At 45.3% G+C, this 124,168-nt stretch overlaps 4 protein-coding genes across 9 annotated transcripts; 3 read left to right on the top strand and 1 right to left on the bottom strand.

Annotated features, from left to right (window-relative positions):
* The first annotated feature begins 12,260 nt into the window (after nucleotides 1-12,260).
* LOC121577327 (WD repeat-containing protein on Y chromosome) lies at nucleotides 12,261-58,430 on the top strand. Its single transcript, XM_041891090.2, has 20 exons — nucleotides 12,261-12,936; nucleotides 14,993-15,230; nucleotides 15,302-15,448; nucleotides 15,678-15,800; nucleotides 15,878-16,049; nucleotides 16,730-16,776; nucleotides 16,932-17,069; nucleotides 17,604-17,792; nucleotides 18,616-18,807; nucleotides 19,466-19,765; nucleotides 19,889-20,053; nucleotides 20,528-20,677; nucleotides 22,796-22,980; nucleotides 23,125-23,264; nucleotides 27,679-27,824; nucleotides 27,980-28,206; nucleotides 40,448-40,602; nucleotides 46,896-47,182; nucleotides 48,206-48,352; nucleotides 57,610-58,430. Exons 1-20 carry the CDS (start codon nucleotides 12,866-12,868, stop codon nucleotides 57,751-57,753), a joined length of 3,363 nt encoding a protein of 1,120 aa, XP_041747024.2. The 5' UTR covers nucleotides 12,261-12,865; the 3' UTR covers nucleotides 57,754-58,430.
* Nucleotides 58,431-62,517: 4,087 nt separating this feature from the next.
* On the top strand, nucleotides 62,518-86,798 carry LOC121577426 (pseudokinase FAM20A). 4 transcript variants are annotated; one of them, XM_041891187.2, is made up of 14 exons: nucleotides 62,518-63,003; nucleotides 74,786-74,979; nucleotides 75,167-75,217; nucleotides 77,223-77,301; nucleotides 77,397-77,489; nucleotides 80,078-80,193; nucleotides 80,333-80,513; nucleotides 81,033-81,142; nucleotides 81,338-81,419; nucleotides 81,511-81,570; nucleotides 81,744-81,942; nucleotides 85,359-85,467; nucleotides 85,743-85,764; nucleotides 86,208-86,798. In XM_041891187.2, exons 1-12 carry the CDS (start codon nucleotides 62,609-62,611, stop codon nucleotides 85,464-85,466), a joined length of 1,668 nt encoding a protein of 555 aa, XP_041747121.2. In that variant the 5' UTR covers nucleotides 62,518-62,608; the 3' UTR covers nucleotide 85,467; nucleotides 85,743-85,764; nucleotides 86,208-86,798. The 4 variants fall into 4 exon arrangements, with proteins under 4 accessions (XP_041747121.2, XP_041747137.2, XP_041747114.2 ...); XM_041891203.2 differs by lacking the exons at nucleotides 85,359-85,467; nucleotides 85,743-85,764; XM_041891180.2 differs by lacking the exons at nucleotides 85,743-85,764; nucleotides 86,208-86,798 and having other exon boundaries at nucleotides 85,359-85,670.
* Nucleotides 86,799-90,085: 3,287 nt separating this feature from the next.
* Nucleotides 90,086-98,608, bottom strand: LOC121577546 (cAMP-dependent protein kinase type I-alpha regulatory subunit). Of its 2 annotated transcripts, none has more exons than XM_041891257.2 (11): nucleotides 98,512-98,608; nucleotides 97,014-97,251; nucleotides 96,656-96,823; nucleotides 96,356-96,447; nucleotides 96,166-96,227; nucleotides 96,013-96,059; nucleotides 95,479-95,637; nucleotides 91,082-91,142; nucleotides 90,749-90,870; nucleotides 90,563-90,644; nucleotides 90,086-90,324 (listed from the first exon to the last, which is right to left on the bottom strand). In XM_041891257.2, the coding sequence occupies exons 2-11, from the start codon at nucleotides 97,185-97,187 to the stop codon at nucleotides 90,152-90,154; spliced, it is 1,140 nt and encodes a 379-aa protein (XP_041747191.1). In that variant the 5' UTR covers nucleotides 97,188-97,251; nucleotides 98,512-98,608; the 3' UTR covers nucleotides 90,086-90,151. The 2 variants fall into 2 exon arrangements, with proteins under 2 accessions (XP_041747191.1, XP_041747186.1); XM_041891252.2 differs by having other exon boundaries at nucleotides 98,442-98,584.
* Nucleotides 98,609-101,506: 2,898 nt separating this feature from the next.
* Nucleotides 101,507-110,144, top strand: LOC121577457 (WD repeat domain phosphoinositide-interacting protein 1-like). 2 transcript variants are annotated; one of them, XM_045224883.1, is made up of 13 exons: nucleotides 101,507-101,890; nucleotides 103,628-103,710; nucleotides 105,162-105,331; nucleotides 105,562-105,658; nucleotides 105,750-105,847; nucleotides 106,093-106,185; nucleotides 106,523-106,593; nucleotides 107,032-107,139; nucleotides 107,196-107,477; nucleotides 107,857-108,021; nucleotides 108,131-108,238; nucleotides 108,624-108,772; nucleotides 109,039-110,144. In XM_045224883.1, exons 1-13 carry the CDS (start codon nucleotides 101,814-101,816, stop codon nucleotides 109,158-109,160), a joined length of 1,623 nt encoding a protein of 540 aa, XP_045080818.1. In that variant the 5' UTR covers nucleotides 101,507-101,813; the 3' UTR covers nucleotides 109,161-110,144. The 2 variants fall into 2 exon arrangements, with proteins under 2 accessions (XP_045080818.1, XP_041747151.1); XM_041891217.2 differs by lacking the exon at nucleotides 107,196-107,477 and having other exon boundaries at nucleotides 101,517-101,890.
* The last annotated feature ends 14,024 nt before the right edge of the window (nucleotides 110,145-124,168 follow it).

The following is a 124,168-nucleotide window of genomic DNA, read 5'->3' as shown; positions in this document are numbered from 1 at the left end:
GCAAAAGTATTCACCCCCTTGGCATTTTTCCTATTTTGTTGCCTTACAACCTGGAATTAAAATTGATTTTTGGGGGGTTTGTATCATTTGATTTACACAACATGCCTACCACTTTGAAGATGCAAAATAATTTTTTTTGTGAAACAAACAAGAAATAAGACAAAGAAACAGAAAACTTGAGCTTGCATAACTATTCACCTCAATTTTAGTCTAATCTGACCAGAGTACCTTCTTCCATATGTTTGGGGAGTCTCCCACATGCCTTTTGGCAAACACCAAATGTGTTTGCTTATTTTTTTCTTTAAGCAATGACTTTTTTCTGGCCACTCTTCTGTAAAGCCCAGCTCTGTGGAGTGTACGGCTTAAAGTGGTCCTATGGACAGATACTCCAATCTCCGCTGTGGAGCTTTGCAGCTCCTTCAGAGTTATCTTTGGTCTCTTTGTTGCCTCTCTGATTAATGCCCTCCTTGCCTGGTCCGTGAGATTTGGTGGGCGGCCCTCTCTTGGCAGGTTTGTTGTGGTGCCATATTATTATTTTTTTTTAAATAATGGATTTAATGGTGCTCCGTGGGATGTTCAAAGTTTCGGATATTTTTATATAACCCAACCCTGATCTGTACTTCTCCACAACTTTGTCCCTGACCTGTTTGGAGAGCTCCTTGGTCTTCATGGTGCCGCTTGCTTGGTGGTGCCCCTTGCTTAGTGGTGTTGCAGACTCTGGGGCCTTTCAGACAGATCATGTGACACTTAGATTGCACACAGGTGGACTTTATTTAACTAATTATGTGACTTCTGAAGATAATTGGTTACACCAGATCTTATTTAGGGGCTTCATAGCAAAGGGGGTGAATACATATGCACGCACCACTTTTCCGTTGTTTATTTTGTATAAGTTTTGAAATAAGTAATTTTTTTCATTTCATTTCACCAATTTGGACTATTTTGTGTATGTCTATTACATGAAATCTAAATAAAAATCTATTTAAATTACAGGTTGTAATGCAACAAAATAGGAAAAAAACGCTGAGGGGGATAAATACTTTTGCAAGGCACTATATAAACCGTATACACACTTTCTTTCCCAGTGGGCATTGCTTATACTCATTTCTTAATCCCTACTGATGCGTATCAAAGTAGTGTAGTGGAGGTATACCACTTATCAATTATGTAGTACAATAGAGAAATCATTCAAAAAGTACAGTTGTGGTCAAAGGTTTTGAGAATGACACAAGTATTGGTCTTCACAAAGTTTGCTGCTTCAGTGTTTTTAGATATTTTTGTCAGATGGTATACTGAAGTATAATTACAAGCATTCCATAAGTGTCAAAGGCTTTTATTGACAATTACATTAAGTTTATGCAAAGAGTCAATATTTGCAGTGTTGACCCTTCTTTTTCAAGACCTCTGCAATCCACCCTGGCATGCTGTCAATTAACTTCTGGGCCACATCCTGACTGATGGCAGCCCATTCTTGCATAATCAATGCTTGGAGTTTGTCAGAATTTGTGGGTTTTTGTTTGTCCACCTGCCTCTTGAGTATTGACCAATGGGATTAAGGTCTGGGGAGTTTTCTGGCCATGGACCCAAAATTCAGATGTTTTGTTCCCCGAGCCACTTAGTTATCACTTTTGCCTTATGGCAAGGTGCTCCGTCATGCTGGAAAAGGCATTGGTCGTCACCAAACTGTTCTTGCATGGTTGGGATAAGTTGCTCTCGGAGGATGTGTTGGTACCATTCTTTATACATGGCTGTGTTCTTAGGCAAACTTGTGAGTGAGCCCACTCCCTTGGCTGAGAAGCAACCACACACATGAATGGTCTCAGGATGCTTTACTGTTGGCATGACACACGACTGATGGTAGCGCTCACCTTGTCTTCTCCGGACAAGCTTTTTTCCGGATGCCCCAAAAAATTGGAAAGGGGATTCAGCAGTCCAATCCCTGTACCTTTTGCAGAATATCAGTCTGTCCCTGATGTTTTTCCTGTAGAGAAGTGGCTTCCTCGCTGCCCTTCTTGACACCAGGCCATCCTCCAAAAGTCTTCGCCTCACTGTGCGTGCAGATGCACTCACACCTGCCTGCTGCCATTCCTGAGCAAGCTCTGCACTGGTAGTGCCCCGATCCCGCAGCTGAATCAACTTTAGGAGACGGTCCTGGCGCTTGCTGGACTTTCTTGGGCGCCCTGAAGCCTTCTTCACAACAATTGAACGTCTCTCCTTGAAATTCTTGATGATCCGATAAATGGTTGATTAGGTGCAATCTTCCTAGCAGCAATATCCTTGCCTGTGAAGCCCTTTTTGTGCAAAGCAATGATGACGGCACGTGTTTCCTTGCAGGTAACCATGGTTAACAGAGGAAGAACAATGATTTCAAGCACTACCTTCCTTTTAAAGCTTCCAGTCTGTTATTCTAACTCAATCAGCATGACAGAGTGATCTCCAGCCTTGTCCTCGTCAACACTCTCACCTGTGTTAATGAGAGAATCACTGACATGATGTCAGCTGGTCCTTTTGTGGCAGGGCTGAAATGCAGTGGAAATGTTTTTTGGGGATTAAGTTCATTTTCATGGCAAAGAGGGACTTTGCAATTAATTGCAATTCATCTGATCACTCGTCATAACATTCTGGAGTATATGCAAACTGCCATCATAAAAACTGAGGTAGCCGACTTTGTGAAAATTAATATTTATCTAATTCTCAAAACTTTTGACCACAATTGTAGCCTACACAATTGCAAAGCACGTGAATATGTTCACATGCGCGCCGCACACATAGCCTACTTTCAGCGGAATATCATCTGCAGCTCTCAACTGGTTTTGACATGGAGCAGCTCACAGAAGAATGACATCGGTAGCTGGTAGGGTAGAAAATACGTTTCAATTTATGACATCTACCAGTAAATGCTAACTAAGGCAACAATGGGTACGCAAACCAGGTACTGAAAAAGTTTAGTCCGAAGTGTTGGTTTGTAGGCTATTTGTGATGCGCAATTGTCATCATGCACTGTTTGCATCAGGGGCTTAGACATGGATGGGCCTGGGTGGACAGAGGCCCACCCACTGGGGAGCCAGGCCCTGTCACGCCCACCCAATCAGATTGATGTCATTTAAGCATTGCTGTGTACTTAAACCATCTCATTTTTGTATTTTTATATATATATATATAAAAAGAGATTTTGAGAGTAAAAATATTTGAAAACTCATTAAAAGAAACATAACAAAACATAGGATTTTTCACACAGGGTGCCTTTTCCTTCACTGGGCGGCCATTTTGACAAAATTAGAGTATACCCACTTCTCCAGGCACCACTACACCACTGGATAGGGCTGATGGAAAGACAGCAGTCACACACAGCGTGATGTTAAAGGATAAGCAGTCACACACAGCATTATGTTAAAGGATAGGCAGTCACACACAGCATGATGTTAAAGGATAAGCAGTCACACACAGCGTGATGTTAAGGGATAAGCAGTCACACACAGCATGATGTTAAAGGATAATCAGTCACACAGCATGGTGTTAAAGGATAATCAGTCACACAGCATGATGTTAAAGGATAAGCAGTCACACACAGCATGATGTTAAAGGATAAGCAGTCACACAGCATGATGTTAAAGGATAAGCAGTCACACACAGCATGATGTTAAAGGATAAGCAGTCACACAGCATGATGTTAAAGGATAAGCAGTCACACACAGCATGATGTTAAAGGATAAGCAGTCACACACGAAGTTGATGTTAAGCGGTCCATAAACTCAATCATAAGAATACAAAAACACAACCATTAAGCATTTCCCAATAGAAATGTACAACTATTAGTTCCCATTGTAAAAAAACATTTCACCTTTAGCACACAAAGTAACCTGTGACCTAAAGTTTAAAGTGGAACTGACATCGTTTTAACTACTTTGCAGATATGAAACAAACAGTCAATCATAATATCAGTACAAAAATAGCAAATTCCTAATTTATGCTACAAAACCAACTTTATATGAGGTTTTAATATAGGTTATATTTGACTCAACATTCCATGACGTACAATAAGGCATTGTTGGCAGAATAGATGGATGCAATTCAATGCATGACTAATATAATTCACCCATACATTTATTGGTAGTCCCAAAAAATCAGGTTGTAAATCACAGCTAGCCTGGTACATTGTTTGCTGCCTGCATTCGGGATACACTGTTTCAGTTTCAATGACTCAATATTCTGGACAAAAATGGGCGAATGTAACTAAGGCTGGGAATGTCAATACAATCAAACTAGCAAGGGCAATGACCACAAGTCAATCATAACGTGGCTAACAGGCTAGCGTATCTATTTATGTAGCAAGTGTCGTAGTAAATATTAAAATGTTATAGCTTGGTCTGACTAAAATCTTGTGCATGACCCATTTTAATGTTAGGAGCTTGTTTTCAATCAATGCTGTTCCTATGCAAGAACAATGGACAGAGCCAATATCTTCTCAAGGACAACTCCCACGCCACAGGCCACAATCTGGTTGCTCCCCACGAGACTTTCCTTTGAGAACATACACACATTCACACACACATCTCCATGCATACGCACACTCATCCTCATGCCTCACGAGTTACGCACACACACACACTGCACTTCCTTCTACTGGTCAAAATGGGGCTTCTACTCTGGACAGAGCAGACCCGCCTCCTACGCCTCGGGAACCAATCAAGGGACTAGAAGAAGGACCCCTTCCTTTGTGTTGCATTGTATAAAGTAATGCTAAAAACTCTGTTTTTGATCCCTTTCAACTGTCTCGATAAGAGGCAACTGAATGGGTCCATGCATGTAGCTTGAGCAGTACCAGCTATCTCTGTTGTTTAATAAACTGCCTTTTGCTTAAACATATTCCTCTCCGTCTAGCGTCGTTGGTTCTGTACTTCCTCTCCTGTATGGTTTCACCAACACAAGCTAAAAACACGGAGCCTAACGTTAGCTGGATAGATAGCTAACTAGCTGCTAGGAGGCTGTCATATCATGCCATTGGAGGAGTGGGTAAGTGACTGACTTTTTCCAATCATATCGTTTTTCGGTGGCTATACACAGCTAGAAACGCTGGTGTCATTTGGTTAGCTAGCAAGAACTTGAACGACTTTTATCCAGTCAGCATATCTCTTGCGTTCGCAAATTCACTCTGGCTATCTACTCCAATTTCAGAGCACTCTCGTCTGAGTGTGCCAGAGCGCAGAACAACTGATGAATTTACAAACGGCAACACCCGCTGAATATGACCGGTGTCAGTATACGTAGGAAAAAATAGTAATAGTTAGTCAAGAATGCTCTAGATAACATGTAAACAGCCTAACCAGCTCTGCTACGGCGAGTAAAATGGTCAGAGTGATGTGTTCTCTCATTTGTGTCTGGAAGTAGCTAGCTAGTAAGTATAGCCAGTTAGCTTGGGTGCTTGGTTGGGACAAGCATGCATTGGCAGGCAAGCTGCAGAAGGACGAGGAGGCTACAATTCCCCATCGTTTATCAGTGCAATTTTGACGGCCAACTAGCTAAAAAGTTTGAGAGGGTTTATCTAATGTTATTTTGTTAGATTTTAGCTCATCTTTCTCTGGCTAGCATTAGTTGTTGATCTTGTTGTTGTTGATGTGCATAACTGAGGGAGAGAGAGCCTACCTTTTCATGGTTGTTCGATCAATAGGACTGTAAAGTTCCCAAATGTAAGAGCACTCCCGTGGTGTTTACGGATTTGCAGAAATCCATTCAGGTGTATTTTCTGGCTTTTGGCGAATGTGTTGAAATGATCTTAAGTCGCGCTTATGCTTATTGCTACTGCCTGTAAACACACAGTCCAGTTCAAAGTGAATGATGGCAGGTCCGTGTGGCAAATGGCTTGTTTGTATAAAGGTCTACTGTAGCGCTGATTGGTTATAGCGCACCAGTATGTGTAGACTTCGGTCCTGGACAAGACAAATGTTTTTATTTGGTTTTATTTACTGCAGTGTCTATTAATTGTCCAAATGCACGGTTGTTCTGAAATATGAACACAGAAATACTGGACATTTTGAACTGTTATTATGGTGGTGATTTGGCAAAATGTTATTCATGGTCTTGAATTGGACTCGCATTTCTCTGGTCTCGGTCTTGACTCTGCCCCCCCCATTCCAAAATCATGGGCATTAATATGGAGTTGGTCCCCCCTTTGTTGCTATAACAGCCTCCACTCTTCTGGGAAGGCTTTCAACTTGGAACATTGCTGCGGGACATGCTTCCATTCAGCCACAAGAGCATTAGTGAGGTTGGGCACTGGTGATGGGCGACTAGGCCTGGCTCGCAGTCGAAGTTCCAATTCAACCTAAAGGTGTTTCGATGTGGTTGAGGTCTGGGCTCTGTGCAGGCCAGTCAATTTCTTCCACACCGATCTCGACAAACCATTTGTCACGGATTTAGCCGAGGCTGCTCCTCCTCCTTGCTCGGGCAGGCTTCGGCGTTCGTCGTCCCCGGAGTACTAGCTGCCACCGATCTAGGTTTCAGCATCTTCTAGATTGGTCTGCTTTGTGTACACCTGTTTCCCATTAGTGTTGATGGTTTCCCTTTATAACCCCTGTCTGTCATTCGCTTGTTGTGTGTGATTGTTCTCCATTTGTTTTCGGCAGGACTGTGTATTGCGAATATTGTTCCTCCCTGTTTTGGAGGTTTTTGTTGTTTTGTACTTTTCATTACGTTTATTAGTAAAGTACATCTGCCAGTCTCTCGGTGTCCTGCGCTTGACTTCGTTCACCGCATACACGTTTATCCTGACAGAATCACACACCACCATGGAGTCAGCAGGAGCGGCGGTGCCAGCTGGATCAGTGGAGGAACGCGTTGAACAACAAGCGGCCATGATCCAGGCTCTCGGCACCGCCATGGAATGGGTGGTGAGCACTATGGAGCGATGGGAAAGAGGGGGTCTGCCTACAGCTCCTCCTACGATACCACCACCATCGGCATTACCCATCGCTTCTCCTCCGGGGTCCAGTGGGATTCGGCTCTCGCTCCCGAGGGCTTATAATGGCACAGCTGCCGGGTGTCAGGGTTTCCTGCTCCAGGTTGAACTCTACCTGGCAACCATCCACCCGGTGCCCTCGGGATACAACCCCCCCACTCGGCGCTGGAGTGGGCCAACGCCGAGTGGGGGGGAATAGACGGCGCTAATGTCAACTATGCAGAGTTCACCCGCCGCTTCAGGGCAGTTTTCGATCATCCACCAGAGGGTAAGCGGCGGGTGAGCGTCTATTCCACCTCAGGCAGGGGAGAAGGAGCGCACAGGAGTTCGCGCTGGACTTCCGGACGCTGGCTGCCAACGCGGGATGGAATGAGAGGGCCCTCATCGACCACTACCGCTGTAGCCTGAGGGAGGACGTGCGTCGGGAATTGGCCTGCAGGGACACCAACCTCAGCTTCGATCAACTGGTGGACATGTCTATTCGCCTGGATACCCTGTTGGCTACCCGCGGACGTCCGGATTCAGGGCCGTCCATTCCATCCCCCAGCACTTCCGAGCCGACCCCTATGGAGCTCGGAGGTGCTGGTACTAGGGAGACCAGGAGACTGTGGCCACAGAGGACACACTGCTGTGGCTACAGAGGACACACTGCTGGTCGGTGCTGTGGAGGGTCTCCTAGGAATCGAGGCAGTAGGCAGCACACTGATGAGTCATTCCAGGTGAGTAGGCACCCAACTCACCCAGAGCTCCCTGTTGCGCATATGTGTATTAAAGTTGTGTTTCCCAAGGTTTCTGCTCATTCCCAGCATAAGGCGCTAGTAGATTCAGGCGCAGCTGGGAATTTTATTGATCGCCAGTTCACCTATAAGTTAGGGATTCCCATTGTACCAGTTGATGTGCCCTTCCCCATCCATGCCCTAGATAGTCGCCCTTTGGGGTCAGGATTGATTAGGGAGGTCACAGCGCCTCTCAGGATGAAAACGCAGGAGGGCCATGAGGAGATAATTTGTTTGTATTTGATTGATTCTCCTGCATTTCCCGTGGTGTTGGGGATTCCCTGGTTAACATTTACATTTGACATTTTAGTCATTTAGCAGACGCTCTTATCCAGAGCGACTTACAGTTAGTGAGTGCATACATTTTTATTTATTTTGTATTTTTATTTTTTTATACTGGAATCGAACCCACAACCCTGGCGTTGCAAATGCCATGCTCTACCAACTGAGCTACATCCCTGCCGGCCATTCCCTCCCCTACCCTGGACGACGCTGGGCCAATTGTGCGCCGCCCCATGGGTCTCCAGGTCGCGGCCGGCTACGACAGAGCCTGGATTTGAACCAGGATCTCTAGTGGCACAGCTAGCACTGCGATGCAGTGCCTTAGACCACTGCGCCACTCGGGAGGAAAAAACATCTCATGACCCCAACATTTCATGGCAACAGAGGGCTCTCAAGGGATGGTCTGATCAGTGTTTTGGGCGGTGTGTAGGTGTTTCCGTAGGGGCAACGATGGTGGAAAGTCCGAACCAAGTTCCCACCATGCACATTCCACCTGAATATGCCGATTTGGCACTCGCCTTCTGTAAAAAGAAGGCGACTCAATTACCACCCCATCGACAGGGGGATTGTGCGATAGACCTCCAAGTAGGCGCTGCGCTTCCTCGTAGTCATGTGTATCCTCTGTCTCAGGAGGAGACAGCGGCTATGGAGACATATGTCACCGAATCTCTGAGATACGGCCGTCCACTTCCCCTGCGTCATCGAGTTTCTTTTTTGTGAAGAAGAAGGATGGGGGTTTACGCCCGTGTATTGACTACCGTGGTCTCAATCAGATCACAATCAAATACAGCTATCCTCTCCCTCTGATTGCTAGTATGACGGAGTCATTACACGGGGCGCGATTCTTCACAAAATTGGATCTCAGGAGCGCGTACAACCTGGTGCGCATTAGGGAGGGAGATGAGTGGAAGACAGCATTCAGTACCACCTCGGGTCACTATGAGTACCTCGTCATGCCATACGGTTTAATGAATGCTCCTTCAGTCTTCCAATCGTTTGTGGACGAGATTTTCCGGGACCTGCATGGACAGGGTGTAGTGGTGTATATTGATGACATTCTAATATACTCCGCTACACGAGCCGAGCATGTGTCCCTGGTTCGTCGGGTGCTTGGTAGACTGTTGGAGCATGACCTGTATGTGAAGGCGGAGAAATGTCTGTTCTTCCAGGAGTCCATCTCCTTCCTGGGACACCGGTTGTCCGCGTCAGGGGTGGAGATGGAGATTGACCGCGTTTCAGCCGTGCGCAATTGGCAGACTCCCACCACGGTGAAGGAAGTGCAGCGGTTTTTGGGTTTTGCCAATTACTACCGGAGGTTTATCCGGGGCTTTGGACAGGTAGCAGCTCCCATTACTTCCCTGCTAAAGGGGGGTCCGGTGCGTCTGCAGTGGTCGGCTGAGGCGGACAGGGCTTTTAGACATCTGAAGGACCTGTTTACCTCGGCTCCAGTGCTGGCACATCCGGATCCCTCTTTGGCGTTCCAAGTTGAAGTGGATGCGTCCGAGGCTGGGATCGGTGCTGTACTGTCTCAGCGCTCGGGTACACCACCAAAACTCCGCCCCTGTGCTTTCTTTTCTAAGAAGCTCAGTCCGGTGGATCGCAATTATGATGTGGGGGACAGGGAGCTGTTAGCTGTGGTTCAAGCCCTGAAGGTGTGGAGGCATTGGCTTGAGGGGGCTAAACACCCTTTTCTCATTTTGACTGACCATCGTAACCTGGAGTACATCAGGGCGGCGAGGAGGTTGAACTCTCGCCAGGCAAGGTGGGCTATGTTTTTTACCCGATTTGTATTTACGCTCACCTATAGACCAGGGTCACAGAACGCTAAGGCAGACGCCCTGTCCCGACTATATGACACAGAGGAGAGGTCCATTGAGCCCACTCCCATACTTCCGGAGTCTTGTCTGGTGGCACTGGTGGTGTGGGAGGTTGATGCGGACATCGAGCGGGCGTTACGTACCGATCCTACTCCCCCCCCAGTGTCCAGAGGGTCGGAAGTACGTGCCGCTCGAGGTTCGTGATCGATTGATTTATTGGGCTCACATGTCACCCTTCTCTGGTCATCCTGGTATTGGTCAGACAGTGCACTGCTTTAGTGGGAAGTACTGGTGGCCCACTTTAGCTAAGGACGTGAGGGTTTATGTTTCCTCCTGCTCGGTGTGCGCCCAGTGTAAGGCGCCTAGACACCAACCCAGAGGGAAGTTACAACCCCTACCCGTTCCACAACGGCCGTGGTCTCACCTATCGGTGGATTTTGTCACGGACCTTCCCCCCTCCCAGGGGAACACGACGATCTTGGTCGTTGTGGATCGGTTTTCGAAGGCCTTCCGTCTCATTCCTATGCCAGGTCTCCCTACAGCCCTACAAACTGCTGACGCCCTGTTTACACACGTCTTCCGGCACTACGGGGTACCTGAGGTAAATGTAATGTAAATGTGATATAGTGTCTGATCGGGGTCCCCAGTTCATCTCTAGAGTCTGGAGGGCGTTTATGGAACGTCTGGGGGTTTTCACCCCGAGAGTAATGGGCAGGTGGAGAGAGTGAAGAGGATGTGGGTAGGTTTCTGAGGTCCTATTGCCAGGACCGGCAGGGGGAGTGGTCGGGATTTATCCCCTGGGCAGAGATAGCCCAAAACTCACTCCGCTACTCCTCAACTAACCTTACGCCTTTCCAGTGTGTGCTAGGTTATCAGCCGGTCCTGCGGTTATCGAAGCCCCTGCGGTGGACGAGTGGTTTCGGCGCTCGGAAGAAACCTGGAACGCTGCGCATGTCCATCTGCAGCGGGCTATCAGGCGGCAAAAGGCGAGCGCCGATCGCCACCGCAGTGAGGCTCCGGTGTATGCACCGGGAGATCGTGTCTGGCTCTTGACCCGTAACCTGCCCCTTCGCCTGCCCTGCCGGAAGCTGGGTCGGCAGTTTGTGGGGCCATTTAAAGTCCTGAGTAGATTGAACGAGGTATGTTATAGGTTACAACTGCCCATTAATTACCGCATTAACCCCTCGTTCCATGTGTCTCTCCTCAGGCCGGTAGTAGCTGGTCCACTCCAGGAGAGTGAGGTACGAGAGGCTTCTCCGCCCCCACTGGACATCGAGGGGGCTCCGGCGTACTCAGTCCGTTCCATCTTGGATTCGAGGCGTCGGATGGGGGGCCTGCAGTATCTCGTGGAGTGGGAGGGTTACGGTCCGGAGGAACGGTGCTGGGTCCCTAGGAGGGACGTCCTAGATCCCTCCATGTTGAGGGATTTCCACCGGAGTCATCCGACTCGCCCTGCTCTGCCTCTTCCTGGCCGTCCCCGAGGCCGGGGTCGGCGCACGGCTGGAGCCGCGCGTCAAGGGGGGTACTGTCAAGGATTCAGCCGAGGCTGCTCCTCCTCCTTGCTCGGGCAGGCTTCGGTGTTCTTCGTCCCCGGAGTACTAGCTGCTACTGATCTATGTTTCGGTGTTTGTCTTGTTTGGTCTTTATTGTTTACACCTGTTTCCAATTATGTTGCATTGGCGCATGTGACCAATAAAATTTGATTTGATTTGATTTATAACCCCCTGTCTCTCATTGTGTATTGTGTGTGATTGTTTTTCGTTAGGTCGGCACTTGCTTTTGTGTGCGAGTTATTGTTCCTCCCTGTTAGGAGATTTGATTTGTACTTTGAATTACTGTGTTCAGTAAAGTACGTCTGCCAGTAGCTCGGTGTCCTGCGCTTGACTTCGTTTACCGCATACACGTCACCCTGACAAATACATTCCGTAATATATGTTCAAATGTATATAAAAATGTTTTTAATACATTATTTGACCAATTTAAAATCTTTCACATGTATCCAATTTTTTTAACATCTAAAAATATATTTTAAATGTATTTTTCTTTCTCATATGGGCCCCCTCCTCAAAAGGCCTACCGGTAGAATGGGTTCCAGTGTTCAAACACCAAGCTTGGAATGAGATACAGAGAACACAAGCTATAATCTAAACATACACATACATACCACCCCACACACCCAAACCATGTTGAATGGTCTCAGTGGGGTAGTTAATGATAAAGTGACCTGGGACCTGGGTTCTCCTCCATGGCTTTAGTTTAATGGCTCAGTAGTCTGTCACTTATACATTAGTAGTTTATCATTAGCCAGAGCCTGTCCCTTTGTTTGAATTACAATCTCAGATAGAAACCTGTACACACCTCCACTCATTGAGTAACATTTAGGATCTCATGCACCTCCTGATCTTTGATCTATTTAGCCTGGTTGAGATTTCTAAGACTTCCACATGGAAAGCTTTCTGGATCGGTAGGCTACAGACTGAGAGGCTTCTTTCCCTCTTCCTTCAAATCATTAACTTCTAGAGGATTACTTGTCTTGACACCCTGGTGCCCATGTAGATTGTGGATAGTCTCGTCTCCTTGGTCCTCCACTGAGGATGTGTTGACTTTCTGTCCCTGTGGTCAAACTCCTGTGATGGATGGTGTATTTATCTGTGGACCTGAGCATTCCACCCATGTCTGAAAAGAATCAGCTTTGTTTGACCTGAAATTGGGTTTGTCTCGAAAGACAGAGGGAGAGAGAGAGACAAAGACTATTTTTTAAACCTAAAGGAGGGGAGAGAGGTATCAGATTGGGATTAGGCTGTTATGAGGTCAGTTTGTGTTTCAGCATCCTTCACTCTCTGACACACAAACAGAGGAACTTGGGCCCCAAGGCTTTGAGGGACCCATCTAAGGCAAAGTCCAGAGAAAAGATCTAAAGCTATGAGTGAGGTTGTTTTTAGAGCTTGGTTCAGTGAAATTTCACTCTAGCAGCACATAATCGACTTAGCTCTAGACTAGTTTGAAAGACAGACAGAGAGGTTAGGTGTAAAGGAATGGAGACCCTAAGAGACAGCAGTGATCCATGGGAGGTCTACGAGAGGGAAACCTCCAGCAGCAGCTCTTGGTGAGTTTTGTATTTTTAAGAACAATATGAAGGATAGACGTTATAATCCATTGTAAGTGTGTCTTATTTTTTTTATACACCAAATAACTCAAGATTTTAAATCAAGTTTATATTCATATTTTATGTTTAGCATAAGTAGAAGTTGACACCTGTCAGCTTTTGTAATCCCTTAAATTTGTCTGGATCCTGTTATTTCAATTCCACAGCAAATAATGCTATCAAAATATATTCATTTTTTTACAATTTCTATATGAAAATAGCTCTCTAAGTAGAGATAATTCAAGTCTTATTTCCAAACCCTTTTGGAGTAGAAACTGTCTCATTGACTGCATATCAATGATTACCCGGCTGTGCGGTGAGTTGATCACGAGAACTACCATGATCTAAAAGGATCACTCATGCGTGCCTTGATGAACCAGGAAGAGTGAGGAGAATGTGGAGACATGACCGATTGTCCTGTGGTTTCCCATGGCAACAGGGCCACACAAGGCTTGTCCTCATCAAGGTTGGCAACATACGATACGGGGGTTTAGGGCCTAGCAGTCTCCCTCACCCCCTCAAATCTCTCTTCAAGAACCCCTTAAATCCATACAATACAAGGAAAGTTGAGAGTTTCAACCTCAATACAGCAATGCTTTTTAGAGCATTTAAATACCAAAAAAAAGGTATCTTTTAAACAGTAATTTCAAGCAAGCTTACCACATCAAATCAAGGGCTTGGTTAGTTCACTGTAAATCCCAAGGCATTTTTAACTCAAATACATCTAGTAAATTGAACTCAGAGTAAATGAAAAGTAATTATTACTTAAAAGGTTTATGTGGAACTTACTCAAAACTAAATGAGAAGTCACATCAACTCAATTTTTTAAAATTATGATAACAATAACAATATAACTTTTTCCCCAGGATGCTCTACTGTAGGTAGATTTTTTTGAATAGTTTTTAATATCTGTTTTTGCATTTCATTGAGTGATTAATCTTAAACTACACAAAGATAAATAACATATTTTATTCTAAACAAAGACGATCATTTTTTTCACCCGTTACTGAAATGGTTGTTCCAGTTTAAATGGCTTAGGTAGTCTCCTCACACTGTTCCTAACCCTGGCAGTCATTCTGAATGCAGGTTGCGGGTGAATAAAAATTCCAACTATTAGATATCATAACTCTGGCTGGATTCCAATAGGAATTACACATCACTTTGCAAGCCAGTATAATGTGACTTGCAGGTAGGTTTGCAAAATTCTGGTAAATTTCCCATAAATCCCGGTTGGAAGATTCCTGGATATTCTTCAACCAGGATTTTGGGAAAACCTGGGAATTTTGGGAAAGTTGCCAGAATTTTGCAACCTTACTTGTAGGCCTCATAATGACTGTCAGGGTTAGGAACAGTATGTGGAGACTACCTAAGCCATTTCAACCGGAACTACCATTTCAGTAATATAAATAAAATACATTTTTCTAAACAAATCCAATCATTCAGTTAGATTTTATGCACCATAAAATCTAACTGAATGATTGGATTTGTTTAGAAAAATGTATTTTATTTATATTTGTGTAGCACAAGATTAATCAATCAATCAATGTACATGCAAAAACACAGATATTAAAAACAATTCCAAAAAAATCAACCTGCAGTAAAGCATGCTGGAAAAAAAGTGTATTTGTTATCATAACTTAAAAGGAATTGAGTTGATTTGACTTCTCGTTTAGATTTGAGTCAGTACCACATAAATATTTGAAGTAATAATGACTTTTCATTGACTTTGAGTTCAATTTACTATAAGTATTTGAGTTACAAATGCCTTGTGGTCTTTGAAATTGGTCACAAAGTGTGCAGTCTCACTGCTGCCACAGGGGTGGGCTATATGTTCATATTCTGTAAGCCTTTCATATTATGCAGTAGTACTGTCAATAATGGCCAGTACGTGAATCTATATCTAACCAATATACAGTTTGCGATCTGTATGTGACGGTTTTGTGAGTTAGAGTCTACTCCTGCTGCCTGCATAGGGACTGTAAACTGCTATTCCACTCTACTCTACTCTACTCCACAGTGATGCAGGCCAGAATGCCTGTCCTCAGGAGGAACTCAGACTTGAACACCTGCTGTTGCTGAGGGATGCATTTACCAGTCGCACACCCTCGGACAAGGGGTCCCGGCGGAGTTGGAGAGGTACACGGAGAAAGGGAGGAGGTAAAGGAGGGATGAGTCTAGAGGAGTTCCAGAATGCTCTGAGTGCTGTGATTGGTCCAAACAGCCAGAGCGGATGGATGGAGAGGGTCTTCAATGAGGTAACTATGCCCCTTTGTTACGTACAGTTGAACTCTTTGTTTGTTAGTTTACACATTCTCATTTCCAATAGATTGACGTGTCGCGTGATGGCTATGTGGAGTGGGAGGAGCTGTGTAGCTACCTGCTGCAGCAGTGCAGAGAGAGAGACCGCACCTCCAGGCCTAGAAGTGCTCTACTGGACACTGAACCACTCATCAGACGCTGCTCACACAACAAGGTGAGGGACGCCTGTCCAGTCATTGCTTATAGAGTGTGTTAATAACTATGTAATAACTATGTAATAATTAGTTAATTGCTCATACTGTATGTTATTGCTTACACCCTATGTTATATGTATGCAATAAGGAATTCATAAGTATGCAGCAGTCTCCATTGACCCGTTTCTCTTTCTCTCATCAGTCACTCTCTCACTTCACCTCTAAACTTTTCTCTTTTCCCCCTTACAGCAGGAGCCCACTATCCGTGTAGTGGTTGTTCCCCATCCTCCCCCCCTCCGCTACATCAGTGTCAGTAAGGGGGGGCTGCTCACTGTGTGGAACAACCGACTACATGTCCTCAAGACTCTGGAGGTGCGTGAGCTGATAAGCCACACACGCACACAATCAGACACACACACTCTCACTCTCTCTTCCATGTATCTCCTCAGCTGGCTGGAGACCCTGCAGAGCAAGGGGTTAACAGAAGGAGGTTCAGGGGCTGGACCACTGATGCTGTCTACCTGCCCAAAGTCCACAAGGTCGCCATAGCAACCAGCAGCAGGGACCTCCACTTTGTTGACGTGTCCACGGCCAGCTGCTTTGAGGACGTCCACTTGTTTGGTATTTAACCAACTGTTTTTGAAAAGTTAGAAAGACTCAAAGTAGAACTTTTGCTTTAATTTGATCAATCAGTTCAATTTCTGACTTTATGTCCCTGTTGATCTGTCATCTCTAAACATGGTTCTGACTTTATGCCCCTGTTGATCTGTCATCTCTAAACAGGGTTCTGACTTTATGTCCCTGTTGATCTGTCATCTCTAAACAGGGTTCTGACTTTATGTCCCTGTTGATCTGTCATCTCTAAACAGGGTTCTGACTTTTGTCCCTGTTGTTCTGTCATCTATAAACAGGGTTCTGACTTTAAGTCCCTGTTGTTCTGTCATCTCTAAACAGGGTTCTGACTTTATGTCCCTGTTTGTTCTGTCATCTCTAAACAGGGTTCTGACTTTATGTCCCTGTTTCTCTGTCATCTCTAAACAGGGTTCTGACTTTAAGTCCCTGTTGTTCTGTCATCTCTAAACAGGGTTCTGACTTTATGTCCCTGTTTGTTCTGTCATCTCTAAACAGGGTTCTGACTTTATGTCCCTGTTTCTCTGTCATCTCTAAACAGGGTTCTGACTTTATGTCCCTGTTGATCTGTCATCTCTAAACAGGGTTCTGACTTTATGTCCCTGTTGATCTGTCATCTCTAAACAGGGTTCTGACTTTATGTCCCTTGTTTTTTTTCCATCTCTGAACAGGGTTCACCAATGTTCCAACCTCTCTCTGCTACTGGCATGATACAAAGGTACGGCATCAGTTCTCTGTCATAAATGAACGTACATTTGACCCATTCTAAACGTTCAATTACTTGTCTTTTCATGAACCATGATGGATGTTTTTATAGTTATGGCAGTTATATTCACATCGTCTTCCCCTGATATCTGTTGTTATTCCTCCCAGTCTCCAGGGCGGCGCTCTTTGCTGCTGTGGGGAGATGAGAAGGGAGGGATCCATCTGTTGTGGTTCCTCCAACCCCACATTGGGCTGTTTGAGAGCCCCTTCACTGAGGACAATGTCCCTCAGAGGATTTACATGCAGGTAGGCCTCATTCACTCTCCATTCACTCTGTGCTGGGCTGGAACAAAAACTGGAACACAGTTATAATGCCCATAGCCTGCGGCAGTAGCTTAGAGGTTAGAGAGACGGACCTGCAACCTGAAGTTTGGGGGGTCAAGCCCCAGGCTAGGCGCCTGAACTGGCAACTGGATCCCATGTTCCATGTCCTGCCGTTCTGTCCTTGAGCAAGGCACTTAATCCCCCCCATTGCTCTCCATCCAGGGGCGCTGCGGTGTGGTTGACCTTGTGCCTCTTAATGTGTATCTGGGGGTGTTGGGAAAGTCACAAGACAAATTTATGTTCCAACCAACGGACAGTAAAGTACAGTATCTATTCTATAACCTTACTAAATGTGTTACGGGCACTTCTAGGGTAGTTATTTGTCTTGGCACTGTGGTTAGCATGTGTTCCTTGGGACCAAAAGGTAGGGTGTGTTCTTCAGGCTTCTGCTCCCTGTAGCTCTGCTGGACCAGGGTTGGTTTACTGGTATTATGGTGAGAACATGTCTCCTAACAGGATATTGGTGACCACAGCCGCCTAGTCTCCTATCAACACATCCCCGCAGTCCACCAGGAACCAATCAACAGGATCATGTTCGAGCCCCACACTGACCTCATCATGACATCATCAGGAAGCGACGCCTCCTCAGTGGTCATCATGCACATGTCACTCAGGAGAAAAACCTATGTTTGGAAAATCAATAAGGTAATAATATAACACAGTATCTACACTGTTAGGAGTATTTCATGTGTTGTTACTATGGAGTACGTAATGAGGCCACCATTTATATGGGATTCTACAAAAAGCAGAGGGTAGCTGTTATTGTACCATACAGCCTTTGGACTCAAGGTTGGGTTTGATAGTAGACAGAGAAGGTCTGAGTGACCTTGACCCAGGTCAAGTTGAAATGTCAGCTCTGACCCAATCAGATTATGTCATGGTAGCTATCTCAACAAAATAGTCATGGAGGATATTGAATAACATCAGAGGTCAACAGTCACACCGCAGAATGATGAAACTCATGTTTTATCTTGCTTACTGTCGCCGAGTCCCACCCTATAACCAATATAAATACACACGCACGCACGTGCACGCATGCATGCACGCACACACACACACACACACACACACACACACACACAAAGGATAGAATGAATGTTTACTGGGGAGAAAACAAGTAATGTGACTGGCCCTGCTGAGGAAGTGATTAAAGTGGGTGGGGTGTTTTGTATTGGTCGTTATGTTCTGAGAGGGCTCATATTGTGCTCCAATAAAACTTTCTAGCTTGGTCAGTTGAGCAATGGAGCTGTCCTCAACAAATCCCCATTATAAACTAATAGGAAAGACAGGAAGTATTTTTTGAATATTTAGTCACGCTACATTTTATTAAGTGACCCACAAATCCTAACTTCCTTTTCTCTATGTCTGTCTGCTGTCCTGTCTGTCTGTCTCTCTTCCTCTGTTCTCTTTCTCTCTTTTCACCTCTTTCCCTCTCTCTCACTTCACCCCCTCTCTCCCTCCTCCGCAGGGTGTGACGTGTTTTGATTTCAGCAGGTCTCTCAACCTGTTGGTGACGGGTGGTCTGGACCCTGCGGTCAGACTGTGGAACCGCTTCATTACCACTCGGCCAGTCGCGGTCCTGCACGGTCACGGCACCACAGTACTGGACGTGTTCATCTACCAACCACTGGGACAGGTCCTCAGCTACTCCAAAAATGCTGTAAGTCAATAACCACCAGATAGCTTGGCTAGAGACACAACACTGGCCATATCTTCAGGGGTAAACTGTAAGCCCTCACCTAAGACAGTTAAAGAGAGGCAAACCTATCCCTAGACTGAAGCCCACCAGTACTACACCACAATGTATTCTGTCCTGGCTGTGGTCCAGGCCACCAGTACTACACCACAAGGTATTCTGTCCTGGCTGTGGTCCAGGCCACCAGTACTACACCACAAGGTATTCTGTCCTGGCTGTGGTCCAGGCCACCAGTACTACACCACAAGGTATTCTGTCCTGGCTGTGGTCCAGGCCACCAGTACTACACCACAAGGTATTCTGTCCTGGCTGTGGTCCAGGCCACCAGTACTACACCGCAATGTATTCTGTCCTGGCTGTGGTCCAGGCCACCAGTACTACACCACAAGGTATTCTGTCCTGGCTGTGGTCCAGGCCACCAGTACTACACCACAATGTATTCTGTCCTGGCTGTGGTCCAGGCCACCAGTACTACACCACAAGGTATTCTGGCTGTGGCCCAGGTGCTTTTTGTTTTCCACTCTTTGATTTCTTTCAGAAATTGTTTGTTTACCCACCTGGTTGTCTCTGTGCAGGAGGGTTCAGAAGGGGTTTGTTTACCCACCTGGTTGTCTCTGTGCAGGAGCTGAGGGTGTGGGACATCTCCTCCCATCGCTGTCTGAGGACCGTCCACCTGCAGTTCCCCTGTCTGCAGCCAGGGCGCACCCCAGAGCACGGCAACTTCCCGTTCCTGTTGGTGTCCCCACCCTTCCTGCCGCAGACTCCGCCCCATATCCTCGTGTCCTGTAGAGACTACCTGGCCAGGCTGAGGCTGGAGGAAGGGGGGAGGGGGGAGGAGAAGGGAGAAGGGGGGAGAGGAGGGGGGAGACAATGCCATGGTGCCCCCCTCTCCTGTGCCCTCTACAACCCCACACTGAAACAGGTGGGTATGGAATCTTATACACTGTCACAGCCATGAGGGTGTGCATACTGCATGTGTGTGTTTACGTCTGTGTGTGTGTGCATGTTTACATCCGTGTGTGTGTGTGTGTGTTTATATGTGTAGGTCATCGCCGGATGTGACGACTCGTCTGTATCAGTGTGGGACGTAGAAACAGGGAGGCTGCATCTGAAGATCACCAGCGCTCATGGAGAGGAGGAGATTACCTGCATGGCGCTAGACTCCTCCCACAGACGACTCATCACTGGTGCACGCAACGGAACGATCAAGGTACCCTGTGGTAAAAGCTACTGCAGCCTATGCAGTGGAGCCTGTGCTTTCACCCATCCAATCATGTTACTGATGTCTGAGGCTGCAGAAAATGAGAAAAGCAGCATACTTCTCCAAGTATCTGTTAAGACCTCCTCCTTCACTATGATTCAGTACTTCTCCAAGTATCTGTTAAGACCTCCTCCTTCACTATGATTCAGTACTTCTCCAAGTATCTGTTAAGACCTCCTCCTTCGCTATGATTCAGTACTTCTCCAAGTATCTGTTAAGACCTCCTCCTTCGCTATGATTCAGTACTTCTCCAAGTATCTGTTAAGACCTCCTCCTTTACTATGATTCAGTACTTCTCCAAGTATCTGTTAAGACCTCCTCCTTCACTATGATTCAGAACTCCTTCACTATGATTCAGTTAGAACAACTTTAGATGGACACAGATGTAGTTTACTGTGATGAGGTGTTTCTCTCTGTTAAAAGGTGTGGAACCTACTGAATGGCCTCAACCTACACAAGCTAGAGCCTGTCACCCTCTCAGAGGTCACAGGGGTCATCTGTCTTCATTACAACCAGTTGCTGGCCGTGGGGTGGAGCCAGCAGGTCGCTCAGTATGACATCAAAGGGGCTAAGGTGAGAAAACACACTCATATGAATGCACGCACACACACACACACACACACACACACGCACACACACACACACACACACACACAAACAAATACACCCTTTCCTTTTCAATGAAAAGTTATTGTGTGCTAGCCAGGATAAACACCTACACTGCACTCTCAGGTGAAAGAGTCCACCACACGTCAACCCCAGTGATATCTTCCACTACCGCCAGACCATGTCTGTTCCATGTGGTTACACTCAGAGCTACCAGACACATGCCTTCCTTACAACAGAGCTTTCATGAATGATATCTATTTATATACTGTACATAGAGATCTACTCTGAAGTTTCTTATTGTAAGACGTCAGCGGAACCTGGTGGGGTTTTGAGAACACTACTAAAACAACTAGGCTAAGAGGGGGTGTATGTAAATTATGTCAGTGACTGTTGCAAAGTACGACCTCTGGGTCTTGTTATACGCACAGTATCAGTCACTACAATTTGGAACTAGAATTTTGTACATGGGTATTCACCCCCCTTGGCATTTTTCCTATTTGGTTGCCTTACAACATGGAATTAAAATTGATTTTTTGGGGGTTTGTATCATTTGATTTACACAACACCACTTTGAAGATGCAAAATACTTTTTTTTGTGAAACAAACAAGAAAAAATACAAAAAAACAGAACTTGAGCGTGCATAACTATTCACCCCCCCCAAAGTCAGTACTTTGTAGATCCACCTTTTGCAGCAATTACAGCTGCAAGTCTCTTGGGGTATGTCTCTATAATTTTTCAAGGCAAAACTGCTCCAGCTCCTTCAAGTTGGATGGGTTCCGCTGGTGTACAGCAATCTTTAAGTCATACCACAGATTCTCAATTGGATTGCGGTCTGGGCTTTGACTAGGCCATTCCAAGACATTTAAATATTTCCCCTTAAACCACTTGAGTGTTGCTTTAGCAGTATGCTTAGAGTCATTGTCCTGCTGGAAGGTGAACCTCGGTCCCAGTCTCAAATCTCTGGAAGACTGAAAGAATTTCCCTGTATTTAGCACCATCCATCATTCAATTCTGACCAGTTTCCCAGTCCCTGCCGATGAAAAACATCCCCACAGCATTATATATTTTTTTTACCTTTATTTAACTAGGCAAGTCAGTTAAGAACAAATTCTTATTTACAATGACGGCCTACACCGGCCAAACACGGACGACGCTGGGCCAATTGTGCGCTGCCCTATGGGACCGTCATTGTAAGCAATGGCTTTTTTTCTGGCCACTCTTCCGTAAAGGCCAGCTCTGTGGAGTGTACGGCTTAAAGTGGCCCTATGGACAGATACTCCAATCTCCGCTGTGGAGCTTTGCAGCTCCTTCAGGGTTATCTTTGGTCTCTTTGTTGTCTCTCTGATTATTGCCCTCCTTGCATGGTCCGTGAGTTTTGGTGGGCGGCCCTCTCTTGGCTGGTTTGTTGTGGTGCCATATTCTTTCCATTTTTTAATAATGGATTGAATGGTGCTCTGTGGGATGTTCAAAGTTTCAGATATTTTTTTACAACCCAACCCTGATCTGTACTTCTCCACAACTTTGTCCCTGACCTGTTTGGAGAGCTCCTTAGTCTTCATGGTGCCGCTTGCTTGGTGGTGCCCCTTGCTTAGTGGTGTAGCAGAATCTGGGGCCTTTCAGAACAGGTGTATATATACTGAGATCATGTGACACTTAGATTGCACACAGGTGGACTTTATTTAACTAATTTTGTGACTTCTGAAGGTAATTGGTTGCACCAGATCTTATTTAGGGGCTTCATAGCAAAGGGGGTGAATACACACCACTTTTCCGTTATTTATTTTTTAGAATTTTTTGAAACAAGTAGTTTTTTTCATTTAACTTCACCAATTTGGACTATTTTGTGTATGTCCATTACATTAAATCCAAATAAAAATCAATTTAAATTACAGGTTGTAATGCAACAAAATAGGAAAAACGCCAAGGGGATGAATACTTTGCAAGGCACTGTAGATATATAGTGGAAAACTTGGTTTGTTTTCACATTTGAAATAATGCAATGTTGGCACCAAGATGCAATTGAGAATATTATTCTGGTGATTGTCTGGTTCCAATATGGCGCCCTGTGTGTGTTGGTGTAGGATATGTTTGTGAGGGCTGACATGTCGTGGAAGTCAGGTCAGCAACACAGAACTGACATCCTGGTGGTTGACCACTGCCCTGCCCTGGGGGTCATTGCTACTGGCAGCCATGATGGAGAGGTCATCGTCTGGACCTTGGACACACAGAGACCCCTGGTTCGCCTGCAGAGGGCCACACACTCACTGTGAGTCTTCTGTGTGTGTGTGTTGTTCTTTTTTTACATCAATGCTTTATTGCAAATTGAAATAAAGTATTTAACATGTGTTTACTGTGTGTGTGTGTTTGCATCTGCATGCCTGTGTGTGTGCCTGCGCACGTGCATGTGTAGGACAACGCCCCCTGTGGACGCGTTGCTGTTCCTGCAGCGGAGGGCTGGGGACAGACAGTGGAGGAACAGACCTCTCCTCCTCTCCTCACAGGCTGGAGGGATCTATTGGTGGAGCATCACTGGACACACACACACACACGGTAAACAGGACACACATAGTGTAGCTAAGGAAGGAGAGAGAATGAAAGTGGGAGAGGGAGTGTATGTGGTGGCTGTAGTAAATCTGAGTGTATGTGGTGGGCTGTAATACATCTGAGTGTATGTGGTGGCTGTAGTAAATCTGAGTGTATGTGGTGGCTGTAGTAAATCTGAGTGTATGTGGTGGGCTGTAATAAATCTGAGTGTATGTGGTGGACTGTAGTAAATCTGAGTGCATGTGGTGGACTGTAGTAAATCTGAGTGTATGTGGTGGGCTGTAGTAAATCTGAGTGCATGTGGTGGACTGTAGTAAATCTGAGTGTATGTGGTGGGCTGTAATAAATCTGAGTGTATGTGGTGGACTGTAGTAAATCTGAGTGTATGTGGTGGGCTGTAATACATCTGAGTGTATGTGGTGGCTGTAGTAAATCTGAGTGTATGTGGTGGGCTGTAATAAATCTGGGTGTATGTGGTGGACTGTAGTAAATCTGAGTGTATGTGGTGGGCTGTAATACATCTGAGTGTATGTGGTGGCTGTAGTAAATCTGAGTGTATGTGGTGGGCTGTAATAAATCTGAGTGTATGTGGTGGACTGTAGTAAATCTGAGTGCATGTGGTGGACTGTAGTAAATCTGAGTGTATGTGGTGGGCTGTAGTAAATCTGAGTGTATGTGGTGGACTGTAGTAAATCTGAGTGCATGTGGTGGACTGTAGTAAATCTGAGTGTATGTGGTGGACTGTAGTAAATCTGACGGTGACTTTATGATGACAGTTGTGTGGCAATGTGGTGTCATCTATGCTGATGATGATACGTTTGTACTCATTCCCACTATGCTGATGATGATACGTTTGTATTCATTCCCACTATGTTGATGATGATACGTTTGTATTCATTCCCACTATGCTGATGATGATACGTTTGTATTCATTCCCACTATGCTGATGATGATACGTTTGTATTCATTCCCACTATGCTGATGATGATACGTTTGTACTCATTCCCACTATGCTGATGATGATACGTTTGTATTCATTCCCACTATGCTGATGATGATACGTTTGTATACATTCACACTATGCTGATGATGATACATTTGTATTCATTCCCACTATGCTGTTGTGAATACGTGTGTATTCATTCCCACTACGCTGATGTGAATACGTGTGTATTCATTCCCACTATGCTGATGATGATACGTTTGTATTCATTCCCACTATGCTGATGAGTATACAGTATTATCATCTCTCTCTGTCTGGAGTATACAGTATTATCATCTCTCTCTGTCTGGAGTATACAGTATTATCATCTCTCTTTGTCTGGAGTATACAGTATTATCATCTCTCTTTGTCTGGAGTATACAGTATTATCACCTCTCTCTGTCTGGAGTATACAGTATTATCATCTCTCTGTCTGGAGTATACAGTATTATCATCTCTCTCTGTCTGGAGTATACCGTAATATCATCTCTCTCTATCTGGAGTATACATTATTATCATCTCTCTCTGTCTGGAGTATACAGTATTATCATCTCTCTGTCTGGAGTATAGAGTATTATAATCTCTCTCTGTCTGGAGTATACAGTATTGTCATCTCTCTGTCTGGAGTATACAGTATTGTCATCTCTCTCTGTCTGGATTATACAGTATTATAATCTCTCTGTCTTGAGTATCAGGTTAAGGAAAGGAGAGTATGGGGGTAAATACAGGGTGGTAAATAGTGCATGGGCCTGAAACCATGCTTGCACCATATGAGCATGGTGGAACCTGACATTATCCCACACAATGACATAGGTCACGCCATCAGCTCTACAGACCTGATCGAGCTCATCAAGGAAGGTTACAAGGAGAGCTGCATTATATGACCCAATATGAGGTCTGCGTCCCACCACACCATCTTCTGATATAGCCCCACACATTGTAATGTTGGCCCCACGTTGTCCAGGTACTTGGATGGTTGCCCGCTGGCCAATGAAATTCCGACCTCTCCTCCTTGTCTTGGCCAGGTTAAAGCCTGCCTCATCCAAATATATGAATTGGTGATGGTTGTCATCAGCATCCAGCTCCATCACCCTCTAAAAATACATTTTGAAAGATATTTACTGATTACTGTACAATGTAGAATTATTAGGGAATTGTATTACAACAGCCATCTTGAAACTGAACATACCTGAACATACTCAGTCCTCATTTGCTTCACTCTGTCTGCATTTCTTTCAAAAGGCACACGGTATAGTTGTTTTAAAGACACCTGGTGCCTTTTCAGCATGCGTGCAATAGTCGGCAAACTTATGGATTCCACATTGTTAAACATGTCTTCATTGTCCAAGATATGCTGGCAAATGTCTGTAAGGCGAATATCATTTCTGGCCCGAACCAAATTGACCACAGCCTGCTCTTGTTGGTCAGTCAGAATTTTGCCTCTGACTCCCCTATTTGGCCTAGTCTCAATTCTACAGGAAACATTACAGTAAGAAGACACTTGGTCACATCACCTACTCTGTGATACACATTGGTATGCAGTCATTTGACAATTGAGAGAAGCATAATGTTTAGTGCATGCTGACTACTTACCGGTTCTCATTGCGGAAAGTTCTAATTATTGAGGCCACGGTTGACCTTTTGAGGTTTGGTTGTTTCATTGTAGCCGCCTCAGTCATTGTCATGCCATGATTTGTGACATGGTCTACAACTATTGCTCGGATTTCATTGGACACTCTTTGCTGTTGCTGCCGCTGTCTTGGTCCGTGGCCTTGTCCTCTACCACGTTCCCTCACGACCCCCTCTCAGAAGGGGTGCTTGTCCCCTGCCATTCCTTTGACCAACACGTCTTCCTCGCCCTCCTCCCACCACTGCTTGACCTCTATTGTGACCTGGATCACCTGCCGGCTCCATGTTACAGTACGTATCGCTATGTTGTTGCAAGTGGATCCCAATCAATTCTTTATATACTCGTTCCACAATATGAACTCATCAGTAACGAGTTGGCAGAATTGGACAAGCATCCATACAGTGCAGTACTGTCAATACTGTAAATAGTCTGAAAAGGTGGTACATGGGACCATAGAAACAGTGTCTGATAAAGAATGATGATGAAATATTACATCCATAAATAATGTAGTCTAATTGGTTCATGCTCCACGCTAATTGGTAACAATGAATCTCATTATCTTGAAACTTTCATGATCTAAACATGGCATATTGTTTGTCTGTTTCCATACAACTATGCATTAAGAGTAATGCAACAGTTACTTATCATTTTGAGCAGTTGTATCAATTGATAGTTGGATAATTGTAATGAAATGAATAGACACTCATCTGAAATGTAATGTGTGAATTGCCTTTTGAAAGAGTAGTACTTTGATGTTAAGTTGTGTCATATTGAACAGGTGATTTTTGTTAAATGAACAAATGATCTTAGTTTTATGTGTATTGTATCCAAGCAATTGAAAAAAAGTGTTAGAGTTTTGAAAAATTTGCATTTTGATCATTGGTTGTGAGTTTTGTGTCTAGAGTTTTGAAAAATTACGTCAAGGTTCTGAAATTAGTGCCAAAGTGATTGTAAAAAACTGTATTATATCTCTCTGTCTGGAGTACACAGTATTATTATCTCTCTGTCTGGAGTATACAGTATTATTATCTCTCTGTCTGGAGTATACAGTATTATTATCTCTCTGTCTGGAGTATACAGTATTATTATCTCTCTGTCTGGAGTATACAGTATTATCATCTCTCTCTGTCTGGAGTATACAGTATTATTATCTCTCTGTCTGGAGTATACAGTATTATCATCTCTCTCTGTCTGGAGTATACAGTATTATTATCTCTCTGTCTGGAGTATACAGTATTGTCATCTCTCTCTGTCTGGAGTATACAGTATTATCATCTCTCTCTGTCTGGAGTATACAGTATTATCATCTCTCTCTGTCTGGAGTATACAGTATTATCATCTCTCTCTGTCTGGAGTATACAGTATTATCATCTCTCTCTGTCTGGAGTATACAGTATTATTATCTCTCTGTCTGGAGTATACAGTATTGTCATCTCTCTCTGTCTGGAGTATACAGTATTATCATCTCTCTCTGTCTGGAGTATACAGTATTATCATCTCTCTCTGTCTGGAGTATACAGTATTATCATCTCTCACTGTCTGGAGTATACAGTATTATCATCTCTCTCTGTCTGGAGTATACAGTATTATCATCTCTCTCTGTCTGGAGTATACAGTATTATCATCTCTCTCTGTCTGGAATATACAGTATTATAATCTCTCTGTCTTGAGTATACAGTATTATCATCTCTCTCTCTCTCTCTCTCTCTCTCTCTCTCTCTCTCTCTCTCTCTCTCTCTCTCTCTCTCTCTCCCTCTCTCCCTCTCTCCCTCTCTCCCTCTCTCCCTCCCTCCCTCCCTCCCTCTCAGGTCAGTTCTATGCCCCTGATAGAGAGAAGGAGTATGTGTTGGGGCTGAGTTCAGACCAAGAGAACAACATCCTGGTCACTGGAGACACAGCAGGGTGTGTTCAGGTCTGGGACATCTCTCAGTACGCACTCAACATCACACAGGAGGTGAGGGTTTGTGTGTGTGTGTGTGTGTATGTGTATGTGAGTTTGTGAGAGAGAGTCTTTGAGTACAGTATATGCTAATGTAGGATACATCTCTGTACTCATCTCTGTTTTATGTGTTTTACACTGAACTCTATCTTCACGTTTCACCTCCCCAGCCCTCCTCCAGCCGCCCTCCTCTCCTGCAGTCCTGGAGGGCCCATGAGGGGGCGATAGTGAGTGTTGAGGTTCTGGTGTACACAGAGAGACTCTTCTTCCTCTCTGGCTCTGTGGATGGGACCACCAGAATGTGGACGGTTGAGGGAGGGGAGGGAGGGCATGTAGGTTCCTTTGGACAGGAACCACAGTGGAGCCTCACTGACCCAGCCACTCACCACACCTCCAGGTACTGAAGTCATCTTTACTGTCCCTTTTCTGTCAGTAATCCAGAAGTGGTCCACTTGGATCAACATCACAAAGTTCTAAACATCTACTGTTTTATGGGACTCCATTTTTCCTAACTTATTTTTGTTGTCCTCATGTAACTTCTAGGCCTACCGCAGTCTTTCTCAATCTACTCCTTTGTAGTCTTTTATGTATAACCCTAAAATGGCTCCCATTATAGATCTAAAGCTACCACAGAATTAAGCAGTCTGGCCTGGCGTGTCGCTGTGGGCTGGAGAGTATTTCTGTAAGAACGGGGTGTATTTCTAGGCACTGGGAAAAACACACAAAATGAGAGATTTGCATCAAATGAATTATGTTGAAATGTTGAAGAGGATTTGTAGGACGCATAGAAGAGGGCTAGGCTGAACTGTAAAGACTCGATGTATACATGGTGTGTCTGTGTCTGTGTGTGTGTGTCTGTGTTTGTCTGTGTGTGTGTGTGTCTGTGTCTGTGTGTCTGTGTCTGTGTGTCTGTGTCTGTGTCTGTGTGTGTCTGTCTGTGTGTGTGTGTGTGTGTGTGTGTGTGTGTGTGTGTGTGTGTGTGTGTGTGTGTGTGTGTCTGTGTGTCGTGTGTGTGTGTGTGTGTGTCTGTGTAAGGGTAAGGGTTAGGGGTAAGGGAAAAAAGTATTTTGAATGGGACTGAATTGTGTGTCCCCACAAAATTAGTTGTTCAAGACTGTGTGTGTGCATGCATGTGTGTGTGTGTGCGTGTGTGTGCGTGCTTGTGTGTGTGTGTGTGTGGATAGAGAAAGTCACCCATTGCGACCATTTGTTGTTGTGGGGATGTGGTGAACAGAACATCATCAATCCTCCCAAGGGAAAGAGACACACACACTCACACACACTAATCAATATGTTCTCTGAGGGCATGATAACTACCATCTTTGAGAACAGATCACACTCACAGACCTGATGTGTGTGACAGTGTGTGTGGAACTGGTTTTAGTGGACATGAGGTCACTGTGGTACAAACCTAGTAAACAATGTGTAGCACACAAAAACATGTCATTAGATGTTTACTGGCCAATTAATCTCCCTGAAAACATAGGTTTTCAAAAAATAGATCATTATCCAAATGTTCTCAACAAAGTCTCTCTACAAAGTGATTTACATCAATGATAAGTAAAGGTCAGATATCTCTGTTTTCTATACAGAGACCAACAAAATCACCTGGCTATTTTCTATACAGAGACCAGCTAAATGACAAGGATGTTTTCTATACAGACACCAACAACATTACCTGGCTGTTTTCTATACAGGGACCAGCTAAATGACAAGGCAGTTTTCTATACAGAGACCAGCTAAATGACAAGGCTGTTTTCTATACAGAGACCAACTAAATGACCTGGCTGTTTTCTATACAGACACCAGCTAAATGACCTGGCTGTTTTATATACAGAGACAAACTAAATGACCTGGCTGTTTTCTATACAGAGACCAACTAAATGATCTGGCTGTTTTCTATACAGAGACCAGCTAAACGGCCTGGCTGTTTTCTATACAGAGACCAACTAAACGACCTGGCTGTTCTCTATACAGAACCAGCTAAACGGCTGCTTTCCATACTTAGACCAACTAAACGACCTGGCTGTTCTCTATACAGAACCAGCTAAACGGCTGCTTTCCATACTTAGACCAACTAAACGACCTGGCTGTTTTCTATACAGAGACCAGCTAAACACCCTGGCTGTTTTCTATACAGAGACCAACTAAACGACCTGGCTGTTCTCTATACAGAACCAGCTAAACGGCTGCTTTCCATACTTAGACCAACTAAACGACCTGGCTGTTTTCTATACAAAGACCAACTAAACGACCTGGCTGTTTTCTATACAGAACCAGGTAAATGGCTGTTTTCTATGCAGAGACCAGCTAAATGACCTGGCTGTTTTCTATACAGAGACCAACTAAATGACCTGGCTGTTTTCTATACAGAACCAGGTAAACGGCTGTTTTCTATGCAGAGACCAGCTAAATGACCTGGCTGTTTTCTATACAGAGACCAACTAAATGACCTAGCTGTTCTCTATACAGAGACCAACTAAATGGCCTGGCTGTTTTCTATACAGAGACCAGCTAAATGACCTGGCTGTTTTCTATACAGAGACCAACTAAATGACCTGGCAGTTTTCTATACAGAGACCAACTAAATGACCTGGCTGTTTTCTATACAGAGACCAGCTAAATGACCTGTCTGTTTTCTATACAGAGACCAGCTAAACGCCCTGGCTGTTTTCTATACAGAGATCAACTAAACGACCTGGCTGTTTTCTATACAGAACCAGCTAAACGGCTGTTTTCTATACAGAGACCACTAAATTACCTGGCTATTATCTATACAGAGACCAACTAAATGACCTTGCTATTTTCTATACAGAGACCAACTAAACGACCTGGCTGTTTTCTATACAAATACCAACTAAACGACCTGGCTGTTTTCTATACAGAACCAGCTAAACGGCTGTTTTCTATACAGAGACTACCTAAACGACCTGGCTGTTCTCTATTCTGAACCAGCTAAACAGCTGCTTTCCATACTTAGACCAACTAAACAACCTGGCTGTTTTCTATACAGAGACCAGCTAAACGACCTGGCTGTTTTTTATACAGAGACTAACTAAATGGCCTGGCTGTTTTCTACACAGAGACCAACTAAATGACCTGGCTGTTTTCTATACAGAGACCAGCTAAACGCCCTGGCTGTTTTCTATACAAATATCAACTAAACGACCTGGCTGTTTTCTATACAGAACCAGGTAAACGGCTGTTTTCTATACAGAGACCAACTAAACGACCTGGCTGTTTTCTATACAGAGACCAGCTAAACGCCCTGGCTGTTTTCTATACAGAGACCAACTAAACAACCTGGCTGTTCTCTATACTGAACCAGCTAAACGGCTGCTTTCCATACTTAGACCAACTAAACGACCTGGCTGTTTTCTATACAGAGACCAGCTAAACAACCTGGCTGTTTTCTATACAGAGACCAGCTAAATGACAAGGCTGTTTTCTATACAGAGACCAACTAAATGACCTGGCTGTTTTCTATACAGACACCAGCTAAATGACCTGGCTGTTTTATATACAGAGACAAACTAAATGACCTGGCTGTTTTCTATACAGAGACCAACTAAATGATCTGGCTGTTTTCTATACAGAGACCAACTAAACGACCTGGCTGTTCTCTATACAGAACCAGCTAAACGGCTGCTTTCCATACTTAGACCAACTAAACGACCTGGCTGTTCTCTATACAGAACCAGCTAAACGGCTGCTTTCCATACTTAGACCAACTAAACGACCTGGCTGTTTTCTATACAGAGACCAGCTAAACACCCTGGCTGTTTTCTATACAGAGACCAACTAAACGACCTGGCTGTTCTCTATACAGAACCAGCTAAACGGCTGCTTTCCATACTTAGACCAACTAAACGACCTGGCTGTTTTCTATACAAAGACCAACTAAACGACCTGGCTGTTTTCTATACAGAACCAGGTAAACGGCTGTTTTCTATGCAGAGACCAGCTAAATGACCTGGCTGTTTTCTATACAGAGACCAACTAAATGACCTGGCTGTTTTCTATACAGAACCAGGTAAACGGCTGTTTTCTATGCAGAGACCAGCTAAATGACCTGGCTGTTTTCTATACAGAGACCAACTAAATGACCTAGCTGTTCTCTATACAGAGACCAACTAAATGGCCTGGCTGTTTTCTATACAGAGACCAGCTAAATGACCTGGCTGTTTTCTATACAGAGACCAACTAAATGACCTGGCAGTTTTCTATACAGAGACCAACTAAATGACCTGGCTGTTTTCTATACAGAGACCAGCTAAATGACCTGGCTGTTTTCTATACAGAGACCAGCTAAACGCCCTGGCTGTTTTCTATACAGAGATCAACTAAACGACCTGGCTGTTTTCTATACAGAGACCACTAAATGACCTGGCTATTATCTATACAGAGACCAACTAAATGACCTTGCTATTTTCTATACAGAGACCAACTAAACGACCTGGCTGTTTTCTATACAAAGACCAACTAAACGACCTGGCTGTTTTCTATACAGAACCAGCTAAACGGCTGTTTTCTATACAGAGACTACCTAAACGACCTGGCTGTTCTCTATTCTGAACCAGCTAAACGGCTGATTTCCATACTTAGACCAACTAAACAACCTGGCTGTTTTCTATAAAGAGACCAGCTAAACGACCTGGCTGTTTTTTATACAGAGACTAACTAAATGGCCTGGCTGTTTTCTACACAGAGAACAACTAAATGACCTGGCTGTTTTCTATACAGAGACCAGCTAAACGCCCTGGCTGTTTTCTATACAAAGATCAACTAAACGACCTGGCTGTTTTCTATACAGAACCAGGTAAACGGCTGTTTTCTATACAGAGACCAACTAAACGACCTGGCTGTTTTCTATACAGAGACCAGCTAAACGCCCTGGCTGTTTTCTATACAGAGACCAACTAAACAACCTGGCTGTTCTCTATACTGAACCAGCTAAATGGTTGCTTTCCATACTTAGACCAACTAAACGACCTGGCTGTTTTCTATACAGAGACCAGCTAAACGACCTGGCTGTTTTTTATACAGAGACCAACTAAATGGCCTGGCTGTTTTCTATACAGAACCAGGTAAACGGCTGTTTTCTATGCAGAGACCAGCTAAATGACCTGGCTGTTTTATATACAGAGACCAACTAAATGGCCTGGCTGTTTTCTATACAGAGACCAGCTAAATGACCTGGCTGTTATCTATACAGAGACCAACTAAATGACTTTGCTGTTTTCTATACAGAGACCAACTAAATGACCTGGCTGTTTTCTATACAGAGACAAAATAAATGACCTATAGGCTGTTTTCTATACAGAGACCAACTAAATGGCCTGGCTGTTTTCTATACAGAGACCAGCTAAATGACTTGGCTGCTTTCCATACTTAGACCAACTAAATGACCTGGCTGTTGTCTATACAGAGACCAGCTAAACGCCCTGGCTGTTTTCTATACAAAGATCAACTAAACGACATGGCTGTTTTCTATACAGAACCAGGTAAACGGCTGTTTTCTATACAGAGACCAACTAAACGACCTGGCTGTTTTCTATACAGAGACCAGCTAAACGCCCTGGCTGTTTTTTATACATAGACCAACTAAATTACCTGACTGTTTTCTATTCTGAGACCAACTAAATGACCTAGCTGTTTTCTATACAGATACCAGCTAAACGAGCTGGCTGTTTTCTATACAGAGACCAGCTAAACGCCCTGGCTGTTTTCTATACAGAGACCAACTAAACGACCTGGCTGTTCTCTACACAGAACCAGCTAAATGGCTGCTTTCCATACATAGACCAACTAAACGACCTGGCTGTTTTCTATATAGAGACCTACTAAATGGCCAGGCTGTTTTCTATACAGAGACCAACTAAACGACCTGCCTGTTTTCTATACAAAGATCAACTAAACGACCTGGCTGTTTTCTATACAGAACCAGGTAAACGGCTGTTTTCTATACAGAGACCAACTAAACGACCTGGCTGTTTTCTATACAGAGACCAGCTAAACGCCCTGGCTGTTTTCTATACAGAGACCAACTAAACAACCTGGCTGTTCTCTATACTGAACCAGCTAAACGGCTGCTTTCCATACTTAGACCAACTAAACGACCTGGCTGTTTACTATACAGAGACCAGCTAAACGACCTGGCTGTTTTTTATACAGAGACCAACTAAATGGCCTGGCTGTTTTCTATACAGAACCAGGTAAACGGCTGTTTTCTATGCAAAGACCAGCTAAATGACCTGTCTGTTTTATATACAGAGACCAACTAAATGGCCTGGCTGTTTTCTATACAGAGACCAGCTAAATGACCTGGCTGTTTTCTATACAGAGACCAACTAAATGACTTTGCTGTTTTCTATACAGAGACCAACTAAATGACCTGGCTGTTTTCTATACAGAGACAAAATAAATGACCTATAGGCTGTTTTCTATACAGAGACCAACTAAATGGCCTGGCTGTTTTCTATACAGAGACCAACTAAATGACCTATATGCTGTTTTCTATACAGAAACCAACTAAATGACCTGGCTGTTTTCTATACAGAGACCAGCTAAATGACCTGGCTGTTTTCTATACAGAGACCAACTAAATGACCTGGCAGTTTTCTATACAGAGACCAACTAAATGACCTGGCTGTTTTCTATACACCGACCAACTAAATGGCCTGGCTGTTTTCTATACAGAGACCAACTAAACGATCTGGCTGTTTTCTATACATAGACCAACTAAATTACCTGACTGTTTTCTATTCTGAGACCAACTAAATGACCTGGCTGTTTTCTATACAGATACCAGCTAAACGAGCTGGCTGTTTTCTATACAGAGACCAGCTAAACGCCCTGGCTGTTCTCTACACAGAACCAGCTAAATGGCTGCTTTCCATACATAGACCAACTAAACGACCTGGCTGTTTTCTATATAGAGACCTACTAAATGGCCTGGCTGTTTTCTATACAGAGACCAACTAAACGACCTGGCTGTTCTCTACACAGAACCAGCTAAATGGCTTCTTTCCATACATAGACCAACTAAACGACCTGGCTGTTTTCTATATAGAGACCTACTAAATGGCCTGGCTGTTTTCCATACAGAGACCAACTAAACGACCTGCCTGTTCTCTATACAGAACCAGGTAAACGGCTGTTTTCTATGCAGAGACCAGCTAAATGACCTGGCTGTTTTATATACAGAGACTAACTAAATGACCTGGCTGTTTTCTATACAGAGACCAACTAAATGACCTGGCTGTTTTCTATACAGAGACCAACTAAATGACCTGGCTGTTTTCTATACAGAGACCAACTAAATACCTGGCTGTTTTCTATACAGAGACAAGCTAAATGACCTGGCTGTTTTCTATACAGAGACCAGCTAAATGATCTGGCTGTTTTCTATACATAGACCAACTAAATGACCTGGCTGTTTTCTATACACCGACCAACTAAATGGCCTGGCTGTTTTCTGTACAGATACCAGCTAAACGACCTGTCTGTTTTCTATACACAGACCAACTAAATTACCTGACTGTTTTCTATTCTGAGACCAACTAAATGACCTGGCTGTTTTCTATACAGAGACCAGCTAAACAACCTGGCTGTTCTCTATTCTGAACCAGCTAAACGGCTGCTTTCCATACTTAGACCAACTAAACGACCTGGCTGTTTTCTGTACAGAGACCAGCTAAACGACCTGGCTGTTTTTAATACAGAGACCAACTAAATGGCCTGGCTGTTTTCTACACAAAGACCAACTAAACGACCTGGCTGTTTTCTATACAGAACCAGGTATATGGCTGTTTTCTATGCAGAGACCAGCTAAATGACCTGGCTGTTTTATATACAGAGACTAACTAAACGACCTGGCTGTTTTCTATACAGAGACCAACTAAATGACCTGGCTGTTTTCTATACAGAGACCAACTAAATGGCCTGGCTGTTTTCTATACAGAGACCAGCTAAATGACTTGGCTGTTTTCTATACAGAGACCAACTAAATGGCCTGGCTGTTTTCTATACAGAGACCAGCTAAATGACTTGGCTGCTTTCCATACTTAGACCAACTAAATGACCTGGCTGTTGTCTATACAGAGACCAGCTAAACGCCCTGGCTGTTTTCTATACAAAGATCAACTAAACGACCTGGCTGTTTTCTATACAGAACCAGGTAAACGGCTGTTTTCTATACAGAGACCAACTAAACGACCTGGCTGTTTTCTATACAGAGACCAGCTAAACGCCCTGGCTGTTTTTTATACAGAGATCATCTAAATGGCCTGGCTGTTTTCTATACAGAGACCAACTAAACGACCTGGCTGTTTTCTATACAGAACCAGGTAAACGGCTGATTTCTATGCAGAGACCAGCTAAATGACCTGGCTGTTTTCTATACAGAGACCAACTAAACGACCAGAATGTTTTCTATACAGAGACCAACTAAACGACCTGGCTGTTTTCTATACAGAACCAGGTAAACGGCTGTTTTTTTCTATGCAGAGACCAGTTAAACGAGCTGGCTGTTTTCTATACGGAGACCAGCTAAATGACCTGGCTGTTTTCTATACAAAGACCATGTAAATGACCTGGCTGTTTTCTATACAGAGACCAGCTAAATGATCTGGCTGTTTTCTATACATAGACCAACTAAATGACCTGGCTGTTTTCTATACACCGACCAACTAAACGGCCTGGCTGTTTTCTATACAGAGACCAACTAAATGACCTAGTTGTTTTCTATACAGAGACCAACTAAATGACCTAGTTGTTTTCTATACAGAGACCAGCTAAATGACCTGGCTGTTCTCTATTCTGAACCAGCTAAACGGCTGCTTTCCATACTTAGACCAACTAAACGACCTGGCTGTTTTCTGTACAGAGACCAGCTAAACGACCTGGCTGTTTTTAATACAGAGACCAACTAAATGGCCTGGCTGTTTTCTACACAAAGACCAACTAAACGACCTGGCTGTTTTCTATACAGAACCAGGTATATGGCTGTTTTCTATGCAGAGACCAGCTAAATGACCTGGCTGTTTTATATACAGAGACTAACTAAACGACCTGGCTGTTATCTATACAGAGACCAACTAAATGACCTGGCTGTTTTCTATACAGAGACCAACTAAATGGCCTGGCTGTTTTCTATACAGAGACCAGCTAAATGACTTGGCTGTTTTCTATACAGAGACCAACTAAATGGCCTGGCTGTTTTCTATACAGAGACCAGCTAAATGACTTGGCTGCTTTCCATACTTAGACCAACTAAATGACCTGGCTGTTGTCTATACAGAGACCAGCTAAACGCCATGGCTGTTTTCTATACAAAGATCAACTAAACGACCTGGCTGTTTTCTATACAGAACCAGGTAAACGGCTGTTTTCTATACAGAGACCAACTAAACGACCTGGCTGTTTTCTATACAGAGACCAGCTAAACGCCCTGGCTGTTTTTTATACAGAGATCATCTAAATGGCCTGGCTGTTTTCTATACAGAGACCAACTAAACGACCTGGCTGTTTTCTATACAGAACCAGGTAAACGGCTGATTTCTATGCAGAGACCAGCTAAATGACCTGGCTGTTTTCTATACAGAGACCAACTAAACGACCAGAATGTTTTCTATACAGAGACCAACTAAACGACCTGGCTGTTTTCTATACAGAACCAGGTAAACTGCTGTTTTTTTCTATGCAGAGACCAGTTAAACGATCTGGCTGTTTTCTATACGGAGACCAGCTAAATGACCTGGCTGTTTTCTATATGTCATGTTCGTCGAGGAGTGAAGGAGACCAAGGCGCAGCGAGTGAAAAGAACATGTTGACTTTATTACTTAAAGCAACCAAAAACAACAAACCAAAGCGACGAATGAGAAGTCCAATAGTGACAAAGACTAAACAGGAACAAAAACCCACAACCCTCATGAGAACACAAACAGTTTAAATATGGCTCCCAATCAGAGATAACGAGCCGACAGCTGACACTCGTTACCTCCGATTGGGAGTCACACGACACTACAAATAACTCACCCAAAACACAACCAAACGAATACACCCTATACAACAAAACCCCACAACAAAACCCAACAAAACAAATACACCCTGGCTCAAATACAAAAGTCCCGGAGCCAGAGTGTCACAGTACCCCCCCCTAAAGGTGCGACCTCCGGGCGCACCAGCATACAGTCTAGGGGAGGGTCTGGGTGGGCGTCTGTCCACAGTGGCGGTTCTGGCCCTGGTCGTGGTCCCCACCCCACCTTAGTCACCACCCGCTTCCCTAGCCTCCTCCACATGACCACCCTCCAACTTACCCCACCTGGATTTAGGGGCAGCACCGGGCTAAGAGGCAGCACCAGGATAAGGGGCAGCACCGGGCTAAGGGACAGCATCGGGCTAAGGGACAGCACCGGACTCAATGGCGGATCCTGGCTGGCTGGCTCTGGCGGATCCTGGCTGGACGGCTCTGGCGGATCCTGGCTGGACGGCTCATGGCTGGCTGAAAGATCTGGCTGCTCATGGCTGGCTGACGGATCTGGCTGCTCGCGGCTGGCTGACGGATCTGGCTGCTCGTGGCTGGCTGACGGATCTGGCTGCTCATGGCTGGCTGACGGATCTGGCTGCTCATGGCTGGCTGACGGATCTGGCTGCTCGTGGCTGGCCGACGGATCTGGCTGCTCATGGCTGGCTGACGGATCTGGCCGCTCATGGCTGGCTGGACGGATCTGGCTGCTCATGGCTGGCTGACGGATCTGGCTGCTCATGGCTGGCGGAAGGCTCTGGCTGATCCTGTCTGGCGGAAGGCTCTGGCTGATCCTGTCTGGCGGAAGGCTCTAGCGGCTCCGGTCTGGCGGACGGCTTTGAAGGCTCATGGCAGACGGGCGGCTTTGCAGGCTCAGTACAGATGGCCAGTTCAAGCGCCTTAGGGCAGACGGGCAGTTCAGGCCCCGTTGGGCAGACGGCAGACTCTGGCCGTCTGAGGCGCACCGTAGGCCTGGTGCGTGGTGCCGGAACTGGAGGTACCGGGCTGAGGACACGCATCTCAGGGCTAGTGCGGGGAGAAGCAACAGGGCATGCTGGACCCTGGGGACGCACATAAGGCCTAGTGCGGAGAGCAGGAACAGGGCATGCTGGACCCTGGGGACGCACATAAGGCCTAGTGCGGAGAGCAGCAACAGGACGCACAGGACTCGGGGGACACACAGGAGGCTTGGTGCGTGGTGTAGGCACTGGTGGGAAAAGGCTGGAGACACGCACCATCCAGCTAGTGCGTGGAGGAGACACAGGGCTCTGCAGACGTACAGGAAGCCTAGTGCGTGGTGTAGGCCCTGGTGGTACTGGGCTGGAGCGGGGAGGTGGCGCCGGAAATACCGGACCGTGCAGGCTTACTGGCTCCCTTGAGCACTGAGCCTGACCAACCTTACCTGGGTTGATGCTCCCCGTCGCCCGACCAGTACGGGGAGGTGGACTAACCCGCACCCGGCCTATGTGGGCGAACCGGGAACACCATGCGTAAGGCTGGTGCCATGTACGCCGCCCGAGGAGACGCACTGGTAGCCGGATGCGTTGGGCCGACTTCATGACATCTGGCTCAACGCTCACTCTAACCCGGCCGATACGTGGAGCTGGAATGTACCGAACCGGGCTATGCCTGCGTACAGGAGACACCATGCGCTCTACTGCGTAACACGGTGTCTGCCCGTACTCTCGCTCTCCACGGTAAGTCCAGGGAGTAGGCGCAGGTCTCCTACCTGACTTCGCCACACTCCCTTTAAGCCCCCCCCCAAGAAATTTTTGGGTAGTACTCTCGGGCCTCCAGCCTTGCCTCCGTGCTGCCTCCTCATATCGCCTCCTCTCGGCTCTAGCTGCCTCCAGCTCTTCACGAGGGCGGCGATATTCTCCCGGTTGTGCCCAAGGACCCTTTCCATCCAGTATCTCCTCCCATGTCCATGAATCCTTGATAGGCGTCCATAAATCCTGTGTAGGTAGGTCCTGTTGCCGCTTGACACGCTGCTTGGTCCTTTTACGGTGGGTTTTTCTGTCACGTTCGTCGAGGAGTGAAGGAGACCAAGGCGCAGCGAGTGAAAAGAACATGTTGACTTTATTACTTAAAGCAACCAAAAACAACAAACCAAAGCGACGAATGAGACGTCCAATAGTGACAAAGACTAAACAGGAACAAAAACCCACAACCCTCATGAGAACACAAACAGTTTAAATATGGCTCCCAATCAGAGATAACGAGCCGACAGCTGACACTCGTTACCTCCGATTGGGAGTCACACGACACTACAAATAACTCACCCAAAACACAACCAAACGAATACACCCTATACAACAAAACCCCACAACAAAACCCAACAAAATAAATACACCCTGGCTCAAATACAAAAGTCCCGGAGCCAGAGTGTCACACTATACAAAGACCATGTAAATGACCTGGCTGTTTTCTATACAGAGACCAGCTAAATGATCTGGCTGTTTTCTATACATAGACCAACTAAATGACCTGGCTGTTTTCTGTACACCGACCAACTAAACGGCCTGGCTGTTTTCTATACAGAGACCAACTAAATGACCTAGTTGTTTTCTATACAGAGACCAACTAAATGACCTAGTTGTTTTCTATACAGAGACCAGCTAAATGACCTGGCTGATGGGGAGAAGGAAGAAAGGGAGGAGAAGAGTGAGAGTGAAAGTGACCAATCACAGAGCAGCGAGGTCACAGGTCAAAAATCTGCTATTTTCAGCGGGGGTCATGGTTCACCAGCGCAATGTCTTTATGAAGGTAACTATTAGCAACAAACAGGTGTGCTCACACACACAGGCCCACACGCATGGACACAAACACACACACACATACAAACATAAATACAACAAAAACCTGCACACACAGTGGCCCTACGACAGGAGTCTGACACACGGTGGCCCTACGACAGGAGTCCTACACACTGGCCCTACGACAGGAGTCCTACACACTGGCCCTACGACAGGAGTCCTACACACAGTGGCCCTACAACAGGAGTCTGACACACAGTGGCCCTACAACAGGAGTCTGACACACGGTGGCCCTACGACAGGAGTCTGACACACAGTGGCCCTACAACAGGAATCTGACACCCAGTGGCCCTACGACAGGAATCTGACACACAGTGGCCCTACAACAGGAGTCTGACACACAGTGGCCCTACAACAGGAGTCTGACACACGGTGGCCCTACGACAGGAGTCAGACACACAGTGGCCCTACAACAGGAATCTGACACCCAGTGGCCCTACGACAGGAGTCAGACACACAGTGGCCCTACGACAGGAGTCTGACACACAGTGGCCCTATGACAGGAGTCTGACACACGGTGGCCCTATGACAGGAGTCTGACACACAGTGGCCCTACGACAGGAGTCTGACACACAGTGGCCCTACGACAGGAGTCTGACACACAGTGGCCCTATGACAGGAGTCTGACACACAGTGGCCCTACGACAGGAATCCTACACACAGTGGCCCTACGACAGGAGTCTGACACACAGTGGCCCTACGACAGGAGTCTGACACACAGTGGCCCTATGACAGGAGTCTGACTCACAGTGGCCCTATGACAGGAGTCCTAGACACAGTGGCCCTACGACAGGAGTCCTAGATACAGTGGCCCTACGACAAGAGTCTGACACACATTACATATTTACATTTTAGTCATTTAGCAGACGCTCTTATCCAGAGCGACTTACAGTTAGCGCATACATTATTTTATCGAACCCACAACCCTGGCGTTGCAAACGCCATGCTCTACCAACTGAGCTACCTCCCCATGTAGTCAATTTTAACAGAAGGCATGGTGCAATATCAAACTCTGGTTAAGGCTGTGCTCATATCCAGTGGACTGACACGCCAACGCTAGCCTGGTCCCAGATCTGTTGGTGCTGTAAAACAAACTCCAAATGATCGTGGTCATGCAAGACAAACAGACCTGGGGTCAGGCTACATCAACGCTATCTTCATGTATTATGCATGTAGGACTCTTTGAGTGTTGATGATATTGTGCATCGTGTGGGAGAGATGAGGGTCCTCCAGTCCAGAGTCTTTCTTAGTAAATCATCTTACTCACATGGATGGACAGATAGATGGTGATTGAAGTGCCTGTCTCAATTGTCTAAAAACCAGTTCCCTCCTCCTCCTTTGATCTATGTGAAAGAAGTGACCAGGTGAAAGCCATCCTAATGATGATCTTCCATGTAGTTGTGTAGGGCCTGGTTAAACACAGCCAAGAAGAAGTCTGCATCGTCCCTGGTGATACACATAGGGGGCTTGATCCGGAACGTCTGTCCATACACTCCTCCCTTCCCGATCAGAACACCCATGTCTTTGGTGTCTTCGAAGATCTCGCTCATGGCTGCTGGTGGAAGAGGTTTGCGGCTCGCCTTATCTTTCACCATCTCCACTCCGATCTGCAGTCCTTTCCCTCTGACATCCCCAATGATCTCATACTTGTCCCTCATCTTGGCCAGCTCTGTCAGCAGATAGGTCCCCACGTCATGGCTGATCTGCTGCGTGCCGTCCTCCTCCATGGTATCCAGAACAGATGAGGCGATGGCACAAGCCACAGGATTACCACCGAACGTGTTGAAGTGAACGCCCTTGCCAAATGAAGCGGCGATCTCCACTGGCAGAGAGTTCCAGCTGGCAGGCAGACGATGGAATAACTTTCTGAGTGATAGAGTGAGGGCTTTGCAATAGGCTCTTTGTTGCGATTTTTGTGGGAAAGGGAAAAAATGCAGTTATTAACCGGTTCCCATGTTTTTAAAAATAACGGTTCTTTTCCGGAAAAGTATAGATCACTTTCGGTTTGGGCTCTGTTCCTCAAATAATTTTGTTGTTTTCGGTTCTGTTCCTTGAACCGTTCCAACCCTTGATACAGGCCACGGACTGAAAAGTGGATGAATCCAGAACCACAAGGAAAATCACTACCACATTACAATAGTGATTATTTCTACACTCTGTGAGACCTGTTGAAAGCTGAGACTGACCTCCAAGGGTTAGCTGGTTATGTTTCCTCACGCCTCAACACACGCACTAGCACAGACACACAGTGGCCCTACGACAAGAGTCTGACACACAGTGGCCCTATGACAGGAGTCTGACACACAGTGGCCCTACAACAGGAATCTGACACACAGTGGCCCTACAACAGGAATCTGACACACAGTGGCCCTACAACAGGAGTCTGACACACAGTGGCCCTACGACAGGAGTCTGACTCACAGTGGCCCTATGACAGGAGTCCTAGACACAGTGGCCCTACGACAGGAGTCCTAGATACAGTGGCCCTACGACAAGAGTCTGACACACAGTGGCCCTACGACAGGAGTCGGACACACAGTGGCAGTGTGAGCAGGACCAGGTAGGGCAGTGTGAGCAGGACCAGCAGTGTCATTTGACTTAACAAACGAGGATCGGATGTCGTCAACCTTCTTTTCAAAATGGTTGACGAAGTCATCCACAGAGAGAGAAGAGGGGGGAGGGGGAGGAGGATTCAGCAGGGAGGAGAAGGTGGCAAAGAGCTTCCTAGGGTTAGAGGCAGATGCTTGGAATTTAGAGTGGTAGAAAGTGGCTTTATCAGCAGAAACAGATGAAGAAAATGTAGAGAGGAGTGAGTGAAAAGATGCCAGGTCCGCAGGGAGTCTAGTTTTCCTCCATTTCCGCTCGGCTGCCCAGAGCCCTGTTCTGTGAGCTCGCAATGAGTCATCAAGCCACGGAGCAGGAGGGGAGGACCGAGCTGGCCGGGAGGATAGGGGACATAGAGAGTCAAAGGATGCAGAAAGGGAGGAGAGGAGGGTTGAGGAGGCATAATCAGGAGATTGGAGGCAGAAGGATTGAGCAGAGGGAAGAGATGATAGGATGGAAGAGGAGAGAGTAGCGGGAGAGAGAGATTGAAGGTTGCGACGGCGCATTACCATCTGAGTAGGGGCAGAGTGAGTAGTGTTGGAGGAGAGCGAGAGAGAAAAGGATACAAAGTAGTGGTCGGAGACATGGAGGGGAGTTGCAGTGAGATTAGTAAAAGAACAGCATCTAGTAAAGATGAGGTCAAGCGTATTGCCTGCCTTGTGAGTAGGGGGGGACGGTGAGAGGGTGAGGTCAAAAGAGGAGAGGAGTGGAAAGAAGGAGGCAGAGAGAAATGAGTCAAAGGTAGACGTAGGGAGGTTGAAGTCACCCAGAACTGTGAGGGGTGAGCCATCCTCAGGAAAGGAACTTATCAAGGCGTCAAGCTCATTGATGAACTCTCCAAGGGAACCTGGAGGGCGATAAATGACAAGAATGTTAAGCTTGAATGGGCTAGTGACTGTGACAGCATGGAATTCAAATGAGGAGATAGACAGATGGGTCAGGGGAAAAAGAGAGAATGTCCACTTGGGAGAGATGAGGATTCCTGTGCCACCACCCCGCTGACCAGATGCTCTCGGGGTATGCGAGAACACATGGTCAGACGAGGAGAGAGCAGTAGGAGTAGCAGTGTTTTCAGTGGTAATCCATGTTTCCGTCAGCGCCAAGAAGTCGAGGGACTGGAGGGTAGCATAGGCTGAGATGAACTCTGCCTTGTTGGCAGCAGAACGGCAGTTCCAGAGGCTGCCTGAGACCTGGAACTCCACATGGGTGGTGCGTGCAGGGACCACCAGGTTAGAGAGGCAGCAGCCACGCGGTGTGAGGCGTTTGTATAGCCTGTGCGGAGAGGAGAGAACAGAGATAGACAGAGGCATAGTTGACAGGCTACAGAAAATGGCTACAATAATGCAAAGGAGATCGGAATGAAATGAACTAAACATCTGGGAAAGGCGAGAGTGGGGCCTCCCTCACTTACGTTTCACTGAAACACCCAAATATGACTCTCCCAACTTCCACCTCAGAAACTATAATTGTTGTAAACTACAGCAGTTCAATGTTTTCTAGGAATATACTAACTTAGTTTATTCAGCTAGCTAACTTGGTACAGTATTCTTCCGTGAAAATCGTCCAGGGCACCTAGTCATATGACGCCACAGCCAACTAGCATGCCGGACTCCAACAACACGGTTTAGCACCAATACTCGGCCACAACAAACCACCAGTGTGTCAACACGCCAAGCAGATAATTCGTGTCCATGTCTAACGTTGTGGGTTAGTCCCGACAGCTTGAGCGAGTCCGTCGTCAAGTTATTCAGCCAGTTAGTTAGCTAGAATTGTTAGCATACTAGCTAGCCATTGCTTTCAGACAACGAAGAAACCCCTCCTCCCACGGCAAGAACACACAGAGAGAGCCAAGCTAACGTTAACTAGTCACCCATGTCCCGAATTCCCTTGAACGACTCTGGCTACCAGTATGTAAAAACAAAACACAAATGTAGGTTATAACTTACCCCTAGCAGCTACTGTTAGCTAGCCAAGTGCAAAGCTAGCCACTGAATTGACTCAGCCAGTTCGCGTCTGTTCGCTAGGTCGTTCCAGCTATTGTTTAGTAGCCATCCAGGTAGCAACAAGCTAGCTAAATTTCAAGCACAGTAGCCACTTACTACCTAACGTTAACGCTTCAGACAATGAGGTTAGAAAAACAGCTGAATGGTAGGCATTATTGTATGTAATTATTGTAGGCAGCTAGCTGGCGTAATTACAGGTACTCTCAGGCGTGAAACAACTATCCACAGTTGCTAATAGTTACCCTTAGCTACCCGCTAGCTAGTCCAGGTAGTGGGTTAGCTAGCTTCGTGCTTCACCGGGCTCAGCCGAATACAATACTAACCTACAATAATTACATACAACAACCCACGATAACTACCTACAATACCTAACTACAATCTAAATACATAGTTTAAGCTTTACTCGACAAAGCCCAAACTATGTATATAAGCCATATAAGCCATATAAGCCATATAAGCCCGCCAGAGAGAGACACAACCTCACCCGACGACGACAACGAAGACGGCCCTACAACGACGACTCAGAGTGGCCCTACGACAGGAGTCTGACTCACAGTGGCCCTACGACAGGAGTCTGACTCACAGTGGCCCTACGACAGGAGTCTGACTCACAGTGGCCCTACGACAGGAGTCTGACTCACAGTGGCCCTACGACAGGAGTCTGACTCACAGTGGCCCTACGACAGGAATCTGACACACAGTGGCCCTACTACAGGAATCTGACACACAGTGGCCCTACGACAGGAGTCTGACTCACAGTGGCCCTACGACAGGAGTCTGACACACAGTGGCCCTACATTTTACATTTTTACATTTTCCATTTACATTTTAGTCATTTAGCAGACGCTCTTATCCAGAGCGACTTACAGTTAGTGAGTGCATACATTATTTTTATTTTTTTCATACTGGCCCCCCGTGGGAATCGAACCCACAACCCTGGCGTTGCAAACGCCATGTTCTACCAACTGAGCTACATCCCTGCCGGACATTCCCTCCCCTACCCTGGACGACGCTGGGCCAATTGTGCGCCGCCCCATGGGTCCCTACAACAGGAGTCGGACACACAGTGGCCCTACAACAGGAGTCTGACACACAGTGGCCCTACGACAGGAGTCTGACACACAGTGGCCCTACGACAGGAGTCTGACACACAGTGGCCCTACGACAGGAGTCTGACACACAGTGGCCCTACGACAGGAATCTGACACACAGTGGCCCTACGACAGGAATCTGACACACAGTGGCAGTGTTGAGGAAGGTGAAAGGTCACTGTAAAGCCAGACAGGTCATAGCCAGACCCAATAAAACCTGACACTATAATTCAATTTAACTGCGTTATAAAAGGACTCTGGACATTCTTGACATTCTAGAACAGTAGAATTGGAGCAGTAGGTTAGTAGGTTTGGCAAACGTCCTAGTCTGGACTCAGAGGCTAGAATTAAAGTGCAGAACTGAGCAGGTTCCTCTCCCAGTCTGCCTATGTCCTTGTCCCTGTCAAAATAATTGATTAGCTGTACTCCCCTTTCAAGCCGCACCCACACACACACACAAACACACACACACGCACACGCACCCACACACGCACCCACACACGCACAGAGGTATAAACACACATTAAGCAGTTTCCTCCCTGCAGGGCCTGTAGAGGAAGCCCCAACACCAGAGAACCAGACAGGGCCTGTAGAGGAAGTCCCAACACCAGAGAACCAGACAGGGCCTGTAGAGGAAGCCCCAACACCAGAGAACCAGACAGGGCCTGTAGAGGAAGTCCCAACACCAGAGAACCAGACAGGGCCTGTAGAGGAAGCCCCAACACCAGAGAACCAGACAGGGCCTGTAGAGGAAGCCCCAACACCAGAGAACCAGACAGGGCCTGTTGGCACACAGGAGAGCCGTGCTCCAAGTCATACTCAACACACCAAGGTAAGGCTGACATGCTCCAACACACACTCCAACACACACTCCAACACACACTCCAACACACGCTCCAACACACACTCCAACACACGCTCCAACACACACTCCAACACACACTCCAACACACACTCCAACACACACATTCCAACTCATTCCAACAGTCACACACACATTCCAACACACTCCAACACACACCCCAACACACACTCCAACACACATCCCAACACACACCGCAACACACACACACACATTCCAACACACTCCAACACACACCCCAACACACAGACACACACTCCAACACACATTCCAACACACACACCCTAAAACACACCCCAACACAAACCCCAACACACACTCCAACACACAGCAACACACACTCCAACACACAGCAATACACACTCCAACACACAGCAACACACACTCCAACACACAGCAACACACACTCCAATACACAGCAACACACACTCCAACACACACTCACACTCTGCAGAATTCTGCTTTCAGGTCATGTAAACTCAGAGCCTGTTCAGACTGTTCAGACTTTCAGACTGTTCAGACTGTTCAGACTGTTCAGACTGTTCAGACTGTTCAGACTTTCAGACTGTTCAGACTGTTCAGACTGTTCAGTTGACAGGAGGGAGATAATCATTGACTACCAGACATGGTCAGATGTCTGACACTGACACTAGTCTCAAACAATAACAAACAATAACAGGTGACTTGCTATGACTGTGATATGTGGTTGTCTCACCTAGCTATTTTAAGATTAATGCAATAACTGTAAGTCTCTCTCTCTCTCTCTCTCTCTCTCTCTCTCTCTCTCTCTCTCTCTCTCTCTCTCTCTCTCTCTCTCTCTCTCTCTCTCTCTCTCTCTCTCTCTCTCTCTCTCTCTCTCTCCCCCTCTCTCTCTCCCTCTCTCTTTCTCCCTCTCTCACACAGACACACAGACACACACTAGACCTGGCGGCACAATTGTTACCCATTTACAACCAGAACCTACTCTCCCTCCCTCCCTCCCCTCTTCCCCAGGTGTCTCAGTGTCACCAGCTGTATGCGGGCATCCAGAGGAAGATGGCAGTGAGGAGCGAGAGGAGGCAGGTGTTTGGTGACATCAACGTCAATAAGATCTTCCCCATCGGGGGCGTGTGCACGCCCTTCCAGGCCCTGGCTGTGCAGGTGAGTGTAGGTCAAAGGTCAACAAACATGTGTCCATCAGAGCGTGTACAGGCTTTTGTTGCAGCCCAACACTAACACAACGAACTAGGATAATAATTGCTTGTCAATGAATTAAATATAATACAATGGCAATCCGGGTTATATGTTAGAATCCTACGCGTGAACTGCCGACATTATTACGCATATTAATTGATAATGATGGAAAATAGGATATGCATAATTTAAAAAAAAAATAGTTATATACATATATAGAGGTGAAAGAATTGGAAATGCTTTTGGCGGTTAATCTGCTTCTGTTTTGTGGGTGGTACTGTGTGCTGTTTTCGATGGATGGGTCCTGGCCTCTCGGGGCCTTAGGGATGCGGAGGGACGTGGGTGGGATGCTGATCACTGGGATGACGGCTCAACTTGGGATGGGGAGGGGCTTTAGCGGGGGAATTAGTGGAGAACAATTGAAGGGTTGCTTCGTAGCAGTGCAAATATCACGGTACAGCTATATGGACACTCAATCATTACGCAATTTTTTATTGGTAAATTTACAAACATATATAATGATAAATAGACTTGAAACTTGTATCTCATTATGGTGTATGGTGAAATAAGTATAGCCAGTTATAATTATAATGGCATAGCTGATAATAACAAAAGAAGAACAATATTTACATGGCTCAAAGAGAAGGAATATAATATCTATTGTTTACAGGAAACTCATTCAACAATTCGAGATGAAGTAGCGTGGAAAAAAGAATGGGGGAAATATACTTCTCCCATGGGCAAAGAAATTCAAAAGGGGTGATGATATTAATTAATAGTAATTTCGATCCGAATGTGCAAATTGTACAAATAGATACACAAGGTAGATGGATTATTTTAAATATGTTATTGGACCATAAACAGATATGTCTCATTAACCTTTACGGACCAAATAATGATGATCCACAATTCTTTGACAATATATATAATAAATTATCAAGCCTGCAAGCAACTCAAGACAATATTATTATGGTGGGGGATTATAATACTGTTTTAAATAGCTCAATGGACCGTAAAGGAAATCACACCACAAACAATCACCCACATGCTCTTAAGGAAATTGTGAATGTCATGGATACATTAGAACTAGTAGATATATGGAGGCTTAAATATACTGATCTAGTGAGATATACATGGCAGAGACTGAATCAAGCTAGTCGTCTTGACTTCTTTCTTATCTCATTCTCGTTGGCACCAAAAGTAAAAAAAAGTGTTGATAGGGGACAGAATGCGGTCGGACCATCATATAATAGGCATATACATTACTCTTACTGAATTTCCACGTGGGCGAGGATATTGGAAATTTAATCAAAACCTATTGGATGATAATTTATTTATAATTAGAACAAAGGAATTTATAACTGACTTTTTCCAACATAACATAGGTACAGCGAATACCCTTATTGTATGGGACATCTTTAAATGTGCCTTTAGAGGCCATGCAATTCAGTACTCATCTCGAAAACAAAAGCAATTTAGGTCAAAAGAGTTTATACTAAGAAAGGAAATAGAAAGTCCAACAGAACAGATGGATGGCAATAAAAACTGTAACATAGAGGCTCAGAATAAATTAGAGGAAAAACAAAAAGAAATGGAGAAACTTATTCAAGAAAGATCAAGTGTAATATATTATAAAAATAAAGCAAACTGGATGGAATATGGGGAAAAATGCACAAAATTCTTTTTTAATCTTCAACATAGGAATGCTACCAAAAAGAACTTAATGAAACTGGTTACAATTGACGGAGTCACCCATAATTCACCAAATGATATTTTGAAGGAAGAAACAAAGTACTTTATGCATATGTTTTTTTTTCAGTCGCCTCCATCTCCTCTAACTGAAGCTAATTGTAGAGATTTTTTTTCTATTGATAATGTCAAATTAACAGTCACACAGAAAGACTCATGTGAAGGTGAAATTACAGAGGAAGAACTTCTGGATGCAATTAAAGACTTTAAGTCTGGGAAAACTCCAGGGTTGGATGGCATACCAGTCGAGGTATACCAAACCTGATATACTAAGAGGACCGTTATTAGCATGTTTTAACCACTCCTATGTAAATGGTAGATTATCTGACAGGTCTGATCTCATTATTACTGAAACAGGATACAAGTGGAAAATATAAAGATCCAGTCCATTTACAAAATTGGAGGCCCCTTACACTTCAGTGTTGTGATGCAAAAATCCTAGCAAAATGTATAGCGCATAGAATTAAAAAGGTATTGTCGGATATTATTCATTCTAATCAGACAGGTTTTTTACATGGAAGATACATTGGAGATAATATAAGGCAAGTATTGGAAACAATAGAACACTATGGAAAATATGGGAAACCAGGCCTGCTATTCATAGCAGACTTCGAAAAGGCATTTGATAAAGTTCGACTGGGGTTTATATATAAATGCCTGGAGCATTTCAATTTTGGAGAATCTCTTACAAAATGGGTCAAAATCATGTATAAATCAAATCAAATCAAATCAAATCAAATTTTATTGGTCACATGCGCCGAATACAACAAGTGCAGACATTACAGTGAAATGCTTACTTACAGCCCTTAACCAACAGTGCGTTTATTTTAAACAAAAAAAGTAAGAATAAAACAACAACAAAAAAAAAAAAAGTGTTGAGAAAAACAAAGAGCAGAAGTAAAATAAAGTGACAGTAGGGGAGGCTATATATACAGGGGGGTAACGGTGCAGAGTCAATGTGCGGGGGCACCGGCTAGTTGAGGTAGTTGAGGTAATATGTACATGTGGGTAGAGTTAAAAGTGACTATGCATAAATACTTAACAGAGTAGCAGCAGCGTAAAAGGATGGGGTGGGGGGCAGTGCAAATAGTCCGGGTAGCCATGATTAGCTGTTCAGGAGTCTTATGGCTTGTGGGTAGAAGCTGTTGAGAAGTCTTTTGGACCTAGACTTGGCACTCCGGTACCGCTTGCCGTGCGGTAGCAGAGAGAACAGTCTATGACTAGGGTGGCTGGAGTCTTTGACAATTTTGAGGGCCTTCCTCTGACACCGCCTGGTATAGAGGTCTTGGATGGCAGGGAGCTTTGCCCCAGTGATGTACTGGGCCGTACGCACTACCCTCTGTAGTGCCTTGCGGTCAGAGGCCAAGCAGTTGCCATACCAGGCGGTGATGCAACCAGTCAGGATGCTCTCGATGGTGCAGCTGTAGAATTTTTGAGGATCTGAGGACCCATGCCAAATCTTTTTAGTCTCCTGAGGGGGAATAGGCTTTGTCGTGCCCTCTTCACGACTGTCTTGGTGTGCTTGGACCATGATAGTTCGTTGGTGATGTGGACACCAAGGAACTTGAAGCTCTCAACCTGTTCCACTACAGCCCCGTCGATGAGAATGGGGGCGTGCTCAGTCCTCTTTTTTTTCCTGTAGTCCACAATCATCTCCTTTGTCTTGGTCACGTTGAGGGAGAGGTTGTTGTCCTGGCACCACACGGCCAGATCTCTGACCTCCTCCCTATAGGCTGTCTCATCGTTGTCGGTGATCAGGCCTACCACTGTTGTGTCGTCGGCAAACTTAATGATGGTGTTGGAGTCGTGCCTGGCCATGCAGTCATGGGTGAACAGAGAGTACAGGAGGGGACTGAGCACGCACCCCTGAGGGGCCCCCGTGTTGAGGATCAGTGTGGCAGATGTGTTGTTACCTACCCTTACCACCTGGGGGCGGCCCGTCAGGAAGTCCAGGATCCAGTTGCAGAGGGAGGTGTTTAGTCCCAGGATCCTTAGCTTAGTGATGAGCTTAGAGGGCACTATGGTGTTGAATGCTGAGCTGTAGTCAATGAATAGCATTCTCACGTAGGTGTTCCTCTTGTCCAGGTGGGAAAGGGCAGTGTGGAGTGCGATAGAGATTGCATCATCTGTGGATCTGTTGGGGCGGTATGCAAATTGGAGTGGGTCTAGGGTTTCTGGGATTATGCTGTTGATGTGAGCCATGACCAGTCTTTCAAAGCACTTCATGGCTACAGACGTCAGTGCCACGGGTCGGTAGTCATTTAGGCAGGTTATCTTAGAGTTCTTGGGCACGGGGACTATGGTGGTCTGCTTGAAACATGTTGGTATTACAGACTCGGTCAGGGACATGTTGAAAATGTCAGTGAAGACACTTGCCAGTTGGTCAGCACATGCTCGGAGTACACGCCCTGGTAATCCGTCTGGCCCAGCGGCCTTGTGAATGTTGACTTGCTTAAAAGTCTTACTCACATCGGCTACGGAGAGCGTGATCACATAGTCGTCCGGAACAGCTGGTGCTCTCATGCATGCTTCAGTGTTGCTTGCCTCGAAGCGAGCATAGAAGTGGTTTAGCTCGTCTGGTAGGCTTGTGTCACTGGGCAGCTCGCGGCTGTGCTTCCCTTTGTAGTCTGTAATAGTTTTCAAGCCCTGCCACATCCGACGAGCGTCAGAGCCAGTGTAGTATGATTCAATCTTAGACCTGTATTGACTCTTTGCCTGTTTGATGGTTCGTCGGAGGTCATAGCGGGATTTCTTATAAGCTTCCGGGTTAGAGTCCCGTTCCTTGAAAGCGGCAGCTCTACCCTTTAGCTCAGTGCGGATGTTGCCTGTAATCCATGGCTTCTGGTTGGGGTATGTACGTACGGTCACTGTGGGGACGACATCATCGATGCACTTATTGATGAAGCCAGTGACTGATGTGGTGTACTCCTCAATGCTGTCTGAAGAATCCCGGAACATGTTCCAGTCTGTGCTAGCAAAACAGTCCTGTAGCTTGGCATCTGCGTCATCTGACCACTTTTTTATTAACCGAATCACTGGTGCTTCCTGCTTCAGTTTTTGCTTATAAGCAGGAATCAGGAGGATAGAGTTATGGTCAGATTTGCCAAATGGAGGGCGAGGGAGAGCTTTGTATGCGTCTCTGTGTGTGGAGTAAAGGTGGTCTAGAGTTTTTTTCCCTCTGGTTGCACATTTGACATGCTGGTAGAAATTAGGTAGAACGGATTTAAGTTTCCCTGCATTAAAGTCCCCGGCCACTAGGAGCGCTGCATCTGGATGAGCGTTTTCCTGTTGATTAATGGCCTTGTACAACTCATTCAGTGCAATCTTAATGCCAGCATTGGTTTGTGGTGGTAAATAGACAGCTATGAAAAATATAGCTGAAAACTCTCTTGGTAAATAGTGTGGTCTACAGCTTATCATAAGATACTCTACCTCAGGCGAGCAAAACCTCGAGACTTCCTTAGTATTTGATTTTGTACACCAGCTGTTGTTTACAAATATACAGAGACCGCCACCCTTTGTCTTACCGGAGCCAGCCGTTCTGTCCTGCCGATGTAGCGTGTAGCCTGCTAGCTGAATGGTATCATTGTTGTCGTTCAGCCACGACTCCGTGAAACATAAGATATTACAGTTTTTAATGTCCCGTTGGTAGGATAACCGTAATCTTAAATCGTCAATTTTATTCTCAAAAGATTGAACGTTGGCTAATAGTATTGATGGGAGAGGCAGTTTACTCGCTCGCCGTCGGATCCCTCACAAGGCACCCCCGACCTACGTCCCACGATATCTCCGTCTCTTCCTCAGGCGAATGACGGGGATCTGGGCCTTGCCGGGTGTCTGTAGAATATCCTTCGCGTCCGACTCGTTGAAGAAAAAGTCTTCGTCCAATGCGAGGTGAGTAATCGCTGTCCTGATATCCAGAAGCTCTTTTTGGTTATAAGAGACGATGGCATAAACATTATGTACAAAATAAATTACAAATAACGCTAATAATACTATAAAATACTATAATAATATAGTAACCCTAGGTGTAAAATAGTAAATAATGGCTATTTCTCAGAAAGTTTTAAACTGTCAAGAGGAGTGAAACAAGGTTGTCCACTATCGGCATATCTATTTATTGTGGCCATCGAGATGTTAGCTATTAAAATCAGATCCAATAATAATATCAGAGGATTAGAAATACAGGGCTTAAAAACAAAGGTGTCATTGTACGCTGATGATTCATGTTTTCTTTTAAATCCACAACTAGAATCCCTCCACAGCCTCATAGAGGATCTAGATACATTTTCTAACCTCTCTGGATTACAACCAAATTATGACAAATGTACTATATTACGTATTGGATCACTAAAAAATACAATTTTTACATTACCATGTAGTTTACCAATAAAATGGTCTGATGGTGATGTGGATATACTCGAATACATATCCCAAAGGAAATAAATGATCTCACTTCAATAAATTTTAATAGAAAGTTAGCAAAAATAGATAAGATCTTACTACCATGGAAAGGAAAATACCTGTCAATTTGTGGAAAAATCACCCTGATTAACTCTTTAGTATTATCCCAGTTTACCTATTTGCTTATGGTCTTGCCTACGCCTAGCGAACAATTTTTTAAATTATATGAGAAAAAAATATTCAATTTTATTTGGAACAGCAAGCCAGACAAAATTAAAAGAGCATATTTATATAATGAATATGAATTCGGAGGACATAAATTATTAAATATTAAAGCATTATACCTATCACTAAAAGCTTCAGTCATACAAAAGTTATACTTAAATCCGAACTGGTTCTCAAGCAAATTAGTAAGATTGTCTCACCCAATGTTCAAGAAAGGCCTTTTTCCCTTTATTCAGATTACAACCACTCACTTTCAGTTATTTGAAAAGGAAATAATCTCCCAAATGTCACTATTTCTAAAACAAGCCATAGAAAGTTGGTTGCAATTTCAATTTAATCCTCCAGAAACGACAGAACAAATAATGCAACAAATATTGTGGTTAAATTCAAATATACTAATTGACAAAAAACCTTTCTTTTTTGACAGAATGTTTAAAAAAGGTATAATCTTCGTAAATGATATCATCGGTAGGACTGGTGGAGTTATGTCGCACATGCAGCTGACAAAAACATATGGAAATGTCTGCTCTACCCAAAATTACAACCAAATAATTGCAGCCTTACACGCAAAAGTGGAAGAGGAAAGTGGAAGGGGGAGAAAGTAAGGAACTTGTCTGTCGGCCTTGCATTAAAGAACATAATTGGTTAAGGAAAACTGTGATAAATAAAAAAGTATATCAGTTTCACTTAAGGACCAAAGGATTGACAGCCGTCCCATATAGATTGCAAAATAGTTGGGAAGAGATCTTTGACGTTCCGATCCCATGGCATAGTGTTTATGAACTGACACACAAAACGACACCGGATTCAAAAATTAGAATCTTTCAATTTAAATTATTATATACAATTCTTGCTACCAATAGAATGTTATTTATATGGGGGATACAATCTTCCCAGCTCTGCAGATTTTGCTGTGAAGAGACAGAATCATTAAATCATTTGTTTTGGTTCTGTCCATTTGTAGCTTGTTTTTGGACACAGGTCCAGGAATGGCTAAAGGATTGCAATATTTACCTAGAACTAACCTTGCAGATAGCATTACTGGGTGATCTGAAAAGTCATAGTCAATCAATCAATAATATAATATAATACTTTTAGCAATAATGTTTATTTTTAATTCACAATCTGTAGAAGCAATGAGAATAGAAAGGTTCAGAACTTTTGTAAAACATCACAGTACGGTTGAAATATATATGGCAAATAGAAATCCTATATGGATGGTGTTAACAGATAGATGGGAGGTATTGAATAGAGTTGAAGGATGGGACTAATAACAAATAACAACAAATAATAACAAAGATAGCTAATAATGTAAGCATACTGTGTCCATAATAAGTATATAGGTTGTATGTTGGGAGCTTTTGGGAAAGAGCACAGTTAGAAAGATATGGCATATAGAAGCAAACCGGATGGACATCATGAAAATGATCGGAGAGGTTGAGAGTAGAAGAAGTTCAGGAGCAATAAAAAATAAAATAAATAAAAATATATATAATATAGACCGGAAGTATATATAGTATAGACCGGAAGTAGAGGCCTGGGCATTGTTGTTCACTAATTTACTCCAAGTAGGGAAAGGATGGTGGGGTTGAAAAGTAATAAAGGGGAGTATATATATAAAAAAATTAAATAAAATAAAAAACATGGGGGATTGGAAGTGATGCAGACAATTACATTGATAGAAGATACAATCTATCTGCAATATTAAGCTGATCCATTCCCCCCCAAAAAATAAATAAAAATAAACTAAAAAAAAAAGGATTAAAAAAAAAGCAAATAAAAAATAAATAAAAATTACACAACGATTTAAACTACTGTTGATGCACGCACTGTATTGCATTGTATTGTTACTGGGTTTATACACATTTGGTTGCTAAGGAACTTGACCTTCAAATCTGTGTTTCTTACACCATTATTATAATAGTAATTGCCAGTAAATATAACTGAAAAAGAACAGTGATCAATGCAGAAGGACTTATACAGCTTAACTCTACATCCTTTAGGCAAAGACAGTGTGGCTGCAACATTCCATGGTCGGAAGGACTGGAGTAGTCCAAGAAAATACATGATGGATAGGGAAGAGGAATAAAAACAGAGCAGGAGGAATATTGCTGTTCTATTTCAGAGAGGTTTATGGGGAGAAATGTATTTGTCTGCACGGTTACATAGCGATAGTCTGGATGCAGTTTCTCTTCTTCTCTCTCATTATCTCTTTTTAATTCTCTTCCTCTATTTCCCTGTCTCTTCCTGTATTTCCCTGTCTCTTCCTCTATTTCCCAGTCTCTTCCTGTATTTCCCTGTCTCTTCCTGTATTTCCCTGTCTCTTCCTGTATTTCCCTGTCTCTTCCTGTATTTCCCTGTCTCTTCCTGTATTTCCCTGTCTCTTCCTGTATTTCCCTGTCTCTTCCTCTATTTCCCTGTCTCTTCCTCTATTTCCCTCTCTCTTTCTCTATTTCCCTCTCTCTTCCACTAAAATCCCTCTCTCTGTCTGTCTCCCTGTTTTTGTAGTGAGTTTGTTGCCATGCTCTGCCTGAAGTGAGGGATTTTGGCCTGCTGACTCAGTGATGGTTGGAGAGGGAGAGAGGAAGGGATGGAAAGAGCATGATAAAGAAAGAGGTTTAAAAGAGTCTCAGGCCTTGAGGGAATTATTTTCACAAAGAACGTCAGAAATGTTTTGTTCTTGGAGCATCAGTCGGAAGTCTGCATGAGAAATGTATTCTCAACCTGAACTTTGAACCTCACACTCTTCCTTTAACTCTTCCATTCCCTCTCATCCCCACATCACTATTCACCTCCTTGACCCTCCTCTCCTCTGGTCTCCTTTTCTCCCTCTCCCCCTCTCCCAGGACTGTCAGGAGGTGTTCCTGCTGGATGATTTACCCATGAGCCCCTGGATGCAGCGTCAGGCTCTGAGTTGTGTGAGTGATGCAGGGCTTAGCTCCCTACAGCTGTCAATCAACAGCTCAGAGCAAGAACAGGAAGCCACCTGACCAGCCTCCTCCTCCTCCTTCTCCTCTTCCTCATCTTCCTCATCCTCCTCCTTCTCCACCTCCGCCTCTTCCTCTCCGCCATCATCTTCCTTCTCCTCCACCTCCTCCTCCTCCTCCTCTTCTCCTATCAGATTGTAGTGTAATAATATCTAACATGCATGATATTATTTATACCTCACATGCGACTCATAATAAAACTAAGCAATTAGCCCATTAAATGAATTATCTGACTCCATAAGATCAATAACAATTTGCAAGAACACTATAGTTAAACCATGTGCAAACAAGTATTATGCGTTTAACTGATTGATCAAGGAATGGTCATGAGAATGTAATTCTAAATAAAAGTATTAGTTAATAACTTTGTAAAATGAATGATAACATTATACAAGGCATAAAGCTTAAGTTACAAAGCATTAACAAGCATTACAAGGCATTAGAGAGAGAGAGAGAGAGAGAGAGAGAGAGAGAGAGAGAGAGAGAGAGAAAGAAAGAGAAGCAGGTCAGGAACATAAGAGAATGAACAATTAATCTAATACCCTTTTATAAGCATCTGAGTTGTTTGAACTCAAAATCTGAGTTGTTGACGAATAGCATTACTGTAAAGTTAACCTCCAATCAGATATCAGACCTACAGTGCATTCGGAAAGTATTCAGACCCTTTGACCTTTTCCACATTTTGTTACGTTACAGCCTTATTCTAAAATGGATTAAATAGTTTTTTTCTCTCATCAATCTACACACAGTACCCCATAATGACCAAGCAAAAACAGGTTTGTAGAAATGTTTGCAAATGTATTGAAAATAAAAAACTGAAATATCACATTTACATGAGTATTCAGACCCTTTACTCAGTACTTTGTTGAAGCACCTTTGGCAGCGATTACAGCCTTGAGTCTTCTGCCCTGCTAGAGCTGCCCCGGTAAACTGTAAGTGCTGTTATTGTGAAGTGGAAACGTCTAGGAGCAACAACGTCTCAGCCGCAAAGAAGTAGGCCACACAAGCTCACAGAACGGGACCGCCGAGTGCTGAAGCGCGTAGCGCGTAAAAATCGTCTGTCCTTGGTTGCAACACTCACTACTGAGTTCCAAACTGCCTCTGGAAGCAATGTCAGCACAATAACTGTTCGTCTGGAGCTTCATGAAATGGGTTTCCATGGCCGAGCAGCCGCACACAAGCCTAAGATCACCATGCGCAATGCCAAGCGTCGGCTGGAGTGGTGTAAAGCTCACCGCCATTGGACTCTGGAGCAGTGGAAACGTGTTCTCAGGAGTGATGAATCTAATTATCAGGAGCGACCTCACTAATGCTCTTGTGGCTGAATGGAAACAAGTCCCCGCAGCAATGTTCCAACATCTAGTGGAAAGCCTTCCCAGAAGAGTGGAAGCTGTTATAGCAGCAAAGGGGGGACCAACTCCATATTAATGCCCATGAGTTTGGAATGAGATGTTCAAAGAGAAGGTGTCCACATACTTTTGGTCATGTAGTGTATTTAGAACTAAATAGCAAACACAACATATCACTTTATATCTAGTAAGATATATTAGTTTAACCTTTTCACTAGGTCGGTTTTGAATCCCCAAGCTACACTGACACAAAAACTAATTCCCTTTCATTACGTCCACAAAGCAAAAGTAACTGTCCAAGATGTGTAAAAGTCTGGGTAAAAAGTATTAATTGGTAATGACGTTTAAGACAAGTGGACAGGTAAGTACTCACTCTGTTCGCCTGCCAGAGAGTTAGCAGTGAGGGACTCAATCTGTTCGCCTGCCAGAGAGTTAGCAGTGAGGGACTCACTCTGTTCGCCTGCCAGAGAGTTAGCAGTGAGGGACTCACTCTGTTCGCCTGCCAGAGAGTTAGCAGTGAGGGACTCAATCTGTTCGCCTGCCAGAGAGTTAGCAGTGAGGGACTCACTCTGTTCGCCTGCCAGAGAGTTAGCAGTGAGGGACATGGTGTCATGGTGATTGCCTGTGCCATAGAGAAAGAGGCAAAGCGAGACGGTCTACTCCTGTCAAAATCTGTCCACGCTGGAATACAGCGATAAGCGGACTGCCTGCCTTCCCACCAATAGGACAACATTTTTAAATTAAAAATTTTAGTCATTTAGCAGATGCTCTTATCCAGAGCGACTTACAGTTAGTGAGTGCATACATTATTTTTTACAACACACAACCCCCGTGGGGTTAGCTCACAGCAAGTAAACAACTCATGGTTCATAACACAGACATCAGATAATCTGGAGGAATTATGGATTGAATTTGTATTATAATTTTAAAAAATGATTTCTCTCTATCAGTGTTAGCCTACCAAGGTTGTTTTTCGGGGGGGCGTTTAGAATAGGCCGACTTTGTCTTCGCTAAATGAACACTGTGATAACGGCATTTTAAGGAGCCACATGCAAACGACAGTTGTGAAAAAGTGTGGTCGTCGCCTGTCTAAATAAAATGCATATTTTTACATCAAGCATTTATGTTGTTAGATCAATAGCTGCTCATATTTAATATTTTTTTTGCAGATGCTCTTATTCAGAGCCACTTACAGGAGGAATTAGGGTTAAGTCCCTTGCTCAAGGGCATATCAACAGATTTTTCACCTAGTAGGCTTGGGGATTCGAACCAGCAACCTTTCGGTTACTGGCCCAATGCTCTTAACTGCCATAGTTGTGGTATTCCTAGCCATTCTAGGGCGTGTTCACTTCACTCACTTTTGAGTGTCTTCACACAGAAGCACTTTAACAGCTAAAAGGTCAGGTTATGGACGCCTTTCGCTAATTTCCAACATCAATCAAGGAATGTCTGGGTCCATTTTCTCCTTCTGAGAGAGAGAGAGAGAGAGAGAGAGAACCCCTGAGATTGAGTTGGAGACATCGTTGCGTAGCTTTGCCAGAGTTCCTTACACACACCCAAACACATGACCGATGTTTCTAAAATACCACGGTAACAACAACACAGATGGAGTCTGGGAAATACCCTCTGAGTTTCTTGCTGCTCAGGGAATTAGAATAACAAATGCAGTCTACAGTGACTTTTAGTAGTGCCATTGAAGGACCTTGTCACTGAAACAGTAGAAGAAAGGCTGAGTGTCTGTCTGTAGACACTGTCTGACTCTGTGCATGGGTGTTACTTGTTCTAGATCTCTTTACCATGCTCTCGCTCCCTCTCTCTCTCTCTCTCTCTCTCTCTCTCTCTCTCTCTCTCTGTCTCCCTCTCTCCCTCTGGCAAGTGTTAACGGAGTAGGGGAGGTGTGTGTGTGTGTCTGTATGGGAAGTGGGACGGGAAGGAAAGTGCTGTTGGAACAGTGCCTGGGAGCTGAACAGAGCAGAGCGGAGATGAGATGAGAGAGTGAATCTGATTGAGGAACAGGTGAGAGATTACAGGAGAATAATAAAATAGAGGAGGTGGAAGGAAGTGGAAAGGGGGAGGAGTGGAGAGAGAATGGAGGAGAGGAGAAGAGGGTGTTGAGAGGGTGTTGAGAGGAAATCACAATGAGACGGATGACCTAGCACACACACACCACACACCACACCCCACACCCCACACACCACACACCACACACCACACACCACACACCACACACCACACACCACACACCACACCCCACACACCACACCCCACACACCACACACCACACCCCACACCCCACACACCACACCCCACACACGCACGCACGCACGCACGCACACACACACACACACACACACACACACACACACACACACACACACACACACACACACACACACACACACACACACACACACACACACACACACACACACACACACACACACACACACACACACACACACACACACACACACTCTCACACACACACACACACACACACACACACAAAGAGACCAACTCAGACACATGCACAAACACTTGTAAATCTGTTGACACATGTACAACCAAACACAAACACACACTCAGACTTCTTTTCTCAGAGAACACTGTTCGCCAGAGCCAGTTCCAGATGAAGAGGAATGTGTTCAGGAGGACGAAAGGCAGCCAGGACACACACACTGGACTTAGACCTGCCACCTCCCACTGACAGCCTGCAACAAACACACACACACTGGACTTAGACCTGCCACCTCCCACTGACAACCTGCAACAAACACACACACACACCGTCAAGGCAAGACCAGGAAGACAGAAGCCAACTGAACTGCGCTCTACATACTGCTGTGACAGGAGGTGGACTCACTCTCTTCACAAAGCCAAGCGGACCTCTGCTTGGAGCCAAATTGCAACCTATCACTTGGAGTGAGCAACACACTGTCTCTCATCTGGTCTGAGCCAGAACAGAACCAAGCACCTGGAACCTGGAAAATTGACTGTGTCCAACACGTTTGGGGCTTTGACCACCTTCATCCAGGAGGATTACACACAGATAGAGACCCGGATCTGACCTTTGTCTCTCCCCTCCACCTCTCTCTCTGTCTCTCTCTGTCTCTCCCCTCCACCTCTCTCTCTGTCTCTCTCTGTCTCTCCCCTCCACCTCTCTCTCTGTCTCTCCCCTCCTCCTCTCTCTCTGTCTCTCTCTGTCTCTCCCCTCCACCTCTCTCTCTGTCTCTCTCTGTCTCTCCCCTCCACCTCTCTCTCTGTCTCTCCCCTCCTCCTCTCTCTCTGTCTCTCTCTGTCTCTCCCCTCCACCTCTCTCTCTGTCTCTCCCCTCCTCCTCTCTCTCTGTCTCTCTCTGTCTCTCCCCTCCTCCTCTCTCTCTGTCTCTCTCTGTCTCTCCCCTCCACCTCTCTCTCTGTCTCTCCCCTCCATCTCTCTCTCTGTCTCTGTCTCTCCCCTCCATCTCTCTCGCTGTCTCTCTCTGTCTCCTCACCCTTCCATCCTCCAGTATGATGATGAGGAGAGATCGTCTGCTCCTAGCTGTGACCCTCACAGCCATTTTTGCCGCTGACCTCTACTTCGTCCTGGTCCCCAAGCTCCGCCACAGACAACCAGGACCAGCGGATGGAGGCTGCCTCTGTCCCTCCTCCAGGGGGACTAACTTCACCCTTGCTGTGTACAGTGGCCTCACCACCCCCTGGTTCTCCAACACCACCTCCGTAGACCTCCAGGGTAAGGGGGTCGAAGCTACGGACGACTCCACAGATTGGGGCTCGAAGCTGGGGAGGCTGTTTGCTCACCCCCTGTATAACATTCAGACACCGGAGCTCGGGCTGGAAGAGAGACTGATGCAGTCTGAAGAGCTAATGGAGTATTACAGGAGGAAGGTCTCGCGCTGGGAGAGGTGAGTACAGTACACACAGCCCTGAGTTTAGACCTTTCTCAATGTTTTATGGTTGTGATTTAGTTTTGGTGGGACTAGACATTTGAAGAGACACGTATGGGTCACTGACATCACGGCCGTGGATCCCTGACACATGCATAAACACGCCATTTTCACTCTTCTTCTGATTCGCATTCTCTGTCTCACACACACGCACAGACACTCAAGCATAAGCACGTCAACAACTCAAAACTATTTCTCTTAGGCAAGCAATTTTCCCATAAAGACTAATCCTATGAACTGTCTTTAAAGTCGATGTCATAAACAGCATTTAATGGAGGGCTGCAACCAACACTCACACGTCATTGAGAGCCTATGTCTGGATCTCGCTGTGCTAGGTAAACAAGACTCTCAAACCTGATCAAACCCTTTAAACCTGTGAGAGCTGAACAGACTGTAGCTGTCTTGGCTCCTGTCTTACCCTGTCAATCACAGCCCAGTGCATTCCCCTCAGAGAGATCCTGTTTGGGCTCCAATGGTGGAAAAACACAAGAAATATGAAGAGAGGAGATTTCTCCCCCTTGGCTACGTTCTAAATATGCACATAACAATGGTTACTCCAGGGCTTAGTGGGAGTGTCTTGCAAAATCTTGCAACAGCCTGTTAACAGAAGAGGATGGATGGTTTTTAGGGGGACTTCTGGGGACAGTTTGGACTGTTTAATCTGGAGGATGAAAATAGGCAGTTATAGTATACTGTGGGGTTTACAGGTCAATCACTATGGTTTATGATGTGTGTGTGTGTGCATATGTGCGTGCGTGGTATACATTATCAATAGTCTGAATCAAGAGCACTGAAAGAGGAGGGTGATGTGGTTTTGCAGCCAGCTGCTTGCTCCCTGGTCTCTGGTCTGTGGGTTTGTGGTCTCTGGTTGTGGTCTGTGGTCAGCCTTCCTGATTATACAGAACTGTCACTGTGGGCCAGTTAGGTCAGGAATACTCCGAATGAATGTACTTGCTTTGACGACCCCTCATATCATCTGACCACAGCAGCTGATGATGCTTAAACACAGTGAAACAATCAACCCTCCCACTTACCACATTCAGAACTGGCACAACGGTGCAACAATGCCACATGCTTCCCCAGCCTCCTCAATGGTCTGAATGTTTGCTTTGGATCCAGAGTGATTCCTGCCCATACTGTATGTTTCTGTGGAGATATGTATACAGAGGTGTCAGAAAAGGAGGAGAAGAAGGTAGGGTGAACAGCTCGGAACCTCCGAGAGGGAGTCAGAGAGTCCAAGAGGGAGGTGGTAACAGTGTGTAGGCTTTGCCACTACAAATGTTTTCCAGAATAATCTGCATTTGTCTTTGACGGTTCTCCTGTGAATCTGTTCTCCTCTCAGTCTGTTCTCCTCTCAGTCTGTTCTCCTCTCAGTCTGTTCTCCTCTCAGTCTGTTCTCCTCTCAGTCTGTTCTCCTCTAAGTCTGTTCTCATCTCGGTCTGTTCTCCTCTCAGTCTGTTCTCCTATCAGTCTGTTCTCCTGTGAGTCTGTTCTCCTCTCAGTCTGTTCTCCTCTCAGTCTGTTCTCCTCTCAGTCTGTTCTCCTGTGAGTCTGTTCTCCTCTCAGTCTGTTCTCTTCTCAGTCTGTTCTCTTCTCAGTCTGTTCTCCTGTGAGTCTGTTCTCCTCTCAGTCTGTTCTCTTCTCAGTCTGTTCTCCTGTGAGTCTGTTCTCCTCTCAGTCTGTTCTCTTCTCAGTCTGTTCTCCTGTGAGTCTGTTCTCCTCTCAGTCTGTTCTCCTGTGAGTCTGTTCTCCTCTCAGTCTGTTCTCATCTCGGTCTGTTCTCCTGTGAGTCTGTTCTTCTCTGAGTCTGTTCTCCTCTCAGTCTGTTCTCCTGTGAGTCTGTTCTCCTCTCAGTCTATTCTCTTCTCAGTCTGTTCTCCTCTCAGTCTGTTCTCCTCTCAGTCTGTTCTCCTCTCAGTCTGTTCTCCTCTCAGTCTGTTCTCCTGTGAGTCTGTTCTCCTCTAAGTCTGTTCTCATCTCGGTCTGTTCTCCTCACAGTCTGTTCTCCTCTCAGTCTGTTCTCCTGTGAGTCTGTTCTCCTCTCAGTCTGTTCTCCTCTCAGTCTGTTCTCCTGTGAGTCTGTTCTCCTCTCAGTCTGTTCTCTTCTCAGTCTGTTATCTTCTCAGTCTGTTCTCCTGTGAGTCTGTTCTCCTGTGAGTCTGTTCTCCTCTCAGTCTGTTCTCCTCTCAGTCTGTTCTCCTGTGAGTCTGTTCTCCTCTCAGTCTGTTCTCCTGTGAGTCTGTTCTCCTCTCAGTCTGTTCTCTTCTCAGTCTGTCCTCTTCTCAGTCTGTTCTCCTGTGAGTCTGTTCTCCTCTCTGTCTGTTCTCCTCTCAGTCTGTTCTCATCTCGGTCTGTTCTCCTGTGAGTCTGTTCTTCTCTGAGTCTGTTCTCCTCTCAGTCTGTTCTCCTCTCAGTCTGTTCTCCTCTCAGTCTGTTCTCCTCTCAGTCTGTTCTCCTGTGAGTCTGTTCTCCTCTTAGTCTGTTCTCCTCTCAGTCTGTTCTCCTCTCAGTCTGTTCTCTTCTGTCTGTTCTCCTCTCAGTCTGTTCTCCTGTGTGTCTGTTCTCCTGTGAGTCTGTTCTCCTCTCAGTCTATTCTCCTGTGAGTCTGTTTTCCTCTCAGTCTGTTCTCTTCTCAGTCTGTTATCTTCTCAGTCTGTTCTCCTCTCAGTCTGTTCTCCTCTCAGTCTGTTCTCCTCTCAGGCTGTTCTCTTCTGTCTGTTCTCCTCTCAGTCTGTTCTCCTCTCAGTCTGTTCTCCTGTGAGTCTGTTCTCCTGTGAGTATGTTCTCCTCTCAGTCTGTTCACCTGTGAGTCTGTTCTATTCTCAGTATGTTCTCTCCTCTGTCTGTTCTCCTCTCAGTCTGTTATCTTATGTCTGTTCTCCTCTCAGTCTGTTCTCCTCTCAGTCTGTTCTCCTCTCAGTCTGTTCTCCTGTGAGTCTGTTCTCCTGTGAGTCTGTTCTCCTCTCAGTCTTTTCTCCTGTGAGTCTGTTCTTTTCTCAGTCTGTTCTCTCCTCTGTCTGTTCTCCTCTCAGGCTGTTCTCTTCTGTCTGTTCTCCTCTCAGTCTGTTCTCCTCTCAGTCTGTTCTCCTGTGAGTCTGTTCTCCTGTGAGTCTGTTCTCCTCTCAGTCTGTTCTCCTGTGAGTCTGTTCTATTCTCAGTCTGTTCTCTCCTCTGTCTGTTCTCCTCTCAGTCTGTTATCTTCTGTCTGTTCTCCTCTCAGTCTGTTCTCCTCTCAGTCTGTTCTCCTCTCAGTCTGTTCTCCTGTGAGTCTGTTCTCATCTCAGTCTGTTCTCCTGTGAGTCTGTTCTCTTCTCAGTCTGTTCTCTCCTCTGTCTGTTCTCCTCTCAGTCTGTTCTCTTCTGTCTGTTCTCCTCTCAGTCTGTTCTCCTCTCAGTCTGTTGTCCTGTGAGTCTGTTCTCCCCTCAGTCTGTTCTCATGTGAGTCTGTCATCTTCTCAGTCTGTTCTCTCCTCTGTCTGTTCTCCTCTCAGTCTGTTCTCCTGTGAGTCTGTTCTCCTCTCAGTCTGTTCTCTTCTCAGTCTGCTCTCCTCTCAGTCTGTTCATCTCTGAGTCTGTTCTCCTTTCAGTCTGTTCTCCTGTGAGTCTGTTCTCCTCTCAGTCTGTTCTCTTCTCAGTCTGCTCTCCTCTCAGTCTGTTCATCTCTGAGTCTGTTCTCCTGTGAGTCTGTTCTCCTGTGAGTCTGTTCTCCTCAGTCTGTTCTCCTGTGAGTCTGTTCTCCTCTCAGTCTGTTCTCTTCTCAGTCTGTTATCCTCTCAGTCTGTTCTCCTCTCAGTCTGTTCTCCTCTCAGTCTGTTCTCATGTGAGTCTGTTCTCCTCAGTCTGTTCTCCTGTGAGTCTGTTCTCCTCAGTCTGTTCTCCTGTGAGTCTGTTCTCCTCTCAGTCTGTTCTCTTCTCAGTCTGTTATCCTCTCAGTCTGTTCTCCTCTCAGTCTGTTCTCTTCTCAGTCTGTTATCCTCTCAGTCTGTTCTCCTCTCAGTCTGTTCTCCTCTCAGTCTGTTCTCCTCTGAGTCTGTTCTCCTCTCAGTCTGTTCTCCTCTCAGTCTGTTCTCATCCAGTCTGTTCTCTTCTCAGTCTGTTCTCCTCTCAGTCTGTTCTCTTCTCAGTCTGTTATCCTCTCAGTCTGTTCTCCTCTCAGTCTGTTCTCCTCTCAGTCTGTTCTCCTGTGAGTCTGTTCTCCTCAGTCTGTTCTCCTGTGAGTCTGTTCTCCTCTCAGTCTGTTCTCCTCTGAGTCTGTTCTCCTCTCAGTCTGTTCTCCTCTCAGTCTGTTCTCCTCTCAGTATGTTCTCTTCTCAGTCTGTTCTCCTCTCAGTCTGTTCTCCTCTCAGTCTGTTCTTCTCTGAGTCTGTTCTCCTGTGAGTCTGTTCTCCTGTGAGTCTGTTCTCCTGTGAGTCTGTTCTCCTCTCAGTCTGTTCTCTTCTCAGTCTGTTCTCCTGTGAGTCTGTTCTCCTCTCAGTCTGCTCTCCTCTCAGTCTGTTCTCCTCTCAGTCTGTTCTCCTCTCAGTCTGTTCTCTTCTCAGTCTGTTCTCCTCTCAGTCTGTTCTCCTGTGAGTCTGTTCTCCTCTCAGTATGTTCTCTTCTCAGTCTGTTCTCCTCTCAGTCTGTTCTTCTCTGAGTCTGTTCTCCTGTGAGTCTGTTCTCCTGTGAGTCTGTTCTCCTCTCAGTCTGTTCTCTTCTCAGTCTGTTCTCCTGTGAGTCTGTTCTCCTCTCAGTCTGCTCTCTTCTCAGTCTGTTCTCCTCTCAGTCTGTTCACCTCTCAGTCTGTTCTCTTCTGTCTGTTCTCCTCTCAGTCTGTTCTCTTCTCAGTCTGTTCTCTTCTCAGTCTGTTCTCCTGTGAGTCTGTTCTCCTCTCAGTCTGTTCTCTTCTCAGTCTGTTCTCCTGTGAGTCTGTTCTCCTCTCAGTCTGTTCTCCTGTGAGTCTGTTCTCCTCTCAGTCTGTTCTCATCTCGGTCTGTTCTCCTGTGAGTCTGTTCTTCTCTGAGTCTGTTCTCCTCTCAGTCTGTTCTCCTGTGAGTCTGTTCTCCTCTCAGTCTATTCTCTTCTCAGTCTGTTCTCCTCTCAGTCTGTTCTCCTCTCAGTCTGTTCTCCTCTCAGTCTGTTCTCCTCTCAGTCTGTTCTCCTGTGAGTCTGTTCTCCTCTAAGTCTGTTCTCATCTCGGTCTGTTCTCCCTCACAGTCTGTTCTCCTCTCAGTCTGTTCTCCTGTGAGTCTGTTCTCCTCTCAGTCTGTTCTCCTCTCAGTCTGTTCTCCTGTGAGTCTGTTCTCCTCTCAGTCTGTTCTCTTCTCAGTCTGTTATCTTCTCAGTCTGTTCTCCTGTGAGTCTGTTCTCCTGTGAGTCTGTTCTCCTCTCAGTCTGTTCTCCTGTGAGTCTGTTCTCCTCTCAGTCTGTTCTCCTGTGAGTCTGTTCTCCTCTCAGTCTGTTCTCCTGTGAGTCTGTTCTCCTCTTAGTCTGTTCTCCTCTCAGTCTGTTCTCCTCTCAGTCTGTTCTCTTCTGTCTGTTCTCCTCTCAGTCTGTTCTCCTGTGTGTCTGTTCTCCTGTGAGTCTGTTCTCCTCTCAGTCTATTCTCCTGTGAGTCTGTTTTCCTCTCAGTCTGTTCTCTTCTCAGTCTGTTATCTTCTCAGTCTGTTCTCCTCTCAGTCTGTTCTCCTCTCAGTCTGTTCTCCTCTCAGGCTGTTCTCTTCTGTCTGTTCTCCTCTCAGTCTGTTCTCCTCTCAGTCTGTTCTCCTGTGAGTCTGTTCTCCTGTGAGTCTGTTCTCCTCTCAGTCTGTTCACCTGTGAGTCTGTTCTATTCTCAGTATGTTCTCTCCTCTGTCTGTTCTCCTCTCAGTCTGTTATCTTCTGTCTGTTCTCCTCTCAGTCTGTTCTCTCCTCTGTCTGTTCTCCTCTCAGTCTGTTCTCCTGTGAGTCTGTTCTCCTCTCAGTCTGTTCTCTTCTCAGTCTGCTCTCCTCTCAGTCTGTTCATCTCTGAGTCTGTTCTCCTTTCAGTCTGTTCTCCTGTGAGTCTGTTCTCCTCTCAGTCTGTTCTCTTCTCAGTCTGCTCTCCTCTCAGTCTGTTCATCTCTGAGTCTGTTCTCCTGTGTGTCTGTTCTCCTGTGAGTCTGTTCTCCTGTGAGTCTGTTCTCCTCTCAGTCTGTTCACCTGTGAGTCTGTTATATTCTCAGTATGTTCTCTCCTCTGTCTGTTCTCCTCTCAGTCTGTTATCTTCTGTCTGTTCTCCTCTCAGTCTGTTCTCTCCTCTGTCTGTTCTCCTCTCAGTCTGTTCTCCTGTGAGTCTGTTCTCCTCTCAGTCTGTTCTCTTCTCAGTCTGCTCTCCTCTCAGTCTGTTCATCTCTGAGTCTGTTCTCCTTTCAGTCTGTTCTCCTGTGAGTCTGTTCTCCTCTCAGTCTGTTCTCTTCTCAGTCTGCTCTCCTCTCAGTCTGTTCATCTCTGAGTCTGTTCTCCTGTGAGTCTGTTCTCCTGTGAGTCTGTTCTCCTCAGTCTGTTCTCCTGTGAGTCTGTTCTCCTCTCAGTCTGTTCTCTTCTCAGTCTGTTATCCTCTCAGTCTGTTCTCCTCTCAGTCTGTTCTCCTCTCAGTCTGTTCTCCTGTGAGTCTGTTCTCCTCAGTCTGTTCTCCTGTGAGTCTGTTCTCCTCAGTCTGTTCTCCTGTGAGTCTGTTCTCCTCTCAGTCTGTTCTCTTCTCAGTCTGTTCTCCTGTGAGTCTGTTCTCCTCTCAGTCTGTTCTCTTCTCAGTCTGTTATCCTCTCAGTCTGTTCTCCTCTCAGTCTGTTCTCCTCTCAGTCTGTTCTCCTCTGAGTCTGTTCTCCTCTCAGTCTGTTCTCCTCTCAGTCTGTTCTCATCCAGTCTGTTCTCTTCTCAGTCTGTTCTCCTCTCAGTCTGTTCTCTTCTCAGTCTGTTATCCTCTCAGTCTGTTCTCCTCTCAGTCTGTTCTCCTCTCAGTCTGTTCTCCTGTGAGTCTGTTCTCCTCAGTCTGTTCTCCTGTGAGTCTGTTCTCCTCTCAGTCTGTTCTCCTCTGAGTCTGTTCTCCTCTCAGTCTGTTCTCCTCTCAGTCTGTTCTCCTCTCAGTATGTTCTCTTCTCAGTCTGTTCTCCTCTCAGTCTGTTCTCCTCTCAGTCTGTTCTTCTCTGAGTCTGTTCTCCTGTGAGTCTGTTCTCCTGTGAGTCTGTTCTCCTGTGAGTCTGTTCTCCTCTCAGTCTGTTCTCTTCTCAGTCTGTTCTCCTGTGAGTCTGTTCTCCTCTCAGTCTGCTCTCCTCTCAGTCTGTTCTCCTCTCAGTCTGTTCTCCTCTCAGTCTGTTCTCTTCTCAGTCTGTTCTCCTCTCAGTCTGTTCTCCTGTGAGTCTGTTCTCCTCTCAGTATGTTCTCTTCTCAGTCTGTTCTCCTCTCAGTCTGTTCTTCTCTGAGTCTGTTCTCCTGTGAGTCTGTTCTCCTGTGAGTCTGTTCTCCTCTCAGTCTGCTCTCTTCTCAGTCTGTTCTCCTCTCAGTCTGTTCACCTCTCAGTCTGTTCTCTTCTGTCTGTTCTCCTCTCAGTCTGTTCTCTTCTCAGTCTGTTCTCTTCTCAGTCTGTTCTCCTGTGAGTCTGTTCTCCTCTCAGTCTGTTCTCTTCTCAGTCTGTTCTCCTGTGAGTCTGTTCTCCTCTCAGTCTGTTCTCCTGTGAGTCTGTTCTCCTCTCAGTCTGTTCTCATCTCGGTCTGTTCTCCTGTGAGTCTGTTCTTCTCTGAGTCTGTTCTCCTCTCAGTCTGTTCTCCTGTGAGTCTGTTCTCCTCTCAGTCTATTCTCTTCTCAGTCTGTTCTCCTCTCAGTCTGTTCTCCTCTCAGTCTGTTCTCCTCTCAGTCTGTTCTCCTCTCAGTCTGTTCTCCTGTGAGTCTGTTCTCCTCTAAGTCTGTTCTCATCTCGGTCTGTTCTCCTCACAGTCTGTTCTCCTCTCAGTCTGTTCTCCTGTGAGTCTGTTCTCCTCTCAGTCTGTTCTCCTCTCAGTCTGTTCTCCTGTGAGTCTGTTCTCCTCTCAGTCTGTTCTCTTCTCAGTCTGTTATCTTCTCAGTCTGTTCTCCTGTGAGTCTGTTCTCCTGTGAGTCTGTTCTCCTCTCAGTCTGTTCTCCTGTGAGTCTGTTCTCCTCTCAGTCTGTTCTCCTGTGAGTCTGTTCTCCTCTCAGTCTGTTCTCTTCTCAGTCTGTCCTCTTCTCAGTCTGTTCTCCTGTGAGTCTGTTCTCCTCTCTGTCTGTTCTCCTCTCAGTCTGTTCTCATCTCGGTCTGTTCTCCTGTGAGTCTGTTCTTCTCTGAGTCTGTTCTCCTCTCAGTCTGTTCTCCTCTCAGTCTGTTCTCCTCTCAGTCTGTTCTCCTCTCAGTCTGTTCTCCTGTGAGTCTGTTCTCCTCTTAGTCTGTTCTCCTCTCAGTCTGTTCTCCTCTCAGTCTGTTCTCTTCTGTCTGTTCTCCTCTCAGTCTGTTCTCCTGTGTGTCTGTTCTCCTGTGAGTCTGTTCTCCTCTCAGTCTCTTCTCCTGTGAGTCTGTTTTCCTCTCAGTCTGTTCTCTTCTCAGTCTGTTATCTTCTCAGTCTGTTCTCCTCTCAGTCTGTTCTCCTCTCAGTCTGTTCTCCTCTCAGGCTGTTCTCTTCTGTCTGTTCTCCTCTCAGTCTGTTCTCCTCTCAGTCTGTTCTCCTGTGAGTCTGTTCTCCTGTGAGTCTGTTCTCCTCTCAGTCTGTTCACCTGTGAGTCTGTTCTATTCTCAGTATGTTCTCTCCTCTGTCTGTTCTCCTCTCAGTCTGTTATCTTCTGTCTGTTCTCCTCTCAGTCTGTTCTCCTCTCAGTCTGTTCTCCTCTCAGTCTGTTCTCCTGTGAGTCTGTTCTCCTGTGAGTCTGTTCTCCTCTCAGTCTTTTCTCCTGTGAGTCTGTTCTTTTCTCAGTCTGTTCTCTCCTCTGTCTGTTCTCCTCTCAGGCTGTTCTCTTCTGTCTGTTCTCCTCTCAGTCTGTTCTCCTCTCAGTCTGTTCTCCTGTGAGTCTGTTCTCCTGTGAGTCTGTTCTCCTCTCAGTCTGTTCTCCTGTGAGTCTGTTCTATTCTCAGTCTGTTCTCTCCTCTGTCTGTTCTCCTCTCAGTCTGTTATCTTCTGTCTGTTCTCCTCTCAGTCTGTTCTCCTCTCAGTCTGTTCTCCTCTCAGTCTGTTCTCCTGTGAGTCTGTTCTCATCTCAGTCTGTTCTCCTGTGAGTCTGTTCTCTTCTCAGTCTGTTCTCTCCTCTGTCTGTTCTCCTCTCAGTCTGTTCTCTTCTGTCTGTTCTCCTCTCAGTCTGTTCTCCTCTCAGTCTGTTGTCCTGTGAGTCTGTTCTCCCCTCAGTCTGTTCTCATGTGAGTCTGTCATCTTCTCAGTCTGTTCTCTCCTCTGTCTGTTCTCCTCTCAGTCTGTTCTCCTGTGAGTCTGTTCTCCTCTCAGTCTGTTCTCTTCTCAGTCTGCTCTCCTCTCAGTCTGTTCATCTCTGAGTCTGTTCTCCTTTCAGTCTGTTCTCCTGTGAGTCTGTTCTCCTCTCAGTCTGTTCTCTTCTCAGTCTGCTCTCCTCTCAGTCTGTTCATCTCTGAGTCTGTTCTCCTGTGAGTCTGTTCTCCTGTGAGTCTGTTCTCCTCAGTCTGTTCTCCTGTGAGTCTGTTCTCCTCTCAGTCTGTTCTCTTCTCCAGTCTGTTATCCTCTCAGTCTGTTCTCCTCTCAGTCTGTTCTCCTCTCAGTCTGTTCTCCTGTGAGTCTGTTCTCCTCAGTCTGTTCTCCTGTGAGTCTGTTCTCCTCAGTCTGTTCTCCTGTGAGTCTGTTCTCCTCTCAGTCTGTTCTCTTCTCAGTCTGTTATCCTCTCAGTCTGTTCTCCTCTCAGTCTGTTCTCTTCTCAGTCTGTTATCCTCTCAGTCTGTTCTCCTCTCAGTCTGTTCTCCTCTCAGTCTGTTCTCCTCTGAGTCTGTTCTCCTCTCAGTCTGTTCTCCTCTCAGTCTGTTCTCATCCAGTCTGTTCTCTTCTCAGTCTGTTCTCCTCTCAGTCTGTTCTCTTCTCAGTCTGTTATCCTCTCAGTCTGTTCTCCTCTCAGTCTGTTCTCCTCTCAGTCTGTTCTCCTGTGAGTCTGTTCTCCTCAGTCTGTTCTCCTGTGAGTCTGTTCTCCTCTCAGTCTGTTCTCCTCTGAGTCTGTTCTCCTCTCAGTCTGTTCTCCTCTCAGTCTGTTCTCCTCTCAGTATGTTCTCTTCTCAGTCTGTTCTCCTCTCAGTCTGTTCTCCTCTCAGTCTGTTCTTCTCTGAGTCTGTTCTCCTGTGAGTCTGTTCTCCTGTGAGTCTGTTCTCCTGTGAGTCTGTTCTCCTCTCAGTCTGTTCTCTTCTCAGTCTGTTCTCCTGTGAGTCTGTTCTCCTCTCAGTCTGCTCTCCTCTCAGTCTGTTCTCCTCTCAGTCTGTTCTCCTCTCAGTCTGTTCTCTTCTCAGTCTGTTCTCCTCTCAGTCTGTTCTCCTGTGAGTCTGTTCTCCTCTCAGTATGTTCTCTTCTCAGTCTGTTCTCCTCTCAGTCTGTTCTTCTCTGAGTCTGTTTTCCTGTGAGTCTGTTCTCCTGTGAGTCTGTTCTCCTCTCAGTCTGTTCTCTTCTCAGTCTGTTCTCCTGTGAGTCTGTTCTCCTCTCAGTCTGCTCTCTTCTCAGTCTGTTCTCCTCTCAGTCTGTTCACCTCTCAGTCTGTTCTCTTCTGTCTGTTCTCCTCTCAGTCTGTTCTCCTCTGAGTCTGTTCTCCTCTCAGTCTGTTCTCCTCTCAGTCTGTTCTCTTCTGTCTGTTCTCCTCTTAGTCTGTTCTCCTCTGAGTCTGTTCTCCTCTCAGTCTGTTCTCCTCTCAGTCTGTTCTCCTCTGAGTCTGTTCTCCTGTGAGTCTTTTCTCCTGTGAGTCTGTTCTCCTCTCAGTCTGTTCTCTTCTGTCTGTTCTCCTCTCAGTCTGTTCTCCTCTGAGTCTGTTCTCCTGTGAGTCTGTTCTCCTGTGAATCTGTTCTCCTCAGTCTGTTCTCCTGTGAGTCTGTTCTCCTCTCAGTCTGTTCTCCTCTCAGTCTGTTCTCTTCTGTCTGTTCTCCTCTCAGTCTGTTCTCCTCTCAGTCTGTTCTCCTCTGAGTCTGTTCTCCTGTGAGTCTGTTCTCCTGTGAATCTGTTCTCCTCAGTCTGTTCTCCTGTGAATCTTTTCTCCTCAGTCTGTTCTCCTGTGAGTCTGTTCTCCTCTCAGTCTGTTCTCTTCTGTTTGTTCTCCTCTCAGTCTGTTCTCCTCTCAGTCTGTTCTCCTCTCAGTCTGTTCTCCTCTCAGTCTGTTCTCCTCTCAGTCTGTTCTCCTGTCAGTCTGCTCTCCTCTCAGTCTGTTCTCCTCTCAGTCTGTTCCCCTCTCAGTCTGTTCTCCTCGCAGTCTGTTCGCCTCTGTGGAAATATCCTAAAGGTTTGGATGATTGTTGGTCCTTTGAAGCAACACTTGTCCTGACCATGGGAGTTTGATTTTTAAAGGTGCTTTCAATCAAGTTTGATTTGATTTGATACTGTATGAGTTTCACAGTTTGTATCGCAGATTTTCAAGGATAACTCTGTTTGGCATACCCTAACTATGACCTCGTTTTGACCACCTCTCTCTCCCCCTCAGGCATACAATATGACGTCGTACAGCAAGTGCAAGGCTATGCATAACCCTAAACCCACTCCCACGCTCTCCCTTTCTCTCTCCCCATCTTCCCCCTCCCCACCCCCGTCCCTTCCCCTCAGGCATATGAAGCTGTACAGCAAGGCTGCGGCAGCCCTCAACGTGACAATGCTGGAACACCAGGTGACCTTTGACCCTGAGGCCAGCTGGCTGAAGTTCCACCTGGGCATCAACCGCTATGCCCTGTACGCCCGTGACAACCCCGCCATCACCCGCCTGCTACAAGACATGCAGGCCACCACTGTCATCAGCGCAGGTATGACTTGTTGTATGGGCGTTATAACCATTCATATAAGCGGTATTCATATGAGCGTTATAACAATTCATATGAGCATTAAAGTCACTGTCAACAGTGCATGTAGGTGCTATAGGACCTCATGCTTTAATAATTAGCCATCTATATAATTGTTATAGGTATTCATTGCAGAAATGTCTTTATGCAGATTACACTCAAGATGAAAAGGCCCTCAAAGGAGCGTGTGACTGTACCCAGGGTAAGGTCCTGTCTTGTCTACGTATCTGCTCTGTTTTGTGTCTGCATGATTTGTGTGTTTTGTGTTTAACATACATTCCTTTTCAAATGTTTTCCATTATGCTCTGGCGTGTCAATGGTTGTTTTGAGGAGGACCGGGAGAAAATGAGAGGGAAGAGAGAATCAGTTGACACAGTCCTCTTCATGACTGCTTCTTTTGTAGTTTTTTCTCCCTATTGTATCCTTCGCTCCTCAGTCGTGCTATCAGAGCCGAACACCCTGTTGCACCACTGACAATACATTTGTTTTCATCCAAGCCCCATAAATTAGCATCGTTTTAATTTCTCAGACTCTCCGGATCTTCATAAGTCACATCCTTGGAGGCAGAGAGCAGAGAGAGGCTCATTTAGTGTTCTTTAAAAAGCTTTATCTCAGAGAGCAGGAGTGGGGTGATGCCACAGAATCCTACACACCAGAGAGTGGGGTGATGCCACAGAATCCTACACACCAGAGAGTGGGGTGATGCCACAGAATCCTACACACCAGAGAGTGGGGTGATGCCACAGAATCCTACACACCAGAGAGTGGGGTGATGCCACAGAATCCTACACACCAGAGAGTGGGGTGATGCCACAGAATCCTACACACCAGAGAGTGGGGTGATGCCACAGAATCCTACACACCGGCAGTCTCCACAGCATAGCTATACCTTCAAGCAACAAACAACTCAGAATATGGACACACACACACACGCTCACAGACAAACAGACAAACAGACAGACAGACAGACAGACAGACACGCAGACACACACACACACACACACACACACACACACACACACACACACACCAATCTCGCCTAACAGCAGCCGGATGCATTCTAAGATTTGTAGCTCCTTCAACCACACTCTCTGAAAACACACTGATGGCTCCAACCTCAGCAACAACACACACAAATCCTCTATTCCTCCGTCCTACTTTTATTATTATATGGCTTTTTCAACCAATTATTCTTGAACTGCTGAAAAGCAACAATGTGCCCATTGCTCTTCAAAGCTTGTTTTTGTCTGTTTGATTCCCCTCCAGTTAAACACAGCAGAGAGAGATTGTAAACTATTAATAAGATACAGCTTCAGAAGACTGAGCTGAATCAGCTGGAATCAGGAGGAGAAGCGTGTGTCTTTATGGATACTGGTTAGGCATGAAGAAACCCTGCTGAGGGTAGTCCTCCATCTGTAGAACCATTACAGCCTCTGTCATTATCTTATCATTGGGAACAGGTCCAGGCTGAAACAGATGTAGAGCAGAGAAAATAATATTGAACAGAGTCAACAATAAACCCCAAGGATTGGAGTTTCAAAATAAACTTGGGTCAGATTCCTGACCAACTATGTGTTTTTTGGATAGGTTTTTTAGCGAGCTAAGGTTGGCCAACACGCCAGACACAGCAGCTGAGGGCAGGTGGTTGGCGGAGTGGTCGGTTAGACAAAATGATTAATTTAGTTCATTTCCTGTCTGATCCGTAAACGTCTTTCTCTCTCTCTCTCTCTCTCTCTCTCTCTCTCTCTCTCTCTCTCTCTCTCTCTCTTTCTATCTCTCTCTCTCTCTCTGTTTCTCTCTCTGTCTATCTCTCTCTCTCTCTGTTTCTCTCTCTTTCTTTCTCTCGCTCTCTCTGTCTCTCACTTTCTCTCTCTCTCTCTGTTTCTCTCTCTTTCTCTCTCTTTCTCTCTCTGTCTATCTCTCTCTCTCTATTTCTCTCTCTCTTTCGCGCTCTGTCTATCGCTCTCTCTCTCTTTCTGTTTCTCTCTCTTTCTCTCTCTTTCTCTCTCTGTCTATCGCTCTCTATCTCTCTCTCTCTGTTTCTCTCTCTTTCTTTCTCTCGCTCTCTCTGTCTCTCACTTTCTCTCTCTCTCTCTGTTTCTCTCTCTTTCTCTCTCTTTCTCTCTCTGTCTATCGCTCTCTATCTCTCTCTCTGTCTCTCTCTGTCTCTCTCTGTTTCTCTCTCTCTCTCTTTCCCTGTCTCTTAGTGGTAAAGCCCAGTGGACACCACCTCAAGCTGGCCCTGAAGATGCAGAACTTTGGCAAGGCCATGTTCAAACCCATGAGGTGAATGTTTCTGGGGAAATCAATCAGGGGGAGTGCTCTGGTTTGTAGTGATATTTTGAACAGTACTGTAGTTCTATGAATCATTTGTTCATCAGACAGCAGAGAGACCAGGAGACTCCTGATGATGTGTTCTACTTTGTCGACTTCCAGAGACACAACGCTGAGATTGCTGCTTTTCACCTGGACAGGTAACCTTGGCAACCTGTACTCTCCTCATATTTACTTTGTTCTATTCAACCTTTATCTTACCAGGAAATCTCTCAAGGATTGAACCTATTTTTGGACAAAGACATTCCTTTTCCATTCAGTTATGGAAAAGCATAAGAACCCTTCAAATGGAATGATTTTCAAGAATACTGTATCTCCTACTGTAACTCCTACTGTAGCCCTACTGTATATGCTACTGTATCTTCTACTGTATCTCCTATTGTATCCCCTACTGTATCTCCTACTGTATCCCCTACTGTATCTCCTACTATATTGCCTACTGTATCTCCTACTGTAACTCCTACTGTAAGCCCTACTGTATCTCCTACTGTATTCCCTACTGTAACGCCAAGTGGTCTTCCAACAAACAGAGCCTGAAACTTCTACCTCCATCTCTGTGATTGTGAAAGATAGTGTCCTTGGGAGATTATAGTCTCTCCGCTATTTCAACATGTCTCCTTCCCCAGCAAGGCATTTGATTTCCACACACATAGGTGTAATTACTTCTGTCTACTGTAAAGTCTCTCTAACCTCCATACCTCCAGGTTACTGCACATTAACTCAAGTGAGTCATCAGTCAAATACAGTCATTACAGTCACAGCTTGTCAACCCAGAACCACACGAGACATCAAGTCAATGTGGTTGTTATACCTTGGGACACAACAACAACATGGAAGGGTGTAACTGGGTGTAGGCTAAAAACCACCAATAAAGCTCAAATAAGTTAAGTTATTATGTCAAATACATTTTTACCACACAATATATCGTTTTGTAAATTCACATTTTAATGAAGTGGCAAAGAAGAAAAGCAAAGAGTAAATGTTCTGTTATCATTCCTTCATTGAACACTGTGGCTCTACACTACATGTTCTGTTATCATTCCTTCATTGAACACCGTGGCTCTACACTACATGTTCTGTTATCATTCCGTCATTGAACACTGTGGCTCTACACTACATGTTCTGTTATCATTCCTTCATTGAACACCGTGGCTCTACACTACATGTTCTGTTATCATACCTTCATTGAACACTGTGACTCTACACTACAGTACTGTCTAGCACTGAATATGTCTGGTCTGTCTGTGTGTTCCCACCACAGTCTCTGTCTCTGTGTCTCTGTCTCTGTCTCTCTGTCTCTCTGTCTCTCTGTCTCTCTGTCTCTCTGTCTCTCTGTCTCTCTGTCTCTCTGTCTCTCTGTCTCTCTGTCTCTCTGTCTCTGTCTCTCTGTCTCTCTGTCTCTCTGTCTCTGTGTCTCTGTCTCTGTGTCTATGTGTCTCTGTGTCTCTGTCTCTCTGTGTCTCTGTGCTGTGTCTCTGTGCTGTGTCTCTGTGCTGTGTCCCTGTCTCTCTGTATCTGTGTCTGTGTCTCTGTGTCTCTGTGTCTCTATGCTGTGTCTCTATGCTGTGTCCCTGTCTCTCTGTCTCTGTGTCTGTGTCTCTGTGTCTCTGTGTCTCTGTGTCTCTGTGCTGTGTCTCTGTCTCTGTCTCTGTGTCTCTGTGTCTCTGTCTCTGTGTCTCTGTGTCTCTGTGTCTCTGTGCTGTGTCTCTGTCTCTGTGTCTCTGTCTCTGTGTCTCTGTGTTGTGCCAGAGGCCTTATCATTATCAGACCCAATCAGCAGGTGAGATACGCCAGCCCAGACAGCACCTCAATAACATCTCTTTATCCAGCCTCAGATACTGACTGATGACTGTTATTGAGACACACAGGCCTGTCAGACTGTTAATATGGCCCTGGGGGAAGTGGCTGTTGCTACACATCAACACCTGCTAGATTACACAGCGGAGAACAGAGACAATCACATAGGCGTTATTATGTATACAAATAATTCAAGTTTAATTAATTTCCTGTGACTTTGTGTGTGTCAACTGAGGTGAGAGATTGCAGGAGCTATGAGTTCATCTAACTTTCTATTGTGTCTTCTGTTCAGAATGGAACTCTTTCTTCTAGAACTGTGAGTCGTAGAAGATGTATGAGTTTGTGTTCATCAGAATGGAACTCTTTCTTCTAGAACTCTGAGTTGTAGAAGATGTATGAGTTTGTGTTCATCAGAATGGAACTCTTTCTTCTAGAACTCTGAGTAACAGAAGATGTATGAGTTTGTGTTCATCAGAATGGAACTCTTTCTTCTAGAACTCTGAGTCGTAGAAGATGTATGAGTTTGTGTTCATCAGAATGGAACTCTTTCTTCTAGAACTCTGAGTCGTAGAAGATGTATGAGTTTGTGTTCATCAGAATGGAACTCTTTCTTCTAGAACTCTGAGTCGTAGAAGATGTATGAGTTTGTGTTCATCAGAATGGAACTCTTTCTTCTAGAACTCTGAGTCGTAGAAGATGTATGAGTTTGTGTTCATCAGAATGGAACTCTTTCTTCTAGAACTCTGAGTCGTAGAAGATGTATGAGTTTGTGTTCATCAGAATGGAACTCTTTCTTCTAGAACTCTGAGTCGTAGAAGATGTTTGAGTTTGTGTTCATCAGAATGGAACTCTTTCTTCTAGAACTCTGAGTCGTAGAAGATGTTTGAGTTTGTGTTCATCAGAATGGAACTCTTCTCTTTCTCTCTTCTAGAATCCTGGACTTCCGGAGGGTACCGCCGGTGGTGGGCAGGCTGGTGAACGTAACGGGGGAGATTCTCCTGACCACTCACAACGAGGACCTAAGGAGTGTGTTCTTTACCTCTCCAGGTAGGCATTACCCCTCCATGTATGCATTACCCTGCTACCTAGGTCTTAAATAATCAGTCTATGATTAAAAGGCGATGATGAAATCGGCGTAATGCTGGTTTAAACTAATCTATATCTATGTATATTCTCTTCCAAACAGCGAACAACACCTGTTTCTTTGCCAAGTGTCTGTACGTGTGTAAGACAGAGTACGCTGTGTGTGGGAACCCTGACCTGCTGGAGGGCTCCATGTCTGCCTACCTCCCCGGTCTCAGCATCGCCCCTCGCATCTCCATCCCCAACCCCTGGATACGATCATACACCTTCACTGGCAGGGAGGAGTAAGCATTCAAACCTTAAACCTGAGACCTGAGACCTTAACCCTGAGACCTTAACCCTGAGACCTACACATCTCTTCCTATCTCCATTTTACTGTTCATTTATGATAAGTCAATATTGCAGACTGAACATTCATATTGTTACAATTCATATCTTGTTATACTATCTTGTTATAATATCTTATAATATCTTATAATATCTTGTTATGGTCTCCCGAGTGGCGCAGTGGTCTAAGGCACTGCATCGCAGTGCTAGCTGTGCCACTAGAGATCCTGGTTCGAATCCAGGCTCTGTCGCACAATTGGCCCAGCGTCGTCTAGGGTAGGGGAGGGAATGGCCGGCAGGGATGTAGCTCAGTTGGTAGAGCATGGCGTTTGCAACGCCAGGGTTGTGGGTTCGATTCCCACGGGGGTATGAAAAATAAAAAATAATAATGTAAGTCGCTCTGGATAAGAGCGTCTGCTAAATGACGTAAATGTAAATGTTATAATATCTTGTTATAATCTGTCTGTCTCTACCAGGTGGGAGGTGAACCCCTTCTACTGTGACACCATAAAGCAGCTGTATCCCTACAACTCAGGGAACAGGTTGCTCAACATCATAGACATGGCCATCTTTGACTTCCTCATTGGTACGTACTACCACCCATCACCCCTGATGGACCCCTGTCCTCATCCCATATGACACCCTATTACCTATGTAGTGCACTATCTTTGTCTATACAGTGAATAATCATGTTGTGTCCCAAATGACACCCAATTACAGTGCTCTACTTTTGTCTGTAGCCCTATGTGAGTGAATATTTGTTCTTGGCACTCTCCCTCAGGTAACATGGATAGGCATCATTATGAGATCTTCACTAAGTTTGGCGATGAAGGTTTCCTTCTTCACTTTGACAACGCCAAAGGGTGGGTACTAGAGTTGCTATATATAACTTCAGTCATTCTACCATGGAATATTTGTTGTTCCCTTATGATGACATCACTTCCTGTGTTTCAGGTTTGGGAAGCATTCTCATGATGAGATGTCCATACTGGCTCCACTGTCACAGTGCTGCATGTAAATATGGAGAGCATACACTAGTCACTAACACAGATTAACTGACACCAATATTTAACCTTTATTGAAAAAACTTGGCATGGCAACTGTCGAGTCAAGTCTCACTCTCCACCCATCTCTCCCACATTCTCTCTCCCCCTCTACCCCCTCTCCCGCCACTCCTCACCTCTCAGTATAAAGCATTCCACGTTGCTGCGGCTGCAGCTCCTCTCACAGGACCACTATAGGCTCAGTGACGTGATGAGGGAATCCCTGGGAGGAGACGCACTGCAGCCGGTTCTCGCTGAGCCCCACCTGCAGGCCCTAGACCGCCGGCTGCACCGCGTCCTGAAGACAGTCCACAGGTGTTTCCGCAGGCTGGGAGAAGCTCAGGTGATCACGACAGACTTTATTGATACCTCCACCATGCCTGAGTCTGTCAAACCAGTGGCTACGCCCAACAAGGAGAGGTAACTAAGGTTCCTAAGGAATCCAAACTGAGGCATGTGGCTCTGGTCAAAAGAAGTGCACTATAATAGAGGAATAGGGTGACATTTTGGAGGTATCCCCAAGTCCTGCAAGGGAAGGTAACTATAGACCAAGGACAGCCTGAGGATCATGATGGCAGGTGACCCCGTCCTGTAAAAGCCGGAAGCACAGGGTCTGGTCTCTCTCACAGAGTAATGCATTCTGCACTAGTTTTCAGTGGCGTGTATTCATGGATGCCAAGGGAAGCCAGGCTTCCCAGAATATTAGAAAAATATATACAGTACCAGTCAAAAGTTTGGACACACATACTCATTCAAGGGTTTTTCTTTATTTTTACTATTTTCTACATTGCAGAATAATAGTGAAGACATCACAACTATGAAATAACACATTTGGAATCATGTACTAACCAAAAAAGTGTTAAACAAATTAAAATATATTTTATATTTGAGATTCTTCAAATAGCCACCCTTTGCCTTGATGACAGCTTTTGCACACTCTTGGCATTCTCTCAACCAGCTTCACCTGGAATGCTTTTCCAACAGTCTTGAAGTAGTTCCCACATATGCTGAGCACTTGTTGGCTGCTTTTCCTTCACTCTGCGGTCCGACTCATTGCAAACCATCTCAACTGGGTTGAGGTCGGGGGATTGTGGAGGCCAGGTCATTTGATGCAGCACTCCATCACTCTCCTTCTTGGTGAATAGACCTTACACAGCCTGGAGGTGTTTTGGGTCATTGTCCTGTTGAAAAACAAATGATAGTCCCACTAAGCCCAAACCAGATGGGATGGCGTATCGCTGCAGAATGCTGTGGTAGCCAGCAAAGCACCCCCACACCATAACACCTCCTACTCCATGCTTTCAGTGGGAAATACACATGCGGAGATCATCCATTCACTCATACCGTCTCACAAAGACACAGCAGTTGGAACCAAAAATCTCTAATTTGGACTCCAGACCAAAGGACACATTTCCACTGGTCTAATGTCCGTTGCTTGTGTTTCTTGGCCCAAGCAAGTCTCTTCTTCTTATTGGTATCCTTTAGTAGTGGTTTCTTTGCAGCAATTCGACCATGAAGGCCTGATTCACACAGTCTTCTCTGAACAGTTGATGTTGAGATCTGTCGGTTACTTGAACTCTGTGAAGCATTTATTTGGGCTGCAATTTCGGAGGCTGGTAACCCTAATGAACTTATCCTCTGCAGCAGAGGTAACTCTGGGTCTTCCATTCCTGTGGCGGTCCTCATGAGAGCCAGTTTCATCACAGCACTTGATGGTTTTTGCGACTGCACTTGAAGTTCTTGAAATGTTCCGTATTGACTGACCTTCATGTCTTAATGTAATGATGGACTGTTGTTTCTCTTTGCTTATTTGAGCTGTTCTTGCCATAATACAGACTTGGTCTTTTACCAAATAGGGCTATCTTCTGTATAGCCCCCCCTACCTTGTCACAACACAACTGATTGGCTCAAACACATTAAGAAGGAAAGAAATTCCACAAATTAACTTTTAAGAAGGCACACCTGTTAATGGAAATGCATTCCAGGAGACTACTTCATGAAGCTGGTTAAAAGAATGCCAAGAGTGTGCAAAGCTGTCATCAAGGCAAAGGGTGGCTATTTGAAGAATCTCAAATATAAAGTACATTTTGATTTGTTTAACACTGTGTCTCAGTATGTGTAGCCCATGTATCTGATGCTGTCTGGACCAAAAGTGTATGACATGTTGCCGCCGTAGCATTTGATTGATTGATGCCAGCAAGCATTTGACCTCCCTTGATAAAAAAGTATAAAATAATTAGTCAATCAGCATTGAGCTGAGCTCAACTGTGGGTTGTCCTGGCGCAGCAAAACGCCTCCAAGGGAGGTCAGTTTGGATTTGGCTTCACACCAATCAAATCACATCCTGAGCAAAACTTTATTACTGTCAGAAAAACGTCTGTTTCTGGTCTGCTTGTGTTGATGTCCTGCAGTAGCTAGCTTGCTAAATCGGCCATTTCCTAAGCCATGGATGGAGATGGGGATTTGGACTTGTGGTGTTGACTTTATTCTCTTTACAGGCCAGTTGGTTATGACGGCAATTCTGATCTAACCATAGATCCATATGTTGTGCCACTGGCCTGAGACGATTGAAGTTCAATATGTAGCCCAGATGTAGTCTAGTAGGCTCACGTTAACTAGCTAGCTAACTTAGCTGGTTCAAGTTAGGCTAGCAAGCATTTTAGCTAGGTAGCCTATGAAAACTAAAACTAAAAGCGTACAAAACCGCCAACATGAAAGAGAGGAGGACGGCGTTCAACTAATCTAGAAGTAGGGTGAGTCCCTAACATTTTTTTTACTTCATGCGCACGCAAGCACGCACTCACACAGACAGAAATCAGTACCATGGACAGCCACATGATATTTAGCAACATTGATTGGACTAAATTGTTTTGGGCATCTTTGTTTGTTTTCAGTGTATTAAACTAAGCATATATAGCCTTGTTGATTTGATTATGTTTAAATGTTTAAGTTGAAATGGTGCTGGAATAGGGGAGGCAGTGCTCCCATTGTCTTTGTGCTGACTTGCGGTAACTCAGTGATTCTAAATCAGTAGTTGTTTAGTAAACTATTGAAAACATTAACTTGCTTGAACATGCTGCAGGTCATATAACAGTTTTTTACATGCAATATTTGCTTTGTGGACTTCACCAGACAGATGTTGCTCTCCGGTTTTGTGATTGTGTAGTAAAATGTATTCCGCCACTGTGTGACTTGTCTTTTTGTTGTCACGGCCTTGGCCTCATTGTATATCACGGTGATGTATGAACGAATGGGTTATAGAGCAAACAACGCAATTATCACAAAATAGGTTTACCCTTATACCACTTTACCCCTACCTACATGTACAAATTACCTCGACTACCTGTACCCCCGCACATTGACTCGGCACTGGTACCCCCTGTATATAGCCTCGCTATTGTTATTTTATTGTGTAACTTTTTATTAAATTTTTTACTTTAGTTTATTTAGTAAAACTCTATTTCTTGAACTGTTGGTTAAGGGCTTGTAAGTAAGCATTTCACAGTAAGGTCTACTACACCTGTTGTGTTCAGCACATGCGACAAATAAAATTGTATTTTATTTGAATATGGCTTTTATACTGGTTTGGCTTGGCTTCCCCAGTGATTTTACACTGCTACTGCTAGTCTTTCAAGTCAAACCTTTGAAATTATACAGCCTGTTTTGTCAATAGACAGCAGCACTGCTTTCCTGCACTGTCAAAATGTCACCCGTGGCCTTGGGCTATGTGGTCACCTGTATGTCACCCGGTCCTCCCAGGCATTGCACCCTCTCTGGAGATCCCCTCTGCCTTGCAGTGCATTGAAATGGACCTACAGTATGACTGCATCCAATGAGCCAAATTACTGTGGAAGAAGCACTGGATAATGTAAGATGATTTCAGCCTCATGCCCTTCTATAGTATCCAACAGTCATGTGACATCAATAAAGACATTTAGGGACAGCTTTTGAAATTAAATTGCTTTGAGTTCTATGTAAGAATGATTTCACATCGGTTTGGTAAAGTAATAATGTGCCAACAGATGTTTTATCAAATATAAATGACTAAATAAAGTTCTAATTTTGGGTGATTGTTTGAAGAAAACTCTGATATGATGAACTTAGTGATCACTTTCTGTTGTGTTGTTGTTTTGGTTGATCTAGATCCACATTAGACTGTGAATAGGTGAGTGATGAGGAGTCATTGACCATGGGCCGCGGGGTACTTTGGAGTACAAACAAGACATGTCATCTTTGGGGGGAAGAGAGAGAAAGCGATTTAAAAGAGGTTGTGACAGAGGAGGGGGTGAGGGGTTGTGGAGAAAGGCAGCATCTAATCCCTGTCTGTTTGTCTGTCTGTTCACCTGTCTGTCTTTCTGTCTCATCAGGAGGTGTCTTTCTGTCTGTCCACCTGCCTGTCTGTCTTTCTGTCTCGTCAGGAGGTGTCTGTCTGTCTGTCTGTCTGTCTGTCTGTCTCATCAAGAGCTGTCTGTCTGTGTCATCAGGAGGTGTCTTTCTGTCTAATCAGGAGGTGTCTGTCTGTCTGTCTGTCCATCTGTCTGTCTATCTGACTGTCTCATCAAGAGCTGTCTCTCTCTCTCATCAGGAACTGTCCGTCTGTCTCAACAGGTGTCTGTCTGACTGTCTCATCAGGAAGTGTCCGTCTGTCTCATCAGGTGACTGTCTGTCTGTCTGTCTCATCAGGAGGTGTCCGTCTGACTGTCTGCCTCAACAGGAGGTATCTGTATGTCTGTCTCATCAGGAGGTGGCCGTCTGACTGTCTCATCAGGATGTGTCAGCCCTTTAAGTGCTTTCACAACACCAAGCCAACCATAACACACCCTGACGTAGATACCCCCTCATCACAGCTACAGTACTGTATGAGGACGTGCAACTTATCATGTCACCACCAGCTATACTTTGTTCTAACTAGTCTGAATCAAAGCTTTGTCTTCAAATAACGTTCTGTTGGATGCCATTTCATCTCAACATGTCTGGACCTTTTGCTCTGAGCTGTTCTCATTGTTGTCCTGACTACAAATCCATGGCATCCTGATGTTTTAGAAGAGAGGGAGAAAAACCACTACTATTTTAAAGAGTAAAGTGAAATCACCCCAAATGAAGTTTGGATTCTGTCCAACACTACTGGATGGAGCTTATGTTTGGCCGTTTTATAAGGTGTCAGCAACAATAAAGGCTCTGTGACTGATCTTAACTACATGCAGGAGTGGGTTCTGGGTTTACTAACTTTATAAGCTCTCTGATGAAGTGTGTGTCGCTTTCTTTCAACCTATTTCAAGCCTTTTTGTGGTCATTGCTCACACCATCCAACACCATCATGCTTGGTAATTGTTCAAAAGACTATTCATACAAAACAGTATTCCACCGACAGTTAAACATCTCATTTCAGTGACCACAATCAATGGGGTGCATCTCAATAATCTAAAGGGGCTTCCTTTCCTCATCTCCTTCCTTCATATGCACTGAACCAATAAAACAGAATGTGAGGCCCTCCTGGGGATTTTCCTTCACCTGTCCTGTCCTGTTCTCTCGGTTGATGTGGGTGTAGTGAATAATGGGCAAAATCTGTCAGGAAGTGAGCTGGCAACCGACAGGTTGCTGGTATTAAATCCTAGATGCCATTGCCTGCTGTTGTGCCCTTGAGCAAGGCACTTAACCCCCCACAACAGCAGCTGCCCGGGCACCCAGCGTGCCAGCCCCAGACACCTCTCTAAAACCTGTATATGTGTGTCTTTCAGAGGGGTTGGGTCAAATTTCAGTTGGACCTTGTGGGCGATTGACCAATAAAGTGACCTTAATCTTAAAAGAAACCACTGAAGTCTATTGAGAAGAGGTACTGCACTGCCCTCCAGAGTTCAGAGATTATATTGCACCTTATTTACTACAGAATACAATTGGGACTATTTCGCCATTATTATAGTTTGGGTATATTCAGACACAATGAGTAAAGACGTACAGGACTCACAGGTCATTTTACCTTTTTATTGCTTAAACTGCCATCTGGAACAATCTATACCAAAAGGATAAACGTCTTTGCACATACAGGAAGTCAAACAGAGTACAGTCATTGGGTAGAATAGAAAAAGAATGGTCCTCAGATGACCTGCAGCTCTCAGAGCCTGCTGCAGGCCCCGCAAACTTGCTGAAGGTCAGGCTAGCAGGAGCGTCTACGCCCGGGTTACATAAGCTAAGGCAAACTGGGTGGATTGCAGTGTGCCTACTAGTGAGTAGTAATCTTGTGATGTGTTTTACCATATCAATACTTCTATGTGAAGAAACACCAGCAAACCACTGGTGGGGGTATGAACTGTCAGCAAATAGAGACCTGCAATATTCCAGAACATCAACAATCTGAAAGCAATACAAAAGTTTTGGACCAAGTAGGCAACACTGCAATCGACTCAGTATCATGTTGATTGGTTTTGAACATACAAACATACGGTTACACAAGTCAATCCATCCATCCAGTCAGCCATACTGTTTTGTACATAAGATTAACATTGGAAACATGACAGAGCCTAAACAAACAGAATACCTCAGAAAGGGATAATAGCATTACTGTATGTAAGGGTCCTTTCTGTTAGAAAGGGGTGAGGGGCAAGCTGTGAGGCAGGAATGAACAGGAATACGACCTAGAGAATATAGATTTCTGCAGGAGTTAGTAAAAAAAAAAATGACGTGTGTTCTTAAGATTCAAGGGGTGAAGCTGTTAGCGAATGACCAACTGTTGTTTAACCAACACAGGGGCAGTTTGAGAATACTATTTCATTCACACCATCTCATCACTTTACATTATGCTGTAGGTAAGCATAGAGTAGATCACAGATTGTTTCAAAAAGACATTCAAATAATTTTCACAACGCTTTAACAGCGAAGCTGCTTTAAAATAAATATATCATCTTAAAACTCATGACAATTTAATCTGATGTCTGAATCACCAGTCGTTGGGATTCTTTGTTACGCTTTAACTTTTGCGCTTAAATACATAAATAATTAAGTCTTAAAACCATAAAACCATCTACAATTGAGATTTATATGTTAATTACTTTAAAGCCCTTTCGCCTACTTTTAGAGGTTAACCCATGACATTTGTCACAATACAACTACATACTGTTTTGTCGGTTGACAAGAAGAAGCATTTATTTACGCCGTGGCACTGAACACCTAAAATAGAATTTATGGAAAAATAAGCATTTACAAAAAGACATTTAAACGTACTTAACTTTACCATCACTCCAACCCATAACGTTAGTTCGTTAAGTCAATAAAGATAACAATAACTTCGATAATAATTGTCAGAACTATGTAATAATAATTATGTTTTTAAAAAACATAGCAGTATAGTGATGAAGTTATTTGGTGTATACTGAAAAATGCTGAATACTGAAACACACTTTAATACTCCATGTTTTCCCCCCCTATTGTAGCCAAAAATGTACCAACCAATCAGAGGTGAGTGTTAACATGGCGATAGATACTTCCTGTTTTGAGTTCCACTGCTTCTGACAGAATGAGAATCTTCTATGGGTTCTGAGTTGTGAAAACAATTACCAACATTTGGCACTAGTTTGGTAGCTGTCCAACAGAAAACTTTCTGGTTGCATTAAGTTGTACAAACTCTCTCAAACTAGATAAAATAATAGTGAATTGGATTGATGGACCAATCAATGGAAACAATATGAGAAAATGTAAAAATGTCTGCGGTTGACTGTACTGTAACAATGGAGGATAACCATTGATTATCATAGCATGAAAGCTACATAATCATTATGCTCCCAGCATTCTTTTAATTCTGAAAGGTAAAATTTGATGAATTCTTTTGTGAGGATGTCAACTTTGACACATTTTTATTGGAACCAAACTAGTTCAAAAATATCTGAACAATATTGAGCATGGATACTTACTTCACCATGTTACATTTGATTGTCCCATCTTATCATTGGCCTGTCCTAACCTCGGCCAATCCCCTACTAATCACTGCTCGTGTTTAAACTAGAGTAAAACAATTATAGATTTCAGTGAATGCAGTGAAAGCATACCATATGAAGCAGGTACATGTAACATAAACTGTAACATAACTGTGCTCGTATAGATGACTGTGACGGGTAGCATAACATTTATGAGTAAAAAAAAGCCTAAGCAAATGGAAGATAAAATGAAGTAACATTGAAGCAAAATTGCATTGGTGGACCCTGGGTTTAAAAGAGGGGGTGTTATGGGGTTACATAGGGGATTAGGGGATAGGGTGGGTACACGGGGAGGGGTGTTATGGGGTTACATAGGGGATTGGGGTAGGGGGGTACAGGGGAGGGGGTGGTATGGGGTTACATAGGGGATTGAGGGTAGGGGGTACAGTGAGGGGGGTGTTATGGGGTTACATAGGGGATTGAGGGTAGGGGGGGTACAGTGGGAGGGGGTGTTATGGGGTTACATAGGGGATTGAGGGTAGGGGGGGTACAGTGGGAGGGGGTGTTATGGGGTTACATAGGGGGTGTTATGGTGTTACACAGGAGAATAGGGGGTAGGGGGATACAGGGGGTGGGGGAAACCCCTCAGACAGACAGTGACACGAAGCTGTTGTACTGTTGGATGTTGCGTTTGAGAATGTCCGAGCAGGGTCCCAGGACACGTTCGAACCGTGGTCGGTCCAGCTTCACACACTTCAGAGGACCGCGGGCGACCACAGTGGCAGCACGGGGACGGTTCATCAGCAGGGCAATCTCACCTGGAGGAACGGAGTACATGTTCAATACAAAACAGGCATCACAAATCTGGTTCATTTATTCTAATCTAACCTCCATATGTGAGGCTTCACAACTCAGGTTAGAGCTTCGTGCTTTTATCATATCGCCTTAAAAATGTGAGATTCAGGGTTATATAGTGCATATATAAACAAAATGAATCGAGAAAGAAACTTGATGAGAAGAAGAGAGACAGTTGATGCCTGAGGAGGTTCTTCTTACCAAAGTAGTCAGACGGTTGTAACCTCCCAACCTCCACAAACTCCTCGTTCTCAGAGCGACGCTGCAACACAGCTGCAGAACCCTACAGAACAAAGAACACCAACATCAGGGTAGTGTTCAGTCGGGAGAAAAGGTTTTGAAAAAAAAAGAAAGAAACGGGGAGGTACTCTAATGTGATGTACATACCTCCAGTATGATGAAGAACTCGTCACCAGGCTCTCCCTGCACCACGATCTTCTGTCCGTCATCAAACTGCACCGGCTCCAGAGAGTCAGCCACCGTCAGACGCTCCCATTTGTCCAGAGACTCTGAGGGGGTGGAGTCACGAGGCAGGGGCGTAAGTGACATCACAATACAGAACCAAAAGGAAGCCACTGTACAGTACAGCTAGGTGGTGGAAGTAGAGTTGTTAACCCCTCCGGCAATGAACAGCGTCTTGAAAGCCACTGTATGCAAGTTGCTATAATCATTATTATTACAGGGGAAAAGTCAAAGATGAGAAGAAACAGTGAGCCTTACCTAAGATGGAGACTTTACTGAGGAACTCCTCGTACATCTTCCTCTTCCTCAAAGTGCTGCCCTGTAAACAACAACAGTCCTAATGTTTATTCCCGAGTTCTGACATTTGTTGTAAGCCTTCAAACATCATCATGCATCTACTGCTATCATCATGTATCTACTGCTATCATCATGTATCTACTGCTATCATCATGTATCTACTGCTATCATCATGTATCTACTGCTATCATCATGTATCTACTGCTCATAGGGCTAATCTTTTGTAGTTGTCTCCAATGTTCCCTCTAATTTTTTCCGGCACTGAGCAAATTTCAGGTCTGCTGAGCTAAAACTTGACCATTGTGAAAATTCTTTGCAACTTTCAGCGCGCATTTACTGTTAACACTGAGGCTGTACCACTTTTAAGTTACAGTTTTAACAGTGGCCATATAGGCTACTGTGGCTATTTTATCATAATGTAGGCCTACCAGGAGTGGCCTACCATCAAAAACAATGGAGAAAATGCATCCCATAGCATTTTAACACTACCGGTCAAAAGTTTTAGAACACCTACTCATTCAATGGTTTTTCTTTATTTTCACTATTTTCTACATTGTAGAATAATAGTGAAGACATCAAAACTATGAAATAACACATATGGAATCATGTAGTAACCAAAAAAAGTGTTAAACAAATCAAAATATATTTTATATTTGAGATTCTTCAAATAGCCACCCTTTGCCTTGATGACAGCTTTGCACACTCTTTGCATTCTCTCAACCAGCTTCATGAGGTAGTCACCTGGAATGCATTTCAATTAACAGGTGTGCCTTCTTAAAAGTTCATTTGTGGAATTTCTTTCCTTCTTAATGCATTTGAGCCAATCAGTTGTGTTGTGACAAGTTAGGGGGGGTATACAGAAGATAGCCCTACTTGGTAAAAGACCAAGTCCATATTATGGCAAGAACAGCTCAAATAAGCAAAGAGAAACAACAGTCCATCATTACTTTAAGACATGATGGTCAATCAATACAGAACATTTCAAGAACTTTGAAGGTTTCTTCAAGTGCAGTTGCAAAAACCATCAAGTGCTATGATGAAACTGGCTCTCATGAGGACCGCCACAGGAAAGGAAGACCCAGAGTTACCTCTGCTGCAGAGGATAAGTTCATTACAGTTACCAGCCTCAGAAATTGCAGTCCAAATAAATGCTTCACAGAGTTCAAGTAACAGACAGATCTCAACATCAACTGTTCAGAGGAGACTGCGTGAATCAGGCCTTCATGGTCGAATTGCTGCAAAGAAACCACTACTGAAGGACACCAATAAGAAGAGACTTGCTTGGGCCAAGAAACACGAGCAATGGACATTAGACCGGTGGAAATGTGTCCTTTGTTCTGGAGTCCAAATTTGAGATTTTTGGTTCCAACCGCCGTGTCTTTGTGAGGATGATCTCTGCATGTGTATTTCCCACCGTAAAGCATGGAGGAGGTGTTATGGTGTGGGGGTGCTTTGCTGGGGACGCTGTCTGATTTATTTATTTACGCCATCCCATCTGGTATGGGCTTAGTGGGACTATAATTTGTTTTTCAACAGGACAATGACCCAACACACCTCCAGGCTGTGTAAGGGCTATTTGACCAAGAAGGAGAGTGATGGAGTGCTGCATCAGATGACCTGGCCTCCACAATCTCCGGACCTCAACCAAATTGAGATGGTTTGGGATGAGTCGGACTGCAGAGTGAAGGAAAAGCAGCCAACAAGTGCTCAGCATGTGGGAACTCCTTCAAGACTGTTCGAAAAGCATTCCAGGTGAAGCTGGTTGAGAGAATGCCAAGAGTGTGCAAAGCTGTCATCAAGGCAAAGGGTGGCTATTTGAAGAATCTCAAATATAATGTATATTTTGATTTGTTTAACAATTTTTTAGGTACTACATGATTCCTTGTGTTATTTCATAGTGTTGATGTCTTCACTATTATTCTACAATGTAGAAAATAATAAAAAATAAAGAAAAACCCTTGAATGAGTAGGTGTTCTAAAACTTTTGACCAGTAGTGTAGTGGTTCTTTCATTCAGGCTACAGTAGCAGCCAATGTGTGGTGTTCAATGTAGGCCTACATTCCATGACTTTTGAAAAAAACATGCAGGGCTTGACATTAACCTGTTTATCCACTTGTCCTTCAGACAAGGAGGTGACTGAAAATGCTGTTGTGTTTGATGCAAGAAACCACTTTACAAATTCTCGCTTTGATCTCAAAACAAGCGCATCTACTCACGACCGCTCATGCTGTAAACACAGTCCAGTTCAAAGTAAATGGCACAGATCCATATACGGCAATGGTCTATTTGCATATAGGCCTACTGCAGCTCTGATTGGTTATGCCACACCGGTCTGTGTAAAGTACGGGCTGAGTCGTGTGTCAATGCAATAGAATCCTACTCGGATGCGTTCTGCCTACAACAAAATCTCTTGCATAATTCGTTTTGTTGCATTGAAAGTGGCTAATATTGCGGTGATCCAATCACAATTGCCACAGTAAAAGGGAAACGTTAATAGTGTTACCAGGGAAAACTGTAGAACAGTGGTCACCAACTTTTCTGAGCCATAAAAAAAAAAAAACCTTTGAGTGGTTGTGCCACCGGCTATAACTTGAACGCACCAATTTGTAAGTCGCTCTGGATAAGAGCGTCTGCTAAATGACTTAAATGTAAATGTAAGATCACTTTTAGTCAAAATGCAAGCCGAGATCTACCTCTCAGAATTTTTTTTTAACACTACTTAAAAAAACATAAGCCTATGCAACATTAACCAATTAAAAACAGTTCTGTAGCAATGAGGTTTGTGCAGTAAGCTATAGGCCCAATACATTATCACCGCATATTTGCTTTGCTTGAATTGCCTTGCCAATGCATTGTTGTTCAGGCCATTTTTTAAAATTATATTTCAAAATGTGATACTTGTGAGGCACAGCTGAGTGAGCATACATTTAAATAATTTGCTTTTTATTTTACTGGGCTGATGGTGCCTGCATCTGATGGTCAGTCTCAGTGGAGGGAGAGAGCAGCAGATTGAGGGTCCGCCTCTCAACATCCCTCCACTCTCCCGTTCCTCCACTGACACTGACCAAAAAGCGACACCGTCTTCCAGCTGATGGCAAACTCGAGTCGCACCACATTATTTCTGCCTTATGCACAAATTCATGTTGTTACTCCTATGAGAAAAGTGAATTATTACATTATTAAAAAAGAACCAAGCCGCTAATAATAACGACGCAAGTCTATATATCCACTTTCCTACTCATTCATTACTGCTGCACTGCTTGTTGTAGCGCTGAGTGGAAATGGGAAGAAAGCGCATTTTATGGCTTATAAAAAAGTGTTGAATACAAAGTGTTGACAGTGCTGAGTAAGAACAAACATGAACTCACTCAAAAACAGCAGCTCTTTGCTGTATTCATTACATTTACATTTTTAGTCATTTAGCAGACGCTCTTATCCAGAGCGACTTACAGTTAATGAGTGCATACATTATTTTTTGTATTTTTCATTCTGGCCCCCCGTGGGAATCAAACCCACAACCCTGGCGTTGCAAACGCCATGCTCTACCAACTGAGCTACATCCCTGCCGGCCATTCCCTCCCCTACCCTGGACGACGCTGAGCCAATTGTGCGCCGCCCCATGGGTCTCCCGGTCGCGGCCGGCTACGACAGAGCCTGGATTCGAACCAGGATCTCTAGTGGCACAGCTAGCACTGCGATGCAGTGCCTTAGACCACAGTCTCTCTCTAGTCATGGTTTTAAACATTTTGAAATCTCACAGTATCAACTTTGCTGTGGCTTTCTTTTATGCCTGCTACGTTACTGCAGACACGGTCATCTGAGCCATCTGATTGGCCAGCGGTAGGCCTATAGTGCACTTGATTTGCTCTCTGGGCCCACCGTGAAGAAAGAGTTTGTACCTTCAGACACATGAAATGGTTCAAAATGGCAGGACAGCTGAATCGGGTGCACCTACCGCCAACAGCCCAAGACTAATAAAAAAATATATAGGAACAAGGCTTGTTGTGTTTTTTACAGAAATGTTTGGTGTTCGACTAGGAATGCCTTGGAGATCGACGTGACCACTGCTCTAAAAAGTTGAGTGAAGTTCAATCTCGTGCTTCTCTCTGTGGGCTGATATTTCTGCACGGCAGTCCTGGGGGAGCTGCGCGGCACGTCCTGGGGGTACTGCGTGCAAACGCGCGCAGCTTAGAGGGAACATTGGGTTGTCTGTATATTCAATTCATAAAATCCAGCAGTTACAAAAATCATAGCAATTCCACCTGTCCCTACTTATCGTTAATCACTCCAAAATTATTGAAGGTAACTCAACAAATCATGTCAGTCAGATGGAAGTGGCAGAGCAGAGCAGGGCTCACCATGAGTATCCTCCTGTAGCTGTCTCTGTCGATGCCCCACAGTTTGACGTTGCTCTTGGCTCGGACGGTGGCAGCCCTTGGGGTCCCGTAGATCAGGGCCAACTCTCCAAAGCTGCCCCCCTCCCCGATATTGGTCACCCACTCATTGTTGACATACACCTGGCAGGAAGGGAGGGGGTGTTTAGACATGAAGACCAGGTAAGGTCAGTGTGTTACTGTCTCTATTAGATGTTGTTGTTTCTGTCTACGTGCATGTTGTTTCTTATATTGTGTAGAAATAATGAGGTTTAGCCATCTAATTAGAATCCTATTTCTATGAGAGTAGGCATTGCTAAGGTATCAGATAATAGGAATCTGAATAGGGAAGTAACAGATGACAAAAAATAAGATATAAACGGTCTAAAAAGAGAGTTGCAAAAATAAGCCTGTCATATTCAGGAGGAAAAAATCAAGACAAGCTTGTGTGTGTGTGTGTGTAACACAAGAGTCAAAAATAGTTGTTGTTGGTTCCTAAAATACATCAAAGAGACGTACATCCGTCTCTCCTTGGTCGATGACGTAGAAATTATCCCCCTCATCACCTGACGGGGAAGAGAGGATATTGTTCATATTTTCTCTGGAATAAAAAGGCATTCAGGTCTAATTGAATTTCTACTGAATCTAAAGGAAAATCCCAGCCTACAGTACCTTGTATAATGATAGTCTCTCCAGCGATGTAGGTAACTGAAAACATGGCGTCAAAGATGTCACTGTGAATAAAGATTGTGTTTGTTACGTTTTTGAAAAAGTTTCAAGTTTGTGGCTTGATCAGTGGGATTGATAAACTCACATTGACAACCAAACTTTACAGACAAATCATAGCCTGTTAACAACATACCTCCTCTCATTGTCATCCAAGTGAGAGAAAAGCACATTCTTTTCGATAGCTTTAGCCAGGGCAGCCATTGTTTTGTAGTCTTTAGGAATGACCTTGAAAACAAAACGCATCCAAGATTAGGCACTTCACCCTAGGTATTCACAATATCTCCAGCCAGCCCATAGATATGACTGTAAGTAGAGGACATTGTTTTGTGGGCTTGTCTAACTGACTGTTTTGTCTGATGCTTTGTTGTTTTAGTAGAGCCATGTGTTTCAAGGTGATTTACTTTTTTTTTTTTTTTTATGTGTGTGTCCTCACCTTTCTGACATAGGAAGCAGCGTCCTCCTCTGTGTAGACCTCAGCGCTGATGGCTCCTCTCCGCCGGCGACCCTTGACAACAGGGTTCATAGGAGGAGACACCTCCTCATCCCGGGAGTCAGAACGGCTGCTGGCCTTCTGCTGGTTCAGGATCTGCTTGGCCTCCTCCTGCACGGGTCACAGGTCACAAACATCCAATTAGCTGCCAGGGGAACACTTTACAATATAAAGGCACTACAATGATAAAACTAGTTTCATGGAAGGTCATGGGTCAGTCAAGAATGGAGGTACACAGCTAGACGGTACGCATACACACACGCACGCACACACACACACCACCCTACCCGCCCAGACTCACCTTCTCCAGCCTCTCAAAATACTCTCTGAGGAATGCCATGGGTCTGTCTGGCCTGGAGGTACACAGCTGGACGATGCAGTCCTTCAGCAGCTGCTGGATGTTGTGTTTCTGCACGTAGAGCTCACACTCCCTCAGACTCCTCTCCTCCTCACTGCTCGTACTGCTCGACGCCATCACGATTCACGACGCGCTCCTGCTCCGCTACCACCTGGTAAACTCGCAAACTCTGACCTCTGAACTAGAGATGGAGAGAGACAACTTGGATGGTTACTTCAAAAAAAAAAATTCAAGGGTTACAATGCTCTTCTAATGTGGTTGTTATTGTCTTCTAACATCTGATGACTGACTAAAATGAACAAAGGAGGGAGGAAGGGAGTATGACAGAAATAAAGAGAATAGAGGTGTTGCAGGGATGCTTCATGGAAACTTGGTCATATGTGATTACATCTTACTAAGTGGTAAACCAACTGTATCCTTGTTTGATGTCGTCTGACATTTCTTATCAGTTTCATAATGCAGACGTCAGGATTACTGTATATCATAAGCAGTATATAGGACCATGTCATTCCTAATCTAACAAAAATAGATTATTTTAATCATCTTTATCAAAGAAGGAGCCAGATAGCAAGCATGACATGCTGCTTTACTACTAAAGACAGGATTTAGTGCATTGGTAAAGTTAGGTCCTCCACCAAAGGGTTACATTGTACTGATCATATGGTTCTCAGTGGCATCAATCTAAAGACAGATCATGGGGATATAAATGATAGAAACAACCATTTACATCAAGACACTAAATATCTAGCCGAGATAATGTTGACTAGGATTTCAGACAGTTCCTGAATTTCCTGCTATCTTGTGATACTTATTACTATGGCGTTTTCAATACTGCTTATGAACTGTCCCCTGGAATAATATGAGATTACATATTACAAAAACAACATTCAAAATGGCCTTGCTTTCAAACCGTTGATTGGAGCAGTAACGTTTACCAGTTGGATGGGTAAATTATAAGGCAAACTCTGGTTGGCTACAATGCTAGTTAGCTATATTAACTATAGCCGTCAAAAACAACTGGGAGTATAACAGTTGACAGCATTCAAGACCTAGCTAGCTAGCTAGCTAAATTAGGCCTATAATACGTAGTTAGCTAGGTACTAAAGGTAGTACGCATCACATCGCTGTTTGATCGCAGATTACTGGTACGTTAGCTAGTTAGTTAACTTAAACATACTCATGACGAAGCTAGCTTGGTAAAACTGTATTGATTGATATGAAATATAGCTAACTAGTTGGCATTTGGCCTGCAAAGCCCTCTTGCCAATGACGCCATCTTGAGCTCTATCGTAAACAAATGTGAGGCGGAGGCTACATATCCCGCAATTGCAAGGGCATCAATTTTCAACGATGAAGCATGTAGATACTTACAAGAATCCGCGAATTCTTACCGAGCCCTTCGACACTGACTCGGTTTTGGATGTTATTTCCACAAGCTTACCAAATTTCTCGCTTCGATTTTTCCAAATCCTTGGACGGCTGCCCCACCGGATACGGGTTTAGGACCAATCACAAGCCGTCATTGACGTCAATTCGCCTCCTTCTGTCATGTGAGCCGTAACCCTTGGCAACATTAAAGGGGAACGCATGGAAATCATGACGTCAATGGGAAATCGATTAAAGTGATAGCAGATAGAAGGACCCGATAGTCTCCTATTCAACATTTCCCATGAACAGTGAGTGGAGCGTCCTCTATTCAAAGAATACTCAATATAGGAATATTTTTGGGAGGAGATTGTTGTTTTAGGAAGATTAATTTCTGCGCACTATGCCTCAGCAGTTTAGCCTTATAATAAACAATAGATGGCAGATGGCAGTGCCATTGGATTAGATTTGTGTTTCATGATTGATCAGCCAAGGAAGTTGTAAAGTACATTGTTGTATGCATAGCTTTTGTGCAAACTCTGCAAAGGTTTTTATTTATTTAAATGTTTTACTTTGCAAAGCTTCACATAGAAAGATGTGGCAAAGATGGTCAGCAAAACATTCAATGGGTCCATCCATTTGGTGCAGCACACTCCAACCAATCAAAACGATCAAAACAATTCCTCGTGCCCAGAATGAAGGAAAATTAACTAATCGCAATCGTTTAATTTTGCACGGGGTGAACGTTGATTGCATTCGTTTTGGAACCGGACTGTCTCCGGGGTGTGAGCCTGCCCCATTCAAAACCCACAGCGAAGTCGGCTCAAAACAAAGTGACGTTTAGCACGTGGAGGCAAAGCAAAGCACACATTGAAAAAATCCAACCATGCGATACACTGCACACAGTGCCACGCACCGCAACCTAGTCCTGCAGATGAGTTGCAGTGGTGCTGATTGCCTCCCAATGAAATTAATGGATTTCTGCCTGAACACTGACAGTAAACACAACAGGTGTGCACGAGGCGTAATGAGTAAGATTCTGTGTTTTCACATGCAAAAGTGATCGCTTTTTAGCTTTATCTGCCATATCAATGAAAACAAGTTAGAACATTAAAACATTTATTTGATGTTAAATAGACGTTGTATGCAGGGGCGGTGTGTTCAATAGGGCGATATGGGCGACGCACTGCCAAACGGGAAAAGGAAGGGATTTTTTTTCTAATCAATTATATCACGGCAACAGTAGTTATCAAAGTTCTAATCTGATCTGACTGCCACTAAATGTCAAAGCAGGCTAAAGTCGTGCTTCAAATGGCCCCGCCCGTTTTTGGGGCGATTTCAGTCATGTTGAAAATCGCCCAGAAGTCTGTCATAGACTCCCATGTAAAATCTATTTTTTTCAAATTTCAAAGCTTTCAATACAATCTCTATGGGTGTCTGTGGGCTTGCACTTCACGCTTTCGTCATACGTGACGTAACCATGAACGTAACTAAGAAAATAGCGGCTAGCAGCGTCTCTGTTGCGACCTGCAGTGTGGCGTTATCTTATGTTTTTAATTTGTACACTTAGTGGCGTTATTTTATGTTTTTAATTTGTACACTTAGTTTACAAACATTCTGCCAACCATGGATTTCCAGTGGTGGGTTTTGGACTGATCTTGTTGATCATGTACATACCCGCTACGAACGGACTAAATAATGAAAACGCTGCTGGCAGCGGAATCCAATACAGCTGGGAGACTTGGCTGGATGACAGAGTCCCGGACAGAGAAGTGGAGCCGGCCGGCTTCACCCTGGTCAGAGCGGACCGCGATCTGACAGTCACAGGGAAAATCGATCCTGGTAAGAGAGCGACTCTGTACCCCCGACATTGAACTGCTTTCTGTGTCACTGCGACCTTACTATCTGCCCCGTGAGTTCCCCCAATTGTTTGTTACCGTTGTGTACTGTTGATAATCACAAGTTTACTGGAGAACTGAGACCAAGTAGAGACTTTGGACAGGGTGGATATGGTATAATAAAGGCAGTTTATTCAGAGGTAAAGATATCTGGAATCGCGTGCACGGACTCGTTCGTCAAACTCTTAGGGAGCTATCTGAAGAGAGCCCCGAAAACATTGTGTGCAGACATTTTATACAATAAATGATGTAGGTTGAATCTAGTAGATCTGATCTTCTGATTGGTCCTGATGAGTTGGGCGATGTCCCCTCCACTGTTGCATTGGCTCTGAGTCGGGTTCTCTGTCTTCAAATGTTCAGCCTAAAGAGAGGGGATTTTTGTGTGTGTGTGTGTGTTTAACAGTGATGATGTGTGTGTGTGTGTGTGTTATCAGTGATGATGTGTGTGTGTGTGTGTGTGTGTGTGTGTGTGTGTGTCCTCAGAGCAAGAACTCGTGAGTTGGAAGAACTGAGAGACCTATGGCGTGGGTGTTGTCCTTGGCCACCTGCTGACAAGGCTGACAAGATAGGACTCTTTTGTCCATTGTTATAGGATAGGAACAGCATTGATTGAAAACAAACGCCCAACACAAAATGGGTCATGCACAAGATTTTAGTCAGACCAAGCTATAACATTATATATTTACTACGACAGTACATTCAACCAAAAGCTAATATAACAAAGGCATCAGAGATTATTTATAATATGTCACAGAAACTGGAATCCATCTCCCCAGATCAGTCAATAAATGCTTCTGGTATTGACTTATATGCTGCCCCTGTCTTCATGTTGTTGCTGGACATATCTTTTTTAAAATGTGTGTAGGTCACCTAAATCATCAGAAAAATTGCCCCTCCTGAGAATTTTTTCAGGAGCCGCCACTGGTTGTATGTTTCTGGACGATGAACCATGCTGCCTTGTTGACAAAATGACCGAGCAGCACAGATTACTGTTCCATTTGAGAAGTGCACTCCTACTCCTCCCTTCCCGCTTTCGCCCGATGACGTAAGGGCCTTTACCCAGTGCCGCGCGGCTCAGCATAATCGAATCCGCCCAATCAGATACAGGTTTTGAAAAGGTTGGCCAATCTGAGTGGTGCAGGGGTAGTCTCCCAATGATCCAATCAGCCAATAGAAAATGGCACAAAAGTGACGCATCCAGCCCTCAGCTGTTTTTGTTTTTGTCTGTCTCCTGTTAACTCTAGAAGTTAGGGTTAACAGAACAGAACAATACACGCGCCGTGTTCTAAAGTAGAAGAAACAACTAATCATTTTAGTTTCAGGATTCAAGCCAGCTGTTTCTAATTTGTATAGTATTTATAACATTGTAATAACTAATCTCGAGCGCATACGTGTGTTGAGAAGCTGGGTTTCGGAGTGATCGATCCGAACACAGGCCCCCGAACTAGGGCAGTGGAGCAGGAGAATCACAGTGGACGGGATGGAGGACCGGGAGACATCCGACGGTCCGGGAGGGCCTCAAGGCTTGATCAGCGCCTCGTTCAACCAGGACACCACGTAAGCAAGCGCCCTGTCTGCCAACTCGGGGCAGTTCTAGCGAATTCAACTTGTCGCACTGTTATATAGATTCTTCTTGTATAATCTAGGTAGTAAATCTGTATGCGTGCTTCTAGCTGTAATATGGTCTGTCTGCTGTTCTGTAGCAGATATATGTTAATGTATGAATTGTATCTTCCTACCTAACCCACTTGTGCATGTGGTTTATCAATGTTAATCCAATTGTCAAATGGTGTCTCATCAAGACAGTTCCTAAAATATAGGTTAGTACCTTGTGAAGTAAGCCACCACACTACGAAGGCTTATAGATAGATGGCCAGAGAAAAGTATCCAGGCAAGATTTGACCTACAGTAGAGATACTGGTCAGCACAGCAGACTATTGTGCAAGTCAGATTTTTGTCTCAGATGATGACACATGGAATGAGTTGTCGAACTGTCATGATTTCTTGAAGCACTTAGGCTATTACCACTGCATGCATGGTGCGGTTGGATGTATTGCATTATGACAAAGGGTCTTTGGGAATGGAATCCCATGCTAGGCAACATTTGAGTGTGAGTGATAGAGGAGCAGCCAGACACTGTTGATCTACAGGTCGGTTAAAGGTGTAGTGACAGCCAGATGGTCAAACACACATGTTAACGTTAGCTCTCTCCCATTTTCAATCATCCTCAGACATGATAAGACAAGCAGCAGTTAGGCTATTTGTTACCTGGGCTAGGCCTATATCCCACTGAACCACACACCTGTTCAACACTGGGTAGTGGTTGCCCTCAGGCACATATCTAGGATCAGCTCACCCTCCACATAGCATAACCTAAACCATAAGGGGGGATGTTAAACTGATCTTAGATCAGTGTCTACTCTAGAATGAATATGATCCTATATCTTCCTAGTCTATCCTATTCCACCTGTTGACAGACACCTGCCCCTCCTTTTCTCTACACAGTATATCTGTATATGTCCATAGATAGTGTGCTTGATTATCAGTGTTGTTTGAAGTTCTTAGGGTGATCACATGACCTTAGTCAACTCTTGCTGTGTTGACCATACAGCACACTGTATCCTTCATTTCCCCTGACTGCTATATATAGCTCACTGGGTAGTGAGGCATTGCATGTATCCCCTACAGTTCCTGGTAAGCGGAGTGTGTACTAAGGCTTTCCTTAGAAAACAACATCCTCTGCCTTTAGTGGTCCAATCAGCCTTGGTCCAATCAGCCTTTCCACTCATAAACGTAGTGTAATTTTAAGAATGCACTGGGTAAAGGTAGTAGGGGATAGAGGTGTCCTGGTTAGAGAACAAGGATAGGGAGGGAGGCTTGAGGTTCCGTTTATTTTCTCCAATCAAAAATCCATTTTATTTCCATGAATTACTTGTGTGGTTTTGATATTGGACGCACAGATAACAAAAAGATAAATGCTGGAGAGGTTTTTACAACTGCCTGGATTGTTTGGAACTGAACTCATTCTATTTTATTGTATGGTTTTTCCATTGTATGTGCATTTAGTTTAAGAGGTAGATGATTACTTAGATTATGGCACAACAAGTGAACATCCAGCCTCTTTGGTTATATCATATTAACAAACTGTAACCTTCAAGCAAACCTTGAGAGGGGATTATGATGAAACCATTATGGCGGTTTACAACACTACACCCCTATAGTGGGTTATAGACTACACACGTAGTGGATGCCATCTTGGATGTTTAACAACAGTTGGGTCTCTGTGTGTTTCAGGTCTCTATCAGTGGGCACTAAGTCAGGCTACAGACTCTTCTCTGTCACCTCGGTGGACAAGATGGACTGCATCCACGAAGGAGGTGAGTGAGTGTCCTTAAAGCCTGTGTGTACTGGTAGCTACTGTTAAACACTAAGCTGGTATCCTAGCACCGGGACAAAACAAACACCCAGTAAGCTGCGGTCAGGTCAACCAGCGTGGTTAAACAGTAGTCTGTAACCAGACAACAAGTTGTTCTAAGCTGATATAGCCCTCCCTCTCCCACATATGTAAACAATGGTAGAGAGTAGTATGTTACACCACAAGCCTGTTCCCAGTGATGCATTCTGCAAGTATATTATCAGTGTTTCACATCACAGTGAGAAGAAAGTGTGTGAGCCTATGAATGTTTTAGTTTGAGTATGGAATGAATTATGGCATGAATGATGGAATGAATGATGGAATGAATGATGGAATAAATGATGGAATGAATGATGGAATGAATGATGGAATGAATGAAGGAATGAATGATGGAATGAATGAAGGAATAAATGATGGAATAAATGATGGAATGAATGATGATGGAATGAATGATGGAATGAATGAAGGAATGAATGATAGAATGAATGAATTATGGAATAAATGATAGAATGAATGAATGAATGAAGGAATGAAGGAATGAATGATGGAATGAATGAAGGAAGAAATGATAGAATGAATGAATGATGGAATAAATGATAGAAGGAATGAATGAAGGAATGAATGAATGAAGGAATTAATGAAGGAATTAATGAATGAAGGAATGAATGATGGAATGAATGATGGAATGAATGAAGGAATGAATGATGGAATAAATGATACAATGAATGAATGATGGAATAAATGATAGAATGAATGAATGATGGAATGAATGATAGAATGAATGAATGATGGAATGAATGATAGAATGAATGAATGATGGAATGAATGATAGAATGAATGAATGATGGAATGTGTGCCTGCGTGAGTGTGTGTGTTTGGGTGTCTGTGCATGTGTGCTCTATATACATGTTTACCTGTGTGTGTGTGTGTGTGTATTTGTGTGGGTGTGTGTGTATATTTGTGTGTGTGTATATTTGTGTGTGTGTGTGTGTATTTGTGTGTGTGTATTTGTGTGTGTATGTGTGTGTGTGTGTTTGTGTGTGTATGTGTGTGTGTGTGTGTGTATTCTATGCAGTGTGTTTTATATTAGCACTTGTATGTGATTTAACCCCTCCCTCCCTCAACCCTATCCCTCCCCCTCCCCCCCGCTTCCTCCCTCCCCCCCACTTCCTCCCCCACCCCTCCCCCTATCCCCTCCCCCCTTCCTTCCCTCTCCCCTCCCCCTTCCTTCCATCTCCCCTCCCCCTTCTTTCCCTCCCTCTCCCCTCCCCTCCCCTCCCATCCCCCTCCCCCTTCCTTCCCTCTCCCCTCCCCCCTTCCTTCCCTCTCCCCTCCCCTCCCCTTCCCCTTCTTTCCCTCCCTCTCCCCTCCCCCTCCCCCTCCCCCTTCCTTCCCTCCCTCTCTCTCTCCCAGCGGAGTGTCCAGACGTGTACGTCGTGGAGCGGTTGTTCTCCAGCAGTCTGGTGGTGGTGGTCAGTCTCTCCATGCCCCGACGTATGAACGTCTACCACTTCAAGAGGGGAACAGAGATCTGCAACTATAGCTACTCCAACAACATCCTCTCAGTCCGTCTCAACAGACAGGTAATGGCCCTATTCCAAACCCATTCCTCACTGCTATCTAGAATCTAAAGGGTTCTTATAGGACAGCCAAAGGGCCCTTTTGGAACCCTTTTTTCTAAGAGTGTATCCTTAGGTCAGATTGAGGCCCCATTCCAATCCAATCTCTCTCACCTATCCTGAGGTCAGTTCCCATTCCATACCTATCCCCCCTTTCAGCTCTGCTGCAACGTTTCCCTCTCTGTCCCCTGTAGAGGCTGGTGGTGTGTCTGGAGGAGTCTGTTTACATCCACAACATCAAAGACATGAAGCTGCTGAAGACACTGCTCAACACACCCCACAACCCCTCAGGTACTGAATACGCACACACACACACACACAATTCATCATACCCTCAACTATGCTCAGTTTTTAAACACAGACACACCCTCCAACCCGTCAGGTCTCTGTGCCCTCTCTGTGAACCATGGTAACTCCTACCTGGCGTACCCTGGCAGTCAGACCATCGGAGAGATCATTGTCTACGACGCCAACAACCTGGTAAGACATGATATTGAAATGACTTCTACCACCGCTGCTATTCAACCACTGTCTACAGAGCACAACGCAGGGGTATTCATGTTGATCCTAATGGCAGGTTGTGGGTTAGCTAGTAGAGTGGTTGGAGTGGTAGTTGAACTGCCTTAATACCTTTGAGGACATGAAGTACAGTCATTGCATGTCACGGCTGTTGAAGTGGTCGCAGGTTGATGATGTCACAAATGTGTGACCCGTGTTTTCCTTAGAGCACGGTGACGAGGATCCCAGCCCATGACAGTCCCTTGGCAGCCCTCACATTCAACGCTTCAGGAACCAAACTGGCCAGCGCCTCTGAGAGGGTGAGTCTGACTGTTCCTCCCTCTCTCTTCCTGCCTTTCAACTGTCTTCACTATATATACACTGAGTGTAGAAAACATTAAGAACACTTACATCTGTTGTCTTGCCCATTCACCCTCTGAATGGCACACATACACAATCCATTTCTCAATTGTCTCAAGCAAGGCTTAACAATCCTTCTTTAACCTGTCTCCTCCCCTTTATCTATACTGATTGAAGTGGATTTAACAGGTGACATCAATATGTCATGGAAAGAGCAGGTGTTCCTAATGTTTTGTACACTCAGTGTACATCTCTGTCTACAACGGTTCTGTCTGACCATCTCCTCCTCCACTCCAGGGTACAGTGATCAGAGTGTTCACCATCCCAGAGGGACAGAGGCTGTTTGAGTTCCGCAGAGGGATGAAGAGGTCAGTTTATACCAGACTACAGACACTACAGACACTACAGACACTACGGACACCACGGACACTACAGACACTAGACACTACCAGACACTACCGGACACTACCAGACACTACAGACACTACGGACACTACCAGACACTACCAGACACTACCGGACACTACCGGACACTACTGGACACTACCAGACACTACCAGACACTACCAGACACTACAGACACTACCAGACACTACCAGACACTACCAGACACTACCAGACACTACAGACACTACAGACACTACAGACACTACCAGACACGACAGATACTACCAGACACTACCAGACACTACATATACTACAGACACTACATATGTAGACAGACTACAGAACTATTCCAAGGTTTTGTAGGGGTAGGTTTGGTATCTTGGGGATGATGACTCTTACCATGTGTGTCTGTGTTTCAGGTATGTGAGTATCAGCTCGTTGTCCTTTAGTTCAGACGCCCAGTTCCTCTGTGCCTCCAGCAACACAGAGACGGTCCATATCTTCAAACTGGAACAGCACAGCCCCAGGTACTCACTGTTTACAACACAGCCCCAGGTACACACTGTTTACAGCACAGCCCCAGGTACTCACTGTTTACAACACAGCCCCAGGTACACACTGTTTACAGCACAGCCCCAGGTACTCACTGTTTACAGCACAGCCCCAGGTACTCACTGTTTACAACACAGCCCCAGGTACACACTGTTTACAGCACAGCCCCAGGTACTCACTGTTTACAGCACAGCCCCCAGGTACACACTGTTTACAGCACAGCCCCCAGGTACTCACTGTTTACAGCACAGCCCCAGGTACTCACTGTTTACAGCACAGCCCCAGGTACTCACTGTTTACAGCACAGCCCCAGGTACTCACTATGTACAGCACAGCCCCAGGTACTCACTGTTTACAGCATAGCCACAGGTACACTCTGTTTACAGCACAGCCCCAAGTACTCACTGTTTACAGCACAGCCCCAGGTACTCACTGTTTACAACACAGCCCCAGGTACTCACTGTTTACAACACAGCCCCAGGTACTCACTGTTTACAACACAGCCCCAGGTACACACTGTTTACTGTCCTGATTTTGTTGTGTTGATCGTCTTACGTCTTGTCCCTTTCTGGTCCTCAGTGGCTAGTTGTCAGGAGTGTAAAATGCTTTGTGTTACAGTTTTGTCTCTGAAGTCAGTCAGTCAGGAAGAGCAGTGCGATTGACTCCTGCCTGTCTCCTCTGCCTGTCTGTAGTCGAGAGGGTGAGTCTCCTACGTGGGGTGCGTACGTGGGAAAGATGTTCACAGCAGCCAGCACCTACCTTCCCTCCCAGGTCTCTGACATGATGCACCAAGACCGGGCCTTCGCCACCGTACGACTCAACATGTTCGGACTCAAGAACGTCTGCGCCTTGTCCATGTACGTTTGTGTGTTTGCGGGTGGATGCAGGGCGGGGTGGTGTGTGTCTGTGTGTGATTCAATGTTGGGTCTCTTTATTTTACAGTCCTATTACTTGGTATATTTTCAGGGTTCAGAAGCTGCCTCGTCTGCTGGTGGCCTCATCAGATGGACATCTCTACATCTATAACATCGACCCACAGGATGGAGGAGAGTGTGTTCTGGTCAGGAAACACAGGTGAGGGACTGGGATCTGTTCAGGAAACACAGGTGAGGGACTGGGATCTGTTCAGGAAACACAGGTGAAGGACTATGTTCTGGTCAGGAAACACAGGTGAGGGACTGTGTTCTGGTCAGGAATCACAGGTGAGGGACTGTGTTCTGTTTGTGTGAGCCTCAGAGTTGGGGTCAATTCCATTTCAATTCCAGTAAATTCAGGAAGTACAATGACATTCCAATTCCAATTATTTTCAATGCTTTTCAATAAGGAAAATGAATTGACTGGAATTTAAATTAAATTGACCCCAACCCCGGTGAGCATATGTGTGTGCTTAAGCATGTTTGTGTGTGTGTGTGTGTGTGTGTGTGTGTGTGTAATCAGGCTCTCTTTGTGTTTTCTCCAGGCTATTTGAAGGAGATGAGGTGCCACAGGAAGCACAACCGGAAGAGGAGGAGCCAGAGGATGGAAGGTCCCTCCCACCGTCAACCAGCCCATCATACGCTGCCACTGTGGCCCTCCCCTCGAACCCACCCTCTTCTACCACTCTCACAGGTATTGTGTGTGGTTTGCTTTATGAATGTAGTGTGTCTTACCTTGTGTGATTAAGGGCTCTATTCAATTCGCATCACGGAATTTCAGCTTTACAGCGTGATTGAAATTTAAAGGCAATGTTCCCACTTTAGCGGAGACGCTGCATATGTCGGCTCAATGGGAAATGACCTTTAAATGTCTATCGTGGAATTTGTAACTCTTCAGCTTAGTCTGATTACGTGCCCTTCTGTAATCTCTCTTCTCCTCTCATTCTATCCTCTTCCCAGGCTACTCAGAGGATGGAGGGGCTGAGAAAGGAGATGTGATCCCTGAACATGAGTTTGCAGAGGGACCCGTCTGTCTGGATGACGAGAACGAGTTTCCTCCTGTCAGCAACCAGACCAACTGATCCACCACTTCCCAGGAACCAATCAACTGGAGCCATTCTGACCCACCACTTCCTAGGAACCAATCAACTAGAGCCATTCACGCTAGAAGGAAGGATATCAGTGATGAGAACCCCCCCCCATGTCCCCAACGAGCCAATCAGATGGGAGAAATGTAGATGCCACAGTGGTGATTGGTTACTCTCATGTGCCATTCAGAAGTAGAGTATGGCTAGACAGTAGGCCTGTCTCTGTACATTGTCTTATACCTGGCCCTAAAGGTCAATATGAATACAATTAAAATCCATTCCCTAACTATCAGAAGGGAAGCAGGTCTGGACTATGAAGTTGTAGCCTACCTCTAGTCTAATATTAACCAATATTTAAACTGGTTAAAAATGGACTTTAATATTGAATTGCATTCATATAGAGCTATTGAGAAGTGCTGAAAGTGGGGGGGGGGAGAGGGGATGGTGGAACAGAGAAGGAGAGAGAGAGGGCCTTCTATCATATGTCTTGAGGTGGTTTTTTATCTCTAGAAAAATGTGGGAAGAATAATAAAATACTGAAATGTGAAAAACTTGATAGAGAGAACTGTATTATAGATTCTTACAGGTCCTTTTATTTCAGTGATTATGTTATTAACACCATTGACTAAATAATGTTGAATATTGTAAAATTTCAGACATTACGTAGATGTTACTACTTTGTAAAAAATAATGTTGACTTGTATTAAATATTATTTTGGAATATGAAATTAGAATTATTCATCAATGCATTAGACCTAAAGTACTTAAATTAAGTGAAGGTTTTGGCGGAAATTTGATTTTTATTGTTTGTGTATAATGTGTGTATATATATACATGTATATATCGTTTGTAAACAGTATGCCCATTGTTATTACCTTGTGACTGATTTGTCAAAGGGTGGAGCTTTGAGAACACTAATGTTCTTTGGAAGTTTTGATTTTGAAGATTTTAAACCACAAATTAAAGGGAATGTGAATCAAACAAGTCTCCTGTGTTTCATTTCATTGAAATGTCTCAGGTTAAAGTGAAGTTAACCTTGGAAGAAAGGTTAACTATTAGTGGTACAAACTAAACTGGTCTTAGATCAGTGTGTATTGGCCACTTCATCCTACTTATTTGGTATTTTATTAGGATCCCCATTAGCTGTTGCAAAAGCAGCAGCTACTCTTCCTGGGGTCCACACAAAACATGAAACATGACATAATACAGAACATTAATAGACAAGAACAGCTCAAGGACAGAACTACACCAATTTAAAAATAAATTTTAAAAAAAGGCACACGTAGCCTACATATATCAATACCAATACATACACACAAACTATCTAGGTCAAATAGGGGAGAGGCGTTGTGCCGTGAGGTGTTGCTTTATCTATTTTTTGAAACCAGGTTTTCTGTTCATTTGAGCAATATCAGATGGAACGGAGTTCCATGCAATAATGGCTCTATATAATACTACGCTTTCCTGAATTTGTTCTGGATTTGGGGACTGTAAATTTACTTTAGCAGTTCTTTTTAATATAGACCTGTGTTTTGGATCTGAGCTGGGTGTAGCTTCAGATACATCTGTACTGTAATGACCACGCTGAGCAGGTCAGAGCTGGTGGCTTGTGCCCTACCAGGCCAGTAGGACACTGTGGGCACCCTGTGCCCCCCAAACCAGTTGGTCCCCACCTGACAGATAGGTAACAGACAGATACGTGGACCACTGATGTCAGTATCAATAAGATTCATAATTTAGTTTAGTGAACTAATGCACTAGAATGCAAGTGCTGACCCAGGAAGTACTTACGTCTGCTGGTCTGCCACTTCCTGCATACTGGCACTTCTGCTCCCAGGGGCAATTATAACCTATGATCCAACGGAAACATGATGTTCTATGATCCAAATGGAAACACGATATTCTATGATCCAAATGGAAACACAATGTTCTATGATCCAAACATAAACACAATGTTCAACGATCCAAACGGAAACACCACGTTCTATGATCCAAACGGAAACAAGATCACTGGTAGTCAGTGATCTCACCAGTGAACCAGATGAGAGTGTTGTCCTTGTCTGAGGCATCAGAGGTGTTTTTTATTGCCCCCAGCAGGCCGTCAATCTTCCGCAGACTGTTAGCGCACACATCGCCCTCTAAGGGGCAGGGGGTAGGGGGGCATGGGAAGGGGGTGACAGGGAGACATGCATATATGTCAGAGCTACATAGAGCAGAAAGGGTTGCCCCCGTTCCCTATAAAAAACATGACATCATGATATTGATAACATAAAAGATCCTACACTTAAACATTTGAGCACTGAGAATAAAGGTAGATTTGAGCTACGAGTATTGTAGGCTACAGTGAGGGAAAAAAGTATTTGATCCCCTGCTGATTTTGTACGTTTACCCACTGACAAAGACATGATCAGTCTATAATTTTAATGGTAGGTTTATTTGAACAGTGAGAGACAGAATAACAACAACAAAATCCAGAAAAACGCATGTCAAAAATTTTATAAATTGATTTGCATTTTAATGAGGGAAATAAGTATTTGACCCCTCTGCAAAACATGACTTAGTACTTGGTGGCAAAGCCCTTGTTGGCAATCACAGAGATCAGACGTTTCTTGTAGTTGGCCACCAGGTTTGCACACATCTCAGGAGGGATTTTGTCCCACTCCTCTTTGCAGATCTTCTCCAAGTCATTAAGGTTTCGAGGCTGACGTTTGGCAACTCGAACCTTCAGCTTCCTCCACAGATTTTCTATGGGATTAAGGTCTGGAGACTGGCTAGGCCACTCCAGGACCTTAATGTGCTTCTTCTTGAGCCACTCCTTTGTTGCCTTGGCTGTGTGTTTTGGGTCATTGTCATGCTGGAATACCCATCCACAACCCATTTTTAATGCCCTGGCTGAGGGAAGGAGGTCCAATCTCACCCAAGATTTGACGGTACATGGCGTCGTCCATTGTCCCTTTGATGCGGTGAAGTTGTCCTGTCCCCTTAGCAGAAAAACACCCCCAAAGCATAATGTTTCCACCTCCATGTTTGACGGTGGGGATGGTGTTCTTGGGGTCATAGGCAGCATTCCTCCTCCTCCAAACACGGCGAGTTGAGTTGATGCCAAAGAGCTCGATTTTGGTCTCATCTGACCACAACACTTTCACCCAGTTCTCCTCTGAATCATTCAGATGTTAATTGGCAAACTTCAGACGGGCCTGTATATGTGCTTTCTTGAGCAGGGGGACCTTGACGGCGTAGTGTGTTACCAATTGTTTTCTTGGTGACTATGGTCCCAGCTGCCTTGAGATCATTGACAAGATCCTCCCGTGTAGTTCTGGGCTGATTCCTCACCGTTCTCATGATCATTGCAACTCCACGAGGTGAGATCTTGCATGGAGCCCCAGGCCGAGGGAGATAGACAGTTATTTTGTGTTTCTTCCATTTGCGAATAATCGCACCAACTGTTGTCACCTTCTCACCAAGCTGCTTGCCGACGGTCTTGTAGCCCATTCCAGCCTTGTGTAGGTCTACAATCTTGTCCCTGACATCCTTGGAGAGCTCTTTGGTCTTAGCCATGGTGGAGAGTTTGGAATCTGATTGATTGATTGCTTCTGTGGACAGGTGTCTTTTATAAAGGAAACAAGCTGAGATTAGGAGCACTCCCTTTAAGAGTGTGCTCCTAATCTCAGCTCGTTACCTGTATAAAAGACACCTGGGAGCCAGAAATGTTTCTGATTGAGAGGGGGTCAAATACTTATTTCCCTCATTAAAATGCAAATCAATTTATAACATTTTTGACATGCGTTTTTCTGGATTTTCTTGTTGTTATTCTGTCTCTCACTGTTCAAATAAACCTACCATTCAAATTATAGACTGATCATTTCTTTGTCAGTGGGCAAACGTACAACATCAGCAGGGGATCAAATACTTTTTTCCCTCACTGTACTGTATATGCCTATAGATAATCACATTTGCTAGAGAAAGGGCATGCTCTTCTCTATGACAGAGTGTATTAAAGCCGTCACGAGACCTGATATTGTATGCGATGGGCACTTCAAACAGGTGCAAGAGGGTCAGATTTACAGTACATGGGTCAGCCCCCCCCACACCTCACACCCCTAGGAATGGACAGTTTAGCGGTCCTACTAATTCTGCTCAAGCATTTTAGGTTTAGACACACATTTCTTACTGTCTAGAGCAGGGTTCCCCAACTGGCGGCCCGTGTGCCTAATTTGGCCAGCAGGTGGTTTTATTAAGTTTTCTAAGCAAAAACAACAACAACAAGTTATTTTCTTTATTTATTGTTGGACATAAAAGACTGTAAAAACACCAGCAAATCAGCTCCAAGTGATTTTAATTTTGGAAATCTGTTCCAAAGTATTCCCACACAGAGATATATATGATCGTACACAAATGTAAGCAAGGTTTGAAATTATTATGTTTTGGGCTTCTTGCAGTCAATTTGTAGTCTACCAATTATTTGTAATTATGTTCCAGCCCACTGATCATCCGCTCAAAAAGAAATCGTCCCGAGGCTTAATCTAGTTGATGATTCCGGGTCTAGAGCCAGCTTTGCTCTGACATGAGAGAACTGAACACCATCTTTGCCTTGTGTTACGGATACAGGTATCCTGTGTGTGTTTTTGTGTTTTTCCTCTCCTTCTGCCCTAATCACAGGTGTCCTTTATGTTCCTGATTGGTGGTCGTTGGGGTGTCCCACCTGTCCGACATCCGTTTGGCTGCTGATTGCCCAGGTGGACCAATCAGTGGACATTCCTCTGTATTGCACCACCTGTTTCTGGTTTTTCACTTACACCTCCCATTGTTTTAAAAGCCAGTCAGTTGTGTTTGTTGGGAGAGACTATTTCCGTATGTGAGTATGGATACTGTGGTGTCCTGTGTTTTGTGTACTCACTCATTTGCTGGTTACTCTGTTTGGTAACTTTGTTGTGTGTTTCTGGGAAAAGGGGGATTTAAGCAAGTTGCCCTTGGGCATACATTACCCGTAGGAAGAAAATTGTCTAAAAACACTAGTTAGACCTGAGCGGACCACCCACTGTAATTTTTGTATGATTAGCAGTAGCTTAGCGGTTCTTGAGGCAGGCAAGATCAGTGTAGGGTTTTTTTACACTATTGTTTCATTTCTTGGGTCCTGCTCAGCCCTTTTTCCCAAACCTTTACTGTGTGTTCAAAATAAACATATTGTGTTTGACGGTAGTTTATGGTTGTCGGTGTATTTTTTGTTCTCACTGTTTCCATGTCATGATTCTAATTTGCATTAATTATGTTACGGGTCTCTGTTCCATCCACCCTAGACTTTTAAAGCCACGGGGTTCGTAACACCTTGGGAATCAGAATGTTGCCACAGACACAGAAAGAAGGTTCTGAAATGGGGTCCTGAAAATGAACCACACATCCACTAACAAAAACATGTTGACATTTCTGTTCTAATGATCAGGGCTACATTTGTTCAGAACTATGTTCCCCTTGCACTAACCTGTAAACTTCTCACACCATGACCAACATACAACTGTCTCACTGAGTATGTAGGCTATATCAACAGCTGCAACCCAAGTTAAAGTACATGAGAGTTGTGTTCTATTAAATGTCTATCTTTTTCCCCGTCATTTTTTTATGGGCATATTTTACCTGGCTGTGTGTATAATATTGAGTGCTTTGGAGTTGTATCGCTGTGTTAGCCTCCACAGGTCCAGAGTCTGCTCTACGATGGTCCTGTTCTCAAACAGAGGCGGAGCCACCTTGGTGTAAGAGCTGCTGTGACCACTCCTCTTCAATCTGGTTCAGTAGGCAACACAAATCTTCAGTATTAGGAGAATACAGAGTTCTGACAAGAAAATGTATGATTTATGCAGTTATATGAATCATACAATTATATGCGCAGATCTTAAGTTAGGATCTGGCCCAGTCTGTATAAACTCATCTATCTATGAGAGGAAACAAAGGCCTCCGGTACCTATGATCCAGACCGAGCAAACAGCCCCCATCTGTTGTGTAGTATCTGTTGTCCGGGGTCAAGGGGAGGGCAGGAGGTCAGGTCGTAACCAGGCAGGTCTGTACAGCCCATATCATTACTGTAGGGGATCCCCAGGTAGTTGTCAAAACCTGCCTACAGAAAGCAATAAGACAGTCTCATTGTTTTGGACCTCAAATTCACTGTAACATCTGCACTACTGTGGCTTCATGCAGATGTATATAGATATAGTACATTTAATATGTCAACCATTTAACTCAAGAAGTCAATGCCACTTACCTATGTTGGTGGGACTGTATGGACCATTGTACCCTAGATACTAGTAATCTGCATTTACAACAGAGAAAGGACAGCGGGTTAGAACAGAATAGAATAAAACAGAATAGAATAGAACTGAACAGAATAGAAAATATTATAATAGAACAGAACAGAACATAATAGAACAGAACAGAATAGAACAGAACACAATATAATATATCAGAATAGAATAGAATAGAACAGGGCAGAATAGAATAGAATAGAATAGAACAGGACAGAATAAAATAGAACAGGACAGAATAGAACAGAATAATAGAATAGAACAGGACAGAATAGAACAGAACAGAACAGAATAGAACAGCATATAATATAATTTAATAGAACAGGACAGAATAGAACAGAACAGAACAGAATAGAATAGAACAGAACAGAATAGAACAGCATATAATATAATTTAATAGAACAGGACAGAATAGAACAGAACAGAATAGAATAAAACAGAATAGAACCGGACAGAACAGAATATAATAGAACATAATATAATAGAACAGGACAGAATAGAACAGAACAGAATAGAATATAATAGAATATAATAGAATAGAATGGAACAGAACAGAATAGAACAGAATATAATAGAATATAACAGGACAGAATAGAATATAACAGGACAGATTAGAACAGGACAGAATAGAACAGGACATAATATATTATAATAGAACAGAACAGAATATAATAGAACAGAACAGAATAGAACAGAATATAATAGAACAGAATAGAATAGAACAGAACAGAACAGGACAGAATAGAACAGAATAGCACCGGACAGAACAGGTGTCACGATCGTCTAAGGAAGCGGACCAAGGCGCAGCGTGTTGAGCGAACATGTTGACTTTATTAAATTAAAGCAACCACGAAAACAACAAAACAAATGACGATAGTGAAGTCCACAGTGACAATGACTGAACATGGAACAAAAACCCACAACCACAAGGTGAAAACACACAGTTTAAATATGGCTCCCAATCAGAGATAACGAGCCGACAGCTGACACTCGTTACCTCCGATTGGGAGTCATTTGAACAACCAAATACAACACACCCAAAGACAACCAACCAAAACACAACAAAACGAACACACCCTGGCTCAACATACAAAGTCCCGGAGCCAGAGCGTGACAGTACCCCCCCCTAAAGGCGCGGACTGCGACCGCGCCTCAAAAACCCCAAACAGGGGAGGGCTGGGTGGGTGTTGCTCCTCGGAGGCGGCTCCGGCTCCGGGCTTGACCACCACCCCACTTCACTCCCCCCGTAGTGCCCCCGGTCCGATCTGACCCCGCTTGCTGGATCAGGACCTCCGACGCGCACCCCTGGCTTGGCGCGTGAGGTAGGAATGGACCGGACCTGGCAGACGATACGCACCCTTTGCCTGGTGCGTGGAGCCGGAACAGGCCTCACCAGGCTGAAGACTCGCATCCCTGGCTTGGTGCGAGTAGCAGGAATGGGCTGGATCAGGCTGACGGCTCGCACCCCGCTTGGCTTGGTGCGAGTAGCAGGGACGAGCTGAACCAGGCTGACGACTCGCACCCTTGGCTTGGTGCGAGTAGCAGGAACGGGCTGGACCAGGCCGACGACTCGTACCCCTGGCTTGGTGCGAGTAGCAGGAACGGGCTGGACCAGGCTGACGACTCGCACCCTTGGCTTGGTGCGCGAGTAGCAGGAACGGGCTGGACCAGGCTGGCGACTCGCACCCCTGGTTTGGTGCGAGTGGCAGGAACAGGCCGGGTCGGGCTGGCGACGCACACCGTAGGTTCTGTGCGTGGAGCAGGAACAGGCCGGGCTGGGCTGGCGACGCACACCGTGGGCTTTGTGCGTAGAGCAGGGACAGGCCGGGCTGGGCTGGCAACGCACACCGTAGGTTTAGTGCGTGGAGCTGGGACAGGCCTCACCGGACTGTGGAGACGGATAGGAGACCTGGAGCGAAGAGCTGCCACCACCCGTCCTGGCTGGATGCCTACCTTCACACACTCTGCGTGAGGCATCCGCACAGGACGTACAGGGCTGTGAACCCGTACCGACATGACAGCACGCGATACGGGAGCAGGATATCCGGGACCGCGGAGAGGCACTGGAGACCTCGAGCATAGAGCCGGCACACTCCGTCCTGGCTGCATCCCCCCTTCGCACGACACGTGCGGGGTGCTGACACAGGACGTACAGGACTGTGCCGGACCACTGCGTGGCACAGTACGCTGCTCCGCATACCGCGGAACCTGCCCCGTCCCATGCTGCCATGCCTGAGTACGGGAAGTTGGTTCCGCTCTACCTCCAGGCCTCGCCAACCTGCCTTCTGCCTCCCAACACCCGGTGACCACCTCTCCCAAACGTCCTGTAGCAGCCGCCTGCTGCCCAGCCGCCAGCCATGTGCCCCCCCAAATTTATTTGGGGGTTGCCTCTCTTCCATCCGACTATGGCCCTGCTGACGCCGTTGCTCCTCTCCATCCTGGGTCTCCCCCTTCATCGCCCTCCGGTACCGGACGGCCTCCTCCTGCGTAATATGTCCCCAGCCGAGAGGACATCCACCAGCGTTCTCTCCTGCGGGTGTTCCTGTATACGCTGCTTGGTCCTTTTGTGGTGGGTTTTCTGTCACGATCGTCTAAGGAAGCGGACCAAGGCGCAGCGTGTTGAGCGAACATGTTGACTTTATTAAATTAAAGCAACCACGAAAAACAACAAAACAAATGACGATAGTGAAGTCCACAGTGACAATGACTGAACATGGAACAAAAACCCACAACCACAAGGTGAAAACACACAGTTTAAATATGGCTCCCAATCAGAGATAACGAGCCGACAGCTGACACTCGTTACCTCCGATTGGGAGTCATTTGAACAACCAAATACAACACACCCAAAGACAACCAACCAAAACACAACAAAACGAACACACCCTGGCTCAACATACAAAGTCCCGGAGCCAGAGCGTGACAACAGGTTAGAATAGAACAGAATAGAATAGAATAGAACAGAATATAATAGAACAGGACAGAATAGAACAGAATAGAACAGGACAGAATTGAACAGGGCAGAATAGAACAGGACAGAATAGAACAGGACAGAAAAGAACACAACAGGACAGGACAGAATAGAACAGAATATAATATAATAAAATAGAATATAATTGGTCTCTTTGCGTCTCACCGATCATGGCTGTGTAGTATCCATCCTGGTGCAGTATCTCGGCCAGGGTGGTCTCAGAAAGGGGTATCCCCCCCACGGACCCCACAGCGAAGTTGTGTGTGACCCTGTTGCTCAGGCCATGTCAGCCTGTGAGGAGAGCAGCGAGGGACAGGGAGCAGGTGGAGGCTGGAGAGTGGAAATCTGTCAACCTGGAGGATGGATACCGATGAGAGGGGTTATCTTATGGAGGACAAAATAGGTTTTGAACAAATGTGGTGGTGGTTACTGGTCAGTGTGGTCCCCAACCCTGGTTCTGGTCTAGAGTTACAGGGTGAGCAGATACTTGTTGCAGGACATAATTAATATATGTGTAGCTCATGATTCAATAAAGGTATACATATCAATCAAACAGGGTTTATTAAAAATAGATACTTACAAACAAATACAAGAACATGTTTCAGTTTAATACAATATGCAAAAAAACTAGATATAGATTTATCAATAATGGCTGTTGATACCGAAAAGGCTTTCGACCGTCTTGAATGGCATTTTCTATTCAAAACTTTGAAAAGCTTTCAACTTTCCAGCTGAAATAATACATTTTATAAAAATATTATATAAATGTCCTAAAGCAAACATATACACAAATAATACATTATTTGATTGCTTTAGAAAGGGGCACAAGACAGTGTAGTGGGTGATTTTGGACGGAGTCAGGCGCAGGAGGGTAAGTCACAGAATAAATGGTTTATTCTGCAATACAGCGGTACGCAGCAATGCGTCAAACACTCCAGTGCGGTAATACGGCGCACTGGAGAAAACAAGGCACACGGGTGAATATCCCGGCGATACAAAATACAATATAGCTCCACCGAGCAATAGTCACCTCCACAATAAACAATCACACACAAAGACATGGGGGCAAAGGGAACACTTATACAGGTACTGATGAGGGGATATGAACCAGGTGTGTGGAAAAACAAGACAAAACAAATGGAATGATGAGATGAGGAGTGGCAGTAGCTAGAAGGCTGGTGACGACGAACGCCGAAGCCTGCCCGAACAAGGAGAGTAGGCAGCTTCGGAGGAATTCTTGACAGTACGCCCCCTTGACGCGCAGCTCCAGCAGCGCGCCTACACCGGCCTCGGGGACGGCCAGGAGGACACGGAGCAGGGCGAGCCGGATGGCGACGGTGGAAATCCCGCAACAGGCAGGGATCGAGGACATCCCTCACCAGGACCCAGCACCGCTCCTCCGGACATTACCCCTCCCACTCCACAAGGTACTGAAGGCCCCCCACCCGACACCTCGAATCCAGGATGGAACGGATGGAGTACGCCGGGGCCCCCTCGATGTCCAGAGGGGGTGGAGGGACCTCCCGCACCTCAGACTCCTGGAGTGGACCAGCCACCACTGGCCTGAAGAGAGACACGTGAAATGAGGGGTTAATACGGTAATCAGGAGGGAGTAGTAACCTATACGTAACCTTGTTTATTCAACTCAGGACTTTGAACGGTCCCATAAACCGCAGGCTCAGCTTCCGGCAGGGCAGGCGGAGGGGCAGATTCCGGGTCGAGAGCCAAACCCGATCACCCGGTACAAAGACCGGGGCCTTACTATGGTGGCGGTCAGCGTTGGCTTTCTGGCGACGCACGGTGCGCTGGAGGTGGACGTGGGCAGCGTTCCACGTCTCCTCCGCACGCCGAAACCAGTCGTCCACTGCAGGAGCTTCGGTCTGGCTCTGATGCCACGGTGCCAGAACCGGCTGATACCCTAAGACACATTGAAAGGGAGTTAGGTTAGTGGAGGAGTGGCTGAGTGAGTTCTGGGCATATTCGGCCCACGGCAAGAACACCAACCACTCCCCCGGCCGGTCCTGGCAGTAGGACCGCAGGAACCTACCCATATCACCCGTTCCACCTGCCCATTAAACTCGGGGTGAAACCCAGAGGTCAGGCAGACCGAGACCCCCAGACGTTCCATGAACGCCTTCCAGACCCTGGATGTAAATTGGGGACCCCGGTCAGACACGATGTCCTCTGGCACCCCATGGTGCCGGAAGACGTGAGTGAACAGAGCCTCCGCAGTTTGCAGGGCCGTGGGGAGACCAGGCAGAGGAAGGAGGCGGCAGGCTTTAGAAAAGCGGTCCACAACGACCAGGATGGTGGTGTTACCCTGAGAGAGGGGAAGATCGGTTAGGAAGTCAAAAGATAAGTGGGACCATGGCCGTTGTGGAACTGGTAAGGGGTGTAACTTACCCGCTGGAAGGTGCCTAGGTGCCTTTCTCTGGGTGCACACCGAGCAGGAGGAGACATACACCCTCGCGTCCTTAGCCTTAGGCCACCAGTATTTCCCGGTCAGGCAGCGCACTGTACGGCCGATGCCTGGGTGACCAGAGGAGGGGGACGTGTATGCCCAATAGATAAGACGATCATGGACAATAGACGGCACGTACCGCGGCCCAGCCAGGCACTGAGGTGGAGATGGCTCTGTGCGTAACGCCCGCTCTATGTCTGCGTCCACCGCCCACACTACTGGCGCCACAATGCAGGAGGCCGGGAGTACAGGGGTGTTGTCTATTTTATTTAAATTTTTTATTTAACCTTTATTTAACTAGGCAAGTCAGTTAAGAAGGAATTCTTATTTACAATGACGGCCTACACCGGCCAAACCCGGACGACGCTGGGCCAATTGTGCGCTGGCCTATGGGACTCCCAATCACGGCCGGTTGTGATACATTCTGGAATCGAACCTGGGGGTCTGTAGTGACGCCTCAAGCACTGACATGCAGTGCCTTAGAACCGCTGTGCCACTCGAGAGCCCAAGTCTATGGGCCTCTCCTCTGTGTAATACAGCCGTGACAGTGCGTCTGCCTTCACGTGCCTGGTATGTAGGAAAGTGTGAAATCAAACCAGATGAAGAACAGGCCCACCTGGCATGGCGAGGGTTCAGCCTCCTCGCTGCCCGGATGTACTCCAGGTTATGTTGGTCAGTCCAGATGAGGAAAGGGTGTTTTGCCCGCTCGAGCCAGTGCCTCCACGCGGTCAGGGCTCTGACAACAGCAAACAGCTCCCGATCACCAACGTCGTAGTTCTGCTCCGCCGGGCTGAGCTTCTTCGAGAAGAAGGCACAGGGGCAGAGCTTGGGTGGCGTGCCCGAGCGTTGGGATAGGACAGCGCCTACCCCTACCTCGGACGCATCCACCTCCACTACAAACGGCAATGATGGATCGGGATAGGCCAGTACCGGGGCTGAGGTGAACAGAGCCCTCAGGTTACTGAAAGACCTGTCAGCCTCAGCAGACCAGCGGAGCCGGGATGGCCCACCCTTCATCAGAGAGGTGATGGGAGCAGCGACCTTGCCAAAGCCCCGGATAAACCTCCGATAGTAATTTGCAAAGCCAACTGAAGCGCTGCACCTCCTTCACCGTGGTTGGGGTCAGCCAATTCCGCACTGCGGAAATGTGGTATCCCTCCATCTCCACACCTGAGGTGGTGATGTGATATCCGAGGAAGGAGATGGACTGTTGGAAGAACAGACACTTTTCTGCCTTGGCATATAGGTCATGCTCCAACAGTCGGCCCAGCACTCTGCGAACAAGGGACACATGCTTGGCGCACGTAGCGGAATACACCAGAACGTCATCGATGTAGACCACCACACCGCGACCAAGCATGTCCCGAAACACCTCGTTCACAAAGTACTGGAAGACTGATGGAGCATTCATCAACCCGTACGGCATCACCAGGTATACATAATGGCCCGTGGTTGTGCTAAAGGCTGTCTTCCACTCGTCCCCTTCCCGGACACGCACCAGGTTGTACGCACTCCTGAGATCTAATTTCGTGAAGAAGCGCGCCCCATGCATTGATTCGATAACAGAGGAGATGAGGGGTAGAGGGTAACTGTAGCGAATGGTGGTTTGATTAAGTGCCCGGTAATCAATGCAAGGGCGCAGACCTCCGTCTTTCTTCTTCACAAAAAATAAACTTGAGGAGGCGGGCGAAGTGGAGGGACGTATGAACCCCTGGCGCAGGGACTCAGAGATGTATGTCTCCATTGCCGGAGGTTTATCACGCAATCCCCCGCCCGATGGGGTGGTAATTTGGTCGCCTGCGTTTTGGAAAACGTGTGCGCCAATTCGGGGTATTCGGGGGGAATGCGCACGGTGGAGGTAGTGTCTGGACTTTCCACCGTGGTTGCACCAACGGAAACAGCTAGACACCTACCCTGACACTCTCATGACCACTCCTTGAGAACCCTCTGCGGCCATGAAAAGGTGGGGTCGTGTAGTGAGAGCCAGGGAAGACCCAACACAACAGGGAAATCAGGGGACTCAATAATAAAAAAGGTCATTTGCTCCCTATGGGTTTCCTGCATAATCATCGTGATGGGTGCTGTAACCTCCCTAACATAGCCTGACCCTGATGGTCGACTGTCAAGTGTTTTGATGGGCAATGGAATGGGTAGGGGAACCAATGTAATACATAGACTAGTAGCTAAAGACCTGTCCATGAAGTTCCCAGCTGCGCCTGAATCGACCAGCGCCTTACACTGGGGAACTACCGTGTAATCAGGGAAGGTGACGTGTATGGGGAAGTGTGCAGCAGAGGGCTCTGAACGAGTGTGGGTTTGCGCTACCTGGGGTGACGCGAGAGTGCCCTGCCTGCCGTCTCCAGACCCAGAAGTACGCTGACGACAGCGTGCAGCAGAGTGTCCTCTCTTGCCACAAGAGTGACACTGGAGCTGTCGTCCTCCGTTCTCCCAGATCGCTGTACCACCCAGCTCCATCGGAATGTAATCCGGGTTGAGGGGGGGTGAAACGGGCCCCTTCCAGGACGTCCTCTTGAAGTCAGCAGGTTGTCCAACCGGATGGCCATGTCCACCAGCTGGTTGAAAGTCAGCGTGGTATCCTGGCAGGCTAGCTCCCTTCGGACGTCCTCTCGCAGGCTGCACCGGAAGCGGTCGATGAGGGCCCGCTCGTTCCACCCGGACCCAGCCGCTAGAGTTCTAAACTCCAGGGCAAAGTCCTGCGTGGTCCTCATCCCCTGCCTCAGATGGACCAGCCGCTTGCCTGCCTCTCTTCCTTTGGGAGGGTGATCGAAGACTGCCCGGAAGAGGCGAGCGAACTCCCCGTAGTTGTCCAACGCGTCTCCTCCTTCACTCCAGACCACGTAGGCCCACTCCAGGGCTTTCCCAGAGAGGCAGGAGATGAGGACGGACACCTTCTCCCGCTCCAATGGAGCCGGGCTGATGGTGGAAAAATATAGGTCCAGCTGCAGGAGGAATCCCTGGCAGCGGGCCGCTGTGCCTTCGTACTCCCTCGGTCGGGATAGGTGAATACCTCTGGGTGCTGGGGTGTGGGTGGCTGGATCTGGTCGCTCAGCTGGTCCCGAAGGGTCGGGTCATCTCCAGGCGTTGGATGACCTGGAGAACCCGATCCATTGCTTCGCCCAAGCTGGCTAACATGTTGGAATGCTCCCGGACCCGCTCCACAACTCCAGACATTTTCCCTGCTCCTGCTGACTCCATGCTGTTCGGGTGTATGATTCTGTAGCGGGTGATTTTGGACGGAGTCAGGCGCAGGAGGGTA

This window comes from Coregonus clupeaformis, chromosome 1 (genome assembly GCF_020615455.1).
Source record: "Coregonus clupeaformis isolate EN_2021a chromosome 1, ASM2061545v1, whole genome shotgun sequence".
NCBI classification, from domain to species: domain Eukaryota; kingdom Metazoa; phylum Chordata; class Actinopteri; order Salmoniformes; family Salmonidae; genus Coregonus; species Coregonus clupeaformis.
This window is presented reverse-complemented; position numbering and strand designations above follow the sequence as displayed.

Bases quoted from the DNA above. Each gene is read 5' to 3' on its own strand.
- LOC121577327 (XM_041891090.2), top strand. From the start codon at position 12,866: ATGGAGACCCTAAGAGACAGCAGTGATCCATGGGAGGTCTACGAGAGG. The intron at 16,777-16,931 runs GTACGGCATCAG...TATTCCTCCCAG, and splicing joins GCTACTGGCATGATACAAAG to TCTCCAGGGCGGCGCTCTTT. The intron at 20,678-22,795 runs GTGAGAAAACAC...GTGTTGGTGTAG, and splicing joins ATGACATCAAAGGGGCTAAG to GATATGTTTGTGAGGGCTGA.
- LOC121577426 (XM_041891187.2), top strand. From the start codon at position 62,609: ATGATGATGAGGAGAGATCGTCTGCTCCTAGCTGTGACCCTCACAGCC. The intron at 81,143-81,337 runs GTACGTACTACC...ACTCTCCCTCAG, and splicing joins CATCTTTGACTTCCTCATTG to GTAACATGGATAGGCATCAT. The intron at 81,943-85,358 runs GTGATCACGACA...CGGTCCTCCCAG, and splicing joins GCAGGCTGGGAGAAGCTCAG to GCATTGCACCCTCTCTGGAG.
- LOC121577546 (XM_041891257.2), bottom strand. From the start codon at position 97,187: ATGGCGTCGAGCAGTACGAGCAGTGAGGAGGAGAGGAGTCTGAGGGAG. The intron at 90,871-91,081 runs GTAAGGCTCACT...CCACCCCCTCAG, and splicing joins CAGTAAAGTCTCCATCTTAG to AGTCTCTGGACAAATGGGAG. The intron at 90,645-90,748 runs GTATGTACATCA...TTTGTTCTGTAG, and splicing joins AGTTCTTCATCATACTGGAG to GGTTCTGCAGCTGTGTTGCA.
- LOC121577457 (XM_045224883.1), top strand. From the start codon at position 101,814: ATGGAGGACCGGGAGACATCCGACGGTCCGGGAGGGCCTCAAGGCTTG. The intron at 105,332-105,561 runs GTAATGGCCCTA...TGTCCCCTGTAG, and splicing joins CAGTCCGTCTCAACAGACAG to AGGCTGGTGGTGTGTCTGGA. The intron at 108,022-108,130 runs GTACGTTTGTGT...GTATATTTTCAG, and splicing joins AACGTCTGCGCCTTGTCCAT to GGTTCAGAAGCTGCCTCGTC.